This window comes from Lepus europaeus, chromosome 5, assembly GCF_033115175.1.
Source record: "Lepus europaeus isolate LE1 chromosome 5, mLepTim1.pri, whole genome shotgun sequence".
Taxonomy (NCBI): Eukaryota; Metazoa; Chordata; class Mammalia; order Lagomorpha; family Leporidae; genus Lepus; species Lepus europaeus.
This window is the reverse complement of record NC_084831.1, coordinates 126607043-126749900: the sequence shown is the minus strand read 5'-3', so window position 1 is coordinate 126749900 and position 142858 is coordinate 126607043. Positions and strand designations below refer to the sequence as shown.

At 46.6% G+C, this 142858-nt stretch overlaps 4 protein-coding genes, 1 non-coding gene and 1 pseudogene across 5 annotated transcripts; 3 read left to right on the top strand and 3 right to left on the bottom strand.

Moving 5' to 3' along the window:
* The first annotated feature begins 5503 nt into the window (after positions 1-5503).
* TRNAV-CAC (transfer RNA valine (anticodon CAC)) lies at positions 5504-5576 on the top strand. Its single transcript has one exon. It is a non-coding gene; the product is annotated as a tRNA-Val (tRNA).
* Positions 5577-29487: 23911 nt separating this feature from the next.
* On the top strand, positions 29488-33581 carry CFAP126 (cilia and flagella associated protein 126). Its single transcript, XM_062192621.1, has 5 exons — positions 29488-29514; positions 30916-30978; positions 31130-31210; positions 32705-32881; positions 33238-33581. Exons 1-5 carry the CDS (start codon positions 29488-29490, stop codon positions 33460-33462), a joined length of 573 nt encoding a protein of 190 aa, XP_062048605.1. The 3' UTR covers positions 33463-33581.
* Positions 33582-36445: 2864 nt separating this feature from the next.
* Positions 36446-73973, bottom strand: SDHC (succinate dehydrogenase complex subunit C). Its single transcript, XM_062192622.1, has 6 exons — positions 73891-73973; positions 66384-66440; positions 64789-64890; positions 53477-53538; positions 40468-40631; positions 36446-37286 (listed from the first exon to the last, which is right to left on the bottom strand). The coding sequence occupies exons 1-6, from the start codon at positions 73908-73910 to the stop codon at positions 37182-37184; spliced, it is 510 nt and encodes a 169-aa protein (XP_062048606.1). The 5' UTR covers positions 73911-73973; the 3' UTR covers positions 36446-37181.
* Positions 41273-41434, bottom strand: LOC133761228 (U2 spliceosomal RNA; annotated as a pseudogene).
* A 4018-nt stretch (positions 73974-77991) lies between the features above and the next one.
* MPZ (myelin protein zero) lies at positions 77992-82021 on the top strand. The gene is given in 6 exon segments (XM_062193727.1): positions 77992-78072; positions 80287-80453; positions 80721-80934; positions 81137-81272; positions 81442-81502; positions 81633-82021. Coding segments are annotated over 6 exon segments (939 nt in total). The 5' UTR covers positions 77992-78005; the 3' UTR covers positions 81927-82021.
* Positions 82022-98867: 16846 nt separating this feature from the next.
* Positions 98868-128792, bottom strand: PCP4L1 (Purkinje cell protein 4 like 1). The gene is made up of 3 exons (XM_062193726.1): positions 128570-128792; positions 100918-100972; positions 98868-99961 (listed from the first exon to the last, which is right to left on the bottom strand). The coding sequence occupies exons 1-3, from the start codon at positions 128576-128578 to the stop codon at positions 99819-99821; spliced, it is 207 nt and encodes a 68-aa protein (XP_062049710.1). The 5' UTR covers positions 128579-128792; the 3' UTR covers positions 98868-99818.
* Positions 128793-142858: the final 14066 nt, after the last annotated feature.

Here is a 142858-nt window from a genome sequence, read left to right as displayed (position 1 = left end):
ACAAGGCACAGGAGAAGAAAGGGGCAATAGTGAGCACTTGATCAGCATCTGAAACAGGAATTGCACAACGCTATAGTCTGAATAGGATTTGCACCCCTCACCCATCCACACCCCATCCCCAAGCTCATGGGGAGTTTATTGCCCAAAGCCTGTGTAATTTGTAGTAAGAGGAAACTAATCTGCCCATGGTGTTAGAGACCGGGTCTTGGGGAAGTGATTGAGGTTGGATTAGGGCCTTGGGTCCTGGTAGCTTTACAAGGAGAGACACCACAGAGAGATACGCACACTCCATTCCTCTTGCCTTGTGACGCTACGCACTACAGCAAGCAGGCCATTGTCAGATGAGGCGCCTAGCCTTTGCACCTCGAGAACCGTGAAACAAATAAATTTCTTTTCTTTATGAAGTTAGGCTGCCTTGGGTATTTCTTTATAGTAATAAAAAGCTGAATAATGCATACAATAGAAACAATGGGCAAAAACTATGCTAATTATTTAGATTCTCAATTTTTCTTTTCATTGAATGACATTAAACAGCAAATTGAGAGAAAACTTGGAAGGAAGGAGGGAAGGAAAAACCTTCTCTGCTTTAACAACACTTCTCTTGTTTGTATCAAAGTGACTACGTCTTCATTTTCCATCGGGTCCCACATGATACAGGTGATCTCGGAGCCAGAAGATGAATTTGCTGGTATACACGAGAACCATGAGGTTAAGGTTTCTTTCTCAAACTTCCCAGCCAAAGCTCAAGTCCTGCTTTTGCTGTATATTCTTCTTCCTTCCCAGCACTAAGCTCTTGATGCTGTGGCCCTCAATACCGTCCGTGGTGCTGGAGCTCAAGCAGCACCAGGCCCCACCTTGCAGCCTGGAGTTAAGCTGGGCCCTATATCCCACTGGCTGCGGTTTTATTTTTGCCTGTCAGTTCTTTGCATCTTACTCCCTGCCTTCCCCACACTGGCGTCAGAGCAGAGAAGGCATCTGGCTAGAACGTGAAAGGCTAATCCTCCTGGGCTCTGGCTGCCCCCACTCCTGGGGGCCACAGCCTAACACGTCTCAGCTGCTGCCACCCAACCTCCTCCCACTGGTGGGAGGAGGCGGAAACTGTGGCTAGAATCCCACCCACCAGAACCTTGGTGTGGGGCACAGGTGGGTTTTGTAGGGCAGAAGGTGAGAGTGGACAGTCAACAATGTTTCCGACATTTCTGCTGCCTACCTGCCACTCCTAGGCTGGTTTTCCACTCTGACCCTGCTGCAGGAGGCCAGGAGCAGATGGTGTAGCCGGGGAGCAAATGGGATAAAAGCAGTCAATGCCTTGTGCCTAGCTGGGCCCAGGGTAGGAGTAGGCCATTGAAGGAGATGCCTATTTGGGATGAAAAGCTCCATCTCCTTTCTCTTTAGCATGGTGGTGAATGTTCCCATCTGTCCGGAGAGATTGGATTTCATTCCCTATCCACTTCACTTTTGTTTATTCATTTTATTTCCTAGACTACAAATAAAGTTAACCAACCTGTTACCGTATAGATAAGTGTTCTTATCACTATTTTAGAAAAAAATCCAAAAGGAGTAAGTATGACATCTCTGATTTTGTGAGCCCAGCAAGGATATTCAAGGGCCCCAGACTTCCCTAATGAGGCATCTTAAGGACCTGGTGACAGTCACAAGTGGAAAGGTACATCTCCTACAAACTGCCTACAACTCCATAATTTCAACCAGTTTACCGATATCAAAGGGGGGCAAGTTTCATCACTATTACTGCACCTCCACTATTCTACCCTGTCTAGATTTAGAAGATCCCTGACATATGGCTTAACACTTGCATGAATCAGGGAGAAATTTAAACAAAAGGATCAATCAGAGATTCTCAATAGAGGTGAGCCCAGCCCCTTGAGGGGTGCTTTAGAATTACTCTGGACATTGTCAGCCTTCAGAGCTCAATCTGGGTCTCTAACATGGGTGGCAGAAGCCCAGTTATTTGGGCCCTCACCAGTGCTTCCCAGGGTCTGCATTAATAGGAAGCTACAGTTAGGAGGCAGAGGTAGGTGATGAAGCAGGCACTCAGGCATGGGATGCAGGCATCTTAACTGCCAGGCCAAACACCTGCCCCTGAAACAAATCTTTCAAGTGGCTTGAATACAATCCCCCTATAGGAGGAAATGAAGTTGATAGATCTTTTAGCAGTTGTCCAAACAGCTGTATCTGATGCATCCTGGTCTCAGAGATGGCTGTTACATAGCAAGACTGCCCCCAAACAATGCCTCAAAGGGTCATGGACACACAGCAAAATTTGTGGCTTCACAAAACAGGGGTCAGAGACCACAGTAGTGAAGAGGGCCAATAGGAGCAGAAAAGACTAAAAGTCCCTTAATTTTAATGAATTTGGGAGTTTCCGATTACATTTTCCTAGTCATTTTTCAGCAAGGTGTACAGTATCTGGTTCACAGCCACCATTACCTCTTTTAGCACTTAGCTTCTGAAGAGTTCACCTGTCCCTTGCCCTTTGTTGATAAGGATTTGTTAACCAAAAATCATGGGAGACCATTGTTTGGGACCAAGCTGCTGCACTAGGCCCCGAGAGACCAAACCAAATCAAAATAGAGCGAATCATGCTAACTCCTGTATAATCAAACTGAAGATTTAAGGAAGCAAAGTGATCCCAAAAACATCCTGGCTGCTTAACCCACTGTGCCACAGTGCCCACCCTCTGTTATATTTTAATATATTTTAATATCTCTTATTTTCCTGTGGCAATATTTCCTTGATTTTCCATGGACTGATGCATTCACGTAAAGTTTACAGTTCAGGGACACAGCCGCCCTGTTGGAGCACTGATATTTCATGGATTTTGTAAGTAATTTGGAAGAAGTTAGCATCTTCACAATACTGTCACCTCAGTTATGAATAAGGTAAATCTCTTCACTGAGCTAGTTCTTTTTATTTTTCGATAATCTAAAATTGCGCTCCATACAAAAATAAGGTGCATTTGTTGTGTGGTTTGTTCTGTGGTACTTAATTTTGTGATTTTGTGAATGATGTTTCCTCTTATATTTTCTAGGTGATTACTGGTGATGAGATAGAAAACCATTAATTTTTATATGTTGCTTTTGTAGCCAATAACTTTGTTGAACTCTTATCGGTGCTAATAATTTATTGATTCTGCTTCATATTCTATGCAGCTAACCAAAACAACGTGTTGCTTTGAAAGGCTGGATGGTACCAAATTAAGGGAGTGAAATCTAGAAGAATAAAAGTTAATTTCAAAACGGAAGGTAGAGGGGCTGGCATTAACCCACTGTGCCACAGTGCCAGCCCCCCTATCTTCCGCTGGAAGTGCCAGCATCCCCTATGGACACCAATTCAAGTCCCGGCTGCTCCACTTCCCATCCAGCTCTCTGCTATGGCAAAAGCAGTAGAAGATGGGAGACCTGGAAGAAGCTCCTGGCTCCTGGCTTCAGATCGGCGCAGTTCCAGCTGTTGTGGCCAATTGAGGAGTGAACCAGCAGATGGAAGACCTCTCTCTCTCTCTCTCTCTCTCTCTCTCTCTGCCTCTCCTTCTCTCTGTGTGTAACTCTGACTTTCAAATAAGTAGATAAATAAATCTTTTTTTTTTTTTTAAGGAAGGTAGCGGCCATATGGATGCCAGTTCAAGTCCTGGCTGCTCCATTTTCAATCCAGCTCTCTGCAATCCAGCTCTCTGCTATGGCAGTGGAGGATGGCCCAACTCCTGGGGCCCCTGCACCCACGTGGGAGACCGGGAAGAAGCACCTGGCTCCTGGCTTCGGATAAGCACAGCTCCGGCCATTGTGGCCATCTGGGGAGAAAACCAACGGATGGAAAATATCTCTCTGTCTCTGCCTCTCACTGTCTGTAACTCTTCCTCTCAAATAAGTAAATAAAAAACATTTAAAAAAAAAAACTATCCCAGTTTCTAAAAGCACATGCAATTCTTCCTCATTCTCTGTTCCACTGTAGTCTCACCTCTGGATGAAGGTTGGCTGGTTGTCACCAAGCATTCCCACTTCCTTTTCCCTTCTTAGGGAATTTGTTAGCCAGAGTTCAAGTTGGGTTAAACGAAGCCTATTTCATCCTTTTTCATACATAGCGCAATCGCTGGCCAATAATGAGTTCTGCAAGAGATAAACACTTTTCCTGCAGGATGGGAACAGAGCACTTGTAGCCCAAGTGACTCAAGGCAGGCATTTGAGAACACGAGTGGATAGCCTGCTTGACAATGGCATCCACATCAAGGAAGGACCAAGAAAACCAAAAAGGTGCTGAGCCTGTGTAACGACTTGTTTGAAGGCCAGATCAGGTGCAAGATGGAAGTAGGCACGTCAGCCATGGTGATCTTATTACAATACGCTACAGGTCGTCCTGGGGACACAACGGGCACCAGCCTTGTTGGATATCTTCCTGCTGGCTTTGCCAAAATGTGGATTTCAGGTGTGGCCACGGGAGGCGTCGTAGAGGCAACCCTAGGAGAGGGACTGGTAACATAGTTCCTCCATCTCTTTTTCTGATCCTTGTCTCCTCAAACCTATGACGTCTCTGCTATTGCCTGGCATCCAGTCCGTTAGACCTGCCTGCGTCTCTTCACGTTCTACACAGGATCAGCCCACGGTCAGCTACTCGCTGAAGTTCTGTACACGATCACATCCACGGGCCTTTGCTTGTACATCCCGCACCCAGCTCCCTCTTCTCGGCTCTCGCCAGCTGAGCGCGCCTAGAGCAGTCTGCCACCCCAACCCCACCCCGACATCCGTTCACAGAACAGCCCGCGAGTCCCGCACCCCTCTCTTCTTGACTTCCTAATGCCTTTCTCACACGTACCCCCAGACTGCCTGCACCCCCTACCGCCTCACATTGCATCCCCAACAGGTGGAGAAGATGAGACCGTTTGACCTCAAATATGACACAACATATTTGGGGGTTCTGCCTGCCATCCACAGAGAGGGCCCCAACCGCTCCAGCCCAGCTCTCCGTCCTCTGCGCTTCCCTGGCCTCCTGGGGCAGTAAGGTGCAACCCAGAGACCAGAGCTGAGGGCGCAGCCGCTCCCAGGGTAAACGCGGCTGCTGCGTCCCCGGCGAGTCACTTCCGTTTCAGCCTCTTTAGAACAGGCTTGAATGCTTTGCTCACAGCAGAGTTACAAGAACGAGCCGCGAGAGCGTGCGTGCCTTCTAAGTGAAGGGCTGGACGCACCAGAATGCTTTTGTTCGGCTGAGCCCGGCCGGCCGAGCGCTCCTTCGGGAACCAGAGGGTCCCCAAGACGTCACCACGGGCTCCACGGAAGCCTGGCCCGCGGCTTGGGGGTCGCGCTGGAGCCTACAAGTCCGGGAAGGTTCCTGAAGGGGCACCGTCGGAGTCACTGGCTTGCCCTGGGCTTGCGGGCTGCTTCCTGGGGCGACCAGAGCTGTGGCAAGCCCAGTGGGGACTTTCTTCGAGCTCGGGGAACACGGTGAGGAACCGCTATGCTTCAAGGGTTGCCGGCGAAGGGTGCTTGGCCAGCGGGTTTCCGTAGTGTAGTGGTTATCACGTTCGCCTCACACGCGAAAGGTCCCCGGTTCGAAACCGGGCGGAAACAGCTGAGGTTACACTTTTTTCATTTTTCTCGTTTCCTGCTAGTTCCACTAGAATAATCCCTTTAGAATTCATTTAGATTGCAGTGAGGTCCCGGGCATCCGGGTCCGAGGAATCGTGGAAGGGGGTAGGCGCACCTGGAGCTCACCGGGCGGTCCAGGCCAGCGGGCTCAGCGCGAGCGACTGATCAGTGCGCCCCCTAGCGGCGACGGAGATAACCCTAGTCGCTTGGTTCCTCCGGAGCAGCGAGAGGTGATCAGTAGGTACCTGAGCTGCCGCTGCGGCCCCCTCCGTTTCTGTGTCTTGTCTTTTCTCACACCCTGAAGGCGCTCTTGACACAGTGGGAACCGAAGTGGCTACGGTTCCCACTCAGGCCCCGGAGAACCAAGTTCCGGTTCCGAGCCGAGTCCTGAACGACCAGTCCCCTTTTCAGATGCTGCCCAGGCTCCGGTCTCTTCTGGGACTGCGATGGGGAATGCAAATTAAAAGTGCAACGAGAGTACTATGCCCATATGAGAATGTCTAAAATTTCAAGACTGACCATTCCAAATTGGCAAAGAATGCGGAAGGACTAGGACACTCAAGTACTTCTGCTGGTAGGAACGGAAAATGGCACATCCACTTTGGAACACAGTTCAGCAGTCTGTTTAAAAAGCTAAACTGCTGCAATACGACCCGGTCATTCCATCCCTGTGTATGAACCAGAGAAAGCAGAGTGCATGCCCACTCAAAGGCGGTTCACGAGATACTCATAGCAGCGCTATATGTAGCAGCCAAGAACTGGAAACAACGCAAATGTCAACAAACAGGTGCGAGATAAAGTCACACAATGGACTATTACTCAGCAAATACAAGAATGAAAGGAAGGAAACACTGATAGAGTAATACATCTCAAAGTAATCATGCCAAGTGAAAGAAGCTCGATTAGGATAGTGCTGGATACTCCATTTATGTCAGTACACTTCAAAGGCTTTGTGGAAGCCGGAATTACAAGAGAGAGATTCCAACTACTAGTTCACTCTCCAAAGGCCCGCAACAGCCAGGGTGGGTCCAGGCCAAAGCCAGGAGCCAGGACTCCATCAGAGCTTCCTGCCGTGTGGGTGGTAGGGGCCCAACTGCTTGAGTCACTACCTGCTTACCGCGCGGGATGCACAGGATCAGGAAGCTGGATTGGAAGCAGAGGTAGGACTCAATTCCAGGCGCTCCAAACTGGGCTGGGGGCATCCCAACCCGCTGTGCCACACCTGCTCTGATAAGCTCATTCTGGTGCAAAAACTTTTGAAAACAATGCAGTTTTTTTCATAATATCCATTTTCCATGAGCTTCTTGAAAATCCTCCAATTTGAAAACTTTCGCACCAACGTAAACATCTTTTAATTTCATTTTCCATAAACTTTTTGAAGTACCTTAGTATAAATGCTGGAAAATGACAACCAGTTTACAGTGACAGAAGAAAGATCAGTGGTTGCCTGGGAATGGGGGAGGAGGCTGGGCAAGTGATTAGAAAGAGATGCAAAGAAGTGAGGGAAATGAGAATGGATATGTTCATTATCTTAATTATGGCAGGGCTGTGTGATGACTTTCCTTGGCCCCGAACACTTTTAATTTTGTGGACTGCTTCCTTTGTAAAAAAAAATTTAATATTAAAATATTTAACATATTAATCTAAAAGTATTTTATAGCTGCATAGTATAAAGAAATCTCATTATATAAAATATTTGGTATAAAATTTCATTTATTTCTTTGGAATTTAAAATACATTAAAACACTTTTTTTTTTCTTTTTTGACAGGCAGAGTGGATAGTGAGAGAGAGAGAGAGAAAGATCTTCCTTTTTGCCGTTGGTTCACCCTCCAATGGCTGCTGTAGCCAGCGCATCACGCTGATCTGAAGCCAGGAGCCAGGTGCTTCTCCTGGTCTCCCATGCAGGTGCAGGGCCCAAGCACTTGGGCCATCCTCCACTGCCTTCCCGGGCCATAGCAGAGAGCTGGCCTGGGAGAGGGGCAACCGGGATAGAATCCGGCGCCCCAACCGGGACTAGAACCCGGTGTGCCGGCACCGCAAGGCAGAGGATTAGCCTGTTAAGCCATGGCGCCGGCCAAAACACTTTTTTTCTTTTGACAGGCAGAGTTAAACAGTGAGAGAGACAGAGAGAAAGGTCTTCCTTCTGTTGGTTCATCCCCCCAAATGGCCACTACGGCCGGTGCGCTGCGCCAATCTGAAGCCAGGAGCCAGGTGCTTCCTCCTGGTCTCCCACACAGGTGCAGGGCCCAGCACTTGGGCCATCCTCCACTGCCTTCCCAGGCCACAGCAGAGAGCTGGACTGGAAGAGGAGCAACTGGGACAGAACTGGCACCCTAACCGGACTAGAACTCGGAGTACCAGTGCCGCAGGCAGAGGATTAGCTTAGTGAGCCATGGCGCTGGCCTAAAACACTTTTTTTTAAAGATTTATTTATTTGAGGTACAAAGTTAGAGAGAGAGAGAAAGAAGAGAGAGGTCTTCCATCCACTCGTTCACTCCCCAAATGGTTGCAATGACTGGAGCTGGGCCTATCCAAAGCCAAGAGCCAGGAGCTTCTTCTAGGTCTCCCACGTGGATGAAGGGGTCCAAGCACTTGGACTGTTGTCTGCTGCTTTCCCAGGTCATAACAGAGAGTTGGATCAGAAATGGAGCAGCCGGGACTCAAAGCGATGCCCTTATGGGATGCCAACACTGCAGGCAGAGGCTTAACCCACCACGCCACAGCACCGGCCACAGAAATAAAACATTCTTAGGAACCCTATGAACTATGCCTACTATGCCTAGTGAGTCAGACAGCACTGGACTGTGGGGACGGTTTCACAGGTGCAAAAACCTGTACGTTCATTTAAAGAATTTTTTTCATTCACTTGAGAGACAGAGAGAAGGAGGACTCCAAACTCCCATCCACTGATTCACTCTCTAAATGCTCACAACAGCCAGGGCTGGAGCAAGTCGAACCCAAGAACTCAACCTAGGGTTCCCACATTGGGGGTGGGGACTCAATCACTGATGCCTTCCAAGGTCAGCAACTGGAGCTGGAAATTGAACCCAGGCCCACTGATGTGGGACATAGGCATCTTAACCACTAGGCCAAACATCCCCCCACAACTATTAAAGAGCACCCCTCAAACCTGTGGAGGAATCGTTACAAAACTGCCCGAACTGGGTCTGCCCGCTGGATGTGCAGCAAGCCAGTCACTGGCACTGGGGAAGCAGTGTGTATTTTGCAAAATGTAGAGCAGGGAGTTGTCAGGCCGCGATGGCCTACTTCCCAGATTCTCCAAAGGGTTAAAGGTGGTGACTCTTACAGATTAGAGCTGGGATTGAATGGTGCATGAGCAGCTGGTGCGCAGGTCTCTTGTTGGTTCCCAGTGCCTTGGATCAGTCAGTAACAGCAGGCCAGTGTGTTCTGAAATTACTCTGATGGCAAAGGGGGCGCCCACCTGTCTGAGTCCAACAGGTGGATTGGTTACTACTTGGTTGGATCAGGGCTTGAGGTTCCTGCAGCACATCTCAAAACAGGATGTTAGCCATAGATGTGATACAGGGATTCTGAGTTACAATTTGGAGTCTTGTGGGGCAGCAGGCCCCTTGTCCTGCTCCCTTATTGTAGTGAGTTAATCTTTAGTAATGAGTTGAATTATAACCACTGTAGCAGAGACAGGGGAACCGCATATTGAAGAAGAGAGACTGTGACCTGATAAAATCTACCTCCAAGGCTTTAGGGATGGGGGTTCAGTTTCAAAACGAGTACATTTTAAAGATATCCAGTTTATCCTATGTCACTTATGCCTTAAAATAACTGTTGAAAAATTTTCTGCTTCTCAGAAAAAAAATAAATACATATTTGAAACCTGTTCTGGGTACTCATTTTTTTTAAGATTTATTTTATTTTATTAGAAAGAGTTACAGAGAGCGAGAGGGAGAGACAGAAAGACATCTTCCATCTACTTGTTCACTCCCCAGATGGCTGCAACAGCCTGGGCTGGACCAGGCCAAAGCCGGGAGCCAGGAACTTCTTCCAGGGGCCTAGGGACTCGAACCATCTTCTGTGGCTTCCCCAATTGTATTAGCAGGGAGCTGGATCAGAAGTGGAACAGCTGGGATGTGAACCAGCGCACATATAGATATTGGTGTTGCAGGCTGCAGCTTAACCCACTGTGCCATAACACTGGCCCCTCAAAACATTTTGCATGAAACAAAATAATATTCTCAATGTTAAATAATCTTTAGGTGGACCTCAAGCACAGTGTTAATCTCAAGTCATAGTCCTCTGTCCATTTGAGTGGGTGCAAGCTGCTCTCTCTTGCTTCGTTTTGGTCTTAATTGTTTCCTTTTCTCCCTATTCTGGCGGCCTCCTGTCCAATGTGTTCCATATGAATGTATGTGTACCTTGTAAAATGCATAGGTTTTTTTTTTCTGTGTAGTGGCTCCTTAATGTTGCATGTAATTTATTTTACTTGCTTTGTCCTCACAAAAGGTCCAACCATGTTGCTGTGTGTACACTTGGCCCTTTGTTTATAACTGCTGTAAATGAGTCCATCGTGGGTACTCAACCATTTTGATTTTCTTTCTCCTCCTCCCTGCTCTGACAATGCCATCAAACATTCTTTATTAATCATAGATTGAGTGTGTACTGGGTGCCAAGCATTGTTCTAACCTCTGAGGATTCAGGAAGTACACAGAACGAGAAAAAAATGAATCCGTGCTTCCCCAGTAGTCGTGCTTCCTGCTCCATCCTGAGCCCGAAGTGGCTGATTCCTGTCCCTCCCTCCTTGACTCACAGCAACCACTTGCACACCCCTGGGTTATCTACACCACTAGCTCTTTTCTAAGCAGACACCAGTAACATGGGTAGCGGGAGAGGAAAAGCAGGGGGCAACTTCTTTGAGCTCTTGAACGACCCTGAAGAGTTGTCCATCACTGTTGGTCAGCATATGTCAAGAGCTCGTGGTGAGTACAAAGAAATAGCAGGGTGATGGAATTGTACCACCCAGGCAGGCCAGAATTTCCCAAAGTCTGGCCTTTGGTAGGACACAAGAGGGAAAGCCAGGGGCAAGGGGACAGGCCTTGTTTGTGAGAGGAAATGAGACTATGGCTTCCCATGAAAGTTGTAAGACAAATATCAGTTAGTACTGTGTTCATTAACATTTATCAGGAACCATTGTTTTAGACTGGCATCCTGTAACTAGACCTCAGCAAACCAGAGTCATTCATGCTAAATTTCAGTGTCACCAAAGTTCTTTATCTGGTCTTCTGATAAATCAGTAGAGAGAGAGAGAATCTATTAGTTCACTCCCCAAAATGCACACAACAGTTGGGGTTGGGCCCGGCCAAGGCCAGGAGACAGGAACTCCATCTGGGCCTTCCATGTGGGTGCCAGGAACCCAAGTACTTGGGCCATTGTCTGCTGCCTCCCAGGTGCATCCGCAGGAAGCTGGATTGGAAGTGAAGTAGCTGAATTGGATCCCAGGCACTGCAATATGGGATACTGGCACCCCAAAGCAACAGCTTAATCCTCTGTGCCACAGCACCCACCTCAAACTTATATTTTAATTCCATTTCTTTGGTAAAATTTTTGAAGTACCCTCATATAAGTGGTCACGGTAGAATCAACAAGGCGTTCCTAAGAAAAAGGAAAATGGCAGCCCATATGAGTGCTGGTTTGAGTCCTAGCTGCTCCACTTCTGACCCAGCTCCCTGCCAATGTACCTGGGAAAGCAGGAAACAAGTCCTTGGGCATCTGACACCCAAGTAGGAGATCCAGACAGAATTCCAGACTCATGGCTTCGCCCTGGCCCAGCCTGGGCCATTGTGGTCATTTGGGGAATAGACCAGCAGACAAAGCTCTCTCTCTCTGTCTCTGTATCTCAGCCTTTCAAAGAAAGAATGAAAGGACGAAGAAGAGGGGGGTGGAGGAGGAGGAGAGAGGAGGGGAGGGAAGAAATAGGAAAATATTTGGATCTGTGGACCTAAACCCTGCGGATGCCCAAGTCAGCCAGGATGCTGTGTGTGCTGTGAAGATTCTGTGCAGCTGGTTCCCAGGCAACATGACCTTGTCACTGACCCACAACCACGTGGGAACAAGGAAACCTCAGCCATGGGCATAGGAAAATCTGCATGGTAGAAGACGGTGAGCCTTACATCTTAGGGCCAGTACAGGAAAAGTGACTAATGACCCCATTGGTTGCCTCTTCCTGAATGTAGATAGCATCACATATGGGAATGGAATGTACTCCTTCTGGGAGTCCATAATCAAACCTATTGACTATTACCTGATGTCCTTCCATTTTTAATATTCTTTGACTTTCAATGCGATCGCTAGCCGTGCATGATAAATCCATCTGTTTACCCCTGATTCAGTGCATGTACTCACCCTGTAAGAAAAAATATGAAATCTGGAGCTGGGGCTCGTGGAACAGCCGACTCAGGTAACTGCCTGTTGTTTCCAGGTTGAAATCCTCAGTTAGATTTGCTGAGTAAACTTCAACTTCGCTTCTCTTTCCGACCAGCCTCTGCTTTTTCAGTTAATAGATTGGTTATACATGCTACGGTCCTGAAAGGACTGGTCCACACAGCTGCTTCCACTGAGGGAGACCTAAGGATCTCTTACTGTTAGAAAAGCAGCCTGGGCTTTTAGGGAAGCCAGTGCCCAAGTCAGAAATCTTACTGGGGTTTGGGTCCTTCAGGCAAGAGTATGGGCTGTTAGGAATACCAACTCCGTCTGGCTGTCAGGAAACTCAGGCATCACCATCCTGCCCAACTGCAGTAAGACTACCAGAAACACTTCCCCCTTTTGGAAACAACCAATGCATGGCGAAAGCCAGAACTGTATCTTTAATTCCCATAGTTAGATCCTCTGCCTACATTGACAAAACTGAAGTGATTTAAAGCCCCGTTTTAAATCACTCTGTATTTGCATATCATTCTGGTCTTTTTGCTGTTGAGAGAGTGAGCCCCTATTCACAGTTTTTTTTCACTCCCCCATGCCTGCCAGGAGTACCAGGAACTCAAGCCACATTTTCCATAACGGTGGCAGAGACCCAACCACTTGAACCATCACCTGCTGCCTACCAGAGTCTGGGTTAGCAGGAAGCTGAGTAACTAGGCAGAGCCAGGAATCCAAATCAGGTGCTCGAGTGTGGGATGCAGGGATCTTAATCAGCCTGTTACCTTAGGCTAAGGGGCAGCCCCTCATCCTGGCTGGAATTGATTCAATAAAATATACTGTTAACTGAAAAGACTCAGGTGCAGAACAGTGTGCACAGTATGTTTTATTTGGGTAAGGAAAAGGGGAGGAAATACATCTATGCGCATCTATACATGTATGTATAGATGATCTGATTTATGAAAGTCATACAAGAAACTCCCAACAGTGGTCACTTCCGGTAAGGGATTGAGGAGCTCAGGGTCGGGTGAAGAGACTTCCCCTGGTGCACAGTAGTCCTCCCTGCTCCACAGTTTTGCTTTCTGCAGCTTTGTCAACAGAGGTCTGAAAATGTTACACAGAAACTTCCAGAAATAAACAATTCCCGAGCTTTAAATAACTTAGAGTATATTGTACATTGTTCTATTTTATTATTCGTTATTGGCCTTAATCCCTCACTGCGCCTAATTCATCAGTTAAGCTTTATCATAGGTACGTATAGGAGAAAACTATATATATATAACACATATATATAATATAAAATCCAGTACGATCCAGCCTGTCAAGCTACAGAGGGTTTTGGAATGGAGCTCCCCATCCCACCCCCACTCCAAGACAAGGGGGACGACCAACGTAAACTTTCCAATGTGAATTTGTTTTTCTTACGTCTATATATTACCTGTTAAGGATATTTATGTTAAAAACAAAACACCATTAAGGTTAAATAGAAACATAGGAAGGGTATGTGATCTACCTTTAAGTGAAAAATGCCAGCGCAACGCAAACCGGAGTGGGCAGGCGACTTCGTGTAAGGTTAAAAAAAAAGAGACATCTCGAGACTGTGTTTTTTAAACTCCGTATTACAAAGATAAAACATGGGTACATTTTTTAAAATGACAAAAACGCGCGTTTTCCCCAAATTAATTTGTCACGCGGCAAATTCGCCTCCCTACTCCTGACGGCGCTAGGGGGCGCCAAATCCGCTGCGAGACGTCTGATGCCTGGAGACACCAGATCCAGGGTTTCCCGGAGCTCTGAGGGAGCCCCACCGCGCCCCGCCCGCACCGCCAGGCCCAGCTTCCCTCCCGCGGACCGCCCCGCCCCGCCCCGCCCCTCCCGGGGTCCCGCCCTCCCTCTCCGACTCGCTGACGCTCCCGCCCCTCCAGCCCTCCGCCTGCCACGCGCCCCGCCCCCCGCCATCCGCCTCGCCCGGCCCCGCCCAGCCCAGCCCCAGCTCCCGCCCTCTCTGGTACCCCCGACCTGTCGCTCGCGGACGGCCCCGCCCTGTCACGCCCCGCCCTGAGGAAGTCGGGAGCCTTCCGGTAAGTGCCGCTGGCGTCAGGACCGGAAGTCCTGGAAGGGCTGAGCCACGGTTCCCGACAGTGGAGACAGGACTGAAGGTGCTGGCCCCGCGCCCGCCGGAGGGAGCCAGCCGAGCCCCGGGTGTGGCGAGGGGCCGGGAGGAGGTGGATTCCCAGCGTGCTGGCCCGGCAGCCTGGCGTAGCCCTCGCGGCTGTGCCCCAGGAGGGCGGGAAGATCCCGCCGCGTTTTTCCCCGCACCGCTCCCACTGGTGCGTGGGCGTGTTCCCGCCGAGTCCGGTTCCCTCCAGCTCCTCTATCTCCACCCTAATCTTCCTTTAGCCCGATTATAGGTGTGTTATTTAAAAGGGTTCTGCGAACTTATCAACCAGGGAAATTCTAAGTTCCACAGTGAAGGAGTTCTCCTTAATTAAACAGCGTTCAGAGCCTTTAATTTGCTAGTAGGAGCTTTCTGATCATAACTGAAGTTGTTTTACGATACTTTGTGTAGGACTAAGTAATTTACAGTGTCATTTAATCCTTGTAATCTTGTGAAATAACCATTATCTTCTGAGTGTTCGAAATGAAGGAATAAGATAAAGAGATATGCTTGAGGTCCTATTCCATGATGGAGCTAGATCCAAACCCAGATCATGGGTGCTGAAATCCCTTTAGAATTGGAGCAACATTCGAAACCCGTCCTACAAAGAATGTACTTTTGAGGCCTTGGAGGGGACAGAGCGATGACGCCCAGGCCAAGTTGGGAACATGAGCCCCAGCCCTGCCATGGAGGGAGTGAATTGCCTGGCTTCTGACCACGAAGTGAGGCAATGAGAAAGCTGCAGGAGGTTTGAGGTTGGGGTGCAAGCAATCATGCTTGCTCCTCAACAGACACAGCTGCTCACTTCTACACCCCTTGCAGGATGCTTCCAGATACTCCAATGCAACCAATAGTGGAAAGAATTTCACCCTCCTGCTTCTGAGAAATGAATAAAAATCCCCTTAGAAGTAGGGGGTGAGAACCTCACCCAGTCCCATTGGAAGTTGGGAGGAAAGGAGAGGAATGCATTCTGAACCTAGTCAATTCTTGTCTAATTCCAAGGGAAGGCACCTAGACAAGAATAAATGGGGCTGGCGCTGTGTGGTAGCAGGTAAAGCCACTGTCTGCAGTGACAGCATCTCATATGGGTGCTGGTTCGAGTCCTGGCTGCTCCACTTCCATCTAGCTCTCTGCTGTGGCCTGGGAAAGTGGTAGAAGATGGCCTAAGTCCTTGGGCCCTTGCACCCAAGTGAGAGACCTGGAAGAAACTCCAGGCTCCTGGCTTCAGATTGGCCTAGTTCTGGCTGTGGGGCCATTTGGAGAGTGAACCAGTGGATGAAAGACCTCTCTCTCTGTTTCTGCCTCTCTAACTCAACCTTTCAAATAAATAAATAAATCATAAAAAAAATTAAAAATGTCTTTGTAGAAGTCTGGGAATAAGAGAAGTCCAGTGATGCTTATTTGGGGATAAACATGACAGAGGGAATAGATGTGGTTATATTCAACGGGAACAGGGTACAGGGAAGCTTAAAGACAAAATAAGGATTGCATAAGTGATTTTGAAACAGTGATCCTTCACCAGAGGGATTAACAACAAGGTACTGTCAGCCTGAGGTTGGTTGGGCAGTTGTTCAGCAGAAACCTGTGGAAGTGTGGTTGCAGCACTTTTTGTGCAAGGTTATGGTTCTGGGAGAATTTTTGGTTGATAGTTCTTGTTACTAGGCATTTGAGAGTATTTCAAAATGTCTGCGGAAAAAGGTGGAATAAGTTTAGGTTGGTTTCAAAACCTTGAAATCCATGCATAGTTTTTTCATAATATACATCTCTCATGAACTGCTTGAAGACTTCATAATCATGGATTTCAAACATTTTTGGCGCCAAAATCAACTTGTCTTTTAATTCCATTTTCCACGAATCTTTTGAAGTACCATTATATACAGGAGGTCCCCTTTATCATAATCTCCTAACTTACTTAATGTTTGGCCTGGACTTGACATAGCAACTCCATTTTGATTAACAACTTTCACAAGATAAATGAATGGGGTGGGTTTATGGACTTGAGCAAGGAACGTCAGAATGATACTGCAGAAGTCCAAACAGAAAAATCTGCACTTTATTCAGCACGAGGTACAGAGGGACAAGGCCAGGCCAGCACATCTGAGAACAGGATGTTCATATGGGGTGCTGGTATTGAAGGCAGTAGCTTAATCTGCTGTGCCACAATGCCGGCTCCAGTTTCTCTTTTTTTAATGCTTATTTGTTTTTTATTTATTTGAAAGAGTTGCAGATCTGTTGGTTCATTCCCCAAACACCCTCAACAGCCAGGAGTGGGCCAAGCTGAAGCCAAGATCCTGGAATTCAATCTAAGTCTCCCATATGGGTGGCAGAAACCCAAGGACTTGAGGCATCTTCCACTGCTTTCCCAGGCATATTAGCAGGAAGCCAGATCGGAAGTGGAGGAACCAGGACTCAAACTAGCAGGACTCAAGCTAGCACATCAAATATGGATGTGGAAATCCCAAGCAGTGGCTAAGCATCTTGTGACACAGCCGCCCCTGTAATCAGTTTCTGTGAATCCATCTTTCAATCCATTCTCCACCTTTGTGTCTTTTTTTTTTTTTTTTTTTTTTTTTTTTTTACAGGCAGAGTGGACAGTGAGAGAGAGAGACAGACAGAGAGAAAGGTCTTCCTTTTGCAGTTGGTTCACCCTCCAATGGCTGCTGCGGCCGGCGCACCGCGCTGATCTGATGGCAGGAGCCAGGTGCTTCTCCTGGTCTCCCATGGGGTGCAGGGCCCAAGGACCTGGGCCATCCTCCACTGCACCCCCCGGGCCACAGCAGAGAGCTGGCCTGGAAGAGGGGCAACCGGGACAGAATCCGGCGCCCCGACCGGGACTAGAACCCGGTGTGCCGGCGCCACAAGGTGGAGGATTAGCCTAGTGAGCCGCGGCGCCGGCCCACCTATGTGTCTTTTTATCATATGTAATTTAAACACCTAATCCTAAGAATATACCTTTAATATAAAAAAAAAGTATGAATGGGGCTGACACTGTGGCGCAGTGGGTTAAAGCCCTGGCCTGCAGTGCTGGCATCACACATGGGTGCTGGTTCTAGTCCCAGCTGCTCCTCTTCCAATCCAGCTCTCTGCTATGGCCTGGGAGAGCAGTGGAAGATGGCCCAAGTGCTTGGGCCCCTGCATCCACGTGGGAGACCCAGAAGAAGCTCCTGGCTCCTGGCTTTGGATCGGCACAGCTCTAGCTGTGGAAGTTGGAAGACCTCTCTCTCTGTCTCTACCTCTCTCTGTAACTCTGTCTTTCAAATAAAAATTAAAAAAAAAAAAGTATGTAACTTTCTTATTAGTGACTTCAGTATAACATATTAAGATCCCTAAAGCTGAAAGAAAACTTAGAAACCAACTCTTTGATTTCAAGTGTGAGGGGAAAAAACCTCATAGAAGCTAAATAAGTTGCTTAAGGGCATTCAGATCAGTAAGCGGCGTAAGACAGACAGGACTACTAAACCTGGTGATCTTCTTACTCGTCACGTTACCATTCACTAGGGAAAACATTATAATAATAATAGATTATAATTTTGTAACCTGTATTTATATTTTCCAAAAAGCTTCACTTATTTAAAATCTGATTTTATCCATACAACAACCCTGTGAAGTAGGCTGGGGGAGATGGTTATCCTCTGAGACCGAGAGGCTTGGTCACTTGTCCAAGGCTGTAAGTGGTTAGCAGTATGACTGGACCTAAGAAAAATGGTCTTCAGGCTTCCCCTTCAGGGCCTTTTTGTTTGAGTGTTTCATTGTAAATTTTTTTTCTCTTACCAAAGAAATATAAAATAAAAACTTTTTTTCTCAGTATCACTTTTATTTAACACGCACTACATGCACAGGATATGAGTGGGGGAAAGGCTTAGAAATCAAAGCAGTAAAGACAAGGTAGACTGACACTGTTACCAGATGTGCAGTGGCTGATTAAGATGTTCCTCAAAGCTCTTTATATTGAAGGGTTCCCACGAAACTAAGTGTGGAAGCAGAAGTGTGTACACACCCCAACACATCCTCTGACTGCTGGTTTCCTGAGCTGCCTTGGCATTGTTTTTTGTTTTTTATGCTTTTATTTGCCCGATGTCATTGTCATACAGTTAGTATGTAATAAAACTTTCTTTCTCTGTCTCATTCATTCTCTGTCTCCCTTAAACAAATTTTAAAAAATTATTTTAGGGGCCAGCGTTGTGATATAATGGGTTAAGCCTCCACTTGCAACATCGGCATACCATGTGGGTGTTGGTTCCAGTGCAAGCTGCTCCTCTTCTGATCCAGCTGCTTGCTAATGTGTGTGGGAAAGGAGTGGAAGAAACCCCAAGTCTTTGGACCCCTGCACCCACATGGGAGACCTCGATGAAACTCCTGGCTCATGACTTCAGCCCAGCCCAGCCCTGGCCATTGCAGCTATTTAGACTGAACCAATGGATGGAAGATCTCTTGTTCTCACTCTCTCCCTGTCTGTTCCTAGAACTCTGCCTCTCAAATAAATAAAATAAATCTTAAAAAATTACTTTAAAACAAGGGAGTATTGAGTACTTAACCTCCAGGTTAAGTTGCTGGCTAAGACACCTGTGGCCTACATCTGGTTTCTGACTCCAGCTCCCTGACAATGCAGACGCATCGGAGGCAGTGGTCATAGTTTAAGTAATTGGTTTCCTGCCACCCACACAGGAGAACTAGATTGAGTTCCTGACTCCAAAGCCCAGCCACATCCATTACAGACATCTGGGGAGGGAATCAGCAGATAGACGCTCACTTGCTCTCTGTCCCTGCCTCTCAAATAAAATAAATAACTATATAAAAATAAAAGCTGTGAAGTTTCTTTAAACTCTGATAATGTCTTTCTCCAACGGCCATCCTGATGGGTACAGTTCAATAATGCAATTGTAATGGCTTGAGTAGACGAAAACATTATTTTCTGCAGAGCAAAAAATTACCTTGTCCAGTCTGGAGTCCTGAACCACGGAGCCTGCTGGTTCCCTGGTTGCTGCTTAAAAAAAGAAGAGCATTGGATGACACTCCAGCACACAGGAGACATCAAAAACTCTTCTCAGGCCTTGTAGGACCACAGCAGGTTCTTGAGGGGCCGACACCTTATTAAACAAGAAAAACAATGGGAAATGGAGGCACTATAAGGGAAAAGAGATAATTAACTACTTAAAATAAGTTCAGATACTGGGCCGGCACTGTGGCATAGCAGGTAAAGCCGTTGCCAACAGTGCTGGTATCTTTCAGATAAATTTTTTTTTTAAGTTAAGATACCATAAGTGAAGTTTAAAAACTAAATGAATGCACAGAGACATGATTCCAGCACATATAACCGATAAAGAACATCTCCAAGAAAAAGAAGCAGACCAATAGGAAATAGGCAAACTTCATAAAAGAGAAATACCATGTATCCAATAAACATACAAAAAGGTGTTAGTAGTCAAGAAATTAGAAATTCATAATGATACATCATTTTTTTCACACATAAGATTGGTAAAAGTTATAATATTCAGGGACTGAAAAGATGAAAGAAAAAGGTACATTTGTATTTTTCTGGTTGGGACATAAATTACTGTAATTTTTTCAAGTAATCTGGCACTATATCCTGCAAATAGAAATACCCATTCTCTTTTGCCAGATAACTGCACTTTTAAGAATCTAGCCTAGAGAAATAAAACAAGTGTACACAGATGTTTATTACAACACTGCTGGCAAAAGGGGAAGGTGAGTGTCCAAACCTGTAGTCCAGCTGTACTCTGGAATCCCAGGCAGCTACTTAAAGAATGAGAGACATGTACACTGTGTGGTTCTATTTGAATATTTCTGATTCCTTTTGACGATCGAGTCTCTGAACCAACTGCCAGTGTTTGGAGGGTCTCCCTCTGTCATGTAAGATAGAGCTTTCCCCTATAAACTCCCAGATTCTCTCTCCAGCTCTTGTAGCTGGAACTGGCAGCAGGTGAGGGGAGTAAGCAGCGAAGGCACAGAATCCACTCTGGTGAGGGGTACGGCAACAGGCAAGCCTTCAGCCAGTTTGTAGAGATGGCAGTGACAAAATTGTATGTATTATTTGTTTGAAGACAAAGGAGTTCTGTCTGTTGGTTCACTCCCCAAATGGCCACAACAGGCAGGTCTGGACAAGGCTGAAACTGGATCTCTTTTGGGGCCTCCCACGGTGGTGGCAGGGACCCAAGTGCTTGGAGCCATGATGCCCTGCCTGTCAGGGTTTACACAAGCAGAACGCTGAATCAAAGTGGAGGAGGAAGGGCTTGAAACAGTCACTCAGGGGATGTGGCCGGCCCAAGCAGAGTCTCACACATTGTTACTTTAGGAATTCTTGCAGCCAGCATATCTGGGGAAAGATTTTCCTGTACTTTATCAGCTCTATTTTTTTTTCTTGCAGTTTTTCAATCTGTCTAGAAATTCGTATTTAAAAAAAAAAATTATTTGAAAGGTAGAGTTACAGAGACAGGGAGAGAGCTTTTCCAGATTCACTCCTTGGAGTTTTCTTCTGCCCTTCCATCTGCTGGTTCACTCCCCAGGAGCCAGAAACTAGGATGTTATTCCGGGTCTCCCATCCCAGGCCTTAAGCAGAGAGCTGGATCAAAGGTGGAGCAGCTGGGATTTGAACCGACGTGTGTGTGGGATGGCTTGCAGGCAGCCTCTATGCCACAGCTCAGCCCCAGAAATCCACATCTTAAAGGGAGGAAGTGAAGGCAAGACAATGCAGTTGTGATGGGAGGTCATCACACAGTGAGACAGGGAATGGGGAAGAACTGGGTGTACCTTTAGAAACCAGACCCATGTTGGGAAAGAGTCCACTCTGAACACTTGCCTGCTCAGGGGTTCTCCACTGAGTAATTTCCACACTGAGGTCATGAGAGACTTGGGGTAGCCCGGGACCCCAGGAGCCTCCCCTGCTGCCTCAAAAACCACTTCGTGGGCAGGGCAGTGCCTGTCCCTACTGGGAAGTGGCGTGGCTGTGGCCGTCCCTCCGTCCTCCCCCGCCGCCAGCCGCCGGGGAAGGCTGCGCTTCCCCGCGTCTGCCCTCTCTGAGGGCACGGGATCCCCGCAGTCACCCCCGCAGTCGCCCGCTTTCTCCCTAAGCTGGAGCCGCATGGGCAGCGAGCCCCGCCCAGTGCACGGTGACGTCAGCACGTTAGTCACCTTCTGGGCAGAGGTGCTGGGGATTTTTTTTTTTTTTTTTTTTAATCAACATGAAGCTGAAGTTCTTTCTCCACTCTGAGTTGAATGACTCAAATCCTCTTGGCTCTTAGAGCTCCTCCCCCCACACACTTCTTTCTAAAACGTAACGCCCTTCCTGGGCTCTCCCAGTGCTGGGGTCTCCCACCAATCCTTCTGACTACTCTCTGTGTCATTTAGGGGACATGGCAGCAAAGGGATTCTGCCTTTGTGGGGTCTGGCATGGGGGACTCGCTGGAAAACCAGTCTACGCTAGAGGAAGACTGATCCTCAAGGAAAAATACCCCAGAAAACAACTGGCTGTGAAATTTGCCAGGTTGAAAGTAGAGATGCTAACTTGTTTATAGAGCTTTTGTATTGAAGCCAACTATCTCTTAAAAAGTCTTTTTGTTGTGGAAATATAGAGCATTTATCTTTTTTAAATTTTAGGGGTTGCTTTTTTGACTTCATTTTGTTTATAATTGTGTAAGATACCTACATAATTGCACAATCAACTCGGAAGAGCAAAACATGTTGAAAGAAGTTTATCTTCTACCTCTGGCCCTTCTGCCTCATTTCTTCTCTCCCTAAAGTCATGCCATTTTTAATCATACAGTGTATATTTTTTCATTTTTACAAAGGAAGCATATATATCCATATCTCCTTTTTAAAGATAAACAGTACACTAGTCAGATATTCTATACTTTATCACTTAAAAGTATTTTTTGTTCATCATTCCCTAGCAGCATATAAAGATTTTCCTCATTTTTTTTTTCCAAGATTGATTTATTTATTTGAAAGGAAGAGTGACAGAGAGAAAGGGAGAGAGAAGATCTTCCATCCACTGATTTACATCCCCAGATGTCCGCAACTAGCCGGGTCTCCCCTGTGGGTGGCGGGTCCCAAGGACTTGGGCCATCCTCCACTGCCCCCAGGCACACTGGCAGGGAGCTGGACCACAAGCAGAGCAGCCAAGGAGCCTTGTGCAAACTTTATTTCATATTTTCATGAGAGTATCTTTAACATAGATTCATAGAAGTAAAATCACTTAATCAACAGGCATCACTAATTGTGCTAGCTAGATATTGCCAAATTCCCCATCACAGAAGTTGTCCATATTAGGGTATTTCTTCCTTACCACCCGACTGACAGTGTTCTCAACGTTTTGGATTCATGCCAATCTCATGGGTGACATATGGTATCTGCAGATTTTTTTTTAAATCTAGAGCAATGTTGAATACTTTTTCACATGGTTAACAGCAAATATACTTCTTTCTCTTGTGGAATGTCTGTGTAGTTCTCCAGCCCAGTTTTCAATAGGGCTATTAGAATTTGTCTTCGCTAGTTTTAAGTAAAAGACATTAATCTTTATGTAATATAATTTGTAAGTGATTTTTCCAAGCTGTCTTTTTACTTAGATTTTTATTGTTATTATGTAATAAAACTTAGCAATCTGCATCTATGGAGATGATTGTACATTTTTTTCCCTTAGATCTCTTAAGATGATTGATTATATTTGTGGGCTTCTGACTAATGGGTTATCTATGCTTGCATTTAAGGTATATCGTCCATTTTGTCTTGATCAATATTCTTTTAACACGCTGCTTGCTGATGTTGTATATAAGATTTTTGCATCAGTATTAATAAGCAAAATCAATCCATAGTAGTCTTTGCTGTCGAGATCTGTGTCATGTCTCCAAAATTCAAGTTTGAGAATCAGTGTCACCTTCCCTTTATAAAATCATTTCAGGAATTTTCCTTCTTTTGCCATGCTCCAGAACAGTTTAAGAGGCGAAGGATTTAGCTTTTAAGGTTTGGTAGCATTCTCTATGAAATTAACTGGGCCTGTTTTGTTTTATAGGAAAATTCTGATTTCTAGAATTTTATGTTGATTGGTCTGTTTAGACTCATTTCCATATGAGCCAGTTTTGCTCATTTGATTTTCTGTTATTTTCTACATTTGAGAAAATACCCGTTACAATAAATATTTGAAAGGCAGAATTACAGAGAGGCAGAGGCAGAAAGAGAGATCTCTTCCATCTGCTGGTTCACTCCCCAGGTGGCCACAATGGTCAGAGCTGCACCAGTCCGAAGCCAGGAGCCAGGAGCTTCTTCCAGTTCCCCCAGGCCAGTGCAGGGGCCTAAGGACTTGGGCCATAGCAGGGAGCTGGATCCGAAGTGGAGCAGCTGGGACTCAAACTGGCGCCCATATTGGATGCTGGCATTTCAGGTGGTGACTTTACCCGCTACACCACAGCGCTTACCCCTTCCCTCCCTTTTTAAACACATCTTCAGTATTTAGAAAGAGTTTGTATTTTGTACTAATGAGTACCTTTATGCTAACATTTTCACTCAACACATAAGTTCTCTTGGATATTGTTTATGTGACTTATCTAGCAATATTATTGTCTCTAGCATCTCTTTGAGGAAAAATTCCTTTATTCTTAGTTAATAATATGATGACAAGAGAACTCACTGTATTCTCACATACTCTCCATGAACTGTCCTCATTGACAGCTGTACTAAGTCTATAGGGCTGCCAGGGAATATAAGAACATAAATGAGTATCTAACAGTGGTTTGTTGGTATTATATTCCAATACATGATGAAATAATACTATTTCTAGCCTGTATAGACACTCTTATGTTGTCAAAAACACATAGCTTGGGGTCGGGGCTGTGGCGAGCAGGTTAACGCGCCGGCATCCTGTATGGGCACCAGTTCAAGTCCCGGCTGCTCCACTTCCCATCCAGCTCTCTGCTATGGCCTGGGAAAGCAGTAGAAGATGGCCCAACTCCTTGGGCCCCTGCATCCGCATGGGAGACGTGGAAGAAGCTCCTGGCTCCTGGCTCTGGCCGTTGTGGCCAATTGAGGAATGAATCATCGGATGGAAGACCTCTCTCTCTCTCTCTCTCTCTCTCTCTCTCTCTCTCTCTCTCCCCACCTCTCCTCCCTCTGTGTAACTCTGACTTTCAAATAAATCTTTAAACACACACACACACACACATAGCTATCACATACTACACTGCTTCCATGATAGCCTTTATTTATTCTGGGTTATTCAAGCAAGCATAAATTTAATTCTCACCATAGTAGTAGATGTCTCAGATCTGATGTCTCAGATAATTTTGGTTATTAAAGCCATATAGGGAAGGATTCTTATTATTCTTTGGGGGATATTTTATGGGATTTGTGGAGGGATATAACAGCAGTCTCCAATAGAGGGAGCCAGAGTTTCAGGAAAGAAAATTGAATCAGCTAATTTGCGCTCTACAGAGAAGTTGGCAGGCATGCAGCTCTTCAGAGCTCACTGTATTACAAAACTGTTTTCAGTTCCCATAGAGAAAATACAGAAAGTACACACAAGCAAGGGGTTTGAATAGTTCAAAACCGGCCCAGTAGCTTGGTGGGGTAAAATCCTGTCAACCTAGGAAAACAGGCAAAAGCCATATTACCAGTCCAAGATCCCTCAGCACCTGCCTGCGTGAGGTCCTGTGGGGGGCCCCTCGGAGTTGCAATTTTGGAGAGCTGATCATATGGCTAGTGACACTGTGCAACAGATGAGAGAGATGCCCAAGTGTTTACTAAACATTGGGTGCTAATCATTTTTATGGTTTTTAAAGTTGCCATGAGAAGAAGATACATCAAGTTGCTAACATTTAGCAGTGATAAATTAAAAAGCATAAATGAGATAGTTTATCTAACAATGCGAATTTTTGAGGGAGAAGTTGCTGTGAATCCTATTACTATCTAGGAAGTGATATGGGATGAAAGCGAAAAACCTGGGGCTGGCATTGTGGCAGAGGAGGTTGAGCCGTCACCTGCGACACCAGCATCCCTTATGGGCTCTGGTTCAAGTCCCAGCTTCTTCACTTACCATCCAGCTCTCTGCTATGGCCAGGGAAAGCAGTGGAAGATGGCCCTGCACCTGCTTGGGTCCCTGAACCCACGTGGGAGACCCAGAAAGAAGCTCCTGGCTTCAGATTGGCCCAGAGCTGGCTGTTGAGGCTATTTGGGGAATGAACCAGCAGATGGAAGACCTCTGTCTCTCCCCCTCTGTCTCTTTGTAACTCTTTCAAATAAATAAAATAAACCTTTAATTAAAAAAAAAAAAAAGGGTGGGGGTATAACCTCTGTGGAGGGCAATGGGCCAGTATCTATCAGAATACAGATACCCTTGGACTTCATAATTTCATTTCTATAAATTTATGCTACAAATATACTCAAACATATGCAAAATAACACATGAATAGTTACTCATTGCCACATTGTTGTAATAGCAAGTACTTCAAACAGCCTAACAGTTCAACAAGGAGAAACTAAATAATCATAATATAATATCAATGTAGTACTGTGTAGCTATAGAAAATAAGGAAGCTCTATATGCATTAAGATATAGTGATACCTAGAATATAAATTTTAATTTTTAAAAAGTAAATAATGGGGCTGGTGCTGTGGCGCAGTGGGTTAAAACCCTAGCCTGCGGCACCGGCATCCCATATGGGTGCCAGTTCGAGTCCCAGCTGCTGCTCTTCCAATCCAGCTCTTTGCTGTGGCCTGGGAAAGCAGTAGAAGATGGCCCAAGTGCTTGGGCCCCTGCATCCACGTGGGAGACCCAGAAAAAGCACCTGGATCCTGGCTTCGGATCAGCCCAGCTCTGGCCATTGCGGTCATTTGGGGAGTGAACCAGCAAATGGAGGATCTCTCTCTCTCTCTCTGGCTTTACCTCTGTCTTTAACTCTTATCTTTCAAATAAATAAAATAATATTTAAAAAATTAGTATGGTTGCTATAATTTCTATAATAGGTAATGTATAATGTATTTCTATTTTTCTTTTGTAATACACAAAATCTTTGAAAACTACACAAAAATGGACAGCTGAGAGAGTTGTTACCTTTTTTTTAAGAGCCACTAGGTGAAAGCAGAAGTAGGAGAACCTCATCTTCTGTGGTCTCTCCCCACTTACACTGACCAGCATTCTCTGTGTTCTCTTCATTCTCTCCTGTTACGTTAGTAAGACTCTCCTAGGTGTAGGAAAGCTACAAACCCAGATGGTCTTAAGACAGTGGTTCTCAGCCAGGGAGCAAATCCTGGTGGCCGCCTTGAAGAGAAATCAAAATAAAACACTACAATGAGAAACATAAACAATGGGAGAGGAAACAGTCACTCTGATCACATTGTGCCTTCCAGCAGCCTGGCCCTCAAGGCCCAAATGATACTTCCCACCTTTAGAGTCTATTAAATTCTCTTGTGGCTTATAATGCATTCCTCCCTTCTCTCTGCAAGATACCCTGAATAGGAGCTTCCTACTGGGCAGTATTTTGTTTTTAAATTAATTAATATATTTTTGTTCTTTTTAACTTTTAATTTTTAATTAGTTTTTAACATTCGATGTGATTTGTAGATTCAGTTCTAAGAACATGATGATAATCTCTTCCTTCCTCCCTCCTTCCCCTCTACGGGGCCGTCTTAAACCAGTGATAATGCTAAAATTACTGAGCACTCAGGGCTGATGTGGTGCAAGGGGGTTAAGCCACCACCTGCCCCATCTGGGTGCCCATATGGGCATCTGTTTGAGTCCCAGCTGCTCCATTTCTGATCCAGCTCAGCTAATGAGCCTGGCAAAGCTGTGGACGATGGTCCAAGTCCTTGGGCCTTGCCACTCATGTGGGAGACACAGATACAGCCCTGGCCATTGAGGCCATTTGGAGAGTGTACCAGCAGATGGACGAGCTCTCTCGTCTCTCTGTAACTCTGCCTTTCAAACAAATAATTCAACAAGCAAATAACTAAGTATTTCTAAAAACTTACTGAGAACTCACTGTGCATTGGTCACTCAACGTAGGCATGTTACATTTACTTAATGCTCACAACGAAGGCTATCCTCAGTGCGCATACAAGGACTGTGAAACTCAGAGAGATGCGATTTCTAAGGCCTCACATTTAGCTGAGCCAGAATTTAATCCAGGCAATTTGGCTGCAGCCCCCATGCTGGCAGTTTCCCTCACTGAGGTCCAGCTTGAACAACTGTGTTACTCACAGACTAAGGAAACATGCACTGGGGGCAAGCGTCTGGCTCAGGGGTTAAGTCGCTGCCTGGCTATCAGAGGGCCCAGCTTCAGTCCAGGTCCCCTGCTGCCAAGCCAGCTCTCTGCTCCTGTGCACCCTGGGAGGCAGGGGATGATTGCTCTAGTATTTGGGTCTCTGTGCACATGGAAGACCTGACTTGAGCTCTGGGCTCCTGGCTCTGGCCTGGCCCAGCCCTGGCTGGTAGGCATTTGAAGAGCGAAACAGCAGATGGAAAAATCCTCCCTCTCTCTCTCTTTCAAATACAATGAAAAAACAAACAAATGAAAAAAAACCAAAAAACCCCTTCACCCCAATAGCAGGTAATTTCAATCCAAACAAAAGATGTCCTAATGGCCTAATTTAAGTGAATGATAAAAATATCTTCAAGGCATATTCTGGAGGCTTTCTGAGCCCTTCCAACTTTGCAAGAGTTAAATTTGGACCTAGTAAAAGACTACCAGCTATACCTGAAGTCAACCAGTTCACCTACAGAAAGGTTAAAATTCAACACAAAGTTAGAAGCTTGAAACTCTACAGTACTGCTCCTGTTTCTGTTACCGTTTCCTAGGGTCTGTGGGATTTTAACTAGAAGAATTCACACAAGACAAGACAGGATTGCACCTGGGATTTCAGACTGAAGAGAGACAAATAACCTAAAATGGTTACCATTCTTCCCAGAACAATGGGATCTGGAAATAGATGCAAATATATTAGGGAATACAATAAATGTGGCATTTGAAACCAGTAGGGGGAAACCGGCTCATTTAATGAATAATGCCAAGGCAACTAGTTAGGCATCTGCAACCTGACCTCAATCTGTTCCCTAAATTTCAGCCGAAACAAAAACTCAGTGGGTGAATTATTTTTTATATATTAAAATTTATAAAAAGCCACTCAAGGCACACAGAAACAGAAAAAAATAACAAATTTGACTACGAAAATGCTAGAAACTTGTCCATGGCAAAAAAAAAAAAAAAAAAAAAGCCACAAACAAAATAAAAAACTAGGACAATGTATGCAACATATTTGGACAAAGGCTACTTTTCTTAATATATAAAGAGTTGAAACAGATTAATAAAAGTGATCAGTAGTCCAACAGTGAATGGTAAAGACACAAAAGGTCATTTTTCGGGGTAAAATTAAAGTAATAAAAAAGGCTCATATGGGGCTGGCACTCTGGTGTAATGGGTAAAGCCGCTGGCTGCAGTGCCGGCATCTCCTATGGCCGCCGGTTTGAGACCTGGCTGCTCCACTTCTGATCCAGCTCTCTGCTGTGGCCTGGGAAAGCAGTGGAAGATGGCCTACCCTGCACCCATGTGGGAGACCCGGAAGAAGCTCCTGGTTCCAGGCTTTGGATCAGCTCAGCTCTGACCGTTGCAGTCACTGGGGAGTGAACTAGGGGAAGGAAGACCTCTCTCTCTCTCTGCCTCTGCTCTCTCTGTGTAACTCTGACTTTCAAATAAAATAAATATGCAAAACTTAAAAAAAGAAAAAGAAATGCAAATTTGGATCTCTCTCTGTCACTCCCTCTTTGCCTATAATTCTGCCTGTCAAATAAGTAAAAATTGAAAAGGAAAGGAAAAGAGGCAGCAAGTCAAGCTGCTACCTGCTCTGCCCGCAGCCCATATGGGCGCTGGTTTAGTCCTATCTGTTCCTCTTCTGATCCAGCTCCCTGCTAATTACCAGGGAAAGCAGTGGAAGATGGCCCAAGTGGGAGACAAAGAAGAAACTCCTGGCTCCTGGCTTCTGACTGACCCAGCCCTGCTGGTTGCATCCATCAGAGATGAACCAGCAGATGGATGGAAGATCTCTCTCTTGCTCTGTCTCTCCTCCCCTCTAAGTGCTGCCTTTTGAATAAATTGGTTAAAAATGCCAGTTAGGGACAACCTGAAAGTTCTTGAGCAGGAGTAATTATGCTAGAGAAAAAGAGCTGCTGCTCTGCTTTTTTCATAAAATGAAAATGGACCAAAAAGCGGTGTGTGAGTGTGTGTGTGTGTGTGTGTGGTGGGCCAAGGCAGTGAACAATGGGCAGCCAGCCCCTGCTGCCTGGGAGGTCCACCCGGACAGCCTGGCTTCTGCAGTTGCCAGGCAACCAGTGTAAACACAGCAGGATCATGGCCACTAACTACAGTGCTAACCAGGTAAATTCTCTTTTTCTACTTCTTTAACTTGTGATTTTGTCTTTCAGTCTCTACCTTTGAATCGACCCCTACCATAGGGTTCTGGTCTTTGAGGAGCTGAGATAATGTTTCACCTCCTGAGAGTAGGAGGACGTAGAAATAGCAATGAGTGTCTGTGGATTAAAGGAACAGGGTGTAAACCAAAAGTCAGCAACCTTTCTCCGTAACCGGCCAGAGTAAATATGTGGGGTCTTCAAAAAGTTCATGGAAATTGTGTGTGATGAACAACCTATGTATGGATTTTAAAATGTTTTGTACCAAAATAAATTTCTCTTTTAATTCCTTTAATCCACAAAACTTTTTGAAATACCTTCCTGTTTTAGACGTTGTGGGCCGAGTGGTGAAGTCACAGATACCGCATAGGTACTTAAATAGTGACAGAAAACATGTTTCCGTAAAATTTTTGACCACATTCAAAATAATGCATTATTGAGGATGATAATTGTGACACAATGAAAACAATTGAATTCTTTTTGGGGGTAAAATATTTTGCTTAATTGGAATTCCAAGTTAGTGTTCCCTTTTGTCAAATCATTTGCAGGTGCTCAGCTATAAAAACCATCCTAAGCTCTCAGGCCATTTAAAAATGGGCATCAATATGAATTTAGCCCCTGAGTCACAATTTACCAGTCCCAATAAAAACAGTATGAGCTACAACTGTAATTTAAAATTTTCTAGTTGTTATGTAAAAAAAATTAAAATTAGTTTTAATGTTAACCCAAGAAACTCAGATTATAATTTCAACATTTAATCAGCATTTTAAATTATAATAAGATGTTTTACATTCTTTTTTTGTACTATCTTCAAAATCCAGTGCATTTAAAAATATTTATTTTCTTTTTATTTGAAAGGCAGAGAGAGAGAGAGAGAGATATCTTCTACCTGCTGGTTCATTCCCCAAACACCGAAAACAGCCAGGGTTGGGCCAGGCCAAAGCCAAAAGCCCGGAACTCAATGTGGGTCTTTCATGGACTTGAACCATCATCCACTGCCTCACAGGGTGCACATTAGCAGGAAGCTGGAGGGGGAGTGGAGAAGCTGGGACTTGAACCAGGCACTCTGATGTGGGATGCAGAAGTCGCAATGGGGTCCTAACTGCTGTGCCAAATGCCCACCCAGTCCAGTGCCAAGCACCTTGGTGTGGACTGGTTACACTCCAGGAACTCAAGAGCTCTGTGTGGTGACTGGCTCCCGTCGGACCGCACACACGCAGTCCATTAAGTGCCACCCTCGTTACAGTGAGTTAGGAACTATGTGATCATTCAGGTCTTGGGTTTTCAAATATAAAGAATTATGCCATTCATCATTCCTGGGGTGCGGGGCCTCCGAGCCTCACAGGGATTCTCACCTTTCTCTCCACAGTACGAAAAAGCTTTCTCACCGAAGTATCTGCAGAACTGGTCTCCTGCCAAGCCAACAAAAGAGGTATCTGCATATGTGGTTCCTAGTTCTGTTCATCACCCAATTCCTGTTAGCTTTCTCTAAACTCTACATCCTCCTCTCCCCACGCCCTTAACTCAAACCCCTTAGACATCCTCTCACTCACGAGCACTTCTCCCTCCCACCTCCACCTCAGAGAATCTCTTCCCATGAAGGCTACACCCAGATCATCGCCAACGATCGTGGTCATCTGTTGCCCTCAGTGCCCCGTTCCAAGGTGAGACACCCGTCGCCATCCCCACCAAGAGAGGTAAACTGAGGCATGGGACTGGGAGACTGCACCACTCTCTGGAAAACAGAAGTTCAGTCTCCTTCTTGTTTTACTGTGAATGCCCCCAAATGTCTAGCCAGCTCCTAGGACAGAATGGAGTTGTGTTCAGCACTCAGAAACCCTTACACTGAGGAAAGATCCATATGTAAGTCCTCGGGTACTGATGCTTACGCTGTGGGTGCGCTCTTGCCTCATTTCGCCTAAGAATGCAGAATTAGTTTTTAAAATTTATTTGAGGCCGGCGCCGTGGCTTAACAGGCTAATCCTCCGCCTTGCGGCGCCGGCACACCGGGTTCTAGTCCCGGCTGGGGCGCCGGATTCTATCCCGGTTGCGCCTCTTCCAGGCCAGCTCTCTGCTATGGCCCGGGAAGGCAGTGGAGGATGACCCAAGTGCTTGGGCCCTGCACCCGCATGGGAGACCAGGAGAAGCACCTGGCTCCTGCCATCGGACCAGCGCGATGAGCCGGCCGCAGCGGCCATTGGAGGGTGAACCAACGGCAAAAAGGAAGACCTTTCTCTCTCTCTCACTATCCACTCTGCCTGTCCAATAAATAAATAAATAAATAAATAAATAAAATAAAATTTATTTGAGAGAGCAACATAGAGAGTGGACACAGAGAAAAAGAGAACTTCCGGGGCCAGCTCTGTGGCATAGCGGGTAAAGCTGCAGTCCTGGCATCCTATATGAGCGCCAGTTCGACTCCTGGCTGCTCCACTTCCAATCCAGCTCTCTGCTATGGCCTGGGAAAGCAGTAGAAGATGGCCCAAGTCCTTGGGCTCTTGCACCCACATGGGAGATCTGGAAGAAGTTCCTGGTTCCTGGTTTCGTATTGGCGTAGCTCTGGCCAGTACAGCCATCTAGGAAGTGAACCAGCATATGGGAGACCTCTCTCCACCACTGCCTCTCTGTAGCTCTTTGAAATAAATAAATCTTAGAGAGAGAGGGAGGGAGGGAGAGAGAGAGAAGGAGAGAGAGAGAGAGAGGGACCTTCCATCTGCTGGTTCACTCCCCCAAACAGCTGCAATGGACGAGGCTAGGCCAAAGCCAGGAGCCCCGAACTCCATTGGGTCTCCCACATGGGTGCCAACGGCCCAAGCACTTAGGCCCTCATCTGCTGCTTCCCCAGGCTGTCAGCAGGGAGTGGGATCAGAAGCAGAGTATCCAGGACTGGAAGCAGTGCTCCAATATGGGATGCTGGTGCTGCAGGCAACAGCTTAACCTGGGGTTCTACAATGTAGGATTTGACAGAGGGGAGGGGCAGAACAAGAGGTAACCTAAACAGGGGAGGGGAGGATGAATGGGGAGATGGCGCTTTCAGTCTACTGTCATTATCATATATTCCCAAAGGTAAACAATGGAAGTAGGGCAAACACTGGTTCTGCCAATAGGTCAGCTATTGGGAGTGGAAATCCCAGTTTGAGAATCCCTTTTCCTTTTAGGCAAGTCCCTGGGGTTCCTTCCTGGGCACCTGGCAAATGCCTCTGAAGATACCCCCTGCTCGGGTGACCCTGACCTCCCGGACAGCGGCCGCCGCCGCCTCGCTCACCACGTGGATACAGAAAAACCCCGATTTACTCAAGGCATCTAATGGGCTGCGTCCTGAAATCTTTGGCAAGGTATCTCTTCCCATTTAACCCCAAACCCCGTTGGCTGCATTTCTTTACAACCTCAAAAAACTGTCTATTGCTACACCACCACTACCCCAGCAGAGGGAACCTCTAGCCAGTTCTTACCCAGCCGAGTCTCCGCCCTCTGAGGCCTGCACCAGTGAACTAAGGACATCTTCCCCTTCTAGTAGAAAATAACCTAATCCCAAGAGGAGTTTAGGGGAATCAGATTTAACTACTCTCACTGGAAACCTGATTTTCTGCCCATGTATGGGAGAGAAAGGGAGTCAGAGAATTCTGGGGTAGACTGGAAATAACCTGGGCCTGGCCAGGAACCTGATTCTCTTTCACTCTGCCCCTGCCAGCCCAACGATCCAGACAGTGAGAAGAAACGCAGGAAGAAGTGTGTCCCAAAGTCTGTACAGCAAGCGCCAAGTGCAACCGTGATTCCCAGCTCTCCAGCCGGCAACCTCGGGTCCCCGGATCAACCCCAAAGCTCACACCCCTCCGCAGGTCACACGCCAGGGCCCCAAAGCCAGGCCAGCTCGCCCAAGAGCCCACCTGGAAGCCCATGTCTGCTAGAACACTGATCTCGCCGAGATCCGGAAATGCAAGCTTGGAACTTCCAGAGACCAAGAGCCACACTGAATAAGCTGTCTGGAGACCGAGGGAAGTCAGACTTCCAGGCACGAATGTGGAACAGAGAAATCATGGGGCAAGAGGAGAGGCAAATTTGGAAAATAAACGTTTGCTGAATCCTTTAGCGATCCGTGCTTTCTGCGCTGGTTGTGTCTGCCTTATAACCCTTAAGAAGGAAAGGAGGGGAACGGAGTAGGGAAAAGTACACGGCAGGGGGGTGGCGTGGAACACATTTCAGTTATACGCCAAAAATGACAAAAACAAATCTGAATGAGCAAAAAGGCAGACCGTCACAGAGCCAGGCCCTCGCCTCTACCCCTGCAGTTTTCATTCGGAACATGCACATGTGACAGTTTGTTTTTTTTTTCTTAAAGATTTATTTATTTATTTGGAAGTCAGAGTTACAGAGAGAGGAGAGGCAGAGAGAGAGGTCTTCCATCCACTGGTTCACTTCCCAATTGGCCACAATGGCCGGAGCTGTACCGATCCAAAGCCAGGAGCCAGGAGCTTCCTCCAGGTCTTCCCACGTGGGTGCAGGGGCCCAAGGACTTGGGCCATCTTCTACTGCTTTCCCAGGCCAGAGCTGGATTGGAAGTAGAGCAGCCAGGACTAGAACCGATGCCCATATGGGATGCCAGCACGCAGGTGGCGGCTTTACCTGCTACACTACAGCACCGGCCCCAATGTGATGGTTTTAAAACTGGCAGTATTTAGTACTGTATGTGTATGTATGTTTCCCAAAGATGGGGAAGAAAAGCCAGGAAAGCCTAAGTAGACGATGCTGTTCTTGTTTGACTTTATATATAAATAAAAGTACATTACAAGAGCACAGAAAAAAAAAACAATTTAAAGGCGAGCATTGGGGTCAGTATTGGGGCAGGGGCAGGTGGAAGCCAGAAGTCTGGAATTCTTCTGGGTTGCCCATGGGTGGCAGGGGCCCAGGTAGTTGAGTCTTCATTTGTCGCCTCCTAGGATGCACATCAGCAGGAAGCTGGGTCAGAAGCAGAGCTGATGGGAAAATGGGAGGCAGGTGCAGGTGTCCCAAGCAGCATCTTTGTTTATTTGAAAGGCAGAGTTACAGAGAGAGGGAGAGAGAGAGAGAATCTTTCATCTGCTGGTTTGGTCCTCAAATGGCTGCAGTGGCCAGGGCTGTGCCAGGAGCCAGGAGCTTCCTCTGGGTCTCCTACATGAGTGCTTGGGCCCAGGTACTTGGGCCATCCTCTGCTGCTTTCTCAGGCACATTAGCAGGGAACTGGATTAGAAGTAGAGCAGCTGGGATTCGAACCGGTGCCATTATGGGATGCTGGCGCTGCAGGCTGTGACTTTACCCACTGCGCCATAGTGCCACTGCCACCACCCCCCCCCAGTAGCAACTTAACTGCTGTACTGAATGCCTGCCCCTATGCATAGTTTTTTTCATCATGTGTTTTTCACTAACAAAAAACTTCTTATATAGATTTCAAACAAGTTTTATACCAAAAATAAACATCTTTTATTCTATTTTTCAACAAGCTTTTGAAGTACCCCTATAAAGTTTGAAAACTGATAATCAAGAAGTGACTGAGCTCAACTGCTACCTACAGTGCCAGTATCCCAATTCAGAGTGCCATTTGGAGTCCCCTCCACTCTGCTTCTGTCCAGCTCCCTGCTAATGTGCCTGGGAAGGCAGAGGAAGATGGCTTAAGTACTTGGGCCTCTGTCACCCACATGGGAGACCCAGATGGAGCTTTGGGCTCCTGGCTTTAACTGGACCAGCCTTGGCTATTGAAGCCATTTGAAGAGTGAACCAAGGGATGGAAGATGTTTCTCTCTCCGTGTCTCTCTCTTTCCCTCCCTCCCTATTACTCTGCCTTTCAAATAAATAAAGCTTTTTTGGGGAAAAAAAAAAAAGTGGAAGACAAAGAAGAAAGAGAGGATGGTAAGAAGAAATTAAGAGAGTAACACAAGATGCTGTGCCACACTCCTTCATCCATCAATCACCAGAAAAGTCAAGAAGTTCCCTCTCTCTTGCTCAGCCCCCAACGTCTGTCCATCGTTGACCCCATTCTACATCTTCCTGGCACTGCCCTTGCCAGACCTTTCCCACTCCCAATGTCGAAGTGTACCTCGGGAACCCTTGTCCCTCACTCAAGGACAAGGGCAGCTGGTGTAAACTGGAGGAAGGTACCAGGACCTCGCAGGGCCAGTGTAGCAAGAGGGAGAAGGGATCGTACCCAAGACCAGACTATTCGAGGGCTGGAGGAAGACTGTCCAGGCAGCAGGTCCCCCATCTCAGCTTAGTAAGGTCTTCCCAGTCAAGTGGAACCAGCCAGAATCACTGTTAACTCCTTCTCATTTCAACCCATGGCTTTAACTAGTTGGCCAACAACTCAGAGTGACAAACTGGATCTCTTCTTATTCCAGTTTCCAAAGACTATCAAACCGGCACTCCTGCCAAGGGAATCAGAGACCCAAAGGCCTGGCCTGGATGGACTGCAAAAGCAGCAGGTTTTCCCAGTAGATTTTAAATTTTCGCTGGGTTTTCAATAATGCCCTCCCTCACCACACCCTTTAATCTCTACTTTCCTTTCTCCCCACACGACATTGCCTTAGCTGTTATCGCCACTGGTCGGGGTGACCCTCACTGGGTAATTTTTTGAACTGTCCCATGAAGCTTATAACCAGTCCTCAGTGGGACTCTGGAGCCTGCAATAGCCCAAGAGCTCTCCACGCCGAACTCCTTCCCTTTCTCCTTCTTTTTCTGAGACTTCTCTGTGATATTTAAGTCCCTGGCTACTTGGACAAGCAATTCATCCCCTGAAAACTTTTCCAGTGGTCAGCTTCCCTCCTGGGAAAGGTCAGACTGGGGGGTGTAAATGCCTGAGACCCGAGGGAAGGGGAGGAAACTGGCTCCTCAACAGCCATTCACTTGGTTTCTCTAGATTTCAAGGAGAGTCCAAAATAAAACGAGTGTTTTAATTCAGCTAGAGAAAAACATGGTACATGAACTTGGGTTTGAAAACATGGCATTAAGAGTTATGGTTTTCTGGAAATACAAGATAAAGAAATAATCTTTAATATATTCAACAGTAGTCTTCTGGGTCTTCCTTTTGTACCAAGATATATATCTTCTTCCCAAGAACCAACTCACCCATTTTATCTCCCTCTAGCTGGGACGGGCTAATTCCTCTCCACCTCCCATCTCTCAGTCACGCTGTGTGGGTGCAAAAGGCCCTGGGCTCTGACTAATGAACAGAATTGTCCTTTAAGCCAGCAACCCACAGGCAGTGGCACCCAAAACCTCAACCCCAGTCCGCAGAGCAGAGGCCACAGAGCTGGCATTGTTTCCACTGTTTCAGGAAGAAGGAGCCAAAAGCTGACCCTCAGCACATATCAAAGCCCAACACGGAGAGAGAATAAGGGCTCTTAGGCTCAGAGTAGGCTGCAAGCTGTGGGCAGGAAAAGCAAGGTTTTGCAGCTACTCCATCTTTAGAAATGGGGAAACTGGATCCTTTCCCACTGCTCTGGTTCCATAAGCTACTCTACCGCTACAGGGTTCCCAGGGGATCTGCAAGCACAGAGGGATCTGGCAAGTCAGGAGAGATCTGCCCTGGCTGGAGAGGAGAATGCAAACATGAATATAAATCAGTGTAATAATTTGTAGGAAGATCATGCTAGAAACTTCAGCTCTTCACATAGCGGCCAGCCCGACAGAGGACAACACAGTAAGAACCAAGACGGCCACTCCAGATTGGTATAGCTGGGGAATCTTCAGGCCTTTTCCCAGGTCCCACATCTGCAGAAAAAGAAAGAAGTCGGTAATCAGGACTCAGGTCCCACAGCCCCTCTGTCAGAAAGTAAACCTACCGACTAGAACGGGCACCTTCTCTCAGCAAGACTCTAGGGAAAAGCACTTCTAGCCTTAGGCTCCACCTTGACTCTTCTCAGAACCTAGGGTATGCCCCTCCCACCCACTTCTCCCAAAGACAGAAGAGCAAGTCCCTCTGTGTGGCAGTGGGTGGTACCGGGACTGTTCTTCAGACCACTTAAATAACTTATTAAAGTACACTGTACATCTATAAATAGGAGATATCATATGCATAGCTTTTTCATTTAAAATTTTTTGACATAGGCCGGTGCCGCGACTCACTAGGCTAATCCTCCGCCTTGCGGCGCCAGCACACCAGGTTCTAGTCCCGGTCGGGGCACCGGTTCTGTCCCGGTTGCCCCTCTTCCAGGCCAGCTCTCTGCTGTGGCCCAGGAAGGCAGTGGAGGATGGCCCAAGTGCTTGGGCCCTGCACCCCATGGGAGACCAGGAGAAGCACCTGGCTCCTGCCTTGGGATCAGCGCGGTGCGCCGGCCACAGCGTGCTGGCCACAGCGGCCATTGGAGGGTGAACCAACGGCAAAGGAAGACCTTTCTCTCTGTCTCTCTCTCTCACTGTCCACTCTGTCAAAAAAAAATTTAAAAAAAAATTTTTTTTGACATAAAAATTGTATGTAGTTATGATATACTATGTGATAATTTCTTAAATAAAGCCAATCCTTGTTTATAGATGGATCATGTATATCTCAGGACCAGTATTCTATAGAGTATTCTTTGGGATCCAGAATGATACTTCTCAATTTTGTTTTGATTATGACCCCCTAAGAAATATCTTTTAGGGGCAGGCATCTTCCTAGCAGTAAAGATGCCGCCTAGGACATCTATGTCCCATGTCAAAGGGCCTGGGTCGAATGCCCAGCTCTGGCTCCTGACTCTTGCTTCCTGCTAATGCAGACCCATGGTGGTAGTGGTGATATGGCTCAAGTAATTGGGTTCCTGTCCTGTTACCCATGTGCAAGACTTAGATTGAGTTCCAGGCTCAGGGCTTCAGCCCCACCTAGTCCCAGCCACTGTGGGCATTTGCGGAGCAAATCAGCAGATGAGAGCTCTCTATATAATTCACTGCCTCTCAAAAAAAATTATTTTTTAAAAAAGGAAACATCTTTTAAGTTGGAATACAGTAGATATGCAAGTATAACATAGCAAAAATTTATGAAATAGACAAACTTACTGCTTCTAATATGTGTTATATTCTATATTTCCTATTCTATTTAAATTTATTTTATTGTTGGGAGCAACCCACTAAATTGATTTTCTACCCAGTGGGTCAAAATCCACCTTTTAAAAACACTAGACTTGCTTGTGCCCTTGGAACACTGACATAGTACGTATTTTAAGTCAGAGTCTATAGGGCCAAATTAGAACCTTCAGGTCCCACCTGCCACACACACACACACACACACACACCCCACACACACCTACCGTCTAAATAAAACTAACTAGAGTCTAGAGAAGAGCTGGAGAGGGAAAAAAAATCAAATGAGAAGATGCCCCTGCCTCACACCCCAGACAGCTTCAGAGCTCAGATTAGGAGTCAAGCAGACTCCACCAAGAGCTGTTCTGCTCATGCGAGGACAGGCACAGTGGGGGGCGGGGCACGTCCCATCGAGAGGTGATGGTGTCAGGAGGACCTTCTCTAGAACGCTAGAAACGCTGGAACTTCCTGCTTTTACATCGAGGCCAGAGGCCAGAAACTACGGGCTCACAGGAAACGGGTGGAATCTCGACCTACACTCAGAGCCAGTCCTTGTTAGAAGAAAAAAAGTAAGCAGATTTCAGGGCTTAGAGCAAAGCATTAGGGGAAGCCTTTAGGCTCCTCACTGCTCTCAACACCAGCAGGAAGCAGGGCAGCAAGGCCCTGACCCAGTGCTGGGAGTTTAAAAACCTCTTTCCCTTCCCTCCCCCCATTCTGAGACAAAAGCAAATATCTGGCAAGTCCCTCCCCACCGCCACCCTCAGCAGGCTCTGGACACAGGAGCTAGCTGCTCAGCTGATTTTCTGTAGAGAGCTTTGTTCTGCAAATACTGTCCCTCTCCACCCCCTGCCCCTCAGCGAAGTGAAGTCATTTTAAAAGACACTGAACACTGTCCCAGGGAACAGCTGACTGATAAACTTAATTTAATAGATCACCGAGTCTCACGTCTTGTAGCCCATTAAACAGTCTATTGGAGCAGACTGAAACTCAGAAAGTGCTTGTCCCAAAGGCTCTGTGTGCAAGTTATAAAAGATCCAATTAAGGCAAAAGCACCCAGCGGACAGTTGGCTGAGGTTCAGAAGTAATGTAAAGAGTGGAATTTTAATTGTCTTCCCAAGGAAGGATGCAAGACTAGGGGTAGGGAGAGCACAAAACAGAAGATCTGCAGACGCTGGAAGAGGGACTGATGGCCTGTGGCAGGCTCGGTTCAGCTTCACTTCCTTCAGAAAGGGAAGAAAGACATCAGTTTAGAGCTGAGCTGACGGCAAGGCCAGGCAGGAGACAGTATGGACCGTTTTCAATCCACCCAAAGACCCCTAAATACAAGATTAAACCCGGGGATCCTTGGCACTCAGTTTCTATTAAAGTTCTAACCAAACACTCAAAACAAACAAAAACAGCTAAATTACAATCTGATGTCAAGATAGCAAAAGGTAATAAAGGGAGCCTGGCCAAACTTTTCAGAGTCAACAAGAATGTTATTTATTTATTTTTGTTGTTGCTACTGTCCTTTAGTTTTTGACAGGAGTGTTAGACTGACACTCCAGGCCCAGAGCAATACTTGACACCTAGTAGGTAACACTATTTCTCCAATAAGCATGCAGTCCAGGCCAGACCTGGGATCTGGTTTCAGAGGTCTGTTTGAATAACACCCCCTTAACATTGGAGCTCACATGGAGACCCTGCAGGTACCTGCCCGGCCCACCCCCACCGCTCAGCTGTACACCCAATGCCCGGGAAGTCTTGCTTAGCTTTCCCCAGGAGGATCTGGTAAAAAGGTCCAGTACAACTCACCTTAAAAACACCACTGAGCCCAGCGATCCAGCAAAGAATCCTCTCAGCCTCCCACCTCCCCTCTCCCCTCCCCTAGAAAATATAAAATCCACAATCGACTCACCAAGTGTCGGACGCCATTCCAGGTGTGATACATGAGAGGGAAGACAAGGGCAAACTTAGCCGTGTGGACCAGTGCAGGCCCCAGACTCAGGGACTTTACAAGCTCCAAATAGGACTCAAAGTTTCCCGGGAGCAACAGGGCTGACAAGCCAAAAAGAGAGACACCTGCGGAGAAAACCAAGTGCCCATCAGAGCTGCCCCTCCCCTGGCACAACCAGCACAATGCCCGACGCTGTTTTACCCCTCCCCCTGCCGCCTCATACAGTTCGAAACCATATTTTCAAAATAGAGAAAATTTAAACTCGTGTTCAAGTTTACGGTGAGAGTTTACTTGGGATCTGAGAGTAATGTAAATTTGCCATGTTTCAATACACACTGCTGCTTTCAGCAACCCTCGTTATGAAAACCTCACTGGCCAGTTTGGAGCAAACTTGCTACACGTACATCCTCATCTCAGTAAGAAAAAGTAAAACCAGGCCAGCGCTGTGGCTCACTAGGCTAATCCTTCGCCTGTGGCAGCACCGGCACCCCGAGTTCTAGTCCTGGTCGGGGCGCCGATTCTGTCTCGTTTGCTCCAGTCCAGCTCTCTGCTGTGGCCCGGCAGGGCAGTGGAGGATGGCCCAGGTGCTTGGGCCTTGCACCTGCATGGGGGACCAGAAGGAAGCACTGGCTCCTGGCTTTGGATTGGCGCAGCGCGCCGGCCATAACAGGCATTTGGGGGGGCGGGGTGAACCAACGGAAGGAAAAAAAAAAAAAAAAAAGTCCAGTGTAGAGAGTGGAAAAAAAAATTTCAAATCATTCATACTCTCTACCACACAAAAATCTGAATCAAAATAGATCAGACACCTAAGTGTTAGAGCTAAAATGATAAAACTCTTAGATGAAAAAACAGGAACAAATCTTCACAATCTTGGATTAGGCAGGGTTTCTTACTACACTTGATCTTAGCCAAAAGGCCGAGAAGCGACAGGCAGGGTTTCTTAAATGTGACAATGTGACAAACGAAGAGGTAAATTGGGCTTCATTAAGCTAAAAACCTTTGTGCTGCAAACAATAGGTTAAAAGACAATCTATAAGAACAGGAGAAAATATTTGCAAGTCATATGTCTGATAAAGGAATATATGAAGAACAACTCAACAACAAAAAGATTACTAGGGGGCAGATGTTTGTCCAGGGGCACATTTCGGAGTTCGCGGTTAGAGTCTTGACCACTCTGCTTCTGAGCCAGTTGGCTGCTAACGTGAATCTGGGAAGCAACAAACAATGGCAGAGACCCAGATGGAGTTCTGGGTTTCTGGCTCTGGCCTGGCACAGCCCCGGCTGTTGTGAGCATTTGGGGAGTAGACAGAAGAATTCTCTCTCTCTGACTTTCAAATAAAACGAAATAAATTCTTTAAAAGGATAAATAACCCAATTTTAAAATGGGAGCAGGCATTTAGCCTAATGGTTAAGACACATATCTCCCACATCATAGTGCCTGGGTCCAACACCCTATTCCTAACTCCTGTTTACCACCAATGCAGGCCCTGCATGCAACAGTGACAGCTCAAGTAACTGGATCCCTGCATCCCTTGTGACAGACCCGGATTTCATTCCCATTTCCTGGTTCCAGCCCCAGCCCAGTCCTGAACATTGCAGCATTTGGAAAGCAAAAAAGAGGATGGATTTTTTTTTTTTAAGATTTATTTATTTATTTGAAAGTCAGAATTACACAGAGAGAGAGGCAGAGAGAGAGAGAGAGAGGGAGGGAGAGAGAAAGGTCTTCTATCCAATGGTTCACCCCCAACTGGCCTCAATGGCTGGAGCTATGCCGATCCAAAGCCAGGAACCAGGAGCTTCTTCCAGGTCTCCCACGTGGGTGCAGGGGCCCAAATATTTGAGCCATCTTCTACTGCTTTCCCAGGCCATGGCAGAGAGCTAGATTGGAAGAGGGGCAGCTGGGACTAGAACCAGTGCCCATATGGGATGCTGGCACTTCAGGCCAGGGCATTAACCCGCTGTACCACAGCGCTGGCCCCAAGAGGATGAATTTTCTATCTCTCAAAATAAATAAAAACACATCAAAATGGCTAAAGGATCAAAACAGGCATCTCTCATGCATACACTCATGCATAGAAGGATCTTCCGGAAGTTCCCAGGAAATGGAGGTATTTCAAAACTTCTTCACTTTGGTAGGTTGTATGGAGAGTAGATGGTGCTGTCCTAGGGTGAGGCAGCCATATCAGAGTCTGGTCTTCTAATGGTTAGTACTGCTACGAGTGGCCATTCCTCTAAAAGTGAAACAATTTAAATTGGGAAGACAGAACCACTGAAGCTGTCCCATCTAATCACTAAGAAAAAAGTAAATGGTACTTGCGCTTGGTTGCCAAGAACAGCTCCTGATGGCCCAACTGCAAGTAAACGCTATATCCTGGACTGTGTAGACTCTCAGTAAGTTCTACTGCCACTCCCAGAAGCCATCAAAAGCCCTTTCGGACACTTCTTAGTAAGTCCCTGCGAAGTGACCGAACTGAGAGCCCCGGTGATGATTAAGACTCCTTGACAGCCTCTGATGCTCCCTCACCTCAGTGGCACGCTTGGCTCTCACCAGGAAGAACCCTGCCGTTCACTTCCCTGCAACCTCTCTTGGGGTCAGGAATACCCATGTACTGAGATAAAGTAAAGTGTTCCAGATAATTTTCTCTTCTGGACACAGTGTTCCCAAGTCATCCAATCTTGGTAATGTATGGACAAAGACATGACAGTCACAAACAAACAGGAAGGGCTGAGAGTGAGAATGTTAACTACAAATGATCAGCCATGTTCTGAGAGGTACAGTATTAACTGCTTCAATTGTTAGTGCAGTTAATGTCAGCACTCAGCCTGTGCTAGGAACTTCCTACAGCGTATTTAATTCTTATAATCCCAACTAGGCTTTTTTTTTTTTTTTTTTTTTTTTTTTTTTTTTTTTTGACAGGCAGAGTGGACAGTGAGAGAGAGACAGAGAGAAAGGTCTTCCTTTTGCCGTTGGTTCACTCTCCAATGGCCGCTGCAGCCGGCGCGCCGTGCTGATCCAAAGGCAGGAGCCAGGTACTTCTCCTGGTCTCCCATGCGGGTACAGGGCCCAAGGACTTGGGCCTTCCTCCACTGCACTCCTGGGTCACAGCAGAGAGCTGGCCTGGAAGAGGGGCAACCGGGACAGAACCGGCGCCCCGGCCGGGACTAGAACCTGGTGTGCCGGCGCCGCTAGGGGAGGATTAGCCTATTGAGCCGCGGCGCCGGCTGCCATTATTGTAAGTAGAAAAGGAAATGGTGATCTAACAGAAGAGAAGGTCTTCAACTTCTTTCAAGATCTCAAGAGGGGCTGGCAGTGCCAGCATTCCCTATATGGCTGAGTCCTGGCTGCTCCATTTCCAATCCAGCTCCCTGCTAATGCATCTGGGAAAGCAGCAGAGGATGGTCCAAGTCCTTAGGCCCCTGCACCCACGTGGGAGACCCAGAAAAAGCTCCTGGCTCCTGGCTTCAGATCAGCTCAGCTCCAGCCATTGCAGCCATCTGGGGAGTGAACCAACAGATAGAAGAGTCTCCCTCTCTATACTTCTGCCTCTCTGTAACTCTGCCTTTAAAAAAAATAAATAAATCTTAAATATATATATATATATATATATGTATATATATATATCTCAAGAGATCTCAAAGGTAACAAAAATTCTTGATGCATTTTCTACAGTTCAAAGCCTACCTGGTCTTTAGTCTTATCTCAATTACAAGAGACTGAAATAAAATAAAATAAGACTATAATAGGTTAATATACACTATAGGATATCTCTTCTGATAACAACAACAACAACAACAAAAACCAAGGCCCAGAAAGTGAAAATAAAAATTAGCAAATCAGAGGCCAACGTTGTGGCACAGCAGGTGAAGCAGTTCAAGTCCTGGCTGCTCAGCTTCAAGTTCAACTCCCTGCTAATATTGCCTAGGAAAGTGGTGGAAGAAGGCCCAAGTATGTGGGGCCCCTAACACCCACACACCACCCACATGGGAGACCTGGATGGAAGATCTTTCTCTTTCTTCCCCCTTTCCCCCCGCCAACTCTGTTACTCTGCTTTTCAAATAAGTAAGTTCTTAAAACAAAACAAAACAAACCCAGCAAATCAGAGCAAATGGTGGAAACAATTTTAAACAAAATGTCACCTGGGCCAAGATTAGGCCTGAGAAATCAGAGTCACCCGTGTGTACAAGATTATACTTCTCCATTGACTGAGTAATTTGTGTCTTCCAGGTTCAGTGTTTCTCTGCCCCAGACTCTTTAAAGAATAAAATACTCAACGTCTCAATCCTTGGCCTTCGTTTTTTCCCTTTTCCACCACTATCACCACTTCCCTCCCCAACCTTTATACCTCCCAATGGGCAGGCCAAACCCAAAATGCAGAAGCCACTCAGTTTTTGTTTGAATCAAGCATGGCACAAGGAAGTTAAGGCAATACAGACTAATGGAGTTCGTAAAGAATTGTTGAGGATGTGTGGGTGGGTATACATGTTTCATGTTTTAAAAAGTTGTATTCTTTCTGGAAATATCCTATACGTTACTGTTAACTATAGTCAGGCTGACCCTAAACTATGAAGCTTCTGAGAACACTTCATGACACTGGTCTGGGCAGGGATCTTTAAGGTAAGGCCTCAAAAGTACAGACAATAAAAGCAAAAACCATTGGGATTACATTAAAAAGCTTCAGGAAACAATCAGTAGAATGAAGAGACAACCTGCAGAACGGGAGACAATATCTGCAAACTATGTATCTGACAAGGGGTTAATACCCAGAACACACAAGGAACTCAAACAACTCAACAGCAAGAAAACAAATAATTCAATTTAAAAATGGGCAAAGGACCCTGAATTTTTCTTTTAATCACAGTACAACTAAACAAAATACATCTGTTAACCAAATATGGTCCATACGCTGCCAGTTTGTGCCCTGAAATAGAATATAATTCTGCTGACTGGATTTTTGCCTTAATTTCAATTACAATCTGTTCCTATGTCACTAAAACACAGAAAAACTGTACATACCTAATATATACATTTTGACAAACTCTTACTGATGTTTTGACTGTACATTATCCAGTGACACATCTATAAATTTCTTGGTTTGTTCCAACAGACAGCCAATCATACACATTGTGAAAGAATTTATATTAGAATTTATTTAGAAATTTTCATTGTTGCAATGGCTGTGGTGGGGCCAAACCAAAGCCAGTAGCCAGGAACTCCAACTGGGTCTCCCATGTTGGGGGCAGGGACCCAAGTCCTTGAGCCATCATCACTGGCTCCCAAAGTATTAGCAGGAAGCTGGAGTGGGGCAGATCCAGGTCTTCAATCCAGGCCCTCTGATATGGCATACAGGAATCCAAAGCAGCGGCTTAGCCCACTGCAATGTCACAGCACCCACTCCATACACAATTCTAATGCAACCAAACCTCGTGATCATTATCCAACTTCTCTGGGTGTTTTCTAATCCCTGTGACGCTGTACAAGAGAGCTTCCCTGCTGGACTCCTTCCCCACCTCCTCTTTACCCATTCTCCTAATTCTCCTTCTTCCAAGCTCTCCAATTCCTCCAGGGTATTTACTGGTCTCTCCTCTGGGATTCCATACCTCTTATTAAAAAGATATCACAGCGCATTACAAATATGTCTTATTTCTCTACCCTTGAGGGTAGAGGCTATGTATCTATTATTCCTAATTTATAATGCATAAGAAGAGATTAATTAGAAGGTAAAAGGGTGAACATTTCTGAAGTGACCATTATGAGCAAAATGATTTCCATAGTGTATTCATTTAGTACGTAAAGATTTACTAACATGTTCCTGAGTACTCGAGGGTATGAATGGTAAATAATAAGATGCAGTGCCCGCTCTGGGAGGAGGTTACAGTGTAATGAGACAGATCTATAAAAGGTTACCATGCGAAATAACTACAAACAGTTTAATAAAAGCTATGCAAGAAAGAACCAGTGCGATAATACTTGGGATGGAATAGCTCCGTGAAATAAAAAATTAACAAAGAAGCTACTACTTCAGATATGGTGAAAAGCAAGGTAGTCTGAGTTGACAATCGGATGGAGATCTAAAGGACAGGAAGGAACCAATCACACAGTACAGCAGAGGGTCGGGAAGAGCATTCCAGACTGACAGGACAAAACCCGCAATGGCTCTGGGGTGGAAAGGTTTTTGCTTGTTCCAAGGGAGTGCAGCTGGAGCAGAGAGCAAGTGGAGGAATGGCACAAGTGAGTCAGGCGAGGGCCAGATCTGGCAAGGCAGAGGCTGTGGGGGAGATCTGAACTTGAATTGAGTCACTGAAGATTCCACACAAGGAAGTGACATGATTTCCATTTATTTTTCAAGAGACTGCTTCCTGCTATGTGAAAAAGAAAAGGTAAGAAGGCCACAAGAATGCCAAGATCACAGTAGCTGAAACGGACTACATTTCAGGCAAAATAATCCAGTTTCTCTCACCATTTGGTTCTGAAAACATCTTCTAAGAGTCTATTGCCATTAAATTTATCATACTTTTCCATCCTATTTCTATAAGCCAACATTCGGGGTATAAATTCAATTCTGACATAGGCATTATTAATATGCCTACTTTATAAGGAATAAACTGAATTTCAAAGAGTTATTATTTGCACAAGTCACCCACGTGGCTTTTTGCTAGTTTTGAAGAAGAGACCTTCGGCATCTGAAGGAAAAAAGGATAACTACCATCCTACAGAAAGCAGCTATGTTCTATCACAGAATTACTGAAGAAGGTTTGGGAAAATTAGGATACATGCTGATGATGCCAAGGCCATTCAAAGGGTGTTAGATAGAAAAAAGCAAGTAACTATCAAGCACAGCTGTGAAATGTTCAACTTTAGCCATATTTAGCAAATGAATATTTTTATAGTCTATGAAAGAATCAACATCCTTTTACTGTTCAGCAGTGACATAATACACTGACATAATAAGGAAAACTATAGTCTGATAAGCTGTTCTTGTTCCAGTAATTTTGAGGCTCAAATCTGTTTATTAATACCACTGAACCAAGCAGAAAACATCAATCTAAAAATTTCTTAATCAACCTAAAACTTTTTAAACAAGCAAAAATAAAAGTAATTATGAATTTACACCTAGAATGGCCTAATCTTGAAATTTATCAGTTCAGAGCAAGTAAGTTAAAAACCAGGAACTACACATGGATTCCTAGGCAACACCAATCATCTTTACACCTGGATTCCATCATCCCATGATAGCATAGGAATAGTGGCAACAGATCTTAGATAGGAATTCCTATCCTTACATGACTTTCAACTCTGTGTATGTATGTGCACGCATGTATCTGTTTGCAAACAGCACAGTTTTAGTTTCAGGTAATTCCTGCCAGTGCCTCAGCTACAACTCCCTAAATGTAGGATCCCTACACAAGAGCCACTAGCCAAACTGATGATCATTTCAGTAAAAACAGTCTTGAGGCTGGCGCTATGGGTAAGGGGTAAGGCCACCACCTGCGATACCAGTATCCCGTATGGGTGACAATTCATGTCCCAGATGCTCCACTTCCCATCAGCTCCCTGCTAATGCACCTGGGAAAAGCAGCAGAGGCTGACCCAAGTGCTTGGGCCCCTGCCGCCCACGTGGGAGACTCAGATGAAGCTCCTTGCTCCTGGCTTCAGCCTGGCACAGACCTGGCCATTGTGGACATCTGGGGAGTGAACGAGTGGATGGAAGATCTCTCTCTCTCTGTAATTTTGACTTTCAAATAAGTAACCCTTAAACAAACACAGTCTCCAGAAGCCTAGGAGAGGCCCTGAAAGACACGAAAAACATTTAGCCTAGGGGTTAAGATACCCACATCCTACATCAGTGTCTGGGTGTCACTCCCGGCTTCAGCTCCTGACTTCAGCTTCCCACCAGTGCAGACCCTAGGAAGCAGTGGTGATGGCTCAAGTAATTGGGTTCCTGCCTCCCACAGGGGAGACCTGGCTTGGGCTCCTGGCTCCAGCCCCAACCCAGTCCAGCCACAGCAGGCATATGGGTAGTGAACCAGCAGATGGGAGTTGTATTTTACTTTTTGTTCCTTTAACAAAAATATCTGAGAGGAGCAACTTAGGAGGAAGGTTTAATTTGGCTGACAGTTGGAGGATCAGAGTACAAGACCAGGTGGCCCCAGTAGTCTGGCATCTGGTAGAGGCGGGCAATGGTGAAACAGGTGCACAGGAATGATGGCATGATAAGCCAGGTAGCAGAGACAAAGGAAACACACTCTTCCTCCACGCCTCTGTGTGGCGTCTCCTTATCATGCCATCTTGATTCAGTCTTGGGCTCCACCCTAGCAGCCTAATCCAATCACTTCTCAAAGGCCCCGTCCTCAGATACCATGACTGAATCAAGTCTCTACCCTAATCCATCAGCTACTAGAACTGCTTAACATTAAGACTTTGGGGTTCAAATGTCCACATGAGCTTAAGGAAGCAAATCTAGTTCAATTTGTAATAGGAGCTCTCTCTTTTTGTCTGTCTCTCAAATAATAACAAAAGAAAAAAAGAAGTAACTGGAGCCAAGTGGAATTCTGGGATCATAGGCAGTGGCTTAATCTACTGCTCCATAACACCACCCCCTGCTCCATTTTTTTTTTTTTCAAAGATTTTATTTATTTGAAAGGCAGAGTAACAGAGAGAGACAGAAAGAGAGATCTTCTATCCATTGGTTCACTTCCCAAATGGCTGCAATGGCCAGGGCTAGGCCAGGCCAAAGACAGGAGCCAGGAGCTTTATTCACATCTTCCATTTGTGTGCAGGTGCCCAAGCACTTGGCCATCCTCCATGGCCTTTCCAAGCACATTAGCAGGGAGTTGGATCAGAAGTGGAACATCCAGGACTCAAACAAGCACCCGCACGGGATACCGGCATTGCAGATGGTGACTTAACCCATTACGCCACAATCTCAGCCCCCAACTCCATCTTCTATGCAGATCCCCATTAATGCACCTGGGACAGCAGCAAAAGATGGCCCAAGTTCTTGGGCCTCTACACCCACGTAGGAGACCTGGAAAAAGCTCCTGGCTCCTGGTTCCAGCTTGGCCTAGCTATGGCCATTGCGGCCATTTGGGAAGTGAATCAGCAAATAAAAGATCTCTCTGTCTCTCCCTCTCTATCGCTGTAACTGTTTTCAAATAAATCAATCAGATCATTAAAAAAGAAACAAAGTCCATGTTCAATACCACCACTACTTCACCAAAGCAAAAGTTAGAAGAGAAATCCCTCTCCTACCCCGACAACTCTAGCTGGCACCAAGTTTCTGAAGTACGAGCACACCACATGCTGGGACCCGAGGGCTGTCTTCTGCTCTACTCTGCTCAAGGGGCCACCTCCTGACAAGTTGGTCATGATGCCTGATGTGAATAAGGCTTTGCTCCCAGGCTGAAGTATCAAAAGCAAAGAAGTAGAGGGACTTGAAGTTTTACACCAGGTAAACAGTGGGGCTTGTGTCTCTCAGTATATGATTTCACACTGATTATAGGCAAGATATTTTCTATTATTCCCTAGGCCAAAGTCAAAGACTATTCATAGGAGAAAAGCATGAATGGATAGCAGGGATTTATATGATGTTCAAAGTCATGAGCTTATTCTCATTTGCCAGCAAAGGATCCAGTACTATCAGCTTGGAACAGAATGTGTGCTAGCTAGCAGCTCTTTTTTTTCTTTTCTTTTTTTTTTTTTTTTTTTTTTTAAGATTTATTTAGGGGCCAGCGCTGTAGTATAGCAAGTAAAGCCACCGCCTGCATTGCCAGCATCCCATATGGCTGCCGGCTTGAGTCTCAACTGCTCCACTTCTGATCCAGCTCTCTGCTATGGCTTGGGAAAGCAGTAGAGGATGGCCCAAGTCCTTGGGCCCCTGCACCCGCATGGGAGACCTGGAAGAAGCTCCTGGCTTCGGATCGGCGCAGCTCCGGCCACTGCAGCAAATTGGGGGGAGAACCAGCAGATTGAAGATCTCTCTCTCTCCACCTCTCCTTCTCTCTATATATAAGTCTCTTTTTTTTTTCTTAAAGATTTATTTGAAAGAGTTAGAGAAAGAAAGAGAGAGACAGACAGAGACAGAAAAATCTTCTATTGACTGGTTCACTCCCCAGATGGCCATAATGGCCAGAGCTGGGCCAGGGTGAAGCCAGAAGCCAGAAGCTTCTTCTAGGTCTCCCATATGGGTGGCAAGGGCCTACACATTTGGGCCATCTTCCGCCGCTTTCCCAGGCCATTAGCAGGGAGCTGGATGGGAAGTAGAGCTGCCAGGACTCCAACAGGCATGCATATGGAAGCCAACATCCCAGGCAGTGGCTTTAGCGACTGCCACAATGCTGGCCCCTAAAGCATTTCACCACTCTTGGTTTGCATCTGTTCTATGTGAGAGCACCACACATGTGCTGAATTACGTTTGCTAGAAGAGAGAACACAAGCTCACCAGGCATCTCAAGGAGACTTACAGAGAACAAACTCAGATTTGCCTATGCAGCTCTCTAATAATGCCTGATAATCTCTTCTCCCACTGAAAAGAGCAGATTTCAGCTAACTAGTAATCATACACACAGAAATAGCAGTACTGGAATACTAGTTAGGTAGTTGTTACAGTCAGGTGCAGGGGAGCAAAATAAGATATGGCCAGAGCCAGTTGGAAAACAAACACAAAAGGACATCAAAAGTTCATGGAAAATAGAAAAGATATTTATTTTGGTGCACAAATTTTTGAAACTCATGCTCAGTTTTTTTCATAATACATATTTCCCATGATCTTTTGAAGAAAAAGAGTTATTTGATAAAAATACTGATAGATGCAATCTAAGCCCTCACAGAACACACAATCCAGTAGAATGACAATGAACAAATTACAACCAGAATGCTTTGAGAGCATGTATCTAAGGGACCTGATCTAGTTGTTTTTTTCCCCCTTTTTGGTGGAGTGAGGAAATAATACCCTAAAGGCTAGAGGAAAGCTACAAAAGCAAAAATGTGCCCGTCTCTAGCATTGGCCAGAGGAAACTAAAGAATCTAGCCTATCGTCTTCTAAAGTATATGCTGTGAAGATACATCAAATCCCAGAAACCTGCTTATAATCCACATTTCATGGAATAAATGTTCCCACCTGAAAGGATGTACTAATTATGTAAGACCAATTCACTCTGCAGTTCTATTTCATATTATGCAAAAGAATGAACATGCACTCTTCTGTGTAAACCAAGATTTCAAGAAACTGGTTAGTAAATCTACTGGAGTCTAATCAATTTTAGGTGACAGAATGGTGCTGAAACTGACTTCCTGGAAGAATTTGGGTGATGACTGACCTGGGACTGCATTTCATCAGTGAGCAGCCAGCCAATCCATCTTTATTATATATCTGTTTCTGTTCTCTATACTTTCAAAAACTATAACGTCAGGAAGTACTAGGAAGTGAGTTAAAAATCTGCTAAGACAGGGTAGGTGCTTGGCGTAGCAACTGGGATGCTGCTCAGAATGTTCAGGTCCCAGCTTTGGTCCCCGATTCCAACTGCCTGCAAACGCATGCTCCAGCAGGCAACGGGTGATGGCTCAAGTACTTGGGTGCCTGCCACCCACGTGGAAGACATAAGTTGAGTTCTTGGTTCTTGGCCCAGCCCTGGCTGTTAAGGTTAAGGGCATTTGGGGAGTGAATTGGTAGATGGGAAATCCATATCTGTCTCTCTGCCTTTCAAATACTTTTTTTTAAAAAAGATTCATTTATTTGAAAGTCAGCGTTACACAGAGAGAGGAGAGGCAGAGAGAGAGAGAGGTCCTCCACCCGCTAGTTCACTCCCCAATTGGTCACTGTGCCGATCTGAAGCCAGGAGCCGGGAGCTTCTTCCAGGTCTCCCACATGGGTGCAGGGGCCCAAGGACTTGGGCCATCTTTCACTGCTTTCGCAGGCCATAGCAGAGAGCTGGATCAGAAGTGGAGCCCCCGGGTCTCAAACTAGTGCCCATATAAGATGCTGGCACTTCAGGCCATGGCGTTAACCTGCCGCACCACAGCGCTGGCCCCTCAAATACATTTTTTAAAATAAAAATCTGCTAAGAGAAGCTGAACATAGTGGGAACTCAATTAATTATTAAGCAAGTGAATGAATAAATGAATAAAAGGACCATCATTCACTCTAATTTAAGCTGCTGAGTTGCAAAGGGGGCAGTGATAAGAGTCACAGAAATAGCAAAATTCTTCAAAGAAACATGAGTGTGAGCGTGTGTATAAAAGTACACATACAGGGGCTGGCGCTGTGGCATAGCAGGTTAAGCTGCCACCTGCAGTGCCAGCATCCCATGTGGACATCGGTTCGTGTCCCGGCTGCTCTACTTCCAATCCAGCTCTCTGCTATGGCCTGAGAAAGCAGTAGAAGATGGCCCAACCCTTGGGCCCCTGCACCGGTGTGGGAGACCTGGAGGAAGCTCCTGGCTCCTGGCTTCGGATCGGCACAACTCCAGCCATTGCAGCCAATTGGGGAGTGAACCAGCGGATGGAACACCTCTCTCTCTCTCTGCCTCTCCTTCTCTTTGCATGTAACTCTGACTTTCAAGTAAATAAATAAATCTTAAAAAAAGAAAAAAAGAAAAAAGTACACATACAAGGGGCTGGTGCTGTGGCATAGCGGATAAAGCCACCGCCTACAGCGCCAGCATCCCATATAAGCGCCAGTTTGAGTCCCAGATGCTCCACTTCTGATCCAGCTCTCTGCCATGGCCTGGGAAAGCAGTGAAAAATGGCACAGGTCCTTGGGCCCCTGCACCTGTGTGGGAGACATGGAAGAGGCTCCTGGCTCCTGGCTTTGGATAAGCACAGCTCCAGCCATTGTGGCCATCTGGGGAGTGAATCTGCAAATGAAGACCTCTCTCTGTCTCTCTGCCTCTGCCTCTCTGTAACTCTGCCTTTCAAATAAATAAATAAATAAATCTTTTTTTTTTTTTTTTTTTAAAAAGGACTCATACGTACCTGCACTCAAGGCAACACCGGTTCCACGATGGCAAATGGACATTGCCATGGGAAGAGACCAACTGCAAAGAAACACACGAAGACAATTTTAGAAAGGAAAAGATGACACCACAGTAGAGTCCATCTGGGCAAAAAGAATATAAACTAAGTCTGAAATAAGCACTATTTTCAGAAAAACAAAACAGTTCATATTCCTGGGTTTCCACTTTTTAAGATTTTATTTATTTATTTATTTGAAAGGCAGACTGACAGAAAGAGAGCAAGATCTTCCATCTGCTGGTTCACTCCCCAAATGCCCACAACAGCCAGGGCTGGGTCAGGCCAAAGCCAGGAGCCAGGAACTCCACTGGGGTCTCCCATGTGGGTAGCACCCAAGTACCAGGCCATTATCCACTGCATTAGCAGGAAGCTGAATTGGAAACAGAGTAGCCAGGACTCCAACCATCAGTCCCACATGGGATGCAGGTGTATCACACAGTGGCGTAACCCACTGTGCCACAACGCCCACTGCAAGGACTCCACTTTCTAATATGAAAATAAGAAAACTGATTTACATAAAGGAATGTGCAATATGTTTTACCAGACTGCGTCAGACAAGCTGAGAAGAGGTAACAATTCTACAAACTCGTACAAGGAGAAGCAATGTTAGTCAAAGATGCCTATTAAAGTTGGTAAGTTGGAAAGTAATCACTGGAACACAGCCTCTGGGTCCCTGTGTTTCTCTAGTCATAACACCACAGTAGAAGACAACCTAAGTGAATTTTGTTTATCCACGGTTTCACATAATATGTAGTCACCCTTGATTTCTCCCTTATTGTACACCCCCAACTATCCGAACTGAACATCAATCCCACTTATTCCCAAATAAATTACCTATTCCATATTTTTACATCCAATTTTAGATGTAGTATATATTTCTTAATCCAGAGCAGTTCTGAACTACTTTGTCATCAAACCCCTTTATAAACCAGGAATCATCAATTTGCCAAAGTATCTCCATAGAAGGACAAGCAACACTGTTAGTTCTCCTGCTGAAGAGAGGACTTGTTGGTAAAATGGAAAGAACAGGAGTCTTTGGAGAAAGTTAACTTTCATCCTGAAATGTCAGTTTAAACATGGAATACTGAGCATAATCCGATAATACACTCAACACTCTTAAGGAGGAGAGATTGAAAAAGATCTCAAAAAGAAAAAGATACCACTCCGATTAACTCAGATTTAACAGGATAAATTCAAAAGGTGGGAGAAGAGCCATGCAACCAAAGACAAACAGAAAACAATGGCATAACTTGGTGAGAAGAATCAGGAAACCAATACCCAGCTGAGGCTTGCAAAAATATCCTGAACAAAAAGGGGCTTTTAAGATTGTATTCAGAAAAAGCAAGCCTCCTAACCCAGAGAAACAGTTTATGTTAATTGATGACAAAGTGCAGAACATATTGCTCAACTGTTTTGTTTGTCAAGGAGAATGATTATCAGACTGAGAAAAAACAAATATTGATTTGAAACAAACGAAACACTAAAAAGTAAGGAAACTTTAAGACATCACTTAGCATTCCAAATGCGTGTAGAGCTATTGGCACAGATGAACTAAATCCCATGAATGAAAGAGCTGGCTGAATTCAAATGCTACCACAAATTTTAAAAATGGTTTATATCATATTTGGTTTGCTTAGTAATGAGCAGGTACTAAGAGTGATAGAAGGAAGGGGAGAGGGGGGAAGGGAGGGAGGGAGGAAACAGGAGTGAAGAGAGAGAGAGAGAGGTCTTCCATCCACTGGTTCACTCCCCAAATGATCCCAACAGCTGGGGCTGGGCCAGGCAAAGACAACAGCCAGGAACTCAATCCGGGTCTCTCATGTGGTAGCAGGGACCTAAGTACTTGGGCCACCATCCACTGCCTCCCAGGCATGTTAGCAGGAAGTTAGATCAGAAACAGAGTCACCAGACTCAAACCGGAACTCCAATATGGGATGTGGGCATCTCAAGCAGAGCTTAACCCCAACGTGCCAAAACACCTGCCCCTAGATCTCTGTATTGATTCAGCTCCCAGTCTTTGTTTTCCAGGTAAGGGTCCAAATATCTTAGAACAGAGCCAAGTCATCCTCCCCACTCCCTGTGCAAACAACAGGTAAGAATCTAAAAATCAAGACTGCGTTAACAGCCGGTGCTATGGCTCAACAGGCTAATCCTCCGCCTAGCGGCGCTGGCACACAGGGTTCTAGTCCCAGTTGGGGCGCCGGATTCTGTCCCAGTTGCCCCCCTTCCAGGCCAGCTCTCTGCTATGGCCCAGGAGTGCAGTAGAGGATGGCCCAAGTGCTTGGGCCCTGCACCCGCATGGGAGACCAGGAGAAGCACCTGGCTCCTGCCTTCGGATCAGCACAGCGCGGCGGCCATTGGAGAGTGAACCAATGGCAAAGGAAGACCTTTCTCTCTGTCTCTCTCTCTCTCACTGTCCACTCTGCCTGTAAAAAAAAAAAAAAAAAAAAGGCCGGCGCCGCGGCTCAATAGGCTAATCCTCCGCCTTGTGGCGCCGGCACACCGGGTTCTAGTCCCGGTCGGGGCACCGATCCTGTCCCGGTTGCCCCTCTTCCAGGCCAGCTCTCTGCTGTGGCCAGGGAGTGCAGTGGAGGATGGCCCAAGTGCTTGGGCCCTGCACCCCATGGGAGACCAGGATAAGCACCTGGCTCCTGCCATCGGATCAGCGCGGTGCGCCAGCAGCAGCGCGCCTACCGCGGCGGCCGTTGGAGGGTGAACCAACGGCAAAAGGAAGACGTTTCTCTCTGTCTCTCTCTCACTGTCCACTCTGCCTGTCAAAAAAAAAAAAAAAAAAAAAAGACTGCGTTAACTAACTTAAAGAAAGGTGATCACTAGGGGGTCAGTAGGATTTTCCTTTAAGAAAAACAGTTTTTACAGGTAAGGCTGAGATCCTTTGACAAAGATTCTCTTAATTATCTCTACATTGCCAACTCCTAAAAGAGTACCAAGCACACTATGAGCAAAGAATTCTATTCATCTGAACTTATATTAATTTTAGTTCCTTTCTTTCCTTTAAGTTAACTTTTTATTTATTCATTTGAAAATCAGAGTTACAGAGAGGGAGATACAAATAAGAGAAATTTTCCATCCACGGATTCACTCCCTAGATGACCAAAATGGCCAGCACTGGGGCCAGGCCGAAGCCAAAAGAGTTAGGAGCTTCTTCTGAGTCTTCCAGGCTGGTGCAGGGGCCAAGCACTTGGGCCATCTTTCACTGCTTTCCAGGCCATTAGCCGGGAGGTAGATCGAAAAGGAGCAACTGGGGGACGGCCTGCAGCACCAGCATCCTGTACAGGTGCTGGTTCAAGGCCCAGCTGCTCCACCTTCAATCCAGCTCCCTGCTAATGTGCCTGAGAAAGCAGTGGAGGATGGTCCAGGTCCTTGGGCCCCTACATCCACATGGGAGACCCGGAAGGAGCTACTGGCTCCTGCCTTCAAATTGGCTCATTTCCTGCCATTTGCAAGCCATTTGGGGAGTGAAACAGAGGATGGAAGACCTCACTCTGTCTCTACCTCTCGCTTTATCTGTCTTTCAAGCAAGTAAAATAAATCTTGCAAAATAACAACAACAACAAAAGACAAAAAAACCAAGAGGAGCAACCAGGACTTGAACCGGCACGCATATGGGATGCTGGCCTCGCAGGTGGAGGCTTTACCCGCTATGCCACAATGCCAGCCCCTCCTTTTTTTTACTTCAACAGACTATTAATCAAAGGAATGCCAGAGGCATAGGATATATGAATTTCAGCAAGAGATCTAACAGCAAATAATACTGTCAAGAAAGTAAAAGCATTTCTCCAAAGAAGATATACAAATGGCCAATAAATAAATGAAAAGATGTTCAACATCACTAATCATTTATTTCCATGCCTCTTGCAAAAAACTCTAAAAGTTAATAATAGAAAATGCGGTTGCAGATATCTCAAACATCTTCCCTGACATATCACTGGAAATCACCCTATGTCCCCTGCTGTTTCTTTTTTCCACAAGTGTGTCTGGGGTTTCAAAAATAGAAGAGAAAACAAGGTAGCAAAAAGATTCAGTTTTTCCATCTACTAGTATTCTTTAGAAGACTTGTGAAGGGCTGGCACTGTGGCGTAATAGGCAAAGCCTCCGCCTGTGGCACCGGCATCCCATTTGGGTCCAGCTGCTCCACTTTTGATCCAATTCCCTGTTAATGCACCTGGGAAAACAGTGGAGGCTGGCTCGAAGTGCCTGGGCCCTGCACCCGTGTGGGAGACACAGAAGAGGCTCCTGGCTCCTGGATTCAGACTGGCCCAGCTCCAGCCGTTGCAGCCATTTGCGGAGTGAACCAGTGGATGGAAGATCTGTCTCTGTCCCTTCCTCTCTCTCATTCTCTCCCTCTCTCTCTCTGTAACTCTGCTTTTCAAATAAATAAATAAATCTTTTTTTTTTTTTTTTAAGAGACCTGTGAAAAAAGGTCAGGACTTAAATACAGATTCAGAATAATTTGGGAACCCTTCATCATTACAACCCTCCCCCAAATCTTTACTCTCTGGGAAAAAAGAAAATGTTCATCATGAAGAAGCAACAACTGAGATCACCTATCAGCTTTCTTCTGTTTTAGCAGAATATTCACTTTTTGCAATCAGAATTATCCCAGGAATCTGGGTTGGAAAAAAACTGAAGGGCTGTGGTATTTGTGGAGGTGGTTAAAAAATGGCCAGCCTCCCTGGAAGGAATCCAAGAAAACAGGGTAGGAGAGCTCAAGACACTTTGCTGGGTTAGCTTAAAAAAAAAAAAAAAAAACACTATGGAGATTTTTTTCCTTAGAAGACACAAGCAAAATCAGTTATTCACACCACTTCTGAGGACAACAGATAAACAGAGAGGTACACATTTATGTATATTCTTACATACACACGGATGTTGGGGGAGTGTTTGAGGCCATACAGATATAGATAGTGATTTTTTTCACAGGAATAAATATTTCTCAGATACTTATTTCACAAGATCCTTCCTGAAGAATGCCACTGGCCAAATATCAAATAATTTGAATATCAAAATAATGACAGTTATAGGGGCCTGTGCTGTGGCGCAGTGGGTAAAGCCGCTGTCTGCAGTGCTGGCACCCCATATGGGCACCGGTTCAAGTCCCAGCTGTTCCACTTTTGATCCAGCTCTCTGCTAGGCCTGGGAAAGCAGTAGAAGATGGCCCAAATGCTTGGGCCCCTGAGCTCCCGTGGGAGACCTGGAAGAAGCTCCTGGCTCCTAAATAACCCAGATGGGCCCAACAAAATGACACTGATCTTCAAAAGTGGAAGAAGCTGACAGAAAAGGAGATCCCGAAAAGACATGTAATGACAGGAACCGGGTCAACAGGAAGTGACCAGAAATCTCAACCCGCCATTGCTGGTTCTGCAAGTGGAAGGAGGCGGCGCTGAGCCGAGGAATTCAGGCAGACTGCAGAAGCTGGAAAATGACAGGAAATGGATTCTTCCCAGAGCTTCCAGACGGAAATGCAGCTCTGCCGATACCTTAATTTTAGCTCAGGGAGGCTTGTATCAAACTTCTGACCTACAGAACTTTTAGATAACAAATTTATGCTGCGTTAAGCCACCAAGTTTGCAGTATAGGTTTCCTGGTATTCTCACGGCATTGGTTCCAAGAACACCATGGATACCAAAATCCACAGGTGCTCAAATCCCTGATATAAAACGGCATAGTGTTTATACACAACTACACACACCCTCCCACATACTTCACATCATCAAGAATACCTAATACAGGAGGAGATGCTACGGCACAGTGGGTTAAGGCCAGCCTGTGATGCCCACATCCCATATCAGGGTGTGGGGTCAAGTCTCCAGCTTCCTGCTAATGCATTCTGGGATGCAGCACAAAATAGCTCAAGTGCTTGGGCCCCTGCCACCCACAGGAGAGATCCAGATTGAGTTCTGGGCTCCTGACTTGGACCTGGCCCAGCTCTGGCTGTTGTGTCTTTGGGAAGTGAACTAGGGGATGAAAGATATTTCTCTCTCTCTGTCACTCTGCCTTTCAAATAAATAAGTATTTTCTTTTTAAAAAAACCAGAATATCTAATACAATGCAAATACTATGTAAATATGTGTTACATTGTATTGTTTTGGGAATAAAGATAAACAGGTCCAGGGGCCGGTGTTGTGGCACAGCAGGTTAGTTGCTGCTTGCAGTGCCAGCATCCCATATTAGAGGCTGATTTGAGTCCCAACTACTCTGCTTCTAATCTAGTTTACAGCTAAGTGCACCTCGGTAGGCAGCAGAAAATGGCCCAAGTACTTGGGCTCCTGCCACCCACGTGGGAGACCAGGATGGAGTTCTTAGCTCCTGGCTTTGGCTTGGCCCAGCCCTGCTGTTGTGGCCATTTGGGGGTGATGGGGACAGATGGAAAATCTCATTCTCTCTGTCATGGTGCCTTTCAAATAAATAAATCTGAAGCAAGGAAGGAATGAAAGGAGGGAAGGAGAGAGGGATAAAGAAAGAGAGCAAGAAAAAGAAAGAGTGTACACATTCAGTAGAGACACAATTTTTTTTCCCCCAAATATTTTTACTCCTCAGTTCTGTTCATAGATCCATGGATACAGAACCTATGAAGGTGGTTGCTGGTTGTAACTTGTTGCAGGCAGCAAACAGAAAATAACAGACTGTGGTGCCTAGAAGTGCTGTTGTAATAAGTACCCCAAAATGTGGGAATGAATTTAAAATTGGGCAGTTCAAGATGCTGGGAGAATATTTAGGACCACAATTTAAAAAAAAAAAAAAGGGGGGGGGGGGGCTAAATTGCCCTAAAAAGACTACTGATAGAAAAATGGATGTTGGGGCTGGCACTGTGGCACAACGGGTTAAAGCCCTGGCCTGAAGCGCCGGCATCCCATATGGGCACCGGTTCTAGTCCTGGCTGCTCCTCTCCTATCCAGCTCTGCTGTGGCGTGGGAAAGTAGTGGAAGACGGTCCAAGTCCTTGGGTCCCTGCACCCATGTGGGAGACCCGGAAGAAGCTCCTGGCTCCTGGCTTCGGATCAGCACAGCTCTGGCTGTTATAGCCATCTGGGGAGTGAACCAGCAGATGGAAGACCTCTCTCTCTGTCTCTACCTCTCTCTGTAACTTTTTCAAATAAATAAAAATAAATCTTTTTTAAAAAATGGATGTTACATTGTGTTGTTAAAGATGTGGAAAAACTGGAACCCTCATGCTCTGCTGGTGGAAACGTAAAAGGATGCAGCCAAAACAGAATACAGTCTGGCAAATGTTCTCAAAATGCCAAACAGAATTATCACTCGATGCAGCAATTCTACCCTTACATATGTAATCAAAAGAAATGAAACATTAATTATGAATGGTCATAGAAACATTATTCATTGTAGCTAAAAAGCACAAACAACTCAAATGTGCACCAATAACTGAATGGGTAAATAAAATGGATTATGTCCATAAATTGGAATATTCTTTGGCCTACATAAAGGAATGGAGCACTGATACATGCTACAACACAGATGAGCTGTGAAAATGTCATGCTAAGTAAAACAAGGCAGTGACAAAGGAGCACATATGTGTGGTTATCTAGAAGGAAGATGAGGGATTGCTGGTGACAGCTAAAAGGTATGGGTTCCTTTGGGTGGTGATGAAAATACTCTAAAGTTGATTGTGGTAATGGTTATACAACTCTGCAAGTATCAAAAGTCACTGAATTTTACACTTTTAAATATGTGAATTATACGACATACCACAAAAAAAAAGCTGTTCAAAAAAATAAATGTGGATGCTAACAATTCAGCTAGTGAAGACTCAGAATGAAATGAGTAGTATGGTAGAGAAAGCACATATTGTCTTGGAAAATACCTACATTGTCAAGAACAAAGTGTGGGTAGAAATATGGATGTTGGGGGGGGCAGCATTGTAACATGGTGGGTTAAGCTACCGCCCACAACCTGGCACCCCATAAAAGCACAGGTTCAAGTCCCAGCTGCTCCACTTCCAATCCAGTTCCCTGCTAACATGCCTGGGAAAACAGCAGAAGATGGCCCATGTGCTTGGGACCCTGCCACCCATGTGGGAGACCCAGATGGAGTTCTGGGCTCCTGGCTTCAGCCTAGCCCAGTCCCAGCTGTTGCAGCCACTTGGGGAGTGAACCAGTGGATGAAAGATCTTTCTCTCTGACTCTCCCTCTCTCTGTAACTCTTTCAAAATAAAAGTAAGTAAATAAATACACCTTTTTTTAAGAAGTCACTTCATCTTAAAAAATATAGAGAGAGATGTTAAAAATACTACTGGTGAGAGTTCGAAATGAAGAACATGTTATTAAAAACTGGAAAAGGAATCCTTGTCACACTTGAACAGGGCAGAGAGCTTAGCAGAATTACGTCCTGCAGTGAAGTGGGAAGCAGAACTCCCTGAGGCTGCAGCTGGACTGTTTCCTGCTGCATAAAGTAAAACGTGAAAGGAAAAACACAGACTGATGGGAGAACTGGCAAACAAAAAGGAACCAGAGGGCAGGCATTTGGCCTGGCAGTTAAGATGCCTGTGGCCCACATCAGAGTCTTGATCTGGGCTTGAATCCCAGCTCTGGCTCCTGATTCCAGCTTCCTGTTAATGCAGATCCTCGGAGATAGAAGATGACGGCTCAAGTAGTTGGGTCCCTACCACCTACATGGGAGATTTGGACTGAGTTCTTGGTTCCTGGCTTCAGTTCAGCCCAGCCCCAGTTGTTGGGAGTATTTGAGGAAGGAACTGAGAGTACATTCTGTGTCTCTCTCTGCTTTTCAAAAAAAAAAAAAGGGGGTAGGCGGACAGGTGTTGTAGCACAGCACCTGAGCTGCTGCTTGGGACTCCTGCATCTGTACTAGAGTGCCTGGACCCAAGTCCTCCCTCACTTCCAATCCAGCTCCCTGCTGATGTGCACCCTGGGACGCAGCAGGTGCACCCATGAGGGAGACCTGGATGGAGTTCTAGACTTCTGGCTTTGTCCTGGTCCAGCCCCAGCGGTTGCAGGCATTTGGAGACTGAACCAGCAGATGGACAATCTCTCTCTGTATGGCTCTGTTTCTCTCCCTCTGTCACTCTGCCTTCCAGATAAAAATAATAAATAAATAAATAAATAATTAAATTTAAAAAAAGGATTCAGGGAATTCTCAGCCTTCACAGATAGAATTAAAAAAAAAAAAAAAGCATTCACTGTTGAGAGTCAAGAACGTGGCCACATACTTTTTTGTTAATACCTCACAAAGACCACGAGGCCAGATATTCAGTCACATAAAAGGCTGCACAGCATGACTGAACACATTACTAAAATATTCTCCAGATCTTCTCAGCAGATGACAAAAACACAGATGGGATTCGTCAGAAAAGACCCGCAAGGGGGTCTTGTCTAATGGAGTGAACTCCCACAACACACACAGGAAACCCACAAGGTTCTTCAGAATGTTATACCAATAGAAATACTGCCCACACCAACTAAAAGTGACTGAAGATGAAATGAAAGAGGGTTGTCATACTCTTAAAATTCCACAGACAAGAACCAGGTGACAAAACTACTCAGCTACAAACAATAAAAAGAATAAAACTACTCAACCATAAAAACATGTACCACCTTTCATGAAAAAGGGAGAACGGAAGGTGGAGCTAAAGCCCAGAGAGCAGAGCCAGAAGCCTCAAAGGATCACTCTTAGGCCCTGAAACCAAATGGAGCTTGCTTGGCCGAACCCCCAAGTTGCTTGGAACCACAGACTCCTTGTCTCCTTCCATTTTCTCACCCTTTGAATGGGAACATCTATAATCGGTATCCTATGTCTATCCCACCACTGCATCCTGGGAGCAGGTAACTTGCTTCTTGAGTTTCACAAATGAACAGGAATTGTGCCCCAGAAGGGATTATATCTAGAGCATCACCCATACTTAATTTAGATGGTAAGGTTTAGATGAAATTTTAAGATTTTTGAGTTGATGCTGAAATGGGTTGAAGGCTGTAGTGGGTTAAAGGCCAATGGGATGGGGTGAATTAATTTTGCACATGGTATATACATAACCTGTGAAGGGCCACGAGGAGGACTGTGGTAGGCAGAGTGATGTTACTGCCCCTCCTCCAAAGGCCTCAGTGTCTTAATCCCCAGAATCTGTGAATATTTTACCTTGTATATCACACAAGGAACTTTGTAGGTATGAGTAAATTAAGGACCTTGAGATAGGTGCATTGTCCTAGATTGTTTGGGTAGGTCCAAATGTAACCACAGGGTTCTCAAAAGTGGAAGAGGGAGGTAGAAAAGGTCAGAGTGATACAAAATGAGAAAGCCTCTACCACTGCCTGCTTTGAAGATGTAGGAAGACTGTAAGCTGAGGAATGTGGGTGGCCTCTAGAAACTGGAAAAGACAAAGAAAGCAAGTTTTCCCAAGAGCCTCCAGAAGAGAATGCAGCTCCTGCTAACATCTTAATTCTACCTCACACTTCCAAACTATGGAACTGGAAGACAGTAAGTGTACTATTTTAAACCACAAAGGTTCTTTGGTATAGCAGCAATTGGAAACTAATACGGGAGTAGTGGGGCATCATCTTTGTAACTTATTCTTTTTTATTTTTGGACAGCAGAGTAGACAGCGAGAGAGACAGAGAGAAAGGTCTTCCCTTTCCGCTGGTTCACCCCCCAATGGCCACTGCGGCCGGCACGCTGCGCCAATCCGAAGCCAGGAGCCAGGTGCTTCTCCTGGTCTCCCATGAGGGCGCAGGGCCCAAGGACTTGGGCCATCCTCCACTGCACTCCCGGGCCACAGCAGAGAGCTGGACTGGAAGAGGAGCAACGGGGACAGAATCCAGCGCCCCGACTGGGATTAGAACCCAGGGTCCCAGCGCCGCAGGCAGAGGATTAGCCTAGTGAGCTGCGGCACCAGCCTATTAACTTATTCTTAAATCATTCAGACATGTTAACAAGCTGGGAATCTGTGGGAAAGTTTTTATGGAAACTCTGGTTTATTTCTGCAATTCTTATGTGAATTTGAAATAGTTTCAAAAAATTTTTTTTAATTTATAGGAATTGCCTTTTGACTTACCAGAATTTTCTGAATGGTAATTTTACAGGATAGAGTATCCTTTAGAAGATAAAATGTAGTCATTTCCACATGAAAAAGACCTGATATAACCCTTAAGTTATTTCCCTCTATCCTGAGGAGTTCACCTCATACAGCAGTGATACCAAGTGAAAGTGAGGGCAATAACAAGGAGACTGAGAACCCATCTCGAGAACCCTCACTCACTACCTCTACAGTCTCCATTCCAAAGCCCTTACCTGTAGATAGTGATATGGGGCGATAAAGGACGGTTTGAACTCGTGTTCTTACTCCAGAAACGCTCCATCTCCTCTTTGGCTGTGGTTCCCAAAGGAACAGCACTAAAACAAAACAAGACAGTTTTGAAAGCATTGGTTTAATATTCTGCACAACAAGAAATTTTTTAAAAAGGTAAAGTGGGCTAGACAAATCCACAGTATTAGAAGAACATGTTCTTCCATTCACCGTATATCTAATCATTAGGAAACAATCAGACAAACCCAACTTGAGGAACACTACAAAACTCGCCTGTATTCTTCAAAAATGTCAATGTCATAAAAGATAAACACTAAAAAACAAGTCCATATTTAAAATATGAAAGAAAAACAAACCAAGTACAATATGCACATCTAGTTAGATGCTGGATGGGTGAAGAGGATTTGCATTTCTATAAATTACATTATTTGGGACAAATGGAAAATAGAAAAACCAACTACAGGGGCCGGCGCTGTGGCGTAGCAAGTAAAGCCACCAAGTGCAGTGCCAGCATTCCATATGGGTGCCAATTTGAGTCCCTGTTGCTCCACTTCCAATCCAGCTCTCTGCTATATCCTGGGAAAGCAGTAGAAGATGGCCCAAGTCCTTGGGTCCCTGCACCTGCATGGGATACCAGGAAGAAGCTCCTGGCTCTTGGCTCCTGGCTTTGGATCGGCACAGCTCCAGCCAGCACAGCTGACTGGGGAGTGAACCAGCGGATGGACGACCTGTCTCTCTCTCTGCCTCTCCTTCTTTCTCTGTAACTCTGACTTTCAAATAAATAAATAAATCTAAAAAACCCTATCTGTTAAATAAGAGTTCATCAACCTTAAATTTTCAAAATTTATTAATCAGGCTTATATAATTACATTACATATTTCCTTGTTCTTAGGATAAGTATTTAGAGGTAAAGGGTCATGATATTCACAGCTTATTCTTAAAAGACTCAATGCAAACAATAATTAAATATATTATCCCGATCTACATTAAATTATCAATGTTTGACCAGTTTTGATCTACAAAATAACATTTTCATATCTAGAGAGATAAGCAAACATAGCAAAATGTTAGCAATTGATGAATCTAGGTGAAAGCTACATAGAACTCCGCTGTACTTTTCTGGCAACTTTTCTGAACGTATAAAATATTTCTAAAATAAAAAGTTATGGAAAAAACTACAGTGACAATTGTTGAGGTCAACAGACTAGGAATTAATGTTTAACAGGAAAAAATATATTTAAAGACCACATTCTGAAACTGCTCAAAGTTTACAAGAGAAAAAAAGGATCAAGGGAAGAAAACCCAAACAGAAAATTCAATACCAAGGACAGAATAAAGAAGTCAGAGCAAATCCATAAAGTTAAAGATAGTAGAAAATCTGCAAGTGAGGAAAATCTAGAAGAAATAGCCTTCCTTCTGCTGTGAGCTGAGGAAAACAGTGACCAGGATTACTACGTCTTCAGTCAACTGTCTACATCTGCCTGCCTCCACACATATCCCCCAACTCTAACTCAACAATGACTGCTTTTCTCTGAGGGAAAAAAGTTAAATAATCATCTCCACAGACTTAGAAACTTACTTTCTGATACAGAGCTGAGGACTAAGGTGAGCTCGGAGGCAATGACGGCCAACGTGTCTGCAAGGTAAGAGAATCAAGAATTAACACACATTGAGAAATCAACCTCAGTACTTTAACATCTATTTTTAAAAAGCTTATCCAGTGGGGTCGAGGTTGTAGCATAGCAGGTTAAACCATCGCCTGCGTTGTGTGCTGGTTCGAGACCCGGCTGCTCTGCTTCTGATCCAGCTTTCTATTAATGCGTCTGGGAAGGCAGTGGAGGATGGCCCAAGTGCTTGGGCCTCTGCACCCGCATGGGAGACCAGGAGAAGCACCTGGCTCCTGGCTTCGGATCAGCGAGATGCGCCGGCCGCAGCGGCCATTAGAGGGTGAACCAACGGCAAAAGGAAGACCTTTCTCTCTGTCTCTCTCTCTCACTATCCACTCTGCCTGTCAAAAAAATAAAAATAAAAATAAAAGCCTCTCATACACCAGTGCAGAAAGTATGAGAAGGCAAAGATTTTTTTCTCCCAACCCATGGAAAAGCACTTAAAGAGGATATACAAGTTTACCACTAAAAAGCTGCTAATTTTGAAATGTATACATCAGTGTTATAATTGCTTTAATATTTGTTTTTATTTATTTGAAAGGCACATTTATACATACAGAGAGAGACAGAGAGATTTTCCATCTGCTGGTTCATTCCCCAAATGGCCATGATGGCCAGGGCTGGGCCAGACCGAAGCCAAGAGTTTTTTCCAGGTCTCCCACGTGTGTACAGGGACCCAAGCACTCGAGCCATCTTCCACTGCTTTTCCAGGCACATTAGCAGGGAGATGGATCATAAGTGCAGCAGCCTGGTCTCAAATCAACACCCATGTTGGATGCCAGCGAAGCAGGCAGTTTCCATTACACTATGACACTGGCCCCTTTAATTGCTTTCCAAATCAAAAACTAAGGTGTCACCAAGCATTTTACCTAAGGAACAAGTGTACACAGTATTATGAAAACCACACAACCACACAACCACTATACTCTTTGGTCACATCACTGTATCAAACCTTTCTGAAAGCACTGATGAAGGCAATGACAGTGAAATTCTGGGATTAAAAATTAAAAACATATTGATTCTATGAAAGCTTATTAGGTCTCCACTGTGTGAAAGCTATGTGATCCAATCATCTTCTAAAAGAGCTCATGATGCCCTCACAGCGTTGATACTAGATGCAGAAACACTTCAAGAGCCGTATGTTTTACACTAGCACACTAGAAGGGCCCGCTACTGGAAGGGAAAAATCCAACCAACAATTCCTTCTTCAGCCCTTCCCTCTTCGCAGCTTTGGAGGCAAGAGGTGAATACAGACATTGTGCACCCAGGGCTCCCCCAGAAAGAAAGAAGTGGGAACAAATCTCTCACAAATCAATTGAACTGTGACTCTCCAGTTGCAGGGCACGCATTCCTCACAGCAGGCTGGGCCCAGCCCGTCGGCTGTCCAGCAAGAGTTTGCAGATGTGGGTTGGAATCTACGGCGTGCTCTCTGTCTAGAGCTATTGTTTCTCAGACAAATACCAATGTAAACGTTCAACAAGGCCCTTACAGAAATTACTTGCACCAACTCCATAACCTTATGTGAAATATGTCAAAAGTAGATAATTAGCCTGGCTTTTCGTGTGAAATCAGGATCTCTGAAAAAATTTCTTTTCAAACTCATTTATCTTTACATTTAGGTGTATTTCTTGGTATGTGTACTGGATTTCCATAAAATGCTTTTAAAAAAAAGAAAATAAAAAGTTATTTTTCAACCTAAGAATGAAGTTGATTATAACTAGAAAGTGACAGTATTTTATTTTTAATTAATAAGTCAGAACTTATAATAATATCTAGTTAGTACTGTCCTCTTCCAAATATATATGTTTCTCCAAAAATATAATCACCATTCTATCATTTTAAAAACTCTTCTTTGGGGCCAGTGTCGTGGCACAGCAGGTGAAGCCACCACCTGTAATGCCAACATCCCATAAGAGCATGAGTTTGTATCCTAGCTGCTTTGCTTTCTGATCCAGCTCCCTGCTAATATACCTGGGAAAGCAGCAGCAGATGGCCCAAGCTTGGGCTCCTATACCCATGTGGGAGACCCAGATGGAGTTCTAGGTTCCTGGCTTCAGCCCAGCCCAGCCCAGCCCCAGCTGTTGCAGTCATTTGGGAAGTGAACCAGCAGATGGAACACTTCTTTGTCTCTCCTTGTCTTTCTGTAACTATGCCTGTCAAATAAATACATAAATCTTTAAGGGGGGGGGGGCAGCTCTGTGGTGTAGCCCACGACCTGCAGTGCTGGCATCCCATGTGGCTACCGGTTTGCGTCCCAGCTGCTCCACTTCTGATCCAGCTCTCTGCTATGGCCTGGGAAAGCAGTAGAAGATGGCCCGACTCCTTGGACCCCTGCACCTGCGTGGGAGACCTGGAAGAAGCTCCCGGCTTCAGATCAGTCATTGCAGTCATCTGGAGAGTGCACCAAGGATAGAAGACCCCTCCTCCCCCTTCTCTCTCTGCCTCCCTGTAACTCTGTCTTTCAAATTAATAAAATAAATCTAAAAAAACCCCTTTTCTCCAGATAGGAGCACCAACAGTATTACAATAAGAACACTGGAAACTAAAAAAGCCAGGTTAGAGTCTTAGGCCTGCAAGAAGTGTACAATTTGAGGGAGTCACCAAGCTTCAGGCTTTTCACTTATAAATGAGATTGATAATACCTGCCTAATTGCTTGGTGGGAGAAACGTACAGGAAAGCATTCTCTAAACTACAGTATATCACTTGTACAGATAAAATAAAATACTATTATTTCATTTTTCTCCCTGAGGTCATTAGAATTCTTATCAGATTTTTTTCAAAAAAGAAAGCCTTAGTGGTGACAAAAATATTCACCTGCTGAAAATGGATCTGACTTCTGGGGAAAAATAAAAGTTATTCAAAGCCAAGTCTATGTGAAATTGGATACTATTTTTAGTCCAAAACAAGATGTGACCATAATATGAGTTTCTGTTACATGACATCCAAACTCAGTCTAATGGAATCCCACAAAGTTCCATAAAATGTCTAGGTAACATCAACAATAAAACAGATATTTAACCTGAATGACACAATAAAAAGCAATCATTTGCACAAATAAGTTCTGTTTAATGATTATTACCATCCAAGTTATAACCTAAGTCATCCCTGATTTCTCCTTTTTTCTCATTCCCATAAACAAGGATACTTTTCAAAGTTCATGGAAAATGGAATTAAAGGTAAGTTTATTTCAGTGCAAAAATTTTGTGATCCATGTAGTTTTTTCACATTATACATTTCCATGAACTTTCTCAAAGATGGGATTTCAAATTTTTTTTTGCACCAAGTAAGCTTATCTTTTACCTCAATTTTCCATAAACTTTTTGAAGCACCCTCATATATATGCAGTTACCACTGACATCTAGGAAACCTCAGTCCACTGCTTTAGTCCACATCCTCTTTATTTCTCACAAGACTGTAACAAAAAGTCCTAAACTGACATTCCTAGCAACAATCTGTTCCCTGCCAATCAGTATCATCAATGGTAATGTCCTGAAAAATGAAGGTGATCTCATCACTCTTCTGCCTAAAAGTCTTTAACAGTTCGCCACTGCGACAGAGTAAGAGCCTAACAGTGGGCAAACAACGCACTTCGGGACAGGGCCAAACCCAACCTTCACAAATTCCCTTTCAGTCCTCTATCCTTCCGCCAAACTGAACACTACATTATGCTCAGATAAAGCAAGCCCCCCTTGATTACATGCCATTGCTCATACTATTTTCTAACTGGAACCGTCCTCACACCCCGATAAAGCAATCCTTCAAAACCCAACTCACAGGTGGCAAAAATCACTTCTTTAGCCTTGCTTGTTGCATCTGCTATGCAACCACACTACTTGTCCATCTCTCTTTGTAAACCTTTATTATGTTATTTAATAATTAATCTACTTATGTACCTCCCATGCAGACTTTGAACTCTTCAAGCATAAGACTGGATAAGACTGGAATACTTTGGATCTATTGCACCTATAATGTCTGACACATGGGAGAGGCTCAAAAAAAAAAAAAAAAAGGTTAGTGAATGAGTATGCTTATTTTTAAAAGCAGTCTCCTGAATTGTGAGTTAAGTCATATTATTAAGAGCAGCTTCACACATTACACTTAATATGATAACACTGGCCAGTGAATGACTCTTGGTGACTTTGTACACAGCTGAACATCAGGTAAGACACCCAGCTGCCTTTAGCTTAGTTCTGTCTCCTTCTTGGCTTTGGCAAGTCCTGGACTGAGTGCCAGGGAGTTTCTGTTACCTGGCTGGTAACTAATAAATTTTAATTAACCAAGTATTACTAACATTTAACCAAGGGTGGGAAAGGTTGGAGAGATGCTAGTCAAAGGACATAAAATCTCAGGAAGAATAAATTCAAGAGACCTACTGTACAACAAATTTACAGTTAATAACAATTTATTGTATACTTGATATTCACTGGGTAGACTTCAAGTGTTCTCACCACCAAAAAAACTAAGTGTGTGAGGGAACACATAAGCTAATGAGCTCCATCCAGCCCACAGTGTAGATACATTTAATATGGTAGACCACAAAAATATAGAATTGTCACTTAAAATTAAGTAAAATTTTAAAAAGTTTAACCCATGTTTCTCTTAAGCAGGCCCAAGATATTACTATTTTCAACTCACAAATGAGTTGAAATCATAATCATGGAATCAATGACCTCGACTCGACCAAAATAAATGGAATTAGTGATACTTCCAGAACTAGAAACCAGCTCCTCAAATGTCTCAGAGGGTATTTTCCTTTGAGATTAAGTCAGCACATTTTACACAGTTCCAAATCCCTTTAGCGAAAGGGAATCAGATTAGGAATTTCTGGGGCATAATGTTCTTAATCCCCTATTTCTCATAAAAAAAAAAAAAAGCATTTCTGAGACATGGAGGAAGAGGCACCCTTCCCATGAGAGCTTCAAATTACAACTAACAAAAAAGAAGTCTAGGCCGGCGCTGTGGCTCAATAGGTTAATCCTCCGCCTTGCAGCGCCGGCACACGGGGTTCTAGTCCCAGTCGGGTTCTAGTCCCAGTCAGGGTGCCGGATTGTGTCCCGGTTGCCCCTCTTCCAGGCCAGCTCTCTGCTTGGCCTGGGACGGCATGGAGGATGGCCCAAGTGCCTGGGCCCTGCACCCCATGGGAGAGACCAGGATAAGCACCTGGCTCCTGACTTCGGATCAGCGCGGTGCGCTGTCTACAGCGCACCAGCTGCGACAGCCATTGGAGGGTGAACCAACGGCAAAAGGAAGACCTTTGTCTCTCTCTAACTGTCCACTCTGCCTGTCAAAAAAAAAAAGAAGTCTATTTCTTGGCACTGAATCCTAGCCCACTGCTACACAATTCCAAATGACATTGTTTGGATACACTTAATTAGTACAGTCTTTCTTTGGTATCCAAGGGAGATTGGTTTCAAGACTCCCAGCAGATAGCAAAATCCGAAGATGCTCAAATCCTTTATATAAAATGGCACTGTTTGCATACAACCTACACATATCCTCCCATATGCTTTAACTCATGTCTAGATTACTTATATACCCAATACAATGTACCTGTTAATAGTTGGCACACTTTATTGTTTAGGGAATGACAAGTGTGCACATGTGCAATACAAACACAACCATCAACACAACAGGCCTAACTACATGGTACACAGAGACAGTAGGCAACGTTCAAATGAGTGCCAAAGAGAGACCATGGACCTGTGACATGGTGAGAAGCTACAGCAGTGTGCCTACACACAACTTCATTCACATGCATTCAGGCTAACACTCCTGGAAAATTTAAGTTTTGCTTTTTTGGAACTTTCTGGCATTTTTCCTTTTCTTTTTTTCTCTTTTTAATACACAGATGGTTGACTATGAGGATGCAGAACCTGTGGATAGAGCGAGCTAACTGTGTAAGGATCCTCTACTTCTAGATATTCAGCCTGAAACTGTTACAATGAACTGTTTGTAACTAGTATGATCATTTCAAGCCAAATATTAATCCCATCAAAAGCCCCGAAAAGCTAACAAAATATGATATACCAAAGAATTCAAAAGCATTCAATTACTGTCAAATCATCTGAAATACAGAGCACAGCTCTAGCAAGACTGGCTTTGGCATGTTAGAAAAAAGAGACAGAGAGAAAATTAAGGATTAAAATAACTGATTTGGGCCAGCGCTGTGGAATAGCGGGTGAAGCCGCCGCCTGTAATGCAGGCATCCCATATGGCCACCAGTTCAAGTCCTGGCTGCTCCACTTCCCATCCAGCTCTCTGCTATGGCCTGGGAAAGCAGTAGAAGATGGCCCAAGTCCTTGGGCCCCTGCACCCATGTGGAAGACTTGGAAGAAGCTCCTGGCTCCTTCCTTCCGTCTGGCCCAGCTCTGGCCGTTGGGGTCATTTGGGGAGTGAACCAGGTGGATGGAAGACTCTCTCTCTGCCTCTCTGTAACTCTGCCTTTCAAATAAATACAGAAATCTTAAAAAAAAAAAAAAAAAAAACTGATTCAACTCCAATAATTATTTTGTCACAGAGAAAAATTAAACAAACTCCCTCTCTTCTTATATTGAGTGATTAAAGTGGAAAAAGCAATGAGAAGATATTTGGGGAAATCAAAATCTGAAATCCAAACATTAGCGAAGCTAACTTTCCATAACAAATAGCTTCCAAAAATAGAGCTGGCACAGAACTTGGCTGGGACTTGTACCAGAAGTGTCTTATAAGGCGCTGGTAGGTACTAGAAAGGCTCTGAGTAGAAACTGAGCCGGAGGCAGCGGAGAGTTCAGAAGGGAAGAAGTCTTTCAGAGAAACACGGGGGCCCTCATATACACACACCCCCCAACCCCAAGTGAAAAGATGAGCTAAAAATGAGCTCTCTGGGCTACTCTGGGAAGCCCAGCAGTATTCTGGGTGCACTTGCTAACCGCCAGGCCAGGAAGAATCCCGGCCTCCTTCACCCTCTGGCTGGGGCCCGTTAGGAACCCGGACAGCAGCTGCGGGTGCTCACAGGAGTTAGAAGCAAAGGCAGCAGACACCAAGAACTCTCTCTTCGAGGCGCAACCCATCAAGGAGATCTCGAAACTGTCGGCCCCTCATCCGCTGACGTTAAGTTAGAGCTACCGATGGCCTCCGGGCTCAATTCAGGGTGCGGTCCCCAGTGCAATTTTGGGAAGACGTATTCGAGGTGGGAGAAGTAAAGGGAGCGAGAACCGCGCAACTCCACGGTACCGAGTGACCCCCAGCCCTCCGGATCGGACGCGGGGGTGGGAAATGGGGGGGGGGGGTCCCTGTGACTCCAGAGCGCGTGTCCCCCACAACCACAGGTCCTTTCCCCGCCCAAGCACTGGGTAAACAGCAGTCGGTAAGACGTGAGGGGCCAGTTCAGGTCTCCCGAGAGCCGCGGGCACGGACTCCCAGCCCCACACTAAAGTCACCTCAGCAAGAGCGCAGCCATCTTGGGTTCCGGCGTGGACGGAAGTGACGCCAGGCGCGTCCCAGCCCGCAGAGGGCAGCGGCGGAGCGGGAGGGGGCGTGTCACGTGACCTCGCGGGAGGGCTCAGCTCCGGGTTTTTTTTTTTTTTTTTTTTTTTGCTGTTTCTGATGCCTTTGGCTCTTTCCCCGCCTCCCTCTGCTGACTTCTACCGGAATAAGCCCGGCTTTTGGCAGGCTCGCCCCTGGTTCATAACCTGACCGTGTCCGTTGCACCTGTGTGTATGTTCATTTTGCACCGCTTGCGGCGCAGCGGATTTGCCCAGATTCTTCACTGAGGACTTGGCAGTGTTGGCGTCACTCCCCTCCCTCCCACGGCCGCCTGAGAGCGTCGTGGCTGGCTGGCTGGCGGAGACACGCGGGGAAAAGGAGACTTTGGACTTTGCTCCAGGCTAGTGTGAAGGCTCCACGACCAAATCGCAGTGGTACACAAGTTGAGACCCAAGTTGAGGAGTGTGAGGAGGGGCCGCGAGAGGGCCCCTCAGAGCACCCCTCATCCCCAGGGACGAGAGCCGCCTCTGACCATCGCGATGGGGCCACAGAATTCCTGGGCTAGAGCTACCGCGTGAGTTCACGCCCACTAGCCAGAGACAGCCGCTCCCTTGTTCCTTGGTTCAGGGCTGTGTAGGTGACACCCACAGCCCGAAGATCCCGGGGTGAGGGGGAGAACCCACTTTGATTTATACATTGTATATAAACAGTTCTGAGCCACACAGGCGCAGCAATCATTTGAGAGCTAGTGAGAAAGCAGAACAGAGTGCAAAAGTTCTTAGCCCTTTGAGGGGCGTAGGGTGGGGAAGGGTGAAGGGGCTAGCCCCCAATAGACTAGCAATTCCTAGTCTATAATAAAACTTATCCAGCTGTATTAACATTCAGAGTCTATTTATATTTAGCACTCTTGCATTTTTGCTGTCTGGTTTAAATAGCACAAGCTCACTTATTTCTGCATCGAATGAATGCTATTTTGCATTTCTGTAATGCTTGACAAAGAAAGCACTTTCGTAGATTCTGAACTTGGAAGAGACCTTAGAGGCTCTCAAGGACAAGTTTTTATCCAGTGCAGGGATTTTCTCTGTGGTATGAACGCCTGCTGATCTTTGAGACTCTGCTGCAACACATTCTGTGATCTGTACCCCAAAAACAAGTTTCATTTACTGAACAGCTTAATCACTAGAAAGCTGTTATCTTAAAAAACAGTTTTCTGATATTGGACTTCCAGACACTGATCCTTCTTTGGACCTTTGGAGCGTTACATTAATATCCAATGAATGCCTCTTTCACTTAGCTCATTAAATAATTTCACCTAACGTATATGTACCACTAGCTTTCTGCCAGAGTCTGTGAAAGGTGCTGTAAGGGCTTCAGAGATGCAGCCACGTATATTGTCTTCTAGAAGACTATAGCCCTAGCGGGATCAATCAACAGAACCACAGCAGGGGCGGGCACTGTGGCGTAGTAGGCTAAGCCTCTGCCTATGGCGCCAGCACCCCATATGGGCACAGGTTGGTGTCCCAGCTGCTCCTGTTCCAATCCAGCTCTCTGCTTATTGCCTGGGAAAGCAGTAGAAGATGGTCCAAGTGCTTGGGACCTTGAACCCATGTGAGAGACCCAGAAGAAGCTCCTGGCTCCTGGCTTCTGAATGGCTCAGCTCCAGCAGTTGCAGTCATTTGGGCAATGAACCAGAGGATGGATGATCTCTCTCTCTCTCTCTCTCTCTCTGTGTAATCCAACCACTCAAATAAATAAGTAAAATGTATTTTTAAAAAAGAACCAAACAAAGAAAATAGCAACTCCATAAAAAGAGTAGCCAAAAAAGGAGAAAGTGGTTAGTTACAACTGAGGAGCTGGGATGTTGACTTTGCCTGTGGAATTTATGATCAAACCTAATATTTAGAGCTCTATAATCTAAATCTAATACTAATCCCTGGACCTATCAGATCTGTGGTCTGTGATGCCAAGAAGGTGCCAGGTGACTGTGGCTTTACATGGATGAGCCAGTCGTAGTCTCACAGGTGGAGCAGTGACCTCTCCACTCAGATTAATCTGCACAGGAAACAGATCACGTTGAAATTCAGACCAAACATCCATTAAGTCAAAATCCATATCATCAGAACTTATCTTAAAAGAAAGCAGGAGGAAAAGCAGTCTCTAGCCAAGGCTTGTGGTGAGAGAAAGGATGGAGAAGGATGAATTGAAAGGAATTCCAATTGAGAGAGATAGGAGGTTCGGCAAAATGGCAAAATCTGCAAAAGTAGAGATGAAGGAGGTTCACAATCAGGAGGGCTCTGTCTAAAGGACTTTTCTGGCCAGATGTGTCTTAAAGCCTGACTCTGGTCATGGAAACATTCGCATCCATAAATTCACCCTAAAACCTTCAAGAAACTTAGATGATGTATCAAATTAAGTTCCCCCTCCCAGTGTATCATTTAAGGACTTTCACAAACTGGCCTCAACTTTCCTGTCCATAGGATTCCCCCAGATCACCAAATCACAGTGAATGGCACATGTTTATACCTCATCCCTTTGTTCTTGCTTTTGCTGTCGTGTCTGGTTACCCTCCCTACCCATCTCTCCTTTTCAAAATGGCACTCATCCTTCCAGGTTGGTCAGTTTCTAACATTGCCCCCTAGACAAGACGACCTCTTCCTCTGAGCCTCTTTATTAAATAAGATTTATTTTCAAGTTTCGTTTGTTTGTTTATTTGAGAGAGAGAGAGAGAGAGATCTTCCATTCTCTGGTTCCCTCCCCAAATGCCCACAACCGCTAGGGTTGGGCCAGGCCAAAGCCAGGAGCCAGGAACTCCATCTGGGTCTCCCATGTACATGGCGGGACCCTGTGTACTTTGGTCATCATCTGCTGTCTGTCAGATGCATTCACAGGAAGCTGGGTAGGAAATGCAGATAGCCCTATCTCAAACCCAGCACCCCAATATGGTATGCTGGCATCCCAACAGCAGCCCCTGTTTTTACTTTTAACCTCTCACATGCTTTTACTCAATCTTCCTGATATTGAACACTGTGTTCCTTTCTTTGTACCCTGTACATTTCACTTATTACTAAAGCACACGTCATGGTTTGTTATAGTTGATTCCTGATGGGGTTGTCTTCTGATCCTCCTCTAATTCCTTAAATGAGATTTTGAACTTGGAAGGGGCACTTGATTCTTCTCCTTTCTATTGCCTGCATTCCCATTCTCTCCCTTTAGCTGTTGCCTTGTTCTGAATTGAAATGGTCTTAAACTGCAGCATAAGACACTGAAGGACTTCTTGATGGGGAAAGTCAAGGGCTTTCTCCCCTGGATGTCCCAGTGGAGAAGAACTTTGAGCTGAAAGAATCACCTGGGAGGCAGCAGGTGACAGCCTAAGCAGTTGGGTCCCTGACACCCATGTGTGAGACCTGTGTTGAGTTCTCCTCTCCCACCTTCAGCCTGGCCCAATCCAACCGTTGCAGGCATTTGGGGGAATGAACCAGCAGTTGGAAGGTCTTTGTCTCTCTACCTTTCAAATAAATACATAAATACTTAAAAAAAAAAAAAGAATCTGTGACATAGTCCAAGTTAACATGGGAGATCCTATTTTCAGAGTTCTCTGGGGGAAACCCATCTCAGGCTTCTAGGTCTCTGGGGAAGCCACTCTTAGGCAAGGAGACCAAGAAGGAATCCGTTTTCATGGCTTTTGGCTTCAGGTTCCCTGCCCATCTATCTCTCAGAGAAGTGTGTCTGTGTCCCTTTTTCTGTCCTTTTCCCTCACCCCCCCCCCAACATTCCAGCCTGGGGTAGGGGGAGGCCAGTAGACACAAAGCCCTCTGTGTATGGGGTGGTATGTGTCCCCCACCCCTCCACCAAGAGTATACAATGCCCCTTCTGCTTCCTGCACTCTTCCCCCCTCCCCACCACCTCTCAACTGCACATGCCAGGCTGCCATTGGTTACTGGCTCAGGACAGCCCCCTCATACTGGGGCCCCGGGGGATTTTAAGCGGGTTCCAGAAACCCCCGCTCAGTTCCTGGTCCCCCACTCTCCCCACCCCGCAGCTGTGCTGGGCCCTAGCCCCTGCCCCAGCTATGGCTGCTGGGGCTCCCTCATCCAGCCCCAGCCCTGTCCTGGCTGTACTGCTCTTCTCTTCTGTGGGTAAGTGGAGCCGCCCCAGTCTGGGAACCCTGGGATTCAGGTTGTCAACAGCCTCCCCCTTTGTGGCATTCCGCACTGCGATTGAAAAAGAGTGAGCAGGAGCAGGAAGATGATGTTATACTCAGGCTGGGGGTAGGGTTGGGGAGGGGTGTTATTTGGAGGAAAGCAGTAAAGTTATTCTATGAAGGCAAATGGTAAAAGAGGGTGTAGACAACTTCCCTGAATGGACATGGCTGGACCCACCCAGCTTAGAAACGTGTCCCCAAAGCCATGCCAAGAGCCTGGTAGGAAGCAGTGTTAGAGCGTGGGACAGAGCCTGATTGAACATCAGGTCTGGTCTCCATTTGACCCCTCTGAGTTCAGGCTTAGTTTCCCAAAAGAGAAAAAGCAATGAGCCAAGGAGGGAGCCCAAGGTCTGTGGTTTCAGCTGCTCTGATCATTTGTTTTTTGTGCCTCAGTTTCTCTCTGTGGCTCCTTGTCTATCTTGTGGGTGAATGGAATGGAAGGGGAGGTTTATGAGACTCTAGGATCTCACAGCGTTAAAGCAGACACCCTTCATAAGCTGATCAGCCCCTTCCTTGCCCCCTGACAGATGTTGGGTGATCCAGACAAGGTCAAAGGAGGCTTGGATCCTTCAGTGACTCCTTCCCTTTTCTGAACTGGCCTGAATCTTAGTGCCATGGGTGAATATCAGCCAAGCTGCAAGCTGCAAGCTGCAATGGGGTGGGGAGGTCAGACTGTCCAGGATTCTCTGCTGTCGGCGCGTTGCATCCTAAGCCCCAAACCTAGACTCTTCCAGGCTGTACCGGACTATTCTGAAGTACCCTGAGAAAATGTTAAGGATAGAAAGTTGGAAAAGGGCATATGAGGGAAACAGGAGCAGGAAGGAATCTTGAAGTATGGAGAGGGAGAGTTCTGACCCAAGCCACTGCGCAGAACTGAGGGGGGCAATGACTCATAGAACAGGAGAAGTAGACATTAGAAACAATGAACAACTTCCCTTGGTACACTGGGGATTCCCAAGAAGCTTCCAAGGTGGAAGTCCCAGGAGGTGAGTGATGACACTGCATGCTGAGATGGAAGACAGGACTGTGGGGGCGAGGGTAGGGGTGGCATGAGTCCCCAACATTGGCCAGACAATGAGACTTTGTTTGCTTGGTTGCCTCCTCCCCCTCCTGTAGAACAAAAGGGTCTACAGTTGCCCCCACCAAGGGCCAGCCCACATACATAGTCTCCCAGGAATGGCCTGGCTTGCGTGGGTGAGTCTGGGGGGTGGCACTGGGCCAGAATGGCCAAGAGGAGGGTGAGGACAGTCAAACCACAGAGGCTCACATGCAGTCATGTGAGAATTGGCCTTAAGGGCTTGCTCTGTATTCAGCTTCCCCTGAGAGGGATGTGGGGCTTCCACTAGGGAAGCAGTTTGCCATTGTCTAGTTATTTTCATGGTTTTTCTGCAAAATTTTGAATTCCTTAGACCATGAAATACTATGCAGCTGTTAAAAATAAGACTGATGCCTATGAATCACCATAGAAAACTCCTCCAACTATACGCATACAGACATATATATATATATACATATGTTCTTAACTTAAAAAATATGTATGTATATGTAATATGTGTAAAATATAAATATATATTTATATATATGAATATATATAATATGTGTAAAAAAGGAAAGCAAAACAAAATTATTTGTTATAAATACACATGTATCTTGAGTTTATTGAGTTGATAGCAGGAAAAGCACACCCATTAGAGTGGTAACAGCGGTTATATCTGGGTGGGGACTGCAGGAAAGGACCTGGCTAGGGAGGGTATCAAGGGAGATGTTAGTTTTATCTCTAGCATTATAATAGTTGATAGGAAGAATATGATATCTATAACCTGTATAATTTATAAAAATTTTAAAACATTTAAATTCCTACATTCTAACCCAAAGCGAAAGTGAGACTTGGAGACAACCCAACTTCCGGAAGTTCTCCAGCACATTCTGTCTCTGCTGCAGACACGATGAAGAGCTTGAACAGACGTAGCATGTACATGCCCGGACTCAGTTAGGCCAGGGGGACTGGGGCCCCAGCACGTGGTGTTTCTGTCTCAGTCTTTGCCGTCACTGCTGAGCATTGGCTGCCTAGCGCTCTCCCCTTCTCTGGATGCCTCACGGGGGGAGGGGGGGGCCGCATCTGCATCTGGTTCCCCCTCTGTGCTTGCAGTGCTATCCCCAGCGCAGGCCATTGTGGTTTACACGGACAGGGAGGTCCATGGTGCTGTGGGCTCCCGGGTGACCCTGCACTGCTCCTTCTGGTCCAGTGAGTGGGTCTCAGATGACATCTCCTTCACCTGGCGCTACCAGCCCGAAGGGGGCCGAGATGCCATTTCGGTGAGTGCCTGGGGGCAATCCTGGGGTCGGCTAACTCAAAGCGTGCTTCAAAAACAGAAACGAGAAATTCGGCTAAGGAGGAGGACATCCTCTATGAGCCATAACCCTGACTTTGGTGAGGTAGGTGGCAATCTTTGTCACCCTGATGGGGGCCTGTGTGCACTGTCTTTCCTTTTCAAGTACCCCCCCTCCCACCTGGGGCTCCCCCACCTTGAGGCTGGAGCTAAGCTTTGACTGCTCTGTTCTCACTTGGTTCCTCTCACACAGATCTTCCACTATGCCAAGGGACAGCCCTACATCGACGAGGTGGGGACCTTCAAAGAGCGCATCCAGTGGGTAGGGGACCCTCGCTGGAAGGATGGCTCCATTGTCATTCACAATCTAGATTACAGTGACAACGGCACTTTCACTTGTGATGTCAAAAACCCACCCGACATAGTGGGCAAGACCTCTCAGGTCACACTCTATGTCTTTGAAAAAGGTGTGAGGGGGCACAGGGGCTGGGTGTCTGGGAGGCCATCCTGGGAGGGGACCAGGGAGGATGGGTAGACTGGGAAGAGGCAATGCGCATCACCCCGGGGAGGGTGGGCAGAAGGTAGCCTAACCCCAGGGAATAGGTGTGGGGCTGGCAACCACAGACGGGTCTCCACTCACTGTCCTGCTTCTTTGCCCTCCCCGGCTAGTGCCAACTAGGTACGGGGTGGTGCTGGGAGCCGTGATCGGGGGCGTCCTTGGGGTGGTGCTGCTGGTGCTACTGCTGGTCTACCTGGTTCGGTACTGCTGGCTGCGCAGGCAGGCGGCCCTGCAGAGGAGGCTCAGGTAAGGGGCGGAGTCTGAGGTCCCTCCACCTAACGCATTTTCCCCCACCCGAGCAGAGACTCCTGGGGGGGGGGGGGACGGCGGGGAGGGGCAAAGGAAAGAGCAAGCAGGGATCGTTGTGCAAGGGGCTCTGGCGGGGCCCAACCCACAGCACCCTGTTCTCCTGCAGTGCCATGGAGAAGGGGAAATTGCACAAGGCTGCGAAGGACTCTTCGAAACGCGGGCGTCAGGTGAGCGGGACCTGGGGCCTGGACCAGCCGGGGAGGAGAGCATAGCGGGAACCGGGAGGCGCGGGGCAGCGGGGAGGGGTGGGTGTAGCCCAGCAGTGCGAGAGTTGATGCGCGCGCCCTTCCCCGGCAGACGCCCGTGCTGTACGCCATGCTGGACCACAGCAGAAGCACCAAAGCTGCCAGTGAGAAGAAGTCCAAAGGGCTGGGGGAGTCTCGCAAGGATAAGAAATAGCGGTTAGCGGGCCGGGCGGGGGGGCGGGGGCCAGGGCCGGAGGCCTCCAAAGGCGCTCAGGTGGTGGTCATCGAGATGGAGCTACGGAAGGACGAGCCAGGCTCGGAGCTCCGGCCCGCTGTCAAGTCCCCCAGCAGAACCAGCCTCAAGAACGCCCTCAAGAACATGATGGGCCTGGACTCGGACAAGTGACCTCCACCCCCAGGCCCTGCCAGAGCAGGGGGACCTAGGCTCCTCCCCTCACCCGTCTAGGTGCTTTCCTCCCTTGCTCCCCAGCCCTGGCCTGTCCTCGCCTACCTTGGAGATGTAAGTTTCATTCCAGAATTCGTTCCTCCCCCACCGTCACGCCCTCCTCCCCGCCCTGGGCTTTCTGGGAGCCTAGGGGCTGATCCTACCCCTCACCTGCCCCAAGGGCTGTGTGTTTGGTGTCTGTCCCTCGGCACCGGCACCGAGAAGAAAGGGACCTTGATCACTCAGCCTCAATTCTAAGCCACCAGACCTCCCAATCCGCTGCACACACCCCCCCCAACTCCTTCCTCTCCAGTCCCCTCCCCTCCATCAGGTGGTCCAGCTCCACCCTCTCTTCTTCCTGCTAACACCCACGTCACCCAGACCAGACTCTCCTTCAGGGGTTATTTAGATTGTTGATAATGTTTTTTTTTTTTAATCCATTCTTTTCTTTGTTTATCTATGCCCGTTCCGCCCTCACCCCCATGACTGAGGACCAATGACGTCATGTGGCTTTTGCAATTCCCCCACCCCTATTAAGTCCTTCACCAAGAGCCAGCCCAACCGGAGGGGCCCCTGATTCTCAAACCTCAGCTATGGGATTGGCACCCCCTGGCCACTTGGGAGCACCATTCTGAGACTCCAGGTCGTGAAGAAAGAGAGAGACAGAGACACAGAAAGAGAGGGAATGCATCCTCCTAGGTCAGAGGGTGGAGGAAGGGAAAATGACCATGAAGAGATGGCTTTTAAACAATCCAGCAGAAGGCTGGAGAAACAAATAGGAGATGGGGGGCGGGGGGAGGGAGTGGAGGAAGAGGCTGCACTCCTCACCATAGGAGATTCTTAGAATTTTTCTACATTCTGTATATTTCTTCTCAAAACCTCCAAATGTCCTTAAATGTTTAATAAACACTGACATTTCCAGAAGCCACTGCCTCCATCTTGCATTTCCTGTTTCTCATGGGAATAATCCCTGCCTCTTATCCCATCCCAAGCTCCCACAATTCCTCTGCTGGTCTGGGCTTGTATAATATATAGTAGAAGGAACTCAGGAATGGGCTCGCCAGGCACAACATACATTCAACAAATGTCCATTGAACTCACGCTGTGTCTGCATGGTGTCAGCCTCTACTTTTTCGTGAGTTAGGAAGCTCCATCTCTTCATGAACATCAGAATTTTCAAAGTATCCCAACACTCACCAGCTGTGTGACCAGGATGGTTGCTTGACTTCAGTAAGCTTGTTTATGCATTAATAAACAACCAAGATAATGATACCTACTCTGCTTCATTCCCAGGGTTTTGCAGGAATCCACTGAGATACTGTGTATGGAAACAGTGTAAACTATAAATTGATTTACAACTAACATATTAGGGTCAGTTCCTTAAAGATGTTTCTAGCTCTTGCCTAAAGGAGTAAACTTTCTAAACACGGATCTCATTCATCTCTCCAGAAGTACACACACAACTTGGTTTTGTTGATACGCTGTTTTAGGTGTGCTGTTAGCATAATTCATTAGCTGATTTGTTGATATGCCAATTTAGGAACAACCTTAATACCCTGGAACCCTTAAATTATAGTATATAAAAACAGACAAGTATGAGTATCATTGTCCCCTGGGGAGTGCTGTTGGCAAAATAGTCCCAAGACGCCCTCAGATCATTTCTTCTTAAGAAGCTAAAGATGTGGTTAACACCAGCTTTGCCAAATCACAAAGTGCTTCCATTTATCTGAAGGATGTTTTCTTCTTTTAGAAGAAAAAGTCATCCAAATTCATATTAAGATAAAAGTTAATAGGTTGTAGATAGCTTTTCAGGGAGTAGTAGAGGGAGCTTAGCAGCAGCTCAGTCAAGTTGGGAACATTTAAGCTAAAGATATCTTAGTAGTTAAGATACTAAAGGGATCAGTGTTGGCTAGATTGCTGCAGCTGGGTACTGCACTTAAACATCCCTGTTTGAGACTCAGATGAGACGTGTGTCACTTCTGAGATTCAGCACAGCCCAAGCTTCTCATTGCATTACACTTTCACTCTAAAAATGCTCAGCTTCCTGCATTTTATCAGCTCAGTTTCCCAATTTTTTTTTTATTTCATTTATGTGAAAGAGAAAGAAATAGGGAGGGAGGGACAGAGAGCAAGCTCCCATCTGCTGGTTCACTCCCCAAATGCCTGCAACAATCAGAGCCAGCCAGGCCCAAAGCCGAGAGATGGGAACCCAGTCTGGGTCTTCCACATGGGAAGCAGGGACACAAACACTTGAGCCATCACCTGCTGCCTCCCGGGGTGCACATGAGCAGGAAGCTGGAAGTGTGAACAGAACTGGCACTCAAAACTGGGTACTCCGATGTGGGATGTAGGCATCCCAAGCGGTGTTTTAACCCCTATGCCAAACGCCCACCCTAGATTGTTTTAGTATTCCTGATTCCATTGGGATTCCTGGTTCCCTGGAACTGCACTGTACGACCTGTTCACTATGCATTTTCACAAGTATTGCACACTTCCATGAGTTTACCCAAGACCGTGCCCATTTCTCACAATCCCCACAAATGAAAAGCACATATTTTCTCTCCTATATGCTAATGCATTACATAAGGCCTAGAATAATGACTCACATATAGGGAAATGGCATTATCATATGAGATACTTTGGATGCCATCTAACTGCTACTCTTCAATTAGTCATTTATGATACTCAGTGCATTATTAATAATACTAGTTTTCTCCAGACATATGAATGCTTTGAGAATAATTTAAAGTGTCTTTTAACGAAAACCTCAAAATAAAACTTATAACTCAATTTATGAATATATGTACAAAAGTGCAAATAAAATATTAGCAAATAGAACCTTATAGTGAGTTGATAAAATAGTAAATTATGAACATGAAGAATTAACTGGGAATGAAAGAATGTGTCAGTATTAGGAAATCTAACAAAATTAATTATGTTAACTTAGGGGGAAAGAAATAATTATATCAAAGAAGGATGCATTCCTGTTTTAAGTGGGGCAGGAGTTTGGCTCGGTGGTTAAGGTACTGGGAGGCCAGTGTTGTGGCCCAGCAGGTTAAACTGCAACCTGTGAAGCCAGCATCCCATACATGATATGGACATGAACCAGCGCCCATATGGGATGCCAGCATTGAAGGTGGTGGCTTTACCCACCACACCATAACACCAGCCCTGAAAAATATAAGATGACAAAGACAGAAAGGAAGAAACACAAAAAGAACTTCCATGTACTGGTTCATTCCCCATAGGCTGCAATGGCTGGGGCTGTGCCAGGCTGGAGCCAGGAGCCAAGAACTCTATTCAAGTCTCCCCTGTGGGTAGTAGGGACCATCATCCACTGCCTTCCCAGACACATTATCAGGGAACTGGATTGCAAATTGAGCAGCCAGGACTGGAACTAGTGCACCAGTATGGGATGCTGGTATCCCAGGCAGTGTTTTAACCAGCACCACAACGCTGGCTCTGATCTGAGAATACATTTTTAAATACATGTTTCATTCTACTAAAGAGGATGTAGTAGAACACAACTGTCTTCCATCATAAGTATCTTTAAAATATTCCCCAAGGGATTAGGGATGACGGTTCTTAAAGATTGAGGTTGGAACTGAGAGGTGCACATTCAGTTTGTGTCCAGAATACTGGGTGATCTGCAGTGTTGGTGACCCTCCTTCAACTGGTTGGCTGAATCGTGTCCTTTAGGGAATTTTGATAATAGCAAGGAGGGCTTCAGTCATTGTGGGGCTACATGCAGGTGGTAGTTGCTTTTTGTTCCAGGGCTGAAGTTCCTGGAAAAGAAACCCCTGGAGACAAGACTGAACAGGGAGATATTATCTGTTGGAGAAACAAGTGACCTCACGAGTTCTGTGATTAGAACCTTGTAAGGCCAGCTGCACCGCTCCCTCAATACAGTGAGTTAATTTTAGTAAGTGCTTGATTGGCCATCAAAAGGCAGGGCAAGGGCACTTCAACGTAACTCGGGGAGGCTGGGAGGCCGTGAGAGATTAGGATCGGATGGGCTCTAGCAAGCGTGTTCAAGGCTTGGTATGAGCGGCTTGGTTTCACCTCCAGATAATCCCCTGGTTTCCAGGATTGATCACACCAGTTGGCAAACTTAGTTATGGATTTAGGTCTTGGTTCAGGGGTGTACAGAACTCCAAATGGGCAGATGGCAGACTCAGTTTCCAATTAACAGGACCGCTGTAGAGATCACTGGTGGAAGCAGTCTCCTTCTGGGACTAAGTCCCCCAAACCAGCAGAACTTGACATTGCTGGGAAACAAAAATTCTGTCAGTGTGTTGTTAGGTATAGTGATGAAAGAGCCTCTTCCATTGCCACCCCCTGATTCCTGAAACCAGGTATTCTGATTATCTGACCCCCCAAAAACCAATGCAGGACTTCAGTTGTTATTGCTTTAACTTATTCAGTTGAGAAAGAAACAGAGAGAGACAGAGAGAAAAGAGATCTCCCATCTACTGCTTCACTCCCCAAAGGCCCACAACAAATAGGACTGGGCCAGGCTGAAGCCAGAATCCAGAAAAATCAATCTGGGTCCCCCACATTGGTGACAGTGACCCAACTACCCAAACCATCATCGCTGCCTCCCAAAGTGCAGTAGGAAGAAGCTAGAATCAGGAGCAGAGCTGGAGTACTCTGACAAGGGATGTGGCACTCCAAGTGGCATCCTAACAGCTACCTAATGCAGGATTTTAAACCCCAAAGTTGTAAAGCTAATGGTACTTAATGCAGGTACGGTGGTTTGAGGCGGGTCTAGTGTGAGGTCCTGAGGTCATTGGGAGGATGACCGCAGAAGGTGGGTCTCACCAGGGGTTGCTATAAAAGCCTGCATTTGGGTCCAGCCTCTCCCTCTGCTTCCTGACTTTCCATGTGATCTTTCATCCACATGTCTTCTCCCATTGCCATCCACTGCCCTCCATAGAGGCCAAAGCAACAGGGCCACCAACCTTAAACTTGAACCTCCACAACTGTGAGCTAAACAAGCCTTTTCTCTTTCTAGTTAGTTGCCTTAGGTTCTTCCTTGTGGGAACAAAACAAAACATCAGACCTTGAACGGACAAGGTGAGGTCCACCCACAATCTACTGGTTCAGACATTAATCTCACCCAGGAACACCCTCACCAACACTCGCAGAATAATGTGAAATCCCTGGTGGTCCAGTCCCCTTGACCCTTAAAGTTAACCATGACGCAATATGTTTTCCATTTCAGGATAAATTGCTGCTGTGGTTAAACAACACCCAGGTCCTGAGTGATCTGATATCATCTGATCTTTCCTTTCGGGGCTCACTCAAGGGCACTGGGTGTGCCACACTGGTCTCCAAGAAGACTCATATTCCTACCAGTTAATGTCTAAATTCAGGAGTCCAACAGGGAAGCATTAGGAGACAGAATAAAATACAAATTATGAAATCAAAAGCCCTGAACTTTTAACCCTGTTATTTAACCCCTCGGAATCTGTAAACTCAAGGTGATCCCATATAATTGCTCGTGAGAATCAAGGAATGTCATATTATCAGATTGGTGGAGCTGGAGTTGTGTTACAGCAGGTTAAATCCCCACTGCTGACGCTAGTTTGAGTCCTGGCTGCTCCACTTCGATCCAGCTCTCTGCTGATGTGCCTGGGAAAGCAGTGCAAGATGGATCAAATTCTTGGGTCCCTGTGCCTATGTAGGAGACCCAGAGGAAGCTCCTGCTTCCTGGATTTGGATTAGCCCAGCCCCAAATGTTGTGACCATTTGGGGAGTGAACCAGCAGATGGAAGATCTCTCTGTCTCTATCTTTTTTTTTTTTTTTTTTTTTTTTGGACTGGCAGAGTGGATAGTGAGAGCGAGAGACAGAGAGAAAGGTTTTCCTTTTTGCCGTTGGTTCACCCTCCAATGGCCGCTGCCATGCGCTGATCCTAAGCCAGGAGCCAGGTGCTTCTCCTGGTCTCCCATGCGGGTGCAGGGCCCAAGCACTTGGGCCATCCTCCACTGCCTTCCCGGGCCACAGCAGAGAGCTGGCCTGGAAGAGGAGCAACCGGGATAGAATCCTGCGCCCCAACCGGGACTAGAACCCGGTGTGCCGGCGCCGCAAGGCGGAGGATTAGCCTGTTAAGCCACAGCGCCGGCCTCTGTCTCTATCTCTAACTCTGTAACTCTGCCTTCCAAATAAATAAATAAATCTTAAATAAAAAAAAAAAGTTTCCTTGTTCAGAACGTGCTTTGGAGTCATCTAGAGTATTTTCAGTCATACTTAAATTTCTAGACCTAAAATCCTTCTACAATTCACTGTGTGATTGGTGAATTTTTCTCCTGGAAAAACAAAATTTAAAACATGACTGAGGCGCGCTCAGCCCTCTGCCTCTCTGCTGAGCCGCCCGCCTGGCCTGCCCAGGTATATTTTTTCCATTTAACTGGGTAACCTCGCTCTTCCCAGTCCGAGTGACTGGGCGCTCTCTCTCTGTCCCTTCCGATCTGATGGATGCCCTATCCCTAATAAAGCCTTATCACTCTGCTAAAAAAAAAAATGACTGAAAGAAGAAGCCATACAAAACCTGTGTTACACAGTCCTCCCCAGGACAGAGTTTCTGTGTATTGAAATCAACAGAACATGCAATGCTTGCAAAGTGACGGTGAGAAATTGCTGATAAAGAGAGGACCTTACCCAATGGGAAAGGCTCCGCTGAGACAGTGGAGTTTTCACTAAATTTCCTCCTACCCAGTTATCCCAGCTCAGGAGACAAAGGGTATTCAAACACCTTTCCCTGAGGAAGTAGTCACTTGGTCGTGGGCAAAGTCAAGCGCATAATCTTCCCTCACGAAAGCAGGGAGTCTGGGACTGAGCAGGTGTTCAACACACACACACATACACACATACATACACACACATGTGCACACGTGTGTATACACACATACACACATGCACGCACACAACACATACACACATGTATACACGTATACACCTGCACACATGCATATACACACATGCACACATATATACACATACACACGCAGAGGGGGGTGGGAAGCAGTGGAGGGGTTGATGCTAGTGTCCATAATATACAAATGTCTAATACTGCTTGCTTGAGGTGTAGAGTTAAAGTTCAACAGACTCTGATTCACTTGAATCTTCCTGCTGCTTATTTAAAAAGAGACAAGATTAGCCATGGTTTAGAAACTCACCCCTGTTTTTGGCAAGAGCTAAAACTAGGACCAAACCAGACCCATTTCAACATTTCAGTTCTTGCTGTAGCTTCCTCTGGATGCCCTAGGACAAACGACTTTTCTCCAGAACCTTGTATTTTATTAAGTTGATATCTTTTTGTAAGGTGTGTTTAAGAGAAGAAACAGGAGGATACACTAAAATACAAGATGTAAACCACGTCACTAAGGATAGCACTCGCTAATTCCTGGTCATCTTTTATTTCCTCTTTCAGTTCAATTCAAGGAAAGGGTGAAGCCACCCCCCCACACACTCAGGAATCAGGGCCTCGCTCACTGTCCGGTGGTCCAGCACTTCACTGCTCCATGATTCAGACCCCGTCACTACTCAGCTGCCCCACCATTTTGTACTGCAAAAGTCTTTCCTTTGGGAATGGGATTTGGCACAGTGATTAAGACCCCCCAACCTGGGGGTCCAGCACTGTGGGCTCCAGTTCAAGTCCTGGCTGCTCCACTTCCAATCCAGCTCTCTGCTATGGCCTGGGAGCAGTAGAAGATGGCCCAAGTCCTTCAGCCCCTGCAGCTGCATAGGAGACCCAGAAGAGGCTCCTGACTCCTGGCTTCAGATCAGCACAGCTCTAGCTGTTCTGGCCATCTGGGGAGTGAACCAACAGATGGAAGACCTCTCTCTCTGCTCTGCCTTTCAAATAAATAAATTAATTAAAACAATTTTCTTTAAAAAGACCCCATTTGGGATACCCACATCACATTTTGGGGAGTCTGGGTTTGAATCCTGCCTCCACTTCTGACTCCAGCTTCCAGATCTGCACTGGATTCCAGGCTCATGCTTCAGCCTTGACTGTGGCGGACACTTGAGAAATAAAGCAGGAGATGAAACAGCTCTATCTCAGTCTTTCTACCTTTCAGATCAATCAATCAATCAATCAACTCTGTGTGTGTGTGTGCGCGCACACACGCTTTCCTTTCTAGGCATTAAGTGTGATTCTCCCAGCACCTCCAGTGTCTATCTTTCAGTCCCTTCCTGAGTGTCCTGCACATGGTAATGACCTACAGCTTGGCAATGAGATTTGGAGGACTTTTTTTTAGAATAGAATAGAAGTGGAGGCAGGAGAGATACAGAATTCCTGAATCTTCAGGTTAGTGCTAGCCATGGCTTCCCAAAAGCCAAGGGTAATCCTCCTAGTTCCCTCAAATCCGGTGCCCTTTTTTACTATCCTAAAGTGTGTAATACAACCTTTATACTTAATTTCAAAAAGTAAATACGGGGGTCTGTGTTGTGGCACAGTAGGTAGAGTCACCTCCTGTGACACCAGGATCCCATATGGGTGCTAGTTCAAGTCCTGGCTACTCCACTTCCCATCCAGCTCCTTGCTAATGCACCTGGCAAAGCAGCAGAAGATGGCCCAAGTCCTTGAGCTCTTGCCACCCATGTGGGAGACCCAGATGACATTCCTGGCTTCAGCCTGGCCCAGCCCTCACCTTTGCAGCTATTTGGAGATTGAACCAATGGATGGAAGATCTCTCTTTCTTTCTCTCCCTTGCTGTAACTCTGCCTTTCAAATAAATACATAAAATTTTTTTGACAGGCAGAGTTAGACAGAGAGAGAGAGAGACAGAGAGAAAGGTCTTCCTTCCATTGGTTCACCCCCAAATGGCTGCTACAGCCGGTGCACTGCGCCGTCCCAAAGCCAGGAGCCAGGTGCTTCCTCCTGGTCTCCCATGCGGGTGCAGGGCCCAAGGACTTGGGCCATCCTCCACTACCTTCCCGGGCCACAGCAGAGAGCTGGACTGGAAGAGGAGCAACCGGGACAGAATTCGGCGCCCCAACCGGGACTAGAACCTGGGGTGCCGGCACCACAGGCGGAGGATTGGCCTAGTGAGCCACGGGGCCGACCCATAAAATTTTTTAAAAAGTAGATATAATATTATGTTTTTAAGGATTTATTTATTTGAAAGGCAGAGTTACAGAGAGGCAGAGGCAGAGAGAGAGAGAGGTCTTCCATCTGCTGGTTCACTCCCTAGATGGCTACAATGGCCAGAGAGGCGCTGATCCGAAGCCAGGAGCCAGGAGCTTTTTTTGTGTTTTCCATGCAGGCGCAGTGGCCCAAGGACTTGGGCCAACTTCTACTGCTTTCCCAGGCCATAGCAGAGAACTGGATCGGAAGTGGAGCAGCCAGGACTCAAATTGACGCCCATATGGGATGCTTGCACTGCAGGCAGCAGCTTTACCTGCTACACCACAACACTGGCCCCTAAAAATAATATTCCAATGATAGTATAAAGGTAAAATAAAGATGAAATTATAATGAAATTGTAAATATTTTTAAATGTAATGCTCAGGCATGACCACACTGGAAGTATATAATGAAGAAGCCATAGGCTCATATCTATATATGAAATCACTGTGAATGCAATGACAACACGTGCAAGCGGACGGCAGCATGGTTACCAATCCCTGAAATATCACAAGTTGCATTGTCATTAATGACACGCATTTCTGAAATGGTAAACAACTCTTTGTAAAGTTCTGAACAAACTATAATACTTTTTCAATCTTCACATGAGTTGCATTGCTGGGAAATTCAAAGTCTAAGATGTGATAAAAATTACTTTGCAAGGCCGGCGCCGTGGCTCACTTGGTTAATCCTCTGCCTGCGGCGCCGGCATCCCCTATGGGCGCCGGTTCTAGTCCCGGTTGCTCCTCTACCATCCAGCTCTCTGCTGTGGCCCGGGAAGGCAGTGGAGGATGGCTCAAGTGTTTGGGCCCTGCACCCAATGGGAGACCAGGAGAAGCACCTGGCTCCTGGCTTCAGATTGGCAAAGCTCCGGCAGTAGCAGCCATTTGAGGGGTGAACCAATGGAAGGAAGACATTTCTCTCTGTCTCTCTCCCCCAATAATTCTGTCAGATAAATAAATAAATAAAATTTTTTTAAAAAGTACTTTGCATTTATATCTAAAATGGAGTGTGGTGTTCAGTTCCCTCAGTTAATAGGAGGGCTTTCACCTACATTAATATGCAGCAGGACTTTTAAAAGTCATGCAACTTGTGGGACAATTCTTTTCTGTGACACACTGTCCTGCTCACTGCACTGCTATCCTACCAGAACCTGCACCACCAACGCCTCCATACAAACAGCAATCGGGATAACAATATCCCCCAGAGATTCCCAAGATATCCCCTAGAGGGCAGCACATCCTCCTGCTGAGAATTGATTCAGGGCAGTGAGACCGTGAGGAAACGAAGAATTTAGCTTTACTTCCGGATACCCACATCTGCTCACTATTCTATCCTAATGTGGGCCTTTAGACCTTTCTTTCCTTCAAGGGCCACACATCAGCCCTTGCACCCCAAGTTCTGAGCCACATTTCTCTATCTATCTCACTTCAAACCACGTTTAATTCCAGAGAACAAGGCTCTGATATACAATACTGCAGTAGCCAGGTAAAGCCAGGGTCCGGTGCTCACCTGCAAGAGTGCGGGACCAGAGAGGGTCCAGCTCTGGATTGTGAGGGACCAAGTAGACCCTGTCTGAGCTCAGCTGAGGGAAGTGCTGCCTGCTCTGCCCTCTAAGCTAAGTTGGACAACATCCTCCAAATGTCACTTCTCAAGTCTTATCTATCTATCTATCTATCTATCTATCTATCTAAAGTGGGGAAGAAACAAGGAGAAAGAGATAGAGAGAGAGAGAGAGAGAGAAATCTTCCATCTGCTGGTTTACTCCTCAAATGGCCACAACAGCCGGGGCTGGGCCAGGCTGAAGTCAGGACCTCCACTCCGGTTTCCCGTATGAGTGACAGGGTGCAAGTACTTGAACCATCCTTCGCTGCTTCTCTAGCACATTAGTAGGAAGCTGGATCAGAAGTGAGGCAGCTGGGAATCAAACTGGTGCTCCTGCAGGAACGCTTGAAGTGCATCTGGTTGGCCAGAAGTGCAGGTCACAGCCATGGACTTGTAGTTGACATTAACACCGGATAGTATCATAATTGATTTGTGGGACACCCAGTCAGTGTCTGGAAAGATGGAAAACTGCTTAATATCAAGGAGAAAGCCACACATTTGGTGTTTGAAATGTTAAATATAAGAATAACAGAGGTTTTTTTTTTCTTTTTAGCTTTCCTGTTTTTCTTTTTTAAAAAGTATTTATTTATTTATTTGACAGGCAGAGTTACAGAGAGGCAAAGAGAAAGAGAGAGAGAGAGAGGTCTTCCATCCATTGGTTTACTCCCCAAATGGCCACAAGAGTTGGAGCTGTGCCAATCCAAAGCCAGGAGCCAGGAGCTTCCACAGGGCCTCCCATGTAGGCACAGGGGCCCAAGGATTTGGGCCATCTTCCACTGCTTTCCCACTCCATAGCAGAGAGCTGGATGGGAATTGGAGCAGCCAGGACTTGAATCGGCACCCATATGGGATGCCAGTGCTGCAGGTGCCAGCTTTACCTGCTACACCACAGCGCCAGCCCCTTTTCTTTTCTTTGTTTCTTATGCTTGTCCCTTCTGCAAAACAATTTACAGCAGCATTCAGTTGCAGTTATTGCTGCACAAAAACAAAGCATTCAAGAATAATTCCTGGGCACCAGTTTGAGTCCCAACTGCTCCACTTCCGATCCAGCTCTTTACTATGGCCTGGGAAAGCAATGGAACATGGCCCAAGTCCTTGGGCCCCTGCACCCACGTGGGAGACCCGGAAGAAGCTCCTGGCTCCTGGCTTTGGATTGGCCCAGCGCCGGCCATTGCAGCCATTTGGAGAGTGAACCAGAAGATGGAAGACCTCTCTCTCTCTCTCTCTCTCTCTCTCTCTCTCTCTGCCTCTGCCTCTCTCTATATATATAACTCTGCCTGTCAAATAAATAAATAAATACTTTTTTTAAAAAAGGAATAATTCCCCTGTGATTATTACTAGAAGGTCATTTCTCTAGCATTAGGTCCTGAAGAGATAGGGAAGAAAAGCAGGGTTTTACAGCCACAAGGAAAAGATTCCAACTCAAGTCCAGGGCCTCAAGGAGGAGTTACAGGAATGCCAGAGACTGTATTTGAGTGCCCATGGTAGGATTACGCAGCCTACCAGAGAAAACCTTTACTGAGGACTACCATTGGTTCATCACATGATGCCTCAGTCTGCCTGGTCAGAACTATGTGTCCTAAAGCAAGGATTATGCTTCTGCTACCATGTGCCTCACTAAAAGTATCTCTGATGGCCGGCGCTGTGCCTCACTAGGCTAATCCTCCACCTGTGGCACCGGCACTCCGGGTTCTAGTCCTGGTTGGGGCGCCGGGTACTAGTCCTGGTTGCTCCTCTTCCAGTCCAGCTCTCTGCTGTGGCCCGGGAGTGTAGAGGAGGATGGCCCAAGTGCTTGGGTCCTGCACCCACATGGGAGACCAAGAGGAAGCACCTGGCTCCTGGCTTTGGATTAGCGCAGCGCCGGCCGTAGCGGCCATTTGGGGGGTGAACCAATGGAAGGAAGGTCTTTCTGTCTCTCTCTCTCTTTCACTGTCTAACTCTGCCTGTCAAAAAAAAAAAGTGTCTATGAGGACAAGCATAACACTGTTCTTGAGGGAAAAATCATTTTGGCACTATGCTCGGTGCAAAGCAATGCACAGCTCAGATCAGTGTGGCAGAATCCAAATCGGCAGACATTCTCCATGCAGCAGCGTCTCCAGGAGAGGGACCGGTGACAGAGAACTCAGCCATTGCCATAGCATCAGCCAACTCTCACAAGCCCACACACCAGGAACAAGGAGCCTATAGTACCTAAGTGTCCATGGGGAGGACCAACACCAGGCAGTTCTCACCTGGGGTCCATGGATGGAGTGAATAGGAAATACCCCTGCTTGTGTGGTGTAGGGTGTGTGAGTGTGTGTGTGTGTGTGTTTTAATTTTATTTAAGGTATACAAATTTCATGTATTTCATATATACAGATCTAGGAACATAGTGACACTTCCCACCCTACCCTCCTTCGTGCCTTTGCTCCCACCCTTCTTCCTCCTCCCTCTCCTATTCCCGTAGGGAATACTCTTGATTTATACGTTGGACACGTGCCAGGCATGGCAATGAGATTCTTTTATTTGTCTATGAGGCTGGGACTAGAGGCCTCTATCAGAACTATGCTGTGCTCAGAATAGATTCCAAATGTAAGAGTAAAGCTTCCTCCTCTTGCCTGGCATCAGGAGGAGGAAGTATTTCCTTTAACACAAGCCTTGCCCATGAATTACTTACTATTCAATTCTCCTTATGTCCTATAGCCATGGGATTGCTCTGCACAGATCAACTTTGGGATATAGATTGCCTTCCAGGGATCATGTCTCTTGTTTCTAGCCAGAGCTGCTACATGGTTTGCACTTGTGTGTTCTGGAACCAAGAAGCCAAGAGCAAAGGAGGTTGGGAGGGAGGAAGGAAAGTATCATTAGATTCTTAGGACTGTATTTATGAACTACAATGAATCTGTTCTTTGTATTAGCACATTAACATGAGAATTGTGTTGTAGTAATTATCATGCATTTGCTGTGACCCTGAGAATCTAATGAATTAATAAATCCCTTTTTAAAAAAGGGAAGGGCGGGCCGGCGCCGCAGCTCACTAGGCTAATCCTCCGCCTTGCGGCGCCGGCACACCGGGTTCTAGTCCCAGTCGGGGCACAGATCCCGTCCCGGTTGCCCCTCTTCCAGGCCAGCTCTCTGCAGTGGCCAGGGAGTGCAGTGGAGGATGGCCCAAGTCCTTGGGCCCTGCACCCCATGGGAGACCAGGAGAAGCACCTGGCTCCTGCTATCGGATCAGCGCGGTGCGCCGGCAGCAGCGCGCCTACCGCGGCGGCCATTGGAGGGTGAACCAACAGCAAAAGGAAGACCTTTCTCTCTGTCTCTCTCTCACTGTCCACTCTGTCTGTCAAAAAATTAAAAAAAAAAAAAAAAAAGGGAAGGGCGCGGAGCCGGCACACCGGGTTCTAGTCCCGGTCGGGGCGCCGGATTCTGTCCCAGTTATGCCTCTTCCAGGCCAGCTCTCTGCTATGGCCCGGGAGTGCAGTGGAGGATGGCCCAAGTGCTTGGGCCCTGCACCCCATGGGAGACCAGGAGAAGCACCTGGCTCCTGCCTTGGGATCAGCGCGGTGCGCCGGCCGCAGCGTGCTGGCCACAGCAGCCATTGGAGGGTGAACCAACGGCAAAGGAAGACCTTTCTCTCTGTCTGTCTCTCTCTCACTGTCCACTCTGCCTGTCAAAAATAAATAAATAAATAAATATGAAAAAAAGGGAAGGGCAAATATTAAGAAGTGAGTGGAAATCATAGAGGCAGAGAGTAGAAAGGTGGAAAAGTGGGGATGGGAGACTAGAAAGGATCCAAAGTCCCACTTTTATAAGAGGAATAGAGCTACAGGGACGAATAGTGGTGCTTGCAAACATGGAATGTATTTAATACTACTGAACCATAACCTTGAAAATGTTAAGATGGTAAATCTTGTTAGATATATTTTACCACAATAAAAAATTGGAGGGCCGGCGCTGTGGAGCAGTAGGTTAAGCCTCCACCTGTGGCGCCAGCATCCTATACAGGGGCTACTTTGTGTCCCAGCTGTTCCTATTCCATTCCAGCTCTCTGCTATGGCCAGGGAAAGCAGGAGAGGATGGCCCAAGTGCACCCACATAGGAGATCCAGAAAAAGCTCCTGGCCCCTGGCTTTGGATCAGCTCAGCACCGACCATTGGAGCCATCTGGGGAGTGAACCAGCAGATAGAAGACCTTTCTCTCTCTCTCTCTCCCTCTCTCTGTAACCCCACCTCTCAAATAAATAAATAAAATCATTTTTTAAAAATTGGAGGGGTCGGGACTGTGGCGCAGTGGGTTAAGTTGCTGCCTGCAGTGCCAGCATCCAATATGGGTGCTGGTTTGAGTCCCAACTGCTCCACTTCCTATCCAGCTCCCTACTAATGTTCCTGAGAAAGCAGCAGAAGGTGGCCCAAGCCCTTGGGCCCCTGCCACCCACTTAAGAGGCTGAGAAGAAGCTTCTAGCTCCTGGCTTCAGGCTGACCTAGCCTCGGCTGTTGAGGCCATTTGGGGCATGAACCAAGGGATGGATCTCTGTCTCTCTGTCTCTCTTTCTCTCTCTGTAACTCTGCCTTTCAAATAAATTTAAAAATATTTTTTAAAAAATTTTTTTATTTGACAGGTAGAGTTAGACAGTGAGGGAGAGAGAGACAGAGAGAAAGGTCTTCCTTCCATTGGTTCACCCCCCAAATGGCCGCTACGGCTGGCACTGTGCCGATCCAAAGCCAGGAGCCAGGTACTTCTTCCTGGTCTCCCATGTGGGTGCAGGGCCCAAGCACTTGGGCCATCCTCCACCCGCCCTCCTGCGCCACAGCAGAGAGCTGGACTGGAAGAGGAGCCACCGGGACTAGAACCTGGTGCTCATATGGGATGCCGGCGCCACAGGTGGAGGATTAACCAAGTGAGCCACGGCGCCGGCCCTAAAAATCTTTTTTAAAAACTGGAAAAAAATGAGGCAAATAGTGAAGTTTTTTTGGCTTCTAGTTTCAATATAAAGAGATATTTTCTCAGCAATGTAAGCTCATTTGAAAGCCATTGCTTTATTTAATTCATAGTTTAAAATATTTAATGTGGGGTGGACATTTGGTGTAGCAGTTAAAGCCAGCAGTTGGGACTCCATTCCGATAGTAGAGTACCCAAGTTTATTTATTTATTTTTTTAAAGATTTATTTTATTTATTTGAAAGACAGAGTTACAGAGAGAGGTAGAGCCATAGAGACAGAGGTCTTCCATTCCATTGGTTCAATCCCCAAATGACCGCAACAGCTGGAGCTACACCAATCCAAAGCCAAGAGCCAGGAGTGTCTTCGGGTCACCACACAAGTGCAGGGGCCCAAGCACTTGGGCCATCTTCTACTGCTTTACCAGGCCATAGCAGAGAGCTAGATCAGAAGTAGAGCAGCCGGGACTCGAACCAGCATCCATATGGGATGCTGGGACTGTAGGCTGGGGCTTTAACCTGCTATGCCACAGCCCGGGCCCTGGGTACCTAAGTTTAAGCCCCAGCTCCACTCCTGACTCCAACTTCCTGTTAAATTTCAGCAGGCAGCAGGTGATGGCTCAAGTAATTGGGTTCCTGTCACCCACCTGGGAGATTTGGAATGCGCTCCCAGCTTCAGCCCAGCTCAACCCCGGTTGTTGCAGGCATCTGGGGAGTGAAGCAGAGGGTAGGAGCTCGCTTGCTCTCTCTCAAATAAATAAATAAATCTAAATATATAATTTTTTAATGTTTTTAAACTCTTCAGCGTTCACAGTGTACTATTTAGAGACCAGAATTATCTTCTCCTTCCCTTCAGTTTGATACACGGTGCGAGGGGAGAGGAGACTACAGGAAGAAGCCAAAGCAGGAGGGAACTCTAAGATAGGGCATTTGGAATAGGTTTGCCTCCCGAGGGAAATGTACCAAGCACTCTGTCAGCTGGAAAGAGAAAGAGAAGATAAGCACACTTGAGGTGCACACTCTGGGTGGTGACAGCTGCAGAGACAGACGATGTGGGTGGCAGGTCAAGGTGAGAGCAAGGGCAGAGGGAGGAAGATCAGGTCGGCTGGCTTCTGCCTGCAATCGCTCAGGCATGGTTAATTCCCTGGGCCACCACAGAATCCACACAGTCGCTCCGCCACCCTCAGCTCGGCCTTACACGTGTACTCTTCCCAAGAAAAAAACATTCATAGAGGCTAAATGATCCCATTTGAGGTTTTTTTTTTTTTTTTTTAATTGTTACACTTATTAAACATGCTCAAGTCACAGAGTGGTTATTCCGCTTCTGCCCTGACTTCACCGTGGGCAGGTGGGAACTACAGGAGTCACCTTGTTTGTGTGGCTGCTGGGGATGGTAGACTTGGGGAGGGCGCTGGAGGTAGGCAGGTTAGCAAAGCCCCAAGAACCCTTCAGGTCGTGCATTTTACCAGCAGGAACTCTTGTGGCTTCCGAGATGTCCCCTTCATTTTTCTTTCCTCCCTAGAGCTCCATTACCTCTCATCTCCCTTCCTGTGGCCTCTGGAACTTGTCTGTCTCTGCCTCTTATGGTCCTAGGCTAAAACCCTTCCTTGCCTTAACCAGCCCCAGTCTCCTTTCCTAGGGACTGCTCTACTCAGCATGCATTACTGTGGTCAAGCTGCTTGGTTTGGGTCTGCTTAGGGGGAAAGGGAGGTTCAAGTCCCCACTGTGGCTTTGCTCATGGGTAGGAAGTGGGAGGTAATGGTGCAGAAAGAGTTGAAGGAGAAGGAACGTGTTACCTGAAGTGTGACTGTTGTAACTGGCAGAACAGCGCATGCGCCACCCAGGCACCCCACTCTGAAGACTCCCTCCTCCCCACCTTGTTGGAGGAGCCCCCATCTCAGCCTCAAAGCCTGTTTGTTATTCTTCAAACCCACAGGGCAGGGATAGATACTGATTAAGGAGCCTTATCCCGAGAAGAAACTGCCATTGGGCAAGTGGGTGTCAACTGAAGTCCTCATGTTCCGTACATTCTTTGTGCCTCTGCTGCTGTGATGGGCTAAGGGTGCCAGAGAAAATAACATATAAGAGCTGAACTTGCCTCACTGAGGGGCTACGGGGAGAAGGAGACAAAAATACATCGGACTCAGGGCTGTGGAGAAGAGGAGCGAAGGGAACAGGATGCAGGGCAAGGCTGGCCACTCAGGAACTGGGATCCTTTTTCCTTTTCTGGAATCGCCGGAACTTGCCCTGAATAGCAAGGGCAGCCTTCTCTGTCTCTGGTGCTGTCAGATCAATGTCAATCTCTTCTTCCTCTTCAGCTTTCTTGGCATGGCCAGCTTTCCCTGTAGATTGTTGGAAGACTCATTAGCAAGTTAACCTGACTTGAGGCAGGCAGGCCCTTTCTCCAGGCCCCAAATACAGCGGTGAAGGCCCATTTGAGGCTGGACTTCTACTCCTCGCTAGGACTACGAACGCCTAATAACACTCCTGGAAGTTCGAGTCAGGGCAGCTAGGCCGGGAGTTATCTTGTTACTCAGGGGAGCTTTGCTACTTTGGACCAGGAGATAAATGTCTTCTATCATCACTTATTCCTAAATCCTACAGTTCAGGCCCTAAAGTACACTCACCTTCCCTAGTTTCTTTCTATCTCAGATGGAGACAGTTGGGATTATCTAATAGGATTCTTCTTATCATTGTACCTGCTTCTCCAATCATTCCAGACCCAGTTTCTAAAATCGAGGAGTAAATACTGACAGGTTGGGGCTGGTGTTGTGGCGTAGCAGGTTAAGCCACCACCTGCATGCTGGTATCCCGTATGGGCAACCCAGCTGCTCCACTTCCCATCCAGCTCCCTGCTAATGGGCTGGGCAAAGCAGCAGAAGATGGCTCAAGTATCTGGACTCCTGCCACCCCTGTGGGAGACCTGGGTGAAGTTCCTGACTCCAGGCTTCAGCCTGGTCCAGCTTCAGCAGTTGTGGCCATTAGGGTGGTGAAGATGGAAGATTCTCCCTCTCTGTCTCTCCCTCTCGATCTGTAACTCTGCCTTTTAGATAAATAAACAAATCTTTTTTTAAAAAAATATACTGATATGTTTACTTCCCACCTTCCCCCTTTTTCAAAACTTTCCCTTTTCTTAAAAGGGAAAAGAAGTACATAGATAAAGTAATTCTAACCTACTTCTTTGTTTCACTTACCCACATTCTTATTCCTTTCACGTCTAACTTGAAGAGCTTTTAGACTTGTCTTCACATCCCTACATTCACCCAGTCTGCACACTGCCTCACCCAACCCCACTCACCTTTTTCCTCTGGGCCAGATGCCTGGTTGGTTGTTGGGGATGTTTTGGTGTTAAGCTAGAAAAAAAAAATCAGAATATTAGCTATCCATGGAAGTACTAAGGCACCATGCCCTTAGCCTCTTAGTCGTTCTCAAGCTCTCCTGTGACCTGGTACGTTCACTTGTCATTTGAAGAAGTGGATCTTGAGATCAGATAGCCGAATAAAAGTCATCTAAAAGCATTCAATAAATATTTAATTATGCTAGGGAAAGTGTTGAGGACAAAGTAAACAAACCCTGTCCCCACTGAACTTAAATTCTAGTTCATACACAGAAAAAGAAACAAGGGGCCAGCATTGTGATGCCGTGGGTTAAGCCACCAAGTATGCCAGCATCCCATATGGTGCCTGTTCAAGTCCTGCCCGTTTCACCTCCAATCCAGCTCCCTGCTAATGTGCCAGGGAATGCAGCAGATGATGACCCAAGTACTTGGACCCCTGCACACACATGGGAGACCAGGATGGAGTTCCGGGCTTCTGACTTTGGCCTGGCTGAGCCCTGGCTGTTGTGGCCAGGAGTGAATCTGCAGATAGATTATCTCTCTCTTTCTAACTCCGCCTGTTAGATTATATAAATAAAGAAAGGAATAAAGAAACAAATGAAATGTCTACCCTGATAGATGGTGATAAGTGCTATGGAGAAAAGGCATAGAAGGGAAGAGTGAGTGCTGGAGTAGAAATGGAGGAATACAGGGGCCAGCACTGTAGCATAGTAGGTTAAGCAACTGCCTGCGGTGCCAACATCCCATATGGGTACTGGTTTGAGTTCTAGGTGCTCCACTTCTGATCCAGCTCCCTCTAATGGCCTGGGAAAGCAGTAGAAGATGGCCCAAGTGCTTGGACCCCTAAACCCATGTGGGAAACCCAGAATAAGCTCCTGGCTCCTGGCTTTGGATTGGCCCAGCTCCAGCTGTGTTGGCCATTTGGGGAGTGAAAAAATGTGTGAAAGACCTCTGTCTCTCCCTCTGTCTTCCTGTAACTCTGCCTCTCAAGTAATTAAATAAATCTTAAGAAAAAAGAAATGGAGGAATGAAGGATGACATATGAGCAAAGAGCTGACAGAGATGAGCAAGTAAGGGTTGTGGATTCCTGGGGTAAGAGCTTCAAGGGCCCCAGGGTAGAAGTGTGACTAGCCTGTTTGGGGAATAGCAAAAGACCAATATAGCTTGAGTGAAGAGAGAAGGAGGAAAGATGGACAGAGATGAGATCAGAGCTAACGAGGGGTGGGGCATATTGTGTAGGGCCTCTGGAGTCTTTTCAAGGAATTTGACTTCTACTAGCAGTGAGTTGGAAAGCCACTGGAGACCTTTGATTTGCACAAAAGAGACATCAGGAGGTTATTGTAGAAATCCAAACAAGAGAGGATCATATCTTAAATTAGCATGGTGGCACAGGAGGTGGTAAGTGGTCAGATTCCAGATACATAAGTTTGATTTATTTTTTATTTGAAAGGCAGAGTTACAGAGAGAAGAGAGAGAGAGAGAATCTCCCATCTGCTGGTTCACTCCCCAAATGGCCACAGTGGCTGGAGTTTGGCCAGACTGAAGCCAGGAGCCAAGAGCTAGTAGCTTCTTCTAGGTCTCCCTTGTGGGTGCAAGGGCTCAAACTCTTGACCCATTCTCCACTACTTTCCCAGGTGCATTAGCAGGGAGCTGGATCAGAAGTGGAGCGAATCAGCACCTTTATGGGATGCTGGTGCTGCAGGTGGCTCCTTAATTCTCTATACCACAATGCCAGCTCCAGATTCTGGGTATATTTTCAAGCTATGGCCAACATGATTTGTTTGGATAAGTGATATTGTGAGGCGAGGAGTCATGGATAACTTCCAAGCATTGGCTTGAGAAACTGAATAAATGGAATTGCCATGTCCTGAGGTGGAAAATATAGCAGTGGGAACAGGTGATAGGTGGTAGCTTTGGGATCCGCAAGGAGAGAAGGCCTATACTTCTGGGAATGGAGAGTCCCTATTCGCACTTCCAGGAAAGAAAAGTCGTTGTCAAGGTCCCCGCGGGTGCCTAAAGGTCAACCAGTGAGGATCAGACCCGCCTCAACCTTTAACCCCCATGCCCTGAATCTATAAAAGGAGCCCTTCTAATCTCTGATGCGCGACTTCCCCAGCCCCCCGCTCTGTTGGGACTGGGGAACCTCGCCCTGGAGTGGAATCCCAATAAAAGCTTGTGAATTAATTGCCTGGGAAGATTTGTTATGCGCCGGACACCTTGCAATAGGAAGAGGATCAAGAGCTTTTTTTTTTTTTTTTTTTTTAAGATGTATTTATTTTACTTGAAAGGCAGAGGTACATAGACACAGGGAAAGACAGATCTTCCATCCCTGATTCATTCCCCAAATGGCTGCAACAGCAAGGGCTGAGCCAAGCCAAAGCCAGGAGTCAGGAACTCTATCTAGCTCTCCTCTGTGGGTGGCAGGGGCCCAAGTACTTGGGCCATCTTCTGCTGTTTTCCCAGCCACATTAGAAAGAAGCTGGGTTGGAAGTGGAGCACCCAGGACTCAACCATGTGTTTATATGGGATGCTGGCATCCCAGGCAGCAAGCTTAATCAGTTATGCTACAATGCCAGGGCCAGGGCCAGCCTCTTCTTTCTGGTGTACAGCCGTTAATGCCACCATGAGGTCCCGACCCTCATGACCTCAACTAATCCTAATTTCCTCCCAAAGGCCTCGCCTCCATAAACTATTAACACATGACTTTGGGGATCAGGTTTCCCACATGTGAATTACAGGGGACACACCAAAACCATAGCAGGGAGAGTGGAGTAGCTTTAGGGTATTATGACGTCACAAGGTTTTACTTAAGATGGTAGAAATTGCACAGTATTTATATTCTCATGGAAATGATCCAGCAGAGAAAGAAACTTCTGGAGAAAGAGAATTACTGCTGGGATGAAAAGGAAGGGGAGATCGAATGTACAAGCAGAGGAGCGGCCTTGAACAGGCACTGTGTAGAGCAGGTCATCCGGTTACATAGGGAAGCCAGAGCATATGGCTCCAGATGGGGGCAGCTGGGAGCATGTGGAAGGCCTACCATAACTGCCTCTGTGTTTGAAGTAAAATAAGTAACAAGGTCAAGGTCATCATCCAAGAGGATGAGCGGAGAGGTACTAAGGGAGAGAAGGGGGAAGGAGGGATGAAACGTTCTCCTAGGGGCTCTGAGTGGACGGACCAGGGAAGAGTCCTGTAATGCCTCTCACAAGGCAGCAGGTCATGAATTTGAAATGAGACTCATCAGCTGATATAAATGCTTTTTTTTCCAGCTTCCCTGCTCAGATGGAAAGTTAAACACAGTAGTAATTCCCTTTCCTTAGGAGTCTATTAATAGAACTGCTTCACAGAACATTCATCAGTTTCAAGGCACAATTCATCTCGAGACCCGGTCACTCCTACAGGCTACTTGGTGCCCTTGGAGTCTATTTATTCAGACTCCACAATCTTCTGAGCACTTAATACTTGGCAAGATACAGGAACTGAGTGCTTTCATAAATGTTTTCTCATTTAAGCTTTGGAACAGCTCAATGGAGTATACAGTATTAACCTCCATTTTACAAATGCAAATCTTTGTTGGATGACTGCCAGATGTGCAGGTTCTGCTTTAAGAAGCTGGTGGAATTCAGTTTATGTTCTTTTTTTAAAAAAAATATTTATTTATTTGAAAGGCTGAGTTACAAATAGAGAGAGGGAGGGGCCAGCACTGTGGCACAGTTGGTTAAAGCCCTGGCCTACATATGGGAACCGGTTCAAGTCCCAGCAGCTCTACTTCCATTCCAGCTCCCTGCTAATGTGCTTGGAAAAGCAGCAGAGGATGGCCCAACTGCTTGGGCCCCTGCCACCCACATAGGAGACCTGTTGGAAGCTCCTGGCTCCTGGCTTCAGATTGGTCTGGCTCTGGCCATTGCAGCCATTTGGAGAGAGAACTGGTGAATGGAAGATCTCTCTCTCTCTCTCTCTCTCTGTCTCTACCTCTCTGTCGCTTTGTCTTTCAAATAAATAAAATAAATCTTTAAAAAGGTAGGGGGGATGTAAAGAGAGATCTTCCATCTGCTGGTTCTCTCACCAAAAGGCTGCAACAGCCAGAAATGGGCCGATCTGAAGCCAGGAGCTGGGAGCTTCTTCCGGGTTTCCTATGTGGATGCAGGGGCCCAAGTACTTGGGCCATCCTCTTCTGCTTCCCCAGGCACATTAGCAGAGAGCTAGACAGGAAGTGGAACAGTCAGGATTCTAACTGGCACCCACATGGGTTGTTGGCACCACAGGCGGTGGTGACTTTACCTGCTATGCCACAATGCCAGCCCTTGGTTTATGTTTTTTAGATTATGCTACTTTCATCCAACTTTTTTTTTTTTTTGGACAAGGCATTCCTAGGTAGAACTTCTTAGAGAAATTTTTATTTACTTATTTTATTTATTTGAAAGGCAGAGAGAAAGACAGAGTTCTCCATTCACTGGTTTAATCCCCAAATGCCTATAACAACTGAGGCTCCAGGGTTGGGCCAAATGAAAGCTGGGAGTCAGGACTCAATCCATGTTTCCCACGTTGGTGCTAGGGACCTAAATACTTGCACCATCGCCAGCTGCCTGCCAGGGTGCACATTGACAGGAGGCTGGAATCAAGAGCAGAGCCAAGACTTGAACTCAGGCACTCCAATATGGGATACAGGTGTACGAGGTGAGGTCTCAAGTGCTATGCCAAACACCAGCCCCTTCATTCTATTCTTTTTTTAAAGATTTTATTTATTTATTTATTTGAGAGGTAGAGTTACAGAGTGAGAGGGAGAGACAGAGAGAAAGGTCTTTCACTTGCTGGTTCATTCCCCAAATGGCCTCAAAGGCCGGAGCTGTGCTGAGGCAAAGCCAGGAGCTAGGAGCTTCTTCCGGGTCTCCCACATGGGTGCAGGAGCCCAAGCACTTGAACCATATTCCACTGCTTTCCCAGGCCATAGCAGAGAGCTGGATTGGAAGTGGAACAGCCGGGACTAGAATCAGTGCCCATATGGGATACCGGTGCTGCAGGCAGAGGATCAAGCTACTGTGCCACAGCACCAGCCCCCTCCATCTTATTTTGATAAATATTTATTGAGCACTTACTTGTGTTCAGTACTGTTCTTTGCATTTGAAGAGTGTAGGTTCAAGAAATCAAAGGCTCATTTTACAGATATGTCAGCGCCTAATACCAAAGATTATTCTAGGCACTGGAGATGCAGAAGTAAGCAAGGGAAGAGTCCCTGCACTCATTAAACAAATATGTCAGTTAGTGACAAATACCATTAAAGAAAATAAAACAGAAGGTCTCTGAAGACTGATGTTTGAACGGAGGTTTGAGTGACGTACAAGACCGTGCCGGGTGAATAGAAGAGCCTCCTGGGCAGATGGAGTGGAAAGTCTCCAGGCAGGCTTGTGCCTGGTATGTTCAAGGAAGAATAAAAACCATCATGACTGGAGCTGAGTAAGGGAGAGAGCACAAGAAATGCGGTTGAGCTGATAGCCAGAATGCATGTCTTTGGAACAGGACAAAGACTGGATTTTTTTTTTTTTTTTTTCTGAATTGTTGTAAAGGCATCACAGGTTTTGGGGCAGAGGAAATGTTGTTCTGGCGTGCTTGGATCTCTACGTGAGAGAAGAACACATACAGAGATGATGACCTTCCCCCAAGGGTCAGCCTGTTATGTGTCAGGAGCCCCACTGGGCAAACATCAAGATGAAAGCCAGATGCAGGTGGTTAGAATAACTTACAGCAGGATTCTGAGTCAGTAGACATGGTCTGGGATGAGGTCCTCAAAGAACATGAAAGATTACCCTATCATGAGAGGATAGGTGGGACCCTGTTGCCCATGTTCCTTGTGGAGAATACCTCAAGAAAGTATCGGGGTGGGGCGGTGCTGTGGCATAGCAGGCAAAGCTGCTGCCTGCAATGCCGGCATCCCATATGGGCGCCGGTTCAAGTCCTGGCTGCTCCGTTTCTGATCCAACTCTCTGCTATGGCCTGGGAAAGCAGTAAAAGATGGCCCAAGTCCTTAGGCCCCTGCACCCACGTAGGAGACCCACAAGAAGCTCCTGGCTCTTGGCTTCAGATCGGCGCAGCTCCAGCTGTTGAAGCCAATTGGGGAGTGAACCAGTGGATGGAAGACCTCTCTCTCTCTCTCTCTCTCTCTCTCTCTCTCTCTCTGCCTCTCCTTCTCTCTCTGTGTAACTCTGACTTTGAAAGGAAGGAAGGAAGGGAGGGAGGGAGGGAGGAAGGATTGGGGACTGTGGGTAAAGATGCTAGGTCTTGTATTCCTAACTGTGAGAGTGAAAGAAATTCATGATCCGTAGGGCTTTCCTTTCGACCTGGGGAATGCTCTCAGTGTGGAAGAACTTGTCTAGTGGAGTCATTCTCCCACTGGACATCTTCCTCCAGTGTTCACACACACATGTCCATGCTTTAGGTTGGCTGGTGATTCAGAGATATCATAGCATAATGTTCAAGAAATATGGACTCCAGGCCAGTGCTGCGGCGTAGTAGGCTAAGCCTCAGCCTGTGGCACCAGCATCCTTAAGGGCTGCTCCACCTCTAATCCAGCTCCCTCCTAATGCACCTGGGAAAGCAGCAAATGATGTCCCAAGTGTTTAGGCCCCTGCCACCCACATGGGAGACCCAGATGGAGTTCTTAGCTCCTGGCTCTGGCCTGGCCCAGTCCTGACTGTTGTGGCTGCTTAGGGGGTGATCCAGATGATGGTGATTCTCTCTCTCTCTCTCTCTCTCTCTAACTCTGCCTTTCAAATAAATTAAAAAATATTCTAAAAAAGAGGTTAATTTTCTTGCCTAAGGTCATAGAACCAGGTCACAAAGCTAAGATTTGAACCCAGGCAGCCTGATTTGAGTCCACTTTTTTTTTTTTTTTTTAAGATCTTATTTATTTGAGAGGTAGAGCTACAGAGAGAGGGAGAGACAGGGAGAAAGGTCTTCCATCTACTGATTCACTCCCCAAATGGCTGCAATGGCCGTTGCTGAGCTGATCCGAAGCCAGGAGCTTATTCTGGGCCTCCCACATGGGTGCAGGGGCCCAAAGATTTGGGTCATCTTCTGCTGCTTTCCCAGGAACAACAGCAGGGAGCTGGATTGGAAATGGAGCAGCCGGGACTTGGACTAGTGCTCATACGGAATGCCAGTAGCACAGGTGGCAGCTTAACTCACTGCACCACAGCACAGGCCCTGAATATTAACCTCTCTTGACCTAATTTTGCTTATTTGTAATAATAACAATACCTATTCTATATGGCTATTAGAATGATCCCATGTGTTAATTTTAAAAAGTGCATAGAGGCCGGCGCTGCGGCTCAATAGGCTAATCCTCCACCTGCGGCGCTGGCACACCGGGTTCTAGTCCCAGTCGGGGCGCCGGATTCTGTCCCGGTTGCCCCTCTTCCAGGCCAGCTCTCTGCTGTGGCCAGGGAGTGCAGTGGAGGATGGCTCAAGTGCTTGGGCCCTGCACCCCATGGGAGACCAGGAGAAGCACCTGGCTCCTGCCTTCGGATCAGCGCGGTGCGGCCATTGGAGGGTGAACCAACGGCAAAGGAAGACCTTTCTCTCTGTCTCTCTCTCACTGTCCACTCTGCCTGTCAAAAAAAAAAAAAAAAGTGCATAGAAAAGTGATTGGCAGGACGGTTAGATCAACTAGTAAGTACATATATTTGATTATTAATAAAATAACATTCTGGGGCCCATGTCATGGTGCAGTGGGATAAGCTGCCACTTGCGACACCAGCATCCCCTAGGATCTTACAGGATCGCCCCACTGCCTTCCAGTTCACATGACTCCCTTGCTTCCATTCAGTGAGCACGGAGCTTGGTTCAGTGCAGCCTCACTGCCCACACAGGACTAAATGTTTCTCATTTTTCAATACGTACAAAACACTAATTAGCAACTGTGAGGTGCATCAGCTCTTGCCTTTCCCTAGAGGGCCCTAGTTTCTTTCCTCGCCTGCCTTCCTATGTTCCGTTTCTGCTCACCTCTGGGCCTCATGTACAACAATATTCCATTCCATCATCTTGGCAGTAATTGCTAATTCCCCATGAGTGTCCTTTTGTTTCCTCTGCAGCTTCAAGTTGCAGATTCTTCCTTCCCAGGGGGAAGGAGGAAAAGGAGAGAGGCTTACTGGTTTAGGGGCCTTTCGTCTTTGCACATCCTCTCCTTCCCTAATACTTTCCCCAAGAGGATAGCCTGTTTGTTTCCTCCCTGATATGGTTTGAATGTGTCCTCCGAAGTTCATGTGTTGGAAACAACATCTCCAATGCAACCTTTAAGAGGTTATGAGAGTTCTACCTTCATGGTTGTATTAATGTCACTATTGGGAGAATGGGTATATTATGAAAGTAAATTCAACTCTCCCCTTGCTCTCTCTCCCATGCACACATATCCTCTTGCCCTTCTCCCTTCTCCAGGGAATAACACAGCAAGAAGGCCCTCACCAGATGCCAAGGTCTTGATCTTGGACTTACCAGCCTCCAAAACAGTCAAGAAATTAATTTCTGTTCTTTATAAATTACCCAGTCTTTTGTATTCTGCTACAGCAGCACTAAATGGACTTCCAACAAAGGAAAGCACTATGTACTCATCTTGTCTACCTCCTCTCATCTGAGCTCTAGATCCCAAGCCCTTTCTCCTTCTCAGGAATCCTGGTAACCAATTCCCTTCACTGTCTTATACACAAAGCTTCTCTCTTGAGAAGAGTATTTGGTGTCGTAGTTAAGACACCTGTTAGAACATCTACATCCCACACTGAAGTGCCCTGGTGTGATGGCTGGCTTTGGCTCTGAACTCTGACTTCCTACTAATATGTACCTTGGGAAGCAGTGGAGATAGCTCAAAAGTAATTGGGTTCCTGTCACCCAGGTAGGAGATCAGGATTAGTTATCAGCTCCTGGCTTCAGCCCTGGCATAGCCTTAGTGGAGCTGTGCATTTAGGGAGTGAACTCGTAGATGGAAGCTCCCTACCTTTGTCTCTCTGCCTTTCAAATAAATAAGTAAATAAAATTTTAAAAGCACTTCTCTCTTAAAAAAATAGCCTCCTTCAATCTGAATTCCTTTTTCAGTTATCATTAGAGTGAAGAGAGGGATGGAGCTGTGGTGCAGTAAGTTAGGCCTCCCTCCACCTGTGGCACCAGCATCCCATATGGGCACCAGTTCGTGTCCTGGCTGCTCCACTTCCGACCCAGCTCTCTGCTATGGCCTGGGAAGGCAGTGGAAGATGGCCCAAGTGCTTGGGCCCCTGCACCCATGTGGGAGACCCGGAAGAAGCTCCTGCCTCCTGGGTTCGGATTGGCCCAGCTCTGGTCTTTGCTATCATTTGGGGAGTGAACCAGTGAATGGAAGATCTGTCTCTGTGTCTCTCCCTCTGTCTGTTACTCTGCCTCTCAAGTAAATAAATAAATCTTTAAAAAATAAATAAGTAGGGGCCGGGATCTAGTCCTGGTTGCTCCTCTTCCAGTCCAGCTCTCTGCTGTGGCCCGAGAAGGCAGTGGAGGATGGCCTAAGTGCTTCGGCTCTTGCACCCGCAAGGGAGACCAGGAAGAAGCACCTGGCTCCTGGCTTTGGATCGGTGCAGTGCTGGCCATGGTAGCCATTTAGGGAGTGAACCAATGGAAGGAAGACCTTTCTCCCTGTCTCTCTCTCTCACTGTCCATAACTCTATCTGTCAAATAAAATAAATAAATAAGTAAAAATTTTAAGTAATAGGGTGAAAAGAAGCAGGTATAGGACCAAGCCTTGAGGGATATAAATATTAAAAAGTTAGGAAGATCATTTCAACAAATAGTGCTGGAGCAAATGGACAGCTATCTACAAAAAGTCAATAAAGCACCTCAATTTATACCTTGCACTCTGTACAAAAATTAACTGAAAATGGATATAAAATTATGAAATGTTTAGAAGAAAATATATGAAAAACTTTGCAATCCTGGGGTAAGCAAAGAATTCTTAGATACACCAAAAGCACAATCCATAACAGAAAAAATTTATAGGGGCCAGCATTTTGGTTCAACATGTTAAGATGCTGCCTGCATTGCTGGCATCCCATATGAGTGCTGGTTCAAGACCCGGCTGCTCCACCTCAGATCCAGCTTCCTGCTAATGTGCCTGGGAAAGCAGCAGAAGAGGGCTCAAGTGCTTGGGCCTCTGTTATCAATGTGGAAGACCCAGATGGAGTCCCTGGTTCCTGAATTCAGCCTGGCTCCGCGCTGACAATTGCGACCATTTTGAGAATGAACCAATAATGTCTCTCTCTCCCTCTCTCTGTAACTCTGCCTTTCAAATAAATAAATATTGAAAAAAACTATGAAAAAAATTATAAATTAAAAAGTTAATAACTCATTTTTGAAAGATACTTCTTAGAGAATGAAAATACAAGTTACAGACTGGAAAAATATTTGCAAATTGTATATCTGATAAAGGACTTGTGTCCAGAACAAGTTTCTTTTCTTTTTTTTTTTTTTTTTTGACAGGCAGAGTGGACAGTGAGAGAGAGAGACAGAGAGAAAGGTCTTCCTTTGCTGTTGGTTCACCCTCCAATGGCCACCGTGGCTGGTGCGCTGCAGCCAGCGCACCGCGCTGATCTGAAGGCAGGAGCCAGGTGCTTCTCCTGGTCTCCCATGGGGTGCAGGGCCCAAGCACCTGGGCCATCCTCCACTGCACTCCCGGACCACAGCAGAGAGCTGGCCTGGAAGAGGGGCAACCGGGACAGAATGGCACCCCGACCGGGACTAGAACCTGGTGTGCCGGCTCCACTAGGTGGAGGATTAGCCTATTGAGCTGTGGCACCGGCCAAAGAACAAGTTTTGAAAGAACTTTTAAATCTCAATAAAAATATAGAGGTTTTTTTTTTTTTCAGATTTATTTATTTGAAAGGCAGACTATCAGAGAGAGAAGGAGAGCACTCTTCCATCCACTGGTTCACTCCCCAAACGGCCACAACAGCCAGGTCTGGGGCAGGCTGAAGCCAGGAGCCAGGAGCTCCATTCAAGTCTCCCACATGGGTGGCAGGAGTCCAAGCACTGCCTTCCCAGATGCATTAGCAGAAAGCTGGGTCAGAAGCAGAGCCACTGGCACTCCGATAAGGGATGCTGGCATCGCAAACAGTGTCTTAGCCCACTGTGCCACAGAGTGTAGTTTTTTAAATTTACAAAATACTTGAACAGACACTTAACCAAAGAAGGTACTTGGATGGCAAATCATCGCATGAAAAGTTGAATAACATCATTAGTCATCCGGGAAATGCAAATCAAAATCACAAGGAGATGCTATTATACACCTATTTTTAAAAATGACAATACCATGTGCTGTGAAAGATACAGAGCAACTGGAACTCTCATACATAATGGTAGGAATGCAGAATGGTACAGATACTTTGGTGGGTTTCTTTTCTAAGATTTATTGTTTCAGGGCCAGCACTGTGGTGTAGCAGGTAAAGCCACTGCCTGCTGTGCCAGCATTCCATATCGGTGCCAGTTAGAGTCCCGGCTGCTCCACTTCTGATCTAGCTCTCTGATATGGCCTGGGAAAGCAGTGGAAGATGGCCCACATCCTTGGACCTTCACACCCATGTGGGAGACCCACAAGAAGCTCCTGGCTCCTGGCTTTGAAATGGCTCAGTTCCAGATGTTGCAGCCATCTGGGGAGTGAACCAACAGATGGAAGACCTCTCTCTCTCTCTCTCTCTCTCTCTCTCTCTCTCTCTGCCTCTGCCTTTTTGTAGCTCTGCCTTTCAAATAAATAAATCATAAAAAAAGATTTATTGTTTTATTTGAAAAGCAGAATGACAGAGAAAGTGGGATCTTCCATCTGCTGGTTCACTCCCTAGATGGACACAAAAGCCAGGGCCAAGCTAGGATGAAGCCAGGAGACAGGAACTCCACCCTGGTCATCCACTCACCCCAGTGGGCCATCTCCCACTGCTTTCCCAGGCACATTAACAGGGAGCTGGATTGGAGCAGAGCAGCCAGAATTCGAACTAGTACTCCAATACTGAATGCCGGGTCACAAGCAGAAACTTAACCTCTGGGCCACAACACTGACCCCATTTGGCAGTTTCTTAAGCATACATTTCCCATACAACCCAGCAATCCTATTTCTTCCTATTTACTCAATTGAAATTAAAACTTATGTCCATACATAAACCTGTAACTGTTTATAACAGCTTTACCTGTAATCGGAAACAATTTACATGTCCCTCAACTGAGGGAGAGATACACAGATTATGATACATCCATACAATGTAAAACCACTCAGCAATTAAAAGAAGGAGTGAATTACTGATGCATGGAACAATACTGATGAACCCCAAATGTATTATGATAAGTGAAAAGAAGCCAGATTCAAAAGTTTGTGCACAAATTGTCCTTGGGTGATTCCAATTACATAACTTCTTTTTTAAAAAAACAAAAGATGTATTTATTTATTTATTTATTTGAAAAAGAGAGAGAGGAGGAGAGTGGGAGAGAGATCTTCCTTCAGCCAGTTTACTCTCCAAATGCCTGCAATATCTAGGGCTGGGCCAGACTGAAGCCAGGGGCCAGGAGTTCCACCCAGGTCTCCCAAGCAGGCTGTAGGAACCTAAATGCCCGGACCATCATCTGCTGCCTCCAGGTGCATTAGCAGGAAGCCAGGTCAGAGATAAAGCCAAGACTTCACTCCAGGCACTCTGATATGAGATGCTGGTGTCCCAAGCAGCATTTAACCTGCTACACCATACACCCACCCTTCGCATTTCTTGAAGGAGCAAAACTACAGAAGAAAGGGACCGGCATTGTGGTGTAGCAGGTAAAGCCACCACTTGCAAGGCTGGCCCCCAGTATGGGCGCCAGGCACTGGTTTGAGACCAGGCTGCAGCACTTCCTAACCAGCTCCCTGCTAATGCACTTGGGAAAACAGAGGAGGAAGGCCCAAGTGCTTGGGCCCCTGCATCCACATGGAAGACCTGGAAGAAGCTCCTGGTTCCTCCTTCAGCCTGGCCCAGTCCTGGCCACTGTGGCCATTTGGGGAATGAACCAGTAGATGGATCTCTCTGTGTGTGTCTTTCCCCCTTTCTCCATAACTACATGTTTCAAATACACAATAAAATAAATCTTAAGGGAAAAAAACTACAGTAGACAGATCAGTGATGGCTAAAGGCTGCGGTCATGAGAAGGGGGCTACAGCAAGACGTAGGGGATTCATGAAAGATGGAATGGCCCTTGACTGTGGTTATGTGACTATAAACTTTGTCAAAACCCACAGAACTATACACTGACAAAGGTACATTTTATTGTGTGTAAATTATATCTTAATTTTTTAATGGGGAAAAATATGGAGAGGTCAACTGACTAGCAAAGAAGGAGAAAGAGCAGTTAGAAAGCAGGGTAGAAATAATGGTGCGTGGGGGGAGGATTCAGGGGCCTCTCCTGTCTCTCTTCGGAGCCTGACTTCTCAGGAGAGACCCTTCAATCTCCATTTCCTCACACATCCTCCAACCCAATTCAACGCAGCCTCTTCTCCTCTAGTAAAACAACTTTAGATAGCCAGTGCTCTCAGTGGCTAGATCAAATGCAGGCTAGATCAAATGGCACAATGGTCAAGTTTCCACTTGGGACACCCACATCCCATATCAGAGTGCCCTGTCTGAGTCCTGGCGACTCTGATCAAGCTTCTTACTAATGCAGAGGGTTAGAGGATTTGGGACCCTGGCACCCATGTAGGAGACTAGGATTGAGTTCCAGGATCCTGGTTTCAGCCTGGCTCAGTCCTGGCTGTTGCAGGCATTTGGGGAGTGAGCCAGTGAATGGAAGAGATTCTCTCTGCTTTTCAAATAAAATAAAAATAAATAAATCAAATGCCAAATGTTCCACTCCACTTGTCTTGACCTCTTGAAGTGTTCAGCACTCTTGGTCATCTCTCTTTTCATGATGCATATTCTCTCTTAGTTTCTAGGACATCACAGTTTTCTCCTGGTTCTTCTCCTTCCTTTCTGGATACTGCTGCTCAACATGGAAGTGTCGGGGCCGATGCTGGGCGTAGCGGGTAAAGCCACTGCCTGCAGTGCTGGCATAACATATGGGCACCAGTTCAAGTCCTGGCTGCTCCACTTCCAATCCAGCTCTCTGCCATGGCCTAGGAAAGCAGTAGAATATAGCCCAAGTCCTTGGGCTCCTGTACCTACATGGGAGACCCGGAGGAAGCTCCTGGCTCCTGGCTTTGGATCAGCCCAGCTCCAACCGTTGTGGCCAATTGGGGAGTGAACCAGCAGATGGAAGACCTCTCTCTCTTTCTCTCTGCCTTTCCTTCTCTCTGTGTGTAACGCTGACTTTCAAATAAAATAAATAAATCTTTTTTAAAAATGTGGAGGTGTCTCAAGGGTTGGGGCTGGGCCCTCTTTTGTTCCCTCTTCCTAGATGATCTTGGACCTACTACCGTGGTTACCATTTATACCAACACTGTTCAACTGAACAAGGACAGGCAAACTACAGCACGTGAGCCAACTCTAGTCTGCAGCCTGTTTTTGTAAATAGAGTTTTACTGGGACACAGCCACGCCCACTTGTTTACATATTATCTGTGGCTGTTTTGGCAGTACAACAGCAAAGCTAAGTAGCTGCAACACAGACCACAGGGTCCACAAAGTCAAAAGTATTTACTATCTGGCCCATTACAGTGATAGAAATGCTTAATATCTGCTGTCTGGTATGGTGTCTGCTAGGCTCACCCTGCTATCAAGTACTTTGAGATGTGCTTCATGCAACTGAGGATTAACAGTTACAATTTTATTTAGTTTTAATGAATTAAAATTAAAGCTAAACAGCTACATGTGATTACTGGCTACCACATTAGACAGCACAGAATGCCCCTGAGGACTCAGATGAACATCTCTAGCTCAGCCCTCCGCTCTGAACTTTTGAAAATATCCACTTGGATTTTTATGGGAACTTCATGAGCCTCAAGCCGAACTCATGGCATAGATGGTGTGGTACAGCCAGTTAAAGCATCGCTTGGGATGCCTGCATCCCATATCAGAGTGACTGTGATGCAGTCCCCACCTCTGCTTCCAATACAGCTTCCTGCTAATGTGCCTAGTAAGCAGCACATGATGGCCAAAGTATTCGGATTCCTGCCACCAACATGGAAAACCCAGATGGAGTTATTGGCTCTGGCTGTTGCAGGCATTGGGGGAGTGAACTAGCTGATGAAAGATTCTCTCTCTCTCTCTCTCTCTCCTTCCATCCCTCTCTCTTTGTGACTCTACCTTTCAAATAATCTTTTAAAAACTGAATTCGTAACCCTACACATCCAAGCCAGGCTTCTGCGAGTATTACTCTGTCTCATCCTGTTGTACAATCCAGAAACCTAGAATTTGTTCTTTACACCTTTCTTTGCTTCTCATTGTATATCCAATTCACTATTAAGTCCTGTTAATTTTATCTACTAATTATCTTGTAATACATTCACTTCTCTCCATTGTTACAACCCTGAGTTAGTCAGGTCAGGCTGTCATAACAAAAATATTATCAACTGTGTGGCTTGTGAAAAACAGAAATTTATTCCTCACAGTTCTGCAGGCTGGGAAGCCCAACATGGAGGAGCTATTTCCAGAGAGCTGTCTTCCTGCTATATTCTCACATGGTGGGAAGACAGAAGGATCTCTCTGGGGTCTCCTGACTTCATCATCTATCACCTCCCAAAGGCACTCCTTGGCGTTTAGGATTTTAATATATGAATTTCAGGAGGTGTTGCTAGGTGTATATCCTATATGGACCACAGTAACAGCCCAAGTGGTTACCAATGCTTTTAGGATGAACAATTGTTTTTTTGTTTTGTTTTTGACAGGCAGAGTGGATAGTGAGAGAGAGAGGCAGAGAGAAAGGTCTTCCTTTTTGCCGTTGGTTCACCCTCCAATGGCCGCTGCAGCCGGCACACTGCGCTGATCCGAAGCCAGGAGCCAGGTGCTTCTCCTGGTCTCCCATGCGGGTGCAGGGCCCAAGGACTTGGGCCATCCTCCACTGCCTTCCCGGGCCATAGCAGAGAGCTGGCCTGGAAGAGGGGCAACCGGGATAGAATCCGGCACCCCGACCGGGACTAGAACCCGGTGTGCCAGCGACACAAGGCGGAGGATTAGCCTGTTAAGCCACGGCGCCAGCCTAGGACGAACAACTGTTAACACGGCCTAAAAGGCCCTACATCATGCAACCATTGGTGGCCTCAGTAACCTCAGCTCTGAAATACATGACGTTCCTCCCTCAGGACCCTGGCAGGTGGTTATCTTAGCCCTGTCACCCTTTTGTATAGTCAATTCCTACTCATTCTTTGCGTATGATTTATACTAAATATTTATTGAATGAGTGGAGTTCCCACTCTGCTTTATTTGCTATCTCATCCAAATTTCTGAAGTCAAGTTTATTTTCACACAGTTGAGGACCCCCATCCGGCAGCTGGATCTGAGGTTGTGGGAGACGGTACCAGATGTCCGGTCCTTGCTTTCTTTCTCACTGCAGCATATGTGACTGAGAGAGAGTTGACGGTAAAGGGAATGCCTTCTCGGGAAGGATATTCCCGGAGAGCTGTACTGTAGTTACAGTTGCACCTGTCTTAGTTCCCTTTCCTTACTCTCAGCAGCCCACTAGATTGTATTTCTTTGAAAGGACAGTTCATATTTTCCATTTATAAGTTGTGTAGTTTCTAAAGTAACTACAACCATGTCTTGTACATAGTAAGTACTAAATAGATATTTGTTCATGTGAATTAAATTTTCTCAGGCTTCAACCCCTGAAGGAACAATGAGGCATATTAGGAGGAGTAAGATCTAGGTAAGGAGCCGGCACTGTGGCATACTGGGTAAAGCTGCCGCCTGCAGTGCCAGCATCCCATATGGGCGCCGGTTTGAGTCCCAGCTGCTCCACTTCGGATCCAGCTCTCTGCTCTGGCCTGGGAAAGCAGTAGAAGATGGCCCAAGTCCTTGGGCTCCTGCGCTCATGTGGGAGACCCAGAAGACGCTCCTGGTTCCTGGTTCCTGGCTCCTGGCTTCGGATTGGCACAGCTCTGGCCATTACAGCCAACTGGGGAGTGAACCAGTGGAGGGAAGACCTCTCTCTCTTTCTCTCTGCCTCTCCTTCTCTCTGTGTGTAACTCTGACTTTCAAATAACTAAATAAATAAATATTTTTTTTTTTTGACAGGCAGAGTGGATAGTGAGAGAGAGACAGAGAGAAAGGTCTTCCTTTTTGCCATTGGTTCACCCTCCAATGTCCACTGCGGCCAGCGTATCTCACTGATCCGAAGCCAGGAGCCAGGTGCTTCTCCTGGTCTCCCATGCGGGTGCATGGCCCAAACACTTGGGCCATCCTCCACTGCCTTCCCGGGGCCATAGCAGAGAGCTGGCCTGGAAGAGAGGCAACCGGGATAGAATCCGGCGCCCCAACCGGGACTAGAACCCGGTGTGCCGGCGCCGCAAGGCGGAGGATTAGCCTGTTAAGCCATGGCGCCGGCAAATAAATAAATCTTAAAAAAAAAAAAAAGATCTGGGTATTACCCTGGATCTGCATCCATATCTGTTCAAATCCCAGCTCTGCCATTTCTAGCTGTGTGACACCGAGCACATCCTCTGGCCTTGCAGTCCTCAGAGCCCTCCTCTGTGTGACACCGAGTACATCCTCTGGCCTTGCAGTCCTCAGAGCCCTCCTCTGTGTGACACCGAGTACATCCTCTGGCCTTGCAGTCCTCAGAGCCCTCCTCTGTGTGACACCGAGCACATCCTCTGGCCTTGAGTCCTCAGAGCCCTCCTCTGTGTGACACCGAGCACATCCTCTGGCCTTGCAGTCCTCAGAGCCCTCCTCTGTGTGACACCGAGTACATCCTCTGGCCTTGCAGTCCTCAGAGCCCTCCTCTGTGTGACACCGAGTACATCATCTGGCCTTGCAGTCCTCAGAGCCCTCCTCTGTGTGACACCGAGTACATCCTCTGGCCTTGCAGTCCTCAGAGCCCTCCTCTGTGTGACACCGAGTACATCATCTGGCCTTGCAGTCCTCAGAGCCCTCCTCTGTAGAGGAGAGATAATATCTATCTTGAAAGGTGAAAAGAATTAAAGAAAACATAAGTAGTGGCTTCAAAAAGTTTATGAAAAAGAATTAAAGGATGATATGAAATTTCCATGAACTTTTTGAAACCTTTGCATATATAAAATGCCTAGTACACATTAATATAGGTAGATATTATATCCCTAGGTATTATAGCCCTAGGTTGAATATAAGAATAGATCTAGGGGTGGGCATTTGGCCTACATTAAGCACTCCCATCCCCCACCAGGGTGCCTGGTTTTGATCCTTGACTCTGGCTTCTGACTAGTGCAGAACCTTAAAGGCAGTGGTGATGGCTCAAGTAGTTGGGTTTCTTTCTTCTTTTCTTTTCTTTTTTTTTTTTTAAAATTTATTTATTTATTTGAATGGTGGAGTTACAGAAAGGCAGAGGCAGAGATAGAGAGAGAGAGATCTTCTATTTACTGGTTCACTCCTGAAATGGTCACAAAGGCTGGAGCTGGGCCGATCCGAAGCCAGGAGCCAGGAACCCCCTCCTGGTCTTCCATGTGGGTGCAGGGGACTTAGGCCATCTTCTACTGCTTTCCCAGACCACAGTAGAGAGCTGGATTGGAAGTGGAGCAGCTGGGACTTGAATCAGCACCCATATGAAATGCCGGCACTGCAGGTGGTGGTTTTACCTGCTATGCCACAGTGCCAGCTGCCGGCCCCAAGTAGCTGGGTTTCTGATACATGGGAGACCTGGATTGAACTCCTAGCTTTCAGCTTGGCCCCAGCTGGGGTCTATATCATGAGCATTTTAGGGAGCTAGCAGATAGGTGCTACCATCTTATCTGTCTCTCCCTCCTCCCCCTTCGGGCTGGCTCTCTCTCTCTCTTTCTCTCTCTCTCTCTCTCTCTCTCTCTCGTGTGTGTGTGTGTGTGTGTGTCTGCCTCTCAAATAATTAAAAAGAAAAGCAAATGAGTATATTCAGGTTAACTTATTGGGGTATTGCATGATTAAAGTATGGAATCAAAGAGTGGAGTTGCTATGGAGTAGATTTTCACCAAGTGGAACTGAAGGAGGAAAAGGATACCTGGGGTTGCTCTCAGAGCCCCTGCAGGGGCCGGCGCTGTGGCACAGTGGGTTAACACCCTGGCCTGAAGCGCCAGCACCCCATATGGGCACTAGTTTGAGTCCCAGGGGCTCCACTTCTGATCCAGCTCTCTGCTGTGGCCTGGGAAAGCAGTGGAAGATGGCCCAAGTGCTTGGGCCCTTGCACCCACGTGGGAGACCCGGAAGAAGCTTCTGGCTTCTGGCTTCAGATTGGTGCAGCTCCGGCTGTTGTGGCCAACTGGGCTGTGAACCAGTGGATGGAGGACTTTCTCTCTCTCTCTCTCTCTCTGCCTCTCCTCTCTCTGTATAACTCTGACTTTCAAATAAATAAATCTTTAAAAAAATAAAAGAGCCCCTGTAGTGAGGCACGCATCCTATGCTACCACAAGGCTTCAGGAAGGATCTTCCCAATGTCTGTCTCCAGAAACTCTGAGAATGGCTCTAAACCTCTGCAAACTCTTAACCTTTCTTTTTTTTTCCTTTAAGTTATAGAAGACAGGAAGGAGATCAGTGATCAAGAGCAAATAAACCTTATCTCCTTTACCAAGTCCTTTTATCCACCTTTGTACCACAAAGAAGATTGTCTATTCTTTGCCTCACAAGGTATTATTGTCTTGGCAAAGCAGCTAAAGACAGTCAAAGCGTTAGCAACTTCGGGGCGGCGTTCCTGCTGCAGCTATTGGGGAATAGGTATCCCGTGACTCCAGCCCAACTCACCCCGCCCCCTCTCCAGCTGCATTTCTTCCTTCCTTTGTTGCTTTCATCTTTAATGGTGTTGCCACAGCAACCATTGTCACCAGAAAAAGGAAGATACTGTCACCCTCTGTGCTCCAGCAGCAAGTCAGAACTATCCTTGGGAAGCATAAATTTCCAGATTTCCCCATACCCTTCATCTCACATGGTTTTTTAGAGACAGATCACAGGTTGTTAACAGAAGCAATAAACAGGAACAAGGCTCACTTCATCCTACCTGGACCACTTACACTCTGCATTTATGACGCAGCTTGGATGCAGTGCAATTGAAAACAGTATAGTCCTGCTGGAATGGCTTAGTTTAGATGACTCCACAAAGAGTCCTGTCCTACAGTGCAGGACAGAGAAACCCAAAAAGAGCTTTAATTCTAAATAGTCTAAATATGAACCCAAAAAGGGCTCTATTCTTGCCTTTGTATTGACATAAATCCTAGGCTTCATAAACTCGCTGCTTGCTCTAGAGGTACAGGAAGTGAAACGGGCTTGGAGTTAGTGGATCTGCTTCCAAGTAGCAACAAAAAGGCTTTTACTCCCACCCTGAGACCCCAGGGACCCTTATATCTCTACTGACATATTCTCCCCCAATGTTAAATGAAGGTCATTGCTAAAGGACTTTAGAGAGGCTTCTGGGATCTCCTGGTGACCCTGCATGACCCCAGCCTGCTGTTTTTGGAGAACTGTTGGAACAGTTTCAATTCTTTCTGTGCAGCAACCAGCTGCAGTCCTCAAACAGCTTCAGAAAGATTTGCTCAAGGTCACAGTCAAGATAACAGAAAAAGAACTGGGAATCCTTACTCCAGGTTCTACATACATACATTCTTCTCCTAATATATGGCCTATAACCTGGATGCCCTATATCTCAGAGGCCTGCTAAGATTAAGAATATAATCTAAACTGCCCTAGCAACCAAGCCCCCAGTGTGTCCTTCTTCCCTCAGCTACCCCACCCCTGTTTCCTGGAATAGCAGTACCCCCCTGGAGTCAGCAGCAGAATTCCTTGGCCATGCCAGCTCATGGCATGCAGTGAGTCAACAGACCCAGCCCATTCCCCCCAGCATGGGCTGCCACGGTTTAATGAGTGGTTATTCATGGCACTCTGCACATGGCTTGGAGCTGTGCCTTACCCCATACTGGGGGTTAGGGGGTGTGGGAGAAAGACTAGTGCCAAAGCATCATTTATTACTATAATCTTCAATGTGCATTCCACCATGGTGTTAATGTCCCAAAATAAACTTATAAATCCCCCCACAGCCTACAAAGCAAACACTCAGCTGGAGGGCTTTGTGTGGGAGAGAAGCATCACCAAGGATGGCAGACTGGTAAATGGCACCTCTCTTTCCCTGGGTGAAGACTGGGAAACCTAGGTGGGCATGCCTGTAGCAGACAACAGGCTAGAGGGAAGCAGAAACTGGGCTTCAGTGAGGAGAGTGTGACAGTCTAGGTTTCTAGGCTGTTGTTTATAGGCACCTTGCAGGGATGCAAATTTCTTGGGAAAAGTGGTTTTGGATCTGCTTCTGCCTTAGCTTACTCATGCAGCAACAGTAATTCTGGGACAAGTCAAGCTAGTTTGAGCAGCAGATCTGGAAACCATGCACATAGGATTCTGGAGTTCCAGTAGGCTTTCATCACGTAGCTTGCCAGTCTAATACATCCTTCTTTCCTTTCTTTGTACCTTTCTCCTCCCAGACTTTTCTATTCCTCTCTTGGAAGTCAAGTAGCCAGATGGAGGAGTAAATATCCACAATCTATTTGATTATCTGGTGCACCAATTGTGCTTCGATACCCATTTTCCTGTGCTGGGTCCTCTAAGTCAGAGTTAAGAAAATTGCTGTCATGGTTCAGAAATGAAACCTCCCTTTCTGGTTCCTGATGTTCTGCTATTTTGGAAACTAAGAATCTATGCATTGAAGGCCTCTAGGCTTCTCTGTTCCCTCATTTCTACAAGCTCACCTACTCCACTCCAGTAGTCACCACACCAGCTCTTAAGGTGACTTGGCATCCTGCATAAGAATGAATGGGGCCATTGCTCTGGCTTAGTGGGTAAAGCCGCAGCCTGCAGTGCCAGCATCCCATACGGGTGCCAGTTCGAGTCTCAGCTGCTCTTCTTCTGATCCAGCAATAGAAGGTGGCCCAAGTCCTTGGGCCCCTGTACCCACGTGGGAGACCTGGAAGAAGCTCCTGGCTCCTGGCTTCTGATTGGTGCAGCTCCAGCCATTGCGGCCATTTAGGGAGTGAACCAGCAGATGGAAGGCCTTTCTCTGTCTCCACTTCTGCCTCTCTGTAACTCTGCCTTTCAAATAAATACATAAATCTTAAAAAAAAAAAAAGTGAATTAAGTGTAAGGGGCTGGCAATGTGGTACAGTGGGTAATGCCTCCTCCTATGATGCCAGCATCCTATATGGATATTGGTTCATTCCTGGCTGCTCCATTTCTGATCCAGTTCCCTGATAATGGCCTGTGAAATGCAGCAGAAGATAGCCCAAGTGCTTGAGTCCCTGTACCCACATAGAAAACCTGGAAGAAGCTCCTGTCTCTTGACTTCAGCCTGGCTCAGCGCTGCCCATTGTGGCCATCTCTGGGGGGTGAGCCAGTGGAGGGACGATCTCTCCCTCTGTCTCTGTCTCTCCCTCTCTCTATGTGATTCTGATTTTCAAATAAATAAATAAATCTTTAAAGACAAACAAAAATGAGAATGGGCATGGACTGCCTTGCCTAGTATTCTGCCAACATGTACCTTGTTGATAAAAAGATCCTTATAGAGGTCCTATATTGGTATCCCAAGTTGATTCTCCTCTCTATTCTCTTGCTCAGTATTTTTTTTAAGATTTATTTTATTTATTTGAAAGATAGAGTTACAGAGAGGCAGAGAGAGAGAGGTCTTCCATCTTCTGGTTCACTCCCAAAATGACCACAACAGCCAGAACTGAAGCCGGGAGCCAGGAGTTTCTTCTGGGTCTCCCACATGGATGCAGGGGTCCAAGAACTTGGGCCATCGTCTACTGCTTTCCCAGGCCATAGCAGAAAGCTGGATCAGAAGTGGAGCAGCCGGGACACAAACCGGCGCCCATAAAGGATGCTGGCACTGCAGGCGGCGGCTTTACCCGCTACGCCCCAGTGCAGGCCCCTTGCTCAGTATTTATTAAATCACATTCCTTATATTTCTTGTATAAAGCATGCATAACATTCATTAAAAGCTGCACGTGAGCCGGCGCCGCGGCTCACTAGGCTAATCCTCCGCCTTGCGGCGCCGGCACACGGGGTTCTAGTCCCGGTCAGGGCACCGATCCTGTCCCGGTTGCCCCTCTTCCAGGCCAGCTCTCTGCTGTGGCCAGGGAGTGCAGTGGAGGATGGCCCAAGTGCTTGGGCCCTGCACCCCATGGGAGACCAGGGTAAGCACCTGGCTCCTGCCATCGGATCAGCGCGGTGCGCCGGCCGCAGCGCGCCTACTGCGGCGGCCATTGGAGGGTGAACCAACAGCAAAAGGAAGACCTTTCTCTCTGTCTGTCTCTCTCACTGTCCACTCTGCCTGTAAAAAATAAAAAATAAAAAAATAAAAATAAAAAAAAAAAGCTGCACGTGAATCAAATCATTCTACATTCACTGGGGTAACAAGTTAAAGGAGTCCTGTGGGAAGTTCTTTTAAGATGAGAAGTCAGCAATACTCTACCATAGTCTTGGTTCTAGTATTATGAAAACTCAGATTAGTTCTGGGCCTCAATTTCCTCATTCACAAAATAAAAAGATTGGATACGATGATTTTTAGGACTCCTTAACAAATCTCAAATCACCACTAAAATATTTTGCTACTTTGAGATTTTCTTAGTAGAAGTCATACCTGTGTTTTGTTTTGTTTTTTAAGATCTATTTATTTATTTCAAAGGCAGAGTTAGAGAGGAGGAGGAGGGGGGGGGGGGAGAGAGAGAGAGAGAGAGAGAGAGAAATCATCTATCTGCTGGTTCACTCCCCAAATGGCTGCAGTGGCCAGGGCTGGGCCCGGCCAAAGCCAGGAGCCAGGGACTTCATCTGGGTCTCCCATGTGGGTGTGGGGGCCAAAGCACTTGGTCCATCCTCCGCTGCTTTCCCAGGCACATTAGCAGAGAGCTGTATCAGAAAAGGAACAGCCAGGACTTGAACTGGTGCCCATCTGGGATGCCAGCATCACAGGTAGTGGCTTAACCAGCTGTCACAGTGCCAGCCCCAATATACCTGCCTCTCTATCTTAAAACATTTTCTCAAAAGTAAGGGTTTTTTTTTTCTATAATGAAGTAGAAATATGAAAGCTAATTTGGAAATAAAAATAAAGGAGGAAAACCCAGAGGGAGGCATTCGCAGAAGCACCGCCTTGCAGAGATAATTATCGATCTATTTTCTTTCCCTCCACCAGCAACGCTATCTCCATCCTTTCATCAGTTAAGTTTCTCCACAGGCAGACATGAAAGATGCATCAGGTTTGTTGTGTGCTTGGACTCCAGCCACATTACCTAGGATCGCCTGCCCCTATAGAGTCTTGACATTGTAAGAGGTACCGGCTGCAGCTGCTGCTTGGAGAAAATCATCCATATTCTCAGGTCACAGGATGACATGTTGTCCACTTCTAAGTCACAGACTGCCCTGTCCGAGCAGCTAAAGCCAACAACCTAAGTGGGTGACTAGGAGAGGGAAGCCACATTCTGCTTTCCCTTACTTTGGTGACTCTGGAGGCACAAGGCATTCCAATAACAAGTAGCTAACCCTTCTATTTCATGTGTCCAATCTAACCATAATAATACTAAAATCCCATTAAGAAAGAGAAACTTGGATTTCTTCCTCCGAGTCCCTACCAAGTTCCCTGACAATGGTCTCACAAAAGATACAACTGACATTCACTCTGACTGAACTTCCATTGTGGAGAAGTTTGCAGATGGACACAGATGTGCAAAGGAAAAAAATGTGGTCCCCAAAGTGTGACATCCCACGCCCATTAGGCAAGAAGACAGCAAGCAGAATCATGAAGGAAGCACTAGCTCTGAGCTCTCCTCTAATGAGATTTCTAGTTGATCTGCGCCTTGGCAGCCAAAACACAGGACAGACACTGGGAGGGTGGTCACCAATAATCCATGGCTCCTATCAGAGCCGAATGACAGCTACACCCAGGATTCCTCCCGCTAGGCTCCTCACAGATGAGAAATGCAACAGGATCACAAGAAGAACCGGCATCTCTGCCTCCAGCAGCCAGCTACACGGCGTGGAAAGAGATTATAAAGAAAAGAGTCCTCAGGGACTGAATGCATCTCCCGTCCCCATCCTTCACTGAAACTAGGGAAAAGTTATTAAACTGGAGGAGACAGGCTGTGATCCACGGCAATCCAGGCCTGCCTGCAGCTGTGAATGTAGACAAGCTGGAGATGAGCCCCTGCAGCTCCTCTGTACACGCACACGCGCGCGCACACACACTCACAGGGAAACGCTCTGCAGCGGTACTAAGTGACAGCAAAGAGCCACCGATCTCCCCCCGGAATTCCACCAGAACCCCTCCGTTGTTCGTTTTCCTGGGATCTGCAGATTCCTCCCCAGATTTTGTTCCTCAGGTGAAATGAGAATCTCCTAAAGACATCCCAAATCCTCTCATTTCATGCTGTGTCTCTGAAGCAAGAATATAAGCAGGTTGGGGGTGGGAGGGAGGTGAAACTTACATAAGAGTCAAGATACACAGGGCTTCCCTGGGCTGGGTGCTTCAAGCTGAAGGAGGAGACCCATGGGGCTGGCCTGGGAGAAATGAAGCAGTTTGGAGTCTCCCTGGAGCCCCAGTGTTCTGGGCAACACTTCCGCTTTTCATCATACCGTTCACAAGAGGAAGAAGACAGGCTGGGTCTTGCCCTTTAGGGAAGCAGAGAGACTCCCTTAGGGATCTGATTCGGAGATGGTTGGTCTCTGTGTACACCCAGGTGGCTGCTTCTGGATTTCGCATATACTCATCCCTGAAGCCGGGCTCAGCTCCACATTAGGAGGTAGCTTGGACGGCTAAATTACTAGTTAAAACCAGTTTCTCCAGACAGCCTAAGAGCCTGGCAGCCTTGCACATAGTGAGAGTCCCAGGCGAGCATTTGACTCTGAGTTCTACTGAGCTGCCTCATTGAGGCTAACGCACTTTAGCTGCTGAATCAGGAGGGACCCCAAGACCTGACTCCCCCCAACATCAAATTGCTTTCCTTGTCACAAAACAGACTTGGCACTCCGCCAAATGCCCAGCTAAACGCCAACCCCCGTGGTATGTCCTACAGTGGGGCCACGCACTTCCCCCAAAAGTATAAGCCAAGTACAAATCTTCCTGTTGGCATAGCCTTAAGATAAACTCCCAGGGGATGGCTTGGATTACAACTATCAGATTTAGAAAGGCTTGGGAGGGGAGGAGTGGTTTGAATCCTAGACTTCAGTGAAAAGTGGGCAAAGAAAATCCCTTTTCTCATGTTAGAGCTGGAAGATCCAAAAGCAGGTCCATTCCCCCCACCCCCTTCTTTTGGGAAGACTGTCATGGGCACAGCCATAACCAGCTGAGGGGCCGAGACCAGCTCGGTTCTTCCTCAGCCCCCTGGAAACGCTGAATTGTTCGGGATACACTTAGTGGACATGGCAACCAAGACGACATAGCAGTCGGCACTAATTGGCTCCCCAGATGACAATTTTGGTAGGAGCTTGCACAGTTCTTACTAAAAGCCTTCATCTTTATATCTAAGCTGGGATGTAGGCTCCAGGGCCTATTCCTTCACTAACCAGCTGTCCTTGGGATTTCTGTTGGTTGTTTTCCATAACATTCTAACAAGGAAAAAAGAATCAGGGAGCTAACAGCTAACACAGACTAAGTGCCTACTTGGCGCTTATATTACCTCCTTAAATAGAACAAGCACCATCCTCCCGTTTTTACTGATAAGCTGAAGCACAGAATGGTTGTGTAATTTGCCTAAAGCCACCCAGCTAGTAGGTAGTAGAGCTGGGATCCGAGAAGCTGGATTTACACGAAGACCTGGCTAAGCTTGTGGGGCCACTGTCCAGACACTTCGGAAGGACCCTCCTTGTTTCTGGATCCGGGCCAGCGCCTACAAATACAGATGATGGGTCTGTCCAACGCCTCTGCCTGAAGCCGGCCAGCCACCCTGGACAGTATGCTTTGAAAAGAGGACATTCGTTAATGGACCGGCTCCAGCCGGCTCAAAGACCTAGGATGTAACAGGCTCTGCAGAGGGATTCTACTCTTGCAGGAGCTGGGCACACCTCCACTGCGGGGGCCTCTACAGATCAGAAAGGGTCCCGCCACCATTCCTGACTCAATGCGCAGAGGGCAGGAGGGGGGAAAGCGGCCGTCCCAAGCGGGCCAGGGATGGAGTTCTTGTTGGATGCTGCACACAGCCCTGAGAGGGAGGATAGAGAGAAGTGAGGGGAGCAAGGGGGTGAGAAAAACCTCAGGCTCTAGGACAGAGCAGAGAGCAGCAACCCGCAGAGAGGGCTCGCCACCCGAAAGCTCAGCCCCCTCACTCGACAGCTGATTGCAGTCACCCCAAAAGTGCCATCCACAGTTGGGGGACTGTTCCCATCGCTCCCCAGAGCCCCGAGGTGAGAGCTTGCCCAGAGGAGAAGCGGAGCGCCTCCAGAGGGTCTGGTGCGCTCTCCCTCGCCTCCCTGGGACCTCGAACCGCAGCCTCCACCCCGCTGCAGCCCCCACCTAGAGCACCGGGGCCGGGCAGCGCCGCTCACCTCGCTCATCGCGGCGGCCGGGCAGGGCGCGCGGGGCGCGGCACGCGCAGGTGAGGCGAGGGGCCCTCGGAGCTGCACGGACGGCGGCCGGGAGTTGGTGGGCTCTGAGACACGGGCCCGGCTGACCGGGAGAAGAGCGGGCAGAGAGCCGCTGCTCCGGCGCCTGCCCCGCACGTTCTCAGCTCTCCCGCCAAGCGTGCCCTCACGACCCGGTCCTGTCAGAGCCTCCGCGAGCCTCCTCCGGGCCCCACCTTTTATAATCAGCTCCGGTACCCGCCTCCAGCCAGGCCAATGGGAGCTCCTTCTACTGCAGAGTGACAGCCCTTTGCATCCAATAGTGGCAGGCCCGGAGGTCTGCTGCATTTCCAAACTAGGGTAAGACCGGCAGAGAGCGGGACGGAGGGGGAGACAGAAATCAAGTAGGGGGAGCAGTGAAAGCGAGGGAAGAAGGAGTAGCACACGGAGGAGGGAAGGAGGAAGGGGGAAGGAAGGAGTGTGATGAATTCAAGAAAGAGAGAAAAGGGCTGGGAAGAAATCAAGAGGGTATGCGGGAAGGAGGAAACCGTGAATCAAAGGTGGGGGGGGGGGGGGGTAAAGCCAAGAGACATGGCCGACTAAAATGTAGCAGTGGGAAGGTAGTCTGTGTAAGAGTCGCGCGGGCGTGCAGGCTGGAACAAATGGCCAGTGCTCTGTGGCAAAGAACAGGAAAATCGTGGAGTGCCTGTTCGATGCGGAAGATCATACATCTGAGGCGTTCGAAGACACTTTAGGATTCGTCAAAATCCATCTCCCACGAAATGCAAAAAAAATCAAAAGGAGGCTCTCTTTCAGGAGTGGCGGCTTGGTGCCACGGTCAAAATGCTACTGGAGGTGTCCACATCGCATAGCATCCCAGCTCCACTTCCTATCCCAGCTTCCCGCTAACGTGCACCCTTGGAGGCAGCAGGTGATGGCTCAAGTACTTGGGTCTCTGCTACCCGTGACAAAGACCCAAACTGAATTCCCAGCTCCTGGGTTTTGCCTGATCCAGTCCCAGCTGTTGTGGCCATTTGGGGAGTGAACCAGTGGATGGAAGATCGATCTGCCTCTCCATCTCCTTTTTTTTTTTTTTTTTAAGATTTATTTATTTATTTGAAAGGCAGAGTTACGAGAGAGAGAGAGAGAGAGAGAGAGAGAGAGAGAGAGAGAGAGGCCTTCCATCTGCTGGTTTGCTCCCCAAATGGCCACAACAGTCAGGCTGAGCCAGGCTGAAGCCAGGAGTCAGGAACTCCCTCCTGGTCTCCCACATAGGTGGCAGGGGCCCAAGCACTTGGGCTATCTCCTGCTGCTTTCCCAGACATATTAGCAGAGAGCTGGATCAGAAGCACAGCAGCCAGGACTGGAATCTGCATTCTGATATGGGATGCCGGTGTCACAAACAGTGCCTTAATCCACTGTGCCACAACACTGGCCCCGTCTGCCTTTCAAATAAATAAGAATTTTTAAAAGTTTAAAAGAGGGTCTGGTGTTGTAGTGTAGTAGGTTGGGCATTTCATATGGGCCCTGGTTCGAGTCCCAGATACTCCACTTCCAATTCAGCTCCCTACTAATAGTCTGGGAAAGCAGTGGAAGATGGCTCAAGTCCTTGGGCCCCTGCACCCACGTGGGAGACCCAGAAGAAGCTCCTGGCTCCTGGCTTTGGATCGGTTCAGCTCCAGCAGTTGTGGCCATTTGGGGAGTGAACCTGCAGATGAAAGACCTCTCTCTCTCTCTCTCTCTCTCTCTCTCTCTCTCTTTCTCTGTCTTTCTCCCTCCCTCTCTCTCTGTAAATCTGACATTCAGAAATAAATAAACCTTTAAAATTTTAAAAGTAACTTAGTTTACATCTTCTACATTCAGTCTCAGTCTGGCACTGAGCCCTCCACTGTGCCATGACTGTGAAGCTCCACACACACACACACACACACACACGACCTCTGCCCCACTGTTGCCACTAAAATCTCCAAGTCCTAATTGCTATGATCTAACTTGTTTCTTCCTGCAGTTCAGTAGCAATCCCCCATTTGTTGATTTATTTCTTGGTCCATATCTGAGTGCCCAGACTGCCAAGGTGTAGGGAGCAGATGAGAAAGAGAAAGCCCACAATCCAATCTGTATACATCATTTTCCAATTAGATGGAACTTTACTAAATAATTACTATATTTATAATTTTTATGAAAAAATGAACACTCGGGTAATTTCAGCTGCTACTCTTGTTCACCCAGCTTTCATTTCTTCTTTAATCCCTTTAAATTCTCATCTGTGATTCTCCCAGGCATTGTAAAACCTCGGTTCATTTACAGCTTCAGTCGGCCAGGGCCAAACACATTGAGCTTTGGCAGTTACACACTTTTGTTAGTTTCGTTCATGGCCTGCTAGAACTAAGGCATTAATTGCTGAGCTTCTCTCAGCCAGAAACCAAGGATCTCTTCTCAAAAGCCAGAGCTCAGAAGGACCTAGAACAACCCCTTCTACACTGGAACCCCTGTGCTTCTATATTTTCTATGTCGGGTCACCTGTTCTCCCTCATCCCCCTGAGACCCTCTGACTCTGGATTCTAACCGGCTGAGCTCTTGCTCACTCCACGCCGCCAACCCTTCCAGCTTCCCTCCCTCCCTCCTCCCCATTTCTAATGAACAGTTAATTCGCTTGAGAGCATCGTCTTCAGTGAAGCAGAGCTCTCCAAAGTCCTTAAACAACTGTGAAAAGATGACAGAGAGAAGTCGAGATCCTAGATCAGGGATCAGCAAGCTTTCTCCTTAATAACCAGATGATAAATGTTTTAGGCTTTGAAGGTCATACATGGATGGTCTTTCCAGATGACACAAGACTCCCGTGATAGCTTGAAAGTGGCCATAGATGGTATGTAAACAAACAGGGTTGTAGCCTCATAAAACTTGATTTTGAACGCTAAAGTGTAAATGTCACATAATTTTCATGTTTTATGAATTATTCTTGTTTTTTAAATTTTAATGTGGAACCATTCTTAGCTCACAAGCAGCAGGCCAGATTTGGATCATGGGTCATAAATTGCCGATCCCTGTCATAGATGATTAAATGTCCAAGTATGCCTACACAATAGGCTGTGTAATAGTAAATAGCAATAGGTCAAAGAAGCAAGACATCAACCAGGACCAAAAGAGTCAAAAGCTTCCTGGGGGAAGTGGGATTTCGGTAGGTCTTAAAGGAAAAGTAGAGGAAGGAAGAAAGGGAGGAGAGGGAGATGTGGTAGCTGGGTGATAACAAGAGAAAAATAATGAAAGAAAACTCAAATTTATAATGAGGTTTTAGGAGCCATCGCAGGGCCCTGAATATCAGACTAAGAACTTCAAGTTTAAAATTTAATTATTTGGGGCTGCTGTTGTTCCCCCACTTGCTACGCAGGCATCTGATATCGAAGTGCTGAGTAGAGTCTTGGCTCTTCCACTTCCAATCCAGCTCCCTGCTAATGATCCTGTGAAAGCAGTGGAAGATGGCCCAAGTGCTTGAGCCCCTGCCATCCATGGGAGAGACCTAGATGGAGTTCCTGGCTCCTGGCTCCTGGCTTTGGCCTGGCCCAGCCCTAGCCATTGCAACTATTTAAGAAGTGAACCCGCAGATGGAAGATAGCTTTCTCTCCCCCACCCCCTACTTTATTGATTTAGTTAATTATTTATATGAAAGGCAGAGTGATACAGAGACACAGAAAAAAAAGATCTTCCATCTGTGGGTTCACTCCCCACTTGACTTCGATGGCCAGGGCTGGGCCAGGCTGAAGCCAGAAACTCCATCGGGTCTTCCATATCAGTGGTAGGAATGCAAGTGTTTAGGCCATGATCTGCCCCTCCCAAGCACATTAGCAGAATGCCAATGACAAGTGCAGAGCAGCTGAGTCTCCAACCGACACTCTAATATGAGATGTAGGCAACCCAAGCAGCAGTTTAACTCACTGTGCCACAACCCTGGCCCCAGAATAAGAAATTTAAGCTTCATCTTCACACATACAGCATTTCTAGATTATTCTAATGGGGAATATATAGGACTGATTTGACAAGGCAAAGACCAGGAGTAGGAAGGCCCACATGGTGATATTGCAGTTGTACAAAGAAAGTATGAAGGTGTCAGTGAGTATGATGACAACAGCAGAAGAGAAGGCACAGCATCAAGAAACATATGGTGGGGCCGGTGCTGTCGTGCAGAAAGTTAACGTCCTGGCCTGAAGTGCTAGTATCCTATATGGGCGCTGGTTCAAAACCCAGCTGCTCCACTTCTGATCCAGCTCTCTGCTATGGCCCAGGAAAGCAGTAGAAGATGGCCCAGGTCCTTGGGCCCTTGCACCCACGTGGGAGACCCGGAAGAAACTCCTGGCTCCTGGCTTCAGATGGGAGCAGCTCCGCCCAATTGCGGCCAGTTGGGGAGTGAACCAGAGAATGGAAGACCTCTCCCTCTCTCTCTCTCTCTCTCTCTCTCTCTCTCTGCCTCTCCTCTGTTTAACTCTTTCAAATAAATAAATAAATCTTTTTTAAAAAAAGAAACATATGGCATAACGAATCAAAAAGATTTGCTAAGAAGATTTATGGAAGGATTCAGTGTGCCTTTTGGAATTCATGACCCAGAAACAGGGAAAGTTATTCAATCACTCATTGATGATTAAGCCCACATTATGGCTAGGATCTAAGCTAGGTGTTGGTATTTTAAAAAAATCCCATGTAACATGGAACTTACTGTCTAGCAGGAGAGAGATTGTCATCTGACTGCCAAGGCAAGATATTGTTAGTGGTGCCATGATAGAGATCTGGGCAAGGGAAGCCAGCATTTAACCTAAAAGCTAAAACCCCTACATCCCATAATGGGTTCCTGACTCCAGCTTCCTGCTAGGACAGATGCTGGGAGGCAACAATAATGGCTCAGGAAATTGGATCCTGCCACTAACATGGGAGATCTGAACTGAGTTCCTGGCTCCCAGTTTCAGCTGCATCTGTTGTGGGCATTTGATTAACATACCTGCAGATGGGAGCTTCCTCTCTCTCTCTCTCTCTCTCTCTCTCTCTCTCTCTGTCTCTCTCTCTCTCTCGCTGTTGCTCTCTACCTGTCTCTCTGTTTTCCCCCTTTCTCCTCCACACTCTGCCTCACAAACTTAAAACAAAATCTGGGCAAGAGTAGTGGGAGGCCAGAGAAAGAAAGAGTGAGATTTGACCTGCAGAGGCATCAGAAGTGACCATCAATAGCAATAATATTTCATGGTGCCGGAGTTGTAGATTTTGGAGGCATTCACATACTGAGATGAGGAAAAATGAAATAAAGCACATAAAGGTACTCTGTAAACTGTGATGTTAAAACGTTAGCTATTTTTACCTTTTACCAGAGTTCTGTAAATACATGAATCATTAAGGAAGAACATAGAAGAAGCATGGGAAGGTTCAGCTTAAGCCCTGGAGAAAAACACATGGCTTTTCCTAATCTCTAGGCTTAAGAAATGATCATTAGAGAAGAAAGGAAAAAGAGCTTTTAGAAACAGAGTTGAAAAACCAAGAACACATAACATCACAGAGGTGATGGAGAAAGAGTTTCAAAGAAGAGAATGTGGTATCCAGGCGGGGGTCAAAAGCTGTAGGGGAGAACATAAGAGAAAGCCTATTGAATTCAACAGACCACAGCAGACCATCGGTGAGTTTAAAGACACAAGACTAAAGGCAGATTACAAGGCTCAAAGGAAAGGAACCCTCCCTGTTCAAAGAAGTGTTTGTACCAGTATCTGTGGGGCCCACAGGAAGGGTCAAGCCTAGACTGGAAATTTGGCTCATGGACATCTGAGTGAGGTCAGCTGGATGTCAAGTGCAAACATGGCAGGTAGAAACCAACAGTTCAGGCCGGCGCCGCGGCTCAATAGTCCCGGTGGGGGCACCAGATTCTGTCCCGGTTGCCCCTCTTCCAGGCCAGCTCTCTGCTGTGGCCTGGGAGTGCAGTGTAGGATGGCCCAAGTGCTTGGGCCCTGCACCCCATGGGAGACCAGGAGAAGCACCTGGCTCCTGGCTTCAGATCAGCGTGGTGCACCAGCTGCAGCGCGCTGGCCGCAGCGGCCATTTGGGGGGTGAACTAACGGCAAAGGAAGACCTTTCTCTCTGTCTCTCACTCTCACTATCCACTCTGCCTGTCAAAAAAAAAAAAAAAAGAAACCAACAGTTCAGAGCTCAGGAAGGAGACAGGGATGAGACTAGAACACGGATGGGATCCTGCCAGCGAAGGGGAATCAGCTATGAAAGACCGCAGCGAAGAGGAAACAGGAATGTATCCTGATGACATGGTGCTAGTAAATTGCATGGCACAAAGCAAATACCCATTAAATAGGTACCGAATGGATGACTGTTCTTTTAATATTTCTTGAATGAATGAATGCTACAAATAATAGCACTAGATACCACAAAGAAAGAGTATGTGTTTGAAGTCGGATTTTAATTTACATCCTAGCCAATTTATTCACTCCATAAACATTTATTAAATGTGCCCAGAACATGTAAGACCCTGAAGATCTAAAAATAACGGATGCAGCCAATTCCACAACTCACAGTTGATTGACAGAGTCAGAAAAAACTGTTCTTCACTGTGACGAGTTCTGTAACGGATTTGTGCCCAGAGGAGCAGCCATAACCCACAGGCTCCGGGGGTCATCTGTTGCACTCAGGTCTGTAGGGCCTAGAGGACAAGAGGACCACAGAGGACGGTCTGGAAATAGGGGTGTGTCAGGCAGTTCCCAGAAGGAACAGAAAGGACAGATGTGCAGAGGTGAGTGAGCACAGCTTGTTCAGGGAACTCCAGATACGTAAGCACATCTAGAGCCAAAGTGTGATGTGCTAGGTCAGGGGAGGGAAGTAAAGAGGGAACACAGGAGGCCAGAGAGATAAAACAAAAAAAAAGGCCAGCTACAAAGAACTTTGTGTGACACACTAAAGAGATTGGATTTTCTCCTGAAGGTGATGGCAAGCAAATGAAGAATTTTAAGCAGGGGAAAGACATGATCACATTTGCATTTTAGAAATAGCAACAGCGTGGAGGATGGGTTGGAAGGAGACAAAGCAGGGATCAGGGAGAACAATTTAATAGGTGGCTACAGTAATATGCAAAGAATGAGGGCTAGAACTTAGCTAAGAGGTAGTGGGCATTTAGAGGTCAGAAGACAGAAATAACTGGTCATAGCATCTGTTCATGTTTAAGGAAAGTGGGAAGAAAAGCAAAGAGGCCAGGTGACGCCCCTAGCTTCTGGCTTGGCACCCAGGAAAGAGTGGCAGTACAGGAGAAGGAAATAAAGAGGGCAGAAGAATAAACACAGGGGCTGGCACTGCGGCACAGTAAGTTAAGCCTCTGCCTGCAGCGCCAGAATCCCATATGGGCGCTGGTTCAAGTCCTGGCTACTCCACTTCCAATCCAGCTCCCTGTTAATCTGGAATTATCTTTGTAAAAAATTTTTAATTTATTTTAATTTTATTTGTCCTGGGAAAGCAGTGGAAGCTGGCCCAAGTGCTGGGCCCCTGTACCCACGAGGGAGACCCAGAAGCAGCTCCTGGCTTCAATCTGGCCTAGCCCTGGTCATTGAAGCTATTTCAAGAGTGAACTGGTGGAGGCTGGTGCTGTGGCATAACAGATAAAGCCACCATCTGCAGTGCTGGCATCCCAAATGGGTGCCGGTTCGAGTCCAGGCTGTTTGGAAGTCCAGAGCTGGACTTCCAATTCAGCTCTCTGCTATGGCCTGGGAAAGCAGTAGAAGATGGCCCAAGTCCTTGGGCCCCTGCACCCACTTGGGAGACCCAGAAGAAGCTGCTGACTCCTGGTTTCAGATCGGCCCAGCTCTGGCAGATGCAGCTTTTGGAGAGTGAACCAGCGGATGAAAGACCTCTCTCTCTGTCTCTTCCTCTCTGTCTGTAACTCTGTCTATCAAATGAATAAATAAATCCTAAAAAGAAAAAGAATAAACAAACAGCATCTTTCTTTCATGTTCCAGGTAACGTGTATGTATTTTTATACATATTACTTTGTTTAGTCTTCTCAACCAACCTGGATAATAACTAATTCTTTTTTCCAGAGAAGAAAACAGTTCATTCAGAAAGCTTAACTGACCAGGCCACAACTAACACGTGTGTTTTCTAGACCCTGGCCTGGGTTACACACGTTGGGAGTCAGTGAAGACATCAGTTAATCCTGAAAGCCTGCTCACCATGGGTGCCAGGGCATCCTGCAGCAGCTGTCAGCCTCCCTCTGCTCCACAGGACAGAGTCGGGTTGGGGGAGGATTGCTGTACATAGAAGAGAGCAGCTCAGAGAGGTGTGTCTCAACGGCAACCCCATCTCTAAGAATGGTGAGGTAGCCTCTTCAAACAGAGCAAGGCTCAGGGTCATCCCTAGACCCTAGGTGAGGGCCAGAACATGTTTGGCCACCTCGCTGAGAGGCGGCCCTCAGCATTCCGTGCTGTTGCAGGAGGAGGAAGTATGCCTGCCTGCCTTCCCTGGTCTGGGGTCGGCTCAGCCTGATGCTATCTGATTCCCACAGCCCCCGGGAAACGGGGTCTCAGTCCTGTCAGTTAGGGAAGGAGCAAATCAAGTAACTAAGTCAGCAAGAACCAGAGTCAGCATTTGAACCTAAGTCTGTATGACTTCAAAACCCACGCTCTTGCTGTTTTCTTGTGTTGGGATAGTCATCAAGGTAGGTAATACAGGAGAAGTTAGCTTGTGGGGAATTGACAATGAGCTCTATTTTGGACATGTTGAACTTGAGTATTTTGGTTCTTGTACAAGTTAAACTCTATGAGCCTCAGTTTTCTCAATTGTAAAATTATATTACCCATAGATACAACACAACAGGTAAGGATTTTTTAAAATTTTATTTATATAAGGTGAACAAATTTCATAGATGCAGATTTAAGACATAACATTCTGTTTATATTGCACAATGTAAGAAAAGATGAAGGGCGCCTAGTGTCATACTCGGGTTAAGCCCTTGCTCAGGACACCTACAGCCCTTATTGGAGTGTCTGGTTCAAGTCCCAACTAAACTGCACTTCTGATCCAGCTTCCTGTTGATGTACCTGGGAGGCAGCTGTTGATGGCCCAAGTATCTGGGTTCCTGCCACTCACATGGGAGACTTGGATGGAGTTCCTGGTTCCCATCTTCCTCTGGGGCAGCCCTGACTGTTGAGAGAATTGGGGTAATGAACCAGTGGATGAAAGATCTCTCTCTCTCTCTCTCTCTCTCTCCAGCTCTTTCAAATAATAAATAAATGTTTTTAAAAAACAGATGAAGCAATTAATACCTATAATGTACATCAATCTCCTGAAAAATTTAGAGTTTGATTAATTCCTTTTGATGTCTAGCGGTTCAACTTATCAATTCAGTCTCCATAATTAGGCTACAAATTTGTCTGTGAGAAGGGCCTTCTCTTTTTTCCTTCTTCCTAGTGCCTAATTGCAGAGTGAGCACTTGATAGCTTACTGCCAGAGTAATCTGTAAGCCGTGGGAGTGGATCAGGCTAAGTGTAGAGAACCTTTGTCCTCCTGCAGCCTCTTTCCCAGTTGGTGGTACCACCATCCACTCAATCATTCTTGCTATAAATCTACAGTTATCTTTGCAAATTTAAAAAAATTTTTTTTTATTTTATTTGCTTTTAAAAGATTTATTTTTTATTTATTTAAAAGTTGGAGTTACACAGAGAGAGAAGGAGAGGCAAAGAGAGAGAGAGAGGTCTTCCATCTACTGGTTCACTCCCCAATTGGCCACAATGGCCAGAGCTGCGCTGATCTGAAGCCAGGAGCTTCTTCCAGGTCTCCCACATGGGTGCAGGGGCCCAGGGACTTGGCCCATCTTCTACTGCTCTCCCAGGCCATAGCAGAGAGCTGGATCGGAAGTGGAGCAACCAGGACTCAGATTGGCGCCCATATGGGATGCCAACACTGCAGGCAGCGGCTTTACCTGCTATGCTACAGCGCTGGCCCCTTCATTTTATTTGAAAGACACAGAAACACAGAGAGAAAGACAGAGATCTTCCATTCACTGGTTCACTCCCCAAATGCCTACAACAATCAGGGCTGGGCCAGGTCAGAAGCCCAGAACTGACTCCCACCTGGGTGACAAGAACCTAATTACTTGAGCCATCATCAGCAGGAATCTGGATGGGAAATGGAGGAGCCCGGACTGAAACTAGGCACCCCTGTGAGATGAGGACATCCCAAACAACGACTTAACTGCTGCACCAAACGCCTACCCCATGGAGTCATTTCTAAGTCCTCTTTCTCTTTCTCCACCCAGACATACTGGTAGTCACCAAACTTTATAGCAGGAAAAGCCACCGCCTGAAGTGCCAGCATCCCACACAGGCGCTGTTTCAAGTCTTGGCTGTTCCACTTCCAATCCAGCTCTCTGCTATGGCCTGGGAAAGCAGTAGAGGATGGCCCAAGTCCTTGGGCCCCTGCACCCTTGTAGGAGACCTGGAGGAAGCTCCTGGCTCTTGACCTTGGATTGGCCCAGCTCTGACCATTGCGGCCATTTGGGGAGTAAACCAGTGGATGGTAGACCCCCCCCCCCACTTCTGCCTCTCTGAATCTGTGCCTTTCAAATAAATCAATCAATCTTTAAATTAAAATTGCTTAGGCTAACACTTGAGGTCTCCTGTGATTGGGCCCTGCTTGTCCTTCAATCTCTCATCCCATCTCTCTAGTCTTATTTCTTCTCATACCTAGCCTGAAATGTTATGGTCCGGGGGCCAGGCACTGTGGACTGTGTCGTAGCAGGAAAAGCCACTGCCTGCAGTGCCAGCATCCCACACGGGCGCCGTTTCAAGTCTCGGCTGCACCACTTCTGATCCAGCTCTCTGCTATGGCCTGGGAAAGCAGTAGAGGATGGCCCAAGTCCTTGGGCCCCTGCACCCATGTGGGAGACCTGGAAGAAGCTGCTGGCTCCTGGTTCGGATCAGCGCAGCTCCAGCCATTGCAGCCATTTGGGGAGTGAACCAGTGGATGAAAGACCTCTCTCTCTCTCTCTCTCTCTCTCTCTCTCTCTGCCTCTCCTTCTCTCTGTGTGTAACTCTGACTTTCAAATATAAATAAATCCCTTAAAAAAAAAAAAACAAAGAAAAAGAAATGTTATGGTCCAGGGAGAGAGGCTCCCATGTGGCTCTACCATATCTACCTCTTTGCATCCGGTCTCTTGAACTTCTTGCACCTGTACCTTCTACCCAGAGTGACTTCCATTTTCTCCTGGTTCACTCCTTATTATCCTTTAAAAAGCACTCTGTTGCTACTCCTGGAAGCACCTCCTGCTTCCTCCTCAACATTTCTTTGTCAAATCAGGATTAAGGCCTTCTTCTGCCATCCCATAATGATCTGCACCTAGAACCATCATTGACCTGATTGCATTTCTTCTTATCTGCTTAAAGCTCTACTTAATCACTAGTGTTTAAACTCCCTGAGGTCAGGAGAAGCTTACATCTTACGTTCTCAGTCAGTGTTTGTTGATTGAATGAATTATAGGAATTCTCAGAGTCTTGAGCAAAGACATCAGTAGATAAATACACACAACATACATAAATATACTTACCACTTCCCAAGGACCAGATAAAAGCACGTCTGCTCTCTCAAACTCAGCCCACTTCAAAATGCAAAGTTATGCAAAGTTGGATGTTGCACCAGCTCACTCTAGGAACCTAAACAAGGCTCTTTTAAACTCAGTCTCCCCTCTCTCTGTCTCTCATTCTCTCCCCACCCTACCCCGTGTGTGTTTATTTCTCTGATCTGAATTTGGGGGTTTTAACTCACCTTTAGGGAAAACTGATTGTAATTTAACTCAACTAAAGAAGTAAAAGACAGTGGAGAGAGAAGGAGAGAAAAGAAAAGGAAACATGGGGGTTATATCAAGTAGGAAAATACTGCATTGTGCAGATATAGCAAGTACCCTTGGAAATCTGCAGTAAGAAGAACCTTCAAAGTGGAAGACTGAGAGCTTGGGCTTTATTCTAATGTGTGTGGGATCAGATTTATCCAACAAATTGCTCATCATGAGAACATCCAAATAGCTTTTGAAATGACTTTTCTGGTCGTAGATGCTGGGAGAACACATACACACACTTACCAAAATATTCTTCAGGCCGGCGCCGCGGCTCACTAGGCTAATCCTCCGCCTAGCGGCGCCGGCACACCGGGTTCTAGTCCCGGTCGGGGCACCGATCCTGTCCCGGTTGCCCCTCTTCCAGGCCAGCTCTCTGCTGTGGCCAGGGAGTGCAGAGGAGGATGGCCCAAGCCCTTGGGCCCTGCACCCCATGGGAGACCAGGAGAAGCACCTGGCTCCTGCCATCGGATCAGCGCGGTGCGCCGGCCGCAGCGCACTACCGCGGCGGCCATTGGAGGGTGAACCAACGGCAAAAGGAAGACCTTTCTCTCTGTCTCTGTCTCTCACTGTCCACTCTGCCTGTCAAAAAAAATATATATATATTCTTCAATGAAAATGGAGTACTAGACAATCATAGTGAAGACTTCTACTTCTGCTTCTTAAACTTATTAATCAGAAGTCCTTATCTTGACTCCAGACAGGACTAGGTACAAAATTTGGGGGCCTTGTTCAAAAGTCATTGGGTGTTTGGGGGCAGGGAGCCTTGGTCCAGCAGATGACGACACCCACATCCCACATCAGAGTGACCGGGTTTGAGTCCCAGCTATGCTGGTCATGCATCTTCTTGCTGATGCTCACCCTGGGAGGCAATAGGTGATGGCTCAAGTGACTGGGCCCTCCCACCCATGTGGGAGACCTGGACTGAGTTTTGGCCTGGAGTAGCCCTCACTGCTGTGGTGATTTAGGGAATTTATTAGAGGTCACCCTGATTTAATTCTCAACCCTCCCTAGTAAGGAGGTACGATTCCTTCTGGCTCTTTGCATAGGCTCTTTATTATTATTATTATTATTATTATTATTATTATTATTATTGACAGGCAGAGTGGACAGTGAGAGAGAGAGAGAGAGAGAGAAAGGTCTTCCTTTGCCGTTGGTTCACCCTCCAATGGCCTCCGCGGCTGGCGCGCTGCAGCCGGCGCAGCGCACCGATCCGATGGCAGGAGCCAGGTGCTTCTCCTGGTCTCCCATGGGGTGCAGGGCCCAAGGACTTGGGCCATCCTCCACTGCACTCCCTGGCCACAGCAGAGAGCTGGCCTGGAAGAGGGGCAACCGGGACAGAATCCGGCGCCCCGACCGGGACTAGAACCCGGTGTGCCGGCGCCGCTAGGCGGAGGATTAGCCTAGTGACTCTTTATTATTAAATAATTTAGTTTGAGAGGCAGAAACAGGCAGACATGCAGAGAGCTGCCATCCACTGGTTCACTTCCCAAATGTTCACAACTGCTGGCACTGGGCCAGGCTAAAGCCAGGAGCTCAGTCTGAGTCTCCCACATGGGTGGCAAGTACCAAACTACTTGAGCCAATACCTGTCCCTTCTAAGGGTGCACAGTTGTAGGACATTGTAATCGAGCCAGAACTCAAACTCAGGCATTCCAATACAGAATTTTTTTAAAAGATTGATTTATTTATTTGAAAGGCAGAGTTACAGAGAGGCAGAGGCAGAGAGAGAGAGGTCTTCCATCCACTTGTTCACTCAGATGGTCGCAACAGCTGGAGCTGAGCCCAATCCGAAGCCAGGAGCCAGGAGTCTCCTCCAGGTCACCCATGTTGAGGCATGGGCCCAAGGCCTTGGGCCTTCTACTGCTTTCCCAGGCCATAGCAGAGAGCTGGATCAGAAGAGAAGCAGCCGAGTCTCTAACCGGTGCCCATATGGGATGCTGCACTGCAAGCAGCAGTTTTACCCACTGTGCCACAGCACCAGCCCCATGGATGTAGGCATCTTAACCTATGGACCAAATGCTCACCTGTGAACAGGCTCTTAGTTAGGCCGCAGTCTCTTTTTAAGAAATTTGCTTTGGGGAGCCTAATGTAATTGTTACACCTATCCTCTAACTCCTGGCATACTGCATGTGAAAAAAAGCTTGTTCTCTGCTGGTCTAGAATCCACGTAGAGAGGAGGCTGCAGATCTAGCCTAAAGCTCAGCAGTAGGGTAGATCTTCAGGAGTCTGATAGCATATTGCCCATCCCCAAAATATTCAAATAGCTGTTTTTTTTTTTTTTTACAGGCAGAGTTAGACAGTGAGAGAGAGATACAGAGAGAAAGGTCTTCCTTCCATTGGTTCACCCCCCAAATGGCTATCAAGGCCGGCACGCAGTGCCAATCCAAAGCCAGGAGCCAGATGCTTCCTCCTGGTCTCCCACC

Excerpts from the sequence above, each read along its gene's own strand:
- CFAP126 (XM_062192621.1), top strand. The coding sequence starts at position 29,488 with ATGGCCACTAACTACAGTGCTAACCAG. Across the intron at positions 29,515-30,915 it reads CTAACTACAGTGCTAACCAG|TACGAAAAAGCTTTCTCACC; the intron begins GTAAATTCTCTT and ends TTCTCTCCACAG. Across the intron at positions 32,882-33,237 it reads GTCCTGAAATCTTTGGCAAG|CCCAACGATCCAGACAGTGA; the intron begins GTATCTCTTCCC and ends TGCCCCTGCCAG.
- SDHC (XM_062192622.1), bottom strand. The coding sequence starts at position 73,910 with ATGGCTGCGCTCTTGCTGAG. Across the intron at positions 64,891-66,383 it reads CCTCAGCTCTGTATCAGAAA|TGCTGTTCCTTTGGGAACCA; the intron begins GTAAGTTTCTAA and ends GTTTTGTTTTAG. Across the intron at positions 37,287-40,467 it reads GGAATGGCGTCCGACACTTG|ATGTGGGACCTGGGAAAAGG; the intron begins GTGAGTCGATTG and ends CTTTTTCTGCAG.
- PCP4L1 (XM_062193726.1), bottom strand. Across the intron at positions 99,962-100,917 it reads ATCTGGCCCAGAGGAAAAAG|GGAAAGCTGGCCATGCCAAG; the intron begins GTGAGTGGGGTT and ends AACAATCTACAG.